Below are 144,179 nucleotides of genomic sequence, written 5' to 3'. Positions count from 1 at the left end.
ATCCCTAGGGAGTACTTTTCAATTTTCTTCCATCTTTTTGTGCACAGCAGAAGTGGGGATGTCGTAGACATTGACCTTATTTGATTTCTTGAAGATGTGCTAAGAGAGGCTTCAGATGGGGCTGTTGATCTCTTAGACCCTTTAGTGCTAGACATATTATATCATCAAAATCAATAGTGTTTATAAAACACTCATTAAATCTAGTTTGTCTCTGCAAGTAAAGATAGTCATATAAATTTTGGTCTTGTAAACCCTCAATAAACAAAAAGATCAAATGAGGTTGGCTTATATTCTCATTGTTGATGATTGAGCGTCGAATGTGCTCCCATACACAAACTCAATTTCTTGTTGTTTGGTGGACACACGACTCCACTTGTGTCTAGTCTTGGTTGAGAATTCTACCCTAAAAGCATTTTTCAAGGTAACATACATAGCCTTGTAAGGAGGATCTAGGGCTTGGAACCAATGTCTAGCTACTCCGTCCAAGGCAGCATACATAACCTTGTAAGGAGGCTCTAGGGTAAGGAATCAACGACCAGCTGCTCCATCTAAGGTCAAGCTAAAAGCTAAGATTTGGGTAGGTGTGTTCACATACACCTATGCCTTCACACATTTTCTCAAAAACCTCTAGTGGTCTAGTGCATCATGTGTGCCATCATACTTGTTCACCAGTCTTTGGACATGTTAAGCTTTTGACCTATGTTGTTAACGAGGTTCTCTAGGAGCAATGGGTGTTGTTCTTGTCCTCAAACCTCCACCCATAGCTTTCGTAAAATCTAGCATTTTTGGAGAGATTCTTGAAGGGAATGCTGGTCTAAAAGGAGACATTGGTGACACAGGAGGCACCATAGGGTTTAACAAAATTTTGGGCACATGAGGTGGGATAATTATAGTTCTTGGTTGAGATATGGTAGCAGTTCTTGGTGGACGAATAGCCATACTACTCATGGGTATTCCGACAGATTCTCTGCATCTTAGATAGGTTTGTCCCTAAGAATCCCTAAGAGTCCCAAAGGTTTGTCCTGTAAAACAGCAGATGGAGCCTTAGCTAGGTTTCTCAAGAAGTTCAAGGGTGCATCATTTGACTGAGAAGTGTGGGGATGTCCTGAGCTCATTTGATTTTTAGAGCAAGTCCTGGCATTGTGGCTTGAAAGGCGGATGCTTTTGCATGTGAGTAATCATCAGCCACTTAGAGAGATAGGAGGATTAGTTGTCCAGCACATGGACATACCATTAAGTAGATGCTCATGAGTTGTCAAAATTGTCCATTTTGGGAGTCATTTATGAAGGGTGTAAGGGGGTCATTAAAAGGTTGACTTTTTTTATTTTCACTTACCTTTTTGGAAAAATACCCATACTCCTTTTATCTTAAATTCAAAAAATGTTTCCTCCCCCCCAAAAAGGAGAATTCGTATTTTCCACTAGACTTAGAAAAAAAAAATCGGCCGTAAAAAAATTCCGGCATGAAAAGTCCGGTCGTGAACAAAATTTCGGTCATGAAAAAAATTTCGACGTGAAAATTCTGGTCGTGAACAAAATTTCGGCTGTGAAAAAAAATTCCAGCCATGAAAAATCAGAAGTTAAAAAAAATCTAAAAGAAGTAAAATTTATAAAACTTGAAGTTCGTCGATGTGAAAAGGGGTCCGTCGACTCTAGAAAACACCCCTATTTGGAGGTCCGTATCTGCTAAATTGTATAGCCGATGAAGGCGCTCTAGGGCTCATCGGAAAGCTGATATCGAGCTCTTTGACTTTGGACATCTGGAAACTAAGAAAAAAAAAGTCCAAAAACCACGAAAAATCACAAAAATTAGCATGAAAATGATGACGAGCCGTATTCGAGCTACTTTTTGAGGGTCTAAACGACAAAATCATGGACGACTCAGGGAAACAAAGTTATAATACTCTAAAAGTATTATAACTCTCTCATATAGAGTGAACACCCTCAAAAACATGTGAAACAGGAAACAAATTCTCAGAAAACTTTTTCGTCTTGAGACTGTGATGATGGAAAATAGGTTTTAGGACCTCTTCTTCCATATGGGAAGCTCCTAGCATACATTTTTTCTGGAAAAATATCTGAGGTCGTTTACATGCGCATAGCGCCTAAGATAATTAGGGCGAATGGACACCCATTTGACCCAACGAAGGGGTACTAAGACTCTTGAGGTTGTAACGGGCTATGGGAGAATACAAAAAAAAAACTTTGATTACTCATTAAGGAGCATTTAGGCACTCTGTGGTGGCCAAGTGGCCAAAATGATAGAGGGATTGCTAGGGATTACATAAGGTCTGAACCCAGTGGGGCTGACATCTTCGAGCCATTGAGATCTATGCCACAAATTCACCTCCTAATGTCATTGGCCATGCCTATAACAAGCGTGTCATCAAGTTTTACACCCCCTATCACTTCGATCCCACCGAGCTTTGGTCCCTTGCCTAACATTCCCATAAATCCTATAAGTACCAACCCTTTCGTGGATGTCCACACCTTGGACGTACTGACTAGTCTAGGAAGGGGGGTGGCCCAAGGACTCACTAAGTCTCTTCCAACAAGAGCACTCACATACGGCCTCAGTGACTCGTACAGAAATACGACCGTACAAATTTCTAAAATTATGGGCAAATATGATGGAACAATAGACCTTGTTCAATTCATTCAAATGTTTGAACAGAGATGTGAAGTCTTTGGAAATCCCAACTGCCCCACTAAGGTACATGTGTTGAACTTATGCTTAGAGGGAAAAGTTAGTCGATGGTTTATCACATTGATACCGGCAATCAAGGCCAACTTCAAAACCTTGAAATCATCCTTTATACATGGCTTTTCCAGACAAGGTAATAAGTGGAGTGCAGTAAAACAGAACTCTATTCAATTGAGCATAAACTAAATGAATCCATTAGAGATTTTATCCTTAGGATAAAACTCTTAGACTCATGTTGTGCATCATGGGAAAAATTAAATGATGTTCAATTGAGGAGATGTTTCATGTGATGAGCTCGAAGAATAACCGCTTACACAACTTGATCATTGTATCCAATCTGGAAACATTCGATCAATGTTGCAAAGAAGCAATACGTTTAGATGATAACATGCTAGAAGATGATCATGCTACGAGGTGTTCCTCATCTAAACCAAGTGAAGCAATGACAAAAGAAAGATTGATCTCGGAATTAACATTCCCAGAATTTTATGCAGCCTTGCTTAAAACCTTATAGCCAACATCTCTAAGAGAGGATGAAAACCTTCAAAACTAGACATCCTTAATGCCTTTAAAAGTGAGAAATGAAATGCCTTGTGTTGAGTGCAATCACTACGATCATCCCAATTCTCATTGTGCATATACAAGGCACTTGTTCTTCCATACTGCATATATTATAAAACCTTTGACCATGATACTAAAAAGTGTCTCGCTTCATCCACAATGTACTTAAAACCTCCATCTTCCGTGCACCAAACAGAAACAGTCCATCAAAGGGTAGAAACTTCTTAGGAAGCAGTTAATCGAACACTTCAATGTTTCTATTATCGTGGACCTCACAAGGTGGCAGAGTGCACAGTTTGGAATACTTCCATGTCCATAGTCACACTGACACCTTGCGAGAACAATGTGTGAACAATGTGGCATTAAACACATGTTCCAAGATTGCCCAAGATTGCCCAAGACGAGTTGCTTCAATGCAACTTATCTCACAAAATACAACTCTTAACATCTTAAGTATACAAAATGGGCAAGTGGCCACGGTACCCTTGAATGTGCTTACACGCTTACAAGCCAAGGCACGAGAAACAATCAAAAGGAACGCAAAAGACAATACCTCAACATGGGTAGAAGAACATGCTTTAAAATAGAAACCAAAAGAGAAAACAAAAAGCAACCACAAGCTCAAATGAGAAAAGGAGAGAGAAGGTAAACTCAAGTGAGACAAATGGATTGTCCCTTTTTATATTCCTTAAAATGGTTTATATACATGAGCTCATAATTACAATGTTTGGCTGCCCATTTACAATTGGGGGCCCAAAACTAGTCTTCCTAGTTTCTCTAGCTCTATGTACATCTATTCCTCATGTCTGTTGTTACACAAGTCATAAGCTTGATCATCCCATGTCTCTTTTACAAATCAGCACTTTACGTGGTTACAAGAAGATAAATTGCAAAGGGTGTAGCTGCATGAAAGGTAATGTTAACCGGAGTGGTTAACATACCTCCCTCCCTAATGCAAGTCCGTTCTCGGAGCTGGCCGGATCTACCTGTAGTAGTATATCAAATAGTTTTTGATGAAATCTTAGCCTGAGGTTGGAGCAGGGGGGGCTCGATGGAAGACTTTGTAACTCGGAGCTGGCCGGATCTACCTGTAGTAGTAGATTGAATAGTTTTTGATGAAATCTTAGCGTGAGGTTGGAGAAGGGGGGCTCGATGGAAGACTTTGTAACTCGTCCAAAAAGTGGTCTTCATCATATCTTCAAAAATTTGTAGCTGCCAAGCGTGTATCCCCATAATGCGCTCGTAGTAGCTAAAGATCTACTTGAGAGTAGGCCCTTTGTTGATGTCAAAGGCCAGCTGAACTTGGAAAATTCTAGAAACTAGTTGGACTTGGTTAGAGGCCTCCCTCACCTATAAATAGATCCTTAGTCCTTTGTAAAAAAATATGGGAACTATACCATGCCAGTATTGTACTGAAATAATGATATTTTTTATTATCCTCTAAAAATCCTCTACAAATTGAAGAGATTGGAGCTTCTATCTCTCTTCAATCTTCCTTGGAGACTTTATCAACATACCAAACCAATTGATTGGTTGGGGGCCTCTACTTTGATTAAAGAATTAAGCAATCTAACTTGGAGGTAAATTGTGGTTTATGGTCTTTTTTTTTAAATCTCCAAATGTTTCTCTCTTCTCAACCCCTCTCAAGCTTGAGAAGCATTCAATTGAATGGCTTTTTAATACAATTGAAGTTCTTTAATGAATTATGGTGATAAAACACATAAATTTTCATTTATGCTTAAATTAAATATTTTTTTAAAGCATGTCTCTCTCTCTCTCTCCCAAAGAATGGTCATTCCTATGACCTATTCTATATCCAAATGAAGCTTCTCGTGAAGCAATTCTCTAATCTAAAAGTAATTTCTATGCTTGTCAAATTAGAGGCCAAATAAGTGACTTTTTAATGCTTTTATGCTATTTAATTTATGAAAAAATTAAGAATCAAGTCCATAATTGGATATTGATCCAATTAATGGTTATTCTAATTATAGGGATACTACTAAACTTTATGCTTTCAAATTATTGAGAATTATCAATAATAGTAGCAGAGCTACAGTAAAATTTCTAAAAAATTAACACATAAATCATTTTCATTCATAATATGAAAAGAGGACTTCCTAACATATTCTAGGATTAATCATCCTAGATTAATTGAATGATTCTTATTATAATCATGAAAAAATTAAATTTTATGTTTATGCATAAATAGTTAATTAGAAAAAAGAGAAATTTCTAGTAATCCATTTTTATGTTAAACGAGTAATCCCCATGATAATGGAAATCCATGTATTCCAATGAAGTAAGAGAAAACTTGGGATGCTAAAATAATGTATATTTTATTTAAAAATTAAAGAAAGATTTTAGTTAAATTTATCTTTTTGCATAGATAAATTTAAATGTTAAAAGAGGAATTCCTATGACATTTGGAATTCCATCATTTAGATGGGAAAAGAGAAATTCCTAGCATATTAGAATTAATGAGTATTATATTTAAATTCAACTATGAATTTTAGATAAATTTATTTTATCTATGAGAAATATTTAAATGTTAAAAGAGGAATTCCTATGACATTTGAAATTCCATCATTTAGATAGGAAAAGAGAAATTCCTAGCATATTGAATTAATGGATATTTTATTTTAGATGAAATTACTTTATGAGAAATATTTGATGATAAAAGAGAAATTCCTAACATATTAGAATTAATGAGTATTGTATTTAAATTCAACTATGAATTTTAGATAAATTTATTTTATCTATGAGAAATATTTAAATGTTAAAAGAGGAATTCCTATGACATTTGGAATTTCATCATTTAGATGGGAAAAGAGAAATTCCTAGCATATTGAATTAATGGGTATTTTATTTTAGATGAAATCACTTTATAAGAAATATTTGATGATAAAAGAGGAATACCCATGACATTGGAATGCAATTAATTAAATACAAAAAGAGGAATTCCCATGGTATTTGAGATCCAAGAAGCTAAATGAGAAGAAGAGGAACTTTTAGTATAATTCAATTTATGATTATTTATCAAAAGTGAAAATATGGGTATAATTGAATTTGTAAATCCCATGAATTCTTTTATTCAAAAGAGGAATATTGAATATAATTCAATTGAGAAATTGAGAATGAATATGGAAATAGTCGTCGAGAAAAAGAACCTTTAATTAGGCCAAGGAATTGGCAGAAATTTAAAAAAAGTCTCATTATCGGGATCAATCTAAAAAAAGCTATTAAATGAGAATAGCATTTGAATGGATAAGATAAGGTGAAAATAGGATGCGTTAAGATGTGTATGGGATGTGATAGAATGTGAATGGATATGATAAGATGTGTATAGGATGTGATAGGATGTGATAAGATGAAAATAAGCTGTGATAAGATGTGATGTAATGAGAATGAATGTGGATGTGTATGTCAAAGAATGAAGTGGATGTGTATGTGAAATAATGAATGCAGATGTGTATGTGGAAGAATGAATGTAGATGTGTATGTGGAAGAATGGATGTGGATGTGTATGTGAAAGGATGTGATGTCGATGTGAGTGAATGAATGAAATGTGATGTGATGTGAATCGGGATGTAAATGAATGAGATGTGATGTCATATGAATCGGATGTGAATAGATGTGATGTGATGGATGTGAATGGATGAATGTGATGTGATAAATGTGAATGGGTGGATGTGATGTGATGTGAGTCGAACAAGTATGAATGAATGATATGTGATGTGAATGGATGAGATGTGATGTCATGTGAAATCAGGATGTGAATGAATGATATGAGATGTGAAATGAATGAGATGAGATGTGATGTAAATTGAGATAGATGTGAAATGAATGAGGTGTGATAGGATGTGAATATGGGGGTTGATGCGAGTGGATGAGATGTGATGAGAATAAATGAGGAAAGATGTGATGAGATGAAAAATGATGTGATGAGAATGAATATACGTATAAATTGGATATGGATTAAGTAATGTGGATGGATGTGGACTAATGTGAAAGACGAGAGTTCATTATAGGAACTGTACTTATTTATGACCTATTTTTAAATGACTATTTTTTGTCAAAAATACTGGGGAAGCATTTTTGACCATCTTGTGAATGAGGTCATGGGTGGTGACCTAACTGATAAAGTTGCAACAGCTGATGGAGAGCCAATGGAGGACGTCTCATGTAGCAAGGTCGGCCGAGGTCTTGACCAGCTCAGTTCGATTCAAATGGTGATCTTCCGGTACGATGGATGAGGGACCAAGGAAGCGGCCTATGATGAGTGAAGCACTATGTGACCTGCGAAGGATCCTAGAGGGCTCCTTTTTTGAAAACCGGGCATGGATCTGGTTGATTAACCTTACTGGTCCTCAACGGATAAGTCCATGGCTCTTTTATATGAATCTGTTAGTTGATCTTGCTGATCTTCAACGGAGATTCCATCTTGATTTTTATAAGTGAATATATTGCCAGTTACTACGAGCTAGGATCTATCGAAAAGGCCCCTGAGTGGACAGGTGGTGAGTGTTCTGGTGGCCAATGATGCCATAGATGTATAGATGAAGGAATGATTGGAAATAAGGATTCAACCAGAGATTTTGAGGATTATGATCAGTGACACTATGGTTTCATTAAATGATTGTTTTAAAGATAGCTGAATCTATGAAAAAGACAATTTCATATTGGGTGTGTAAGTGGTGTGACTGGCGTTAAATTTGCATGAATATCCGGCTAGGGAGTCTGGGAACTGTTTTCCCTGGTACCCGAGACAAAACCTAACCAAATTCCTAATTGGATCCCATCACTACAGTGGTTGTTGGGCGATTGGCTAACCCATTGGACTGATGGATCTGTAAAATAACCTTGATCTTTAAGACATATTCATTGATGGACATGCTTTTCTTTTCCACGGTATGCAACTCTTGCTTTAACTGCACCTTCCTTGCCTTTGTCTTAGTTTGGTGGAACATCTGAACCAGATTCTGCCATGCAATTGCTAGAGTGTTTGCATCATGTATGTGTCCTATCATAGTGTCTGTGACACTAGTTGAAAGCCAGTACATGACTTTTCTTGCACCTAATTCCAATCCTTGATGAATGCCTTTATATCTGCAGGAGTGGCATTCTCCTTAGATAACTCTGGAGGCTCCTCATCATTGTCTCCTTCTACATAATCCCAAAATCCTTTAGCCATTAGGAAATTGGTCATTCTTAACTTCCAGGCATGGAAGTTATTCTTATCCAGCTTCTCACTAACAATCTGATTAATTCTATTAGAAATGTTTTCCTACAGCAATCAAATAACCTACAAATAGACAACTTCTATATGCAACCTGTAATAATATAGGAGTATCTCCTATAATTGCTGAGCAGCAATACTTTAGCATAGCCTATGTGTCACTAAATGTGACTAGAGTACATGTACATACACCTAGTATCAACAATACACGTGCAAACCTTGTCTGCACTTCTAAAATGCACTATTGCTGCAATGCAATAACCAGATTTTGAACAGAAACAATTCTCTACCAAAACTTCCAGAAAATAGTTCTCTACCAGAACTTCCAATAGGATTATATACCTACTCTGTAGCTCCACTCGTGCGAAGACAGCTCCTCAATTGGAGATGTGTAGCTCCCAAAGCTACTGAGGGGGTGTGGACCTAAACCAAGAAGGGGAAAGAGATGATGGTGCTCTTACCCGTGTAGTACCGCTTCCTTCCTTGCTTGTTCTTACCTCTTGCTTGCATCCTTAGCTCTCACACAAACCAGGCTCTGATATACCATAAAGAGAATGTTGGGGAGAGGGAGAGCTTCAAACCCTAGCAAGCAAAAATACACACACAAGAGAGAGCAAGACATAAGAGAGAAATGGATAGCTGAATTTTCTTCTATCTTCTTCTTCTTTACTCAACCAACATAACATAAAGATAAGATTACACACTATATGGGTTAGTACTCAACTACTACAACATACAAGGGTCGGTACATAATGTGAACCTGACTAAATGAGCTGGCGCTATATGAAAGATCCTTGCCCTCTCTGTGCAACGAATTCTGGGGTGCTAGCAGTGGAAGTAGCACTTCTTGCGCAGGGCAGAGCCTCTCTCACTTGGGGCCTCGCCCACAGATATTCAGACAAGAGACTAATCCCTCAGTTCTTTCAAAATCAAACTCAAAAAAACTTCCCTCGCCCAATAGACATAGGCGATTCCTCCATGATATTTTATTCTAACGTAGTCAAGGTCTTCACTAACCAAACTGATCCGACCGAACCTGTAAGTCTCATGGTGGTCAGATCAAGGAAGAGACTTGCACTTGGATCATAGAGTCCAAATCTTTTTTCCTCATCATCAAGAGGCACAGCCATTGATTCTTTTGCATAGAACAAGGGTTATCCGAGATTTATTTCAACTATCGTATTTTAACATAATTGAGTCTCATTTAGGGATCCATCAGTCCAGCCTACAATCCCATGGGTTAACCGCCCAACCACTGTAGTGATAGGATCCATTTAAGAATTTGGTTATGTTTTGCCCCGGGTATACTAGGGAAAATAGTTCCTAGGACCACTGCTGGCGCTTCAAGCAAACTTCAAGATAGTCACACCATTTACACACCCAATATGAAATCGTTTGTTTCATAGATCCAGCTGTCTTTAAAACAATCTTTTAATGAAACCATAGTATCACTGATCATAATCCTCCAAAATATCTATCTTGAATTCTAATTTACAATCATTCCTTCATCGATGTACCTATGGCATCATTGGAAACGAGAACGTTCACCACATATTCACTCACGGGCCTTTTCAATAGTTCTCAGCTCATAGTACTCAAAAATATAATCACATAAGAAAATCCAGATGGACTCACCATTGAAGATCAGCAAGATCAACCAATAGATCCATATAAAAGAGCCATATTAAAGAATAAAAGAAAAACCCCCAAAATGAGTAAATGCTCCCATAAGATGAAGAGTTGACTGAGTACAAGGTTAATTAGTTAAAAATTAAAAGATATTTAGAGAAAATTATGCATTTTTGACACCTCAGTGTGGAGATCTCTCCTCATGAAGGAGGCACCTATTTCACATGTGTGGAGGAGTTTTAAACTAAAAAACAATGAGATATTTTCATCTCTCCTCTCTCTTGTTTCAACTAGATCCAAAAAGTAAGTTAGACTGACCCAAAAATGGTCAAAATTTTACCAAACTAATCTGGAAAATTCTAGAATCAGTTTGCTTGGTTAGAGGCTCACTTTTTCTATAAATAGAAGCCTCCCCCTTTGTAAAAGCTTAATGGTGTTTATGCACTGTTACTCTGCTCCTGTCCTGAGCCATTTACATTGAATTTTTTAATAATTCAATTGTTTTTGGCCTTATCCTCTCCAAAGTGAATTGGTGGCCACTCTTGCTTCAAACAAGAGTAGAACCCTCAATCCCTCAAGCCAAAGGAGAGCTTACAAGCTCTATGTAAGTTAATCTTCTTACTTCTTTAATTTTAAATCTATGGTTTTTTTTATTTTAATATTTTACAGTAAATTGAATTAAATTCAAATGCTATGCCTTGATGAAAAGGCCACCCCTTCTCTTCTTTACATTCCAACCTTTCTCAATCTTATAAAGATTAACTAATAGATTAATCAAACTCTTCTTATTATTTACTCTCTTGAATTTAGAAAATTGTATAGATTAGAGCTCTATGAATCTAATTTGGGTTAATTTAAGTCAATTAAAGAATGATAAAAATGAGAAATGGTCAGCCATACAAAGGAGGTTACGGTAATATCTCCTCCCTACATTTGGATTAATCTTATTGGTCCATAAGAACTTTAATTGGACCATAATTTGGATTAATCTTATTGGTCCATAGGAATCTTAATTGGTCCATAGGAACCTTAATTGGACCATAATCTAAAAATTTCTAAAAATTTAGACCCTTAGGCTAAGGTCCTTTATACCTATTTTCAATTAATTTCAATTGCAAATTGGAAAGTTCTTTTTGAATTTCTGTTCAGGGAAAATCATTTTAGACACTAGGAGGATTTTTATATCCAAACATATCTCAATTTTGAATTACCTCCCTCTAGACATTTTCTCTCTCCAAGCCAAAACAGGGTAAAACAGGATCTTTCTTTTATTTCAGAGAGGGAAATAATTATAAAATCAGAAGGGGAGGTTCTTATACTTGCACATCTCAAAAGTTGGAGAGAGGAATCTTACATCCTACCCACTTAAAAAACGCGAGATGTCCTCATCTCGCAAATTAGAGGACAACTCTTTCTCTTAAGATCCAACTGATTCTGGGGTTCCTTATAGTCTGGTGAACCCAACAGAATCCTGGAAAAAAGATCCCTTATATAGAACTCATCATCAGATAACAATTCTTTCAGATCATATCTTTAACACAATTTTGGTCCATTAGATCGAAATTTCCATCTGAACAGTCCTCCATGGAAATTTTTGATTATACATATTTTTAATTTGACATCCCTTAACTTGATCCACTGGGTCAAGTGTTAACAGTAGCAATCTGTCAGTATAATCCACTAATCTCATAGTGATTTGCTGAAGTCATTATCGTCATTCCAGTTACGAACATCATCACAGGGACTCGTCCCATGCATCCTCATTGTGGTTTTGCTCAGCTTATCACTTTTCAACCAGAATCATTTTTCAATCAGAATCCAAATCAACTCATCAGTTCTCAACTAGAATTTTAAAATCATATCAACCACATTTGAATTCATCATTAGGATAGCATTTTTGCTTATAATTTCAAATCTTAGATTTACTCGTACATACTGCCAATAAGAGCTGCAGTTTTATCCTCAGTATATATGGGTAGTCACGGTCCTTGGAATTATAAGATAAATACCATCATGTCTAGGCCTCAAGCAAGTTAGGGATTCCATGCAATTGCGGTACTTCCATCTGAAGACCCAATTACTAATTTATGAATTTTAGTATGAATATCAATTTGTATGAATTTCATCACACAATTACAACCTTTTACTGCTACTTCATAAATTAGTATGAATATCAATTTGTATGAATTTCATCACACAATTTGTATGAATTTCATCACACAATTACAACCTTTTACTGCTACTTCATAAATTTTTGACATTTTTTGCTTCTCAGTTGATCCACTTTAGCCAATTTGCTTTGATACCAGCTGAAAGATCCTTGTCCCCTCCGCGCAACGAATTCAAGGGTGGTAGCAGTGGAAGTAGCACTTCTTGTGTAGGGCAGGGTTTCTCACTTGGGGCCTCATCCACGGATATCCGGACAAGAGATTAATCCCTCGGTTCTTCCAAAACCAAACCCGAAAAAACTTCCCTCGCCCGGAAAGCATGGGCGATGCCTCCCAGGATAATTTTACTTTAATGTAGTCAAAAGCCTTAACTAACTGAACTGATCTGACTGAACCCGTAAGTCCCATAGTCAGATCAAGGAAAAGATTGCACTTGGATCATAGAGACCAACGCTTTTTTCTCATTGAGAGGCACAATTGTTGATTCTTTTCCATAGAATAATTTTTATCTGGGATTTACTTCATCTATCGTACCATAATAGAATTGAGTCTCATTTTATGGATCCATCAGTCCAGCCTAGCCCCATCCAGCCTCGTGGATTAGCCAACCACCCAACCACTGTAGTGATGGGATCCAATTAAGAATTTGGGTAGGTTTTGTCCTTGGTACCAGGGAAAAGAGTTCTAGGTCCTCTAGCCGGATATTCATGCAAACTTAGAACTAGTCACACCATTTACACACCCAATATAAAATTGCCTTTTTCACAGATTCAATTGTCTTTAAAATAATCTTTTAATGAAACTATAGTATCACTGATCATAAACTTCCAAAATATCCAGTTGAATCCTAATTTCTAATTTTTCCTTCATCGGTGTACTTATGGCATTATTGGCAACCAGAACGCTCACCACATGTCCACTCAGGGGCCTTTTCGATAGTTCGTAGTTCATAGTAACCGGTAATATTTTTACTTATAAAAATCAAAATGGAATCTCCGTTGAAGGTCAGCAAGATCAACCAACATATCCATATAAAAGAGCCATGGACTCATCCATTAAGGATGAGTAAGGTTAATCAACCAGATCCATGCCCGAATTCAAAAAACAACTCTTACTCCTTGTTCCAATATTTTCCCCGACGTAGGTGTGGGTATCTTCAGCGACCCACAGCCCGAGCACCGTATGGTTAGCACCCTCTAGGATCCTTCGCAGGTCACCTAGCGCTTCACTCATAGGGCACTTCCTTGGTCCTTCATCCACCGTACCGGACGCTCACCATTTAAATCGAACTGAGGTTGGTCAAGACCTCGCGACCGACCTTGCTACACGAGACGTCCTCCGTTGACTCTCCGTTAGCTATTGTAACTTTATCAGATTAGGTATCCACGACCTCATTCACAAGACGATCAAAAAGCTTCCCCAGCATTCTTCACATAAAACAATCATTTAAAAACAGGTCATAAATACAATTTCTAATAACGAACTCTCATCTTTCCACATTGTTCCATATCAATCCACATTATTTTAATCACATCCATTTTATATGTATTCCCATTCTCATCCAATCACATCATTTTCATCTCATCACATCTTTCCTCATTTATCCTCATCAGATCTCATCCACTCGCATCTACCCGTCTCCACATCTCATCACATCACATTCATTCACATCTCCATTCACATGACAACACATCTCATTTATTCACATCACATTCATTCTCATCACCATCCCATCACATACATTCTATCCACATAACATCACATCACATCTATCCACATCATATCTCATTCATACACATCCATCCATTCATACACATCACATCTATCCACATCATATCTCATTCATACACATCTCATCTCATTCATCACATCCATCCAATCGTTCACATGTACGACTACCCACATCTATCCATTCATTCATATCTATCACTTCACATCTAGTTATATTCATGTCACATCACATCACATTCTTTCACGTACACATCCACATCACATTCTTTCATATACACATTCACATCCATTCTTTCATATACATCCACATCCATTCTTCACATACATATCCACATCCATTCTTTCATATACATCCACATCCATTCTTCACATACATATCCACATTCATTCTTTCACATACATCCACATCCATTCTTTCACATACATATCCGCATCCATTATTTCACATACACATCCACTTCCATTCTTCACATACACATTCATATCCATTTTCATCACATATCATCCACTCACATCACATATCATTCATTTACATCCTGATTCACATGACATCACATCTCATCCATTCACTCATATCTATCTGATTCACATCACATCCATCCATCCATTCATTCACATCCATGTGATTCACATCACATCTATTCACCTCACATCTCATCACCTCTATTCACATCACATCCATCCATCTCCATTCATTCACATCTCATCACCTCTATTCACATCACATCCATCCATCTCCATTCATTCACATCTATCTGATTCACATCACATCTCATCACATCTATTCACCTCACATCTCATCAGCTTTATTCACATCACATCCATCCATCCATTCATTCACATCTATCTGATTCACATCACATTTATTCACCTCACATCTCATTACCTCTATTCATAGAATTTAAAAGAATTCTAATTTTGATATAAAAATTCTTTATGCATCGAAATCAATTTTAATGAGAATAACACTCTTGAAATTAAAATAATTCCTTTATGCATCTTCTTATGCATAAAAATCAATTTTAATGAGAATAACACTCTTGAAATAAAAATAATTCCTTTATGCATCTTCCTATGCATAAAAATCAATTTTAATGAGAATAACACTCTTGAAATAAAAATAATTCCTTTATGCATCTTCCTATGCATAAAAATCAATTTTAATGAGAATAACGCTCTTGAAATAAAAATAATTCCTTTATTAATCTTCCTATGCATAAAAATAAATTTTAATGAGAATAACACTCTTGAAATAAAAATAATTCCTTTATGCATCTGCCTATGCATAAAAATCAATTTTAATGAGAATAACACTTGAAATAAAAATAATTCCTTTATGCATCTTCCTATGCATAAAAATCAATTTTAATGAGAATAACTCTTGAAATAAAAATAATTTCTTTATGCATCTTCCTATGCATAAAAATCAATTTTAATGAGAATAACACTTTTGAAATAAAATTAATTCCTTTATGTATCTTCCTATGCATAAAAATTAATTTTAATAATTAATATCAGTGACGTCCATGCATATTCATAGGTGAATATGTACATGGAGTAATCAAAATATTTTTTTTAGATGCAAAAATGGTGGGAATTACTCTTTTAGAATAACATAAAATTAAACTTTCTTTCTCACAAAATTTTGGAAAATTTTGCCATAACCTCATATGGCTGACCATTTCTCATTTTTATCATTCTTTAATTGACTTAAATTATCCCAAATTAGATTCATAGAACTCTAATCTACACAATTTTATAAATTCAAGAGAGTAAACAATAAGAAGAGTTTGATTAATCCATTTGTTAATCTTTATAGGATTGAGAAAGGTTGGAATGTAAAGAAGAGAAGGGGTGGCCTTTTCATCAAGGCACAACATTTAAATTTAATTACTGCAAAACATAAAAATCAAGAAAACCATAGATTTAAAATTAAAGAAGTAAGAAAATTAACTTATATAGAGCTTGTAAGCTCTCCTTTGGCTTGAGGGATTGAGGGTTCTACTCTTGTTTGAAACAAGAGTGGCCACCAATTCACTTTGGAGAGGATTAGGTCAAAAACAATTGAATTATTCAGGATAGGAGTAGAGTAACAGTACCATTAAGCTTTTACAAAGAGGAAGGCTTCTATTTATAGGAAAAAGTGAGCCTCTAACCAAACAAACTCATTCTAGAATTTTTCAGATTAGTTTGGTCAAATTTTGACCCTTTTTGGGTCAGTTAAGCTTACATTTTGGATCTAGTTGAAACAATTGAGAGGAGAGATAAAAATATCTCATTGTTTTTTAGTTTAAATCTCCTCCACACATGTGAAATAGGCGCCTCCTTCATGAGGGGAGATCCCCACACTGAGGTGTCAAAAATGCATCATTTTCTCTAAATATCTCTTAATTTTTAACTAATAAACCTTGTACTCAGTCAACTCTTCATCTTATGTGAGAATTTACTCATTTTGGGGGTTTTCTTTTATTCTTCAATATATCTCCTCCCTACATTTGGATTAATCTTATTGGTCCATAGGAACCTTAATTGGACCATAATCTAAAAATTTTAAAAAATATGGACCCTTAGGCTAAGGCCCTTTATACCTATTTTTAATTAATTCCAATTGCATATTGGAAAGTTCTTTTTAAATTTTTGTTTCAGGGAAACCATTTTAGACACTAGGAAGATTTTTATATCCAAAAATATCTCAATTTTGAATTACCTCCCTGTAGACATTTTCTCTCTCCAGGCCAAAACAGGGTAAAACATGATCTTTCTTTTATTTCAGAGGGGGGAATAATTATAAGATCAGAAGGGGAGGTTCTTATACCTGCTCACCTCAAAAGCTGGAGGGAGGAATCTTACAAGGCTGGTAAAGACCTTGGTCGACCGTGCTACGCGAGACGTCCTCCGTTGACTCTCCGCCATCAATTGTTGCAACTTTATCACTTAGGTCTCCATGACCTCATTCACAAGATGGTCAAAATGCTTCCCTAGCATTCTTGACATAAAACAGTCATTTAAAAACAGGTCATAAATACAGTTTCTAATGAACTCTCATCTTTCCACATTGTTCCTCATCATTTCTCGTTATTCCACATTGTTCCTCATCATTTCTCGTTATTCCACATTCTTCTACATCAATTCACATTGCTTATTCCACATCTAGTCATATGTATTTCCATCATCTTTATCCAATCACATCATATTATATCTCATCACATCTATCCTCATCACATCTCATCCATTCACATCTACGCATATCCACATCACATCCATTCACATCACATCTCATCCATTCACATCTACCCCGATCCACATCACATCCATTCACATCTACCTAGATCCACATCACATCTCATTCATCCACCTTACATCTCATACATCCATCCATCCATCCACCTTACATCTCATCCATCCATTCACATTACATCACATCACTTTCACATCCCTTCACATCTCATCGTATCATCACATCACATTCACATCTCATCGCATGTATTCACATCCACTCACATCTCATCGCATGTATTCACATCCACTCACATCTCATCGCATCCACTCAGATATCATCACATCACATTCACATCCATTCACATCTCATCACATGTATTCACATCTCATCACATCCACTCACATCTCATCACACCCATTCACATCTCATTCACATCCACTCACATCTCATCACATCCATTCATACCTCATCACACCCATTCACATCCATCACATTCATTGCATCCACATCACATTACATAAATTCCATCCACATCACATTACATAAATTCCATCCACATCTATCCTTATCACATCACATTCATTCCACATCTATCCATATCACATCACATTCATTCCATCCACATTACATCACATCCACATCTATCCATATCTCATCACATACACTTACATCTCATCACATACATTTATGTCTCATCACATTCATCCACATCCATCCATTCATTCACATTCACATCTATCCACATCATCCATTGATTCACTTGCACATCTATCCACATCCATCCATTCATTCACATGCATATCTATCCACATACATCCATTCATTCACATTCATATCTATCCACATCCATCCGTTCATTCACATTCACATCTATTCACATCCATCCGTTCATTCACATGCATATTCATCACATCCATTCACATCTCATCACATCCACTCACATCTCATCACATCCATTCATACCTCATCACACCCATTCACACCTTATCACACTCATTCATATCCATCACACCTATTCACATCTCATCACACCCATTCATATCCATCACACCCATTCACATCCATCACATTCATTGCATCCACATCACATTACATACATTTCATCCACATCTATCCTTATCACATCACATTCATTCCTTCCATATCACATCACATTCATTCCATCCATTACATCACGTCCACATCTATCCATATCTCATCACATAAATTCACATCTCATCACATTCATCCACATCCATCCATTCATTCACTTGCACATCTATCCACATCCATCCATTTATTCACATGCACATCTATCCACATCCATCCATTCATTCACATTCACATCTATCCACATCCATCCATTCATTCACATGTATATCTATCACATCACATCCCATTCTCATCCATTTACATCACATCACATCCTTTCCCACATCATCACATCTTATTCACATTTAGTATCATTTTCTACTTTCGACACAACCGATAGGACTTTTCTAAGTTTCTACTAATTACTTGGCCTAGTTAAAGGTACTTTTTCTCAATGGATATTTCCATATTCTCTCTCAAATTTCTCAAGTGAAATATATTCAATATTCTTCTTTTGAGTAAAAGATTCATGGGATTTACAAAAATCAATTCTACCCATATTTTCCAATAAAATTAATAATGCTCAAAATTCCACTTTTGATAAATACTCATAATTTGAATTACGCCAAAAATTTCTCTTTTATTATTTAATTACTTGGATCTTAAATATCATGAAAATTTCTCTTTTTGCATAAAAATAAATTTACCAAAAATTACTTTTTTACCATTTAAATACACTTGGATCTCAAATATCATAGGAATTCCTCTTTTGCATAAAAATAAATTTACCAAAAATTACTCTTTTACCATTTAAATACTTAGATCTTAAATGTCATGGGAATTTCTCTTTCTACATAAAAATAAATTTATTAAAAATTATTCTTTTCTCTTAATCAATTAATTAAGCATAATTAATAAAAAATTATTTCTCATGAATATGATGAAAATCATTCTTTTTGCATAGGATGTCCAATCCTAGAATATGGTAGGAATTCCTCTTTTAGCATTATGCATAAAAATAAGATATGTATTATTTTCTGAAAATTTTACCATAACTTCATTGTTGCTATTACTGATAATTCTCAATTTTTTTCTAAAGAATAAAAGCTTGTAATGAAAATATGATAGTAGTTCCTCTTTTATGCTTAAAATAAAACTATGAATTTAAATCATAATTTTAATCATAACCATAAACTTAATTATGATGATTATCCCACTAGATTAAGCTTATTCCATTATTTTTGTTTTCCCAAATTGATAGGATAATCTCTTTCTCATTTAGAATCAATCAAAGTAGTTTTTAACTACTTATAAATAATCTAAAAGAAATAACCATTATTTTGTTAACACAAAATCATAAAAATACCATTTTCTTAATCTCTAGCTTATCAAGCCTAGAGTTTAGCTTTGAATAAAGAGACTATCATTGAGAAGCATCCTTTTTCAAGGAATTCAACCATAAAGATGGCTATTCTTTTAGAGAGAGAGATTTATTTAAAGAAAGCATTACAAATAAGCATAAAGATTAACTTTCTCTTAATTAAGCATTAAGACTTTAAGGGAAAGCTTGATTTGAATTAAAACAATTATTTAGAAAGCTTCTCAAGCTTGAGAGGAGTTGAGAAGAAGAAAGTCATTGAGATAAATTGGAAAAAACCATAAAAATTGATTTTACTCCCTTGCTTCGCCAACCTTCTACAGCCTGCGGTGCTGGCAGCTAGGTTGGCTGCTACGTGGCCATTGCTTTAGTTGGCTATATTTATATTATATTATATTTTCATTTTGCTTAAAATCCAATGGATGGCCACCCTCGTTGCTTTCACACTCATGTCCTTTACTACCTTGGCCACATCAATAGTTGCTTCCCACGCATTCCACATCTTCAAACGCAACTTAGTACCCATTTATACATTGGGGACGCGCACACAATCAGGTGACTGAGGAGCTGATATCATCTCCAGTGGACCTCTCACCGGACACGCCTGTACATGCTCACATCAAAACCATTTACTCTGTACACCTGGCAATGCTCTCAAAAGCATAACTTCACACACGCCATGCACACGTATGTACACATTACCAACTCCTATTTTGTCCACACATATTTAGCAACCCCCTACTTCTGCTGAGACATTCATGTCCAGCAGCTGTACAAATAGGGATGAAATATTCAGATTTTCCTCTGTACTCTCCACAACCTTCTGACATGCATCACAAGCTTCCTGATCTTCTTCTTTCATGGCTAACATCAATCGAGCAAAATATTTCTTCAGTCGTAAACCATTCACTCTCCTTTTATGCTTCTTTCCATTCAAATCAGCAAGCTGATAACTCCCATTATCAAATTTTCTCTCAACTTTATACGGACCTTCCCACTTTGTCTGGAATGCAGTATGGAAAGTACTATCCAGCTTGCTATTATACCTGAGAACCAGATCACCCTCTTCAATTTCTTTCTGCTCCACCTTCTCATTCTCTCTCTCTTGTCTTTTCAATTGCATAGCCACATAGTGATCAAATGCTAGCTCTCTATCCAACTGGACTATTTGCAAGGCCAGTAATCTTTCTCTGTAAACAATTAATAGGCTCATGTCCTTCTTCAATCAAAAGTTTCAAAGCTGGAATTTCCACATCGATAGGCATGAGTGCTTCTTTTCCATAAACTAAATGAAAGGGTGAGAATTGTGTACCAGATTTTACTGCAACCCTGCATACCCATAATACACGATTCATCTCTATATCCCAATTCTTGATATGGCCTTCTGTCATTTTGGTTATCATCAGCTTAAATTCACCATTGAATCTTTCATTCAAGCCATTGCATTGAGGGTGATAAGGAGTGGAGTACTTGTGGTTGATATTCAATCTTCTGCATAAATGGTCAACTACCTCTCCTCGAAATTCAAGACCATTATGTGATAATATCTCCAGAGGAATACCAAATCTGCAGCATATATGTTCATACGCAAAATCAGCCACCTCTTTACTATCCACTCTCTTCACTGCCTTCACTTCTGCCCATTTTGATAGGTAATCCACCGCAGTAAGCACATAACACTTTCCTCTAGCTGTCCTGGGAAGTGGTCCAACTGCATCCACTCCCCATCTTTCAAAAATGTCATATACCAGCATGATATTTCTCGGCTCCATTTTTAAGATTCTCTTCCCCATTCTCTGGCACTCATGGCAAGACCTGCACCAGTGCTGAATATCCTTTTGGATGGAAGGCCATACATAACCCTCCAGTAATACCTTCTGCAAGGTGATCTTAAATGCATAATGACTCCCACATGCTCCCTCATGATTTGAAGATAGAATATAATAAATTTCTTCCCTCCAGGGAATTCTTTTTAATACCTGATCAGCTCCTTGCATGTATAATTCATCTCCAATCATGACATAATGCTTACTTTTCCTGATAAAATGATACTTTTGACCTTTTTTGAGCTCTTCAGGCAAGCGACGTGAGAGTAAGTAATCCACCACTCTGGACAGGTATTCCCTCCCTCTGTATAATGTCTCTTCGATTTTTGCAATTACTGGATCCTGAGTGATTAATTGCCTCCTGAGCCAACTCATGTGCCATATGATTTTCCTCCCGCCGCACATGTTGGATACTCCATGCTGTAAATTGATGTAGCAGCCTTCTAACATCAGCCAGACATTCTTTTAATCTCGGATTCTTTGCTTGCCAGCTTCCCAAGACCTGCTTTACTACTAATAGAGAATCTCCCTTTATGATTAGCTTCTGAATTTTCTGTTTTAAAGCAGCCTGCAGCCCCTGAAACAATGCTCTGTATTCAGCCTCGTTGTTACTTTCAGCTTCCAGATGTATTCCATTCTTTAGAATCAGCATGCCTTCTGAATCCTGGATTATATAACCCCCGGTGGCTTGATGTATACTCCTTTTATATGAACCATCAAAGAATAAAACATGAGCTCCAGGAATGATAATTTGTTCCTCTTTTTCTATCTTTGAATCCACTTCCTTCACCAGTATCGGGCCATCCTTGTATGTTAGAAGATCTGCCAGAGTTGCCTTGCAAGTATCTTCAATTAAAAATGAGAAATCATACTCTTGAAGCTCCACTAACCATTGCATCATACCTTTTGAGAGTGAAGTAACATTCACCCACTGAGGGAGTAGAGTATAGTTTGTCAGTACCACAAATGGTCTCATCAGAAGATATGACCTGAATTTCCTGCACAAGCATACACCAGACTTGACAAAACCAATTCAGCCTCAGTATATTTTCTCTCTGCTTCTGTCTTCACTCTACTTGCATAATACACAGGATTCATATATCTGGATTCATCTCCTCTCTGCATTAAGATTGCTCCAACTACATCCGGACCAAAAGATGGATTCACATAAAAGACCTGAGAGAAATCCGGAGCTTTTACACTGGAAATACCTCCCAATATCTCTTTCACTTTCTCAAACACTTCCTTGCATTCTTCATTCCATTGCAATGGTTCCTTCTTCATAGCCTGCTGAAGAGGGTAAAGCAGTTGAGACATTAAAGGAACAAATCTTGCCATATATTTTACCTTCTGGACAAAAGTCTGCAGCAGAGTTGCCTGGATGTTGATGGTGCAGATAATAAGATAAGAGCTTTTATCTTCTCTGGATCAGGTTCAATTCCATTCTGAGATATCATATGCCCCAACAGCTTCACCTTTGAATATCCTAAATGACACTTCTTTGGATTCAACTGTCCACCTGCATCATCCATTTTAGAAAATACTTGCTCCAATTTATTACCATGCTCCTTTTGAGAGCTGTATACACATATATCATCCAAAAAAGCTCTCACAAAATGATCTGTAAGAGGTGCAAGTACTCTATCAGTGTTCCTCTGATACCACGAGGGTGCATTTTTCAAACCAAATGGTACTACCTCGGTAACAGAAGCAACCCCACGGTGTAATGATAGTGGCTTTAGCCTAATCTTCCTTAGCAATTGAGATCTGAAAATATCCAGAGAAGCCATCGCATACACTATACCTCTCATATCCAGCTACCCTGTCCAAAATATCATCAATGAACGGCAGAGGATAGTGATTGCTTCTTGTTTGCAGCATTCAGAGGCTTGTAATCAATAAAGACTCTCCACCCACCTGTATGCTTTGGAGTAAAGACCACTAGATTTGCCCAATCTGAGTGATCTATTGGATAAATTAACCCTGCTTTTAACAACTTACTCAACTCCTCTCTTAATACAGGCAATAGCTCTCTATTTATCCTTCTTAGTTTCTGAAACACTGGCCTCACACCCTCTTTCAATACTATAGGCATTGGTTCACATTTGAATCCTTGAATTTAGTAATGAACAAATGAGGGAATTTATGTATTACCTTCATATACTCTTCTTTCTCCACTGGCTTGCAATTTAGGATTCAGCATGCCCTATAACAACTTCTCTTTCTCTGTACTGGGTGATGGAGGCTGCATCAGACTGTCCATATCTTCAAGTCTGCTCTCTTCTTCCTTCCTTAACTCCTCTTCAGCTTGCATCACATGCTCATTTTCTTCCTTCATTATAAATGAGATCTGGCTCTCATCATCAGAAGTAGAACTCTCTTCTTCAGTTTCACTATCTATATACTCATCAGCACTTGTTTCTTCAGGCTCACTCTTCATTTCCCGCTTACTACTCATATTGAACTTCCTAGCTCTTCCTCTCTTATTTTGCACTGTTATAGTTCCCCTTTTCCAATTTTGGATGGCACCCACCTGTCTGAGCCAAGGTCTGCCCAAAATCAGTGGATAAGCTCCCAAACCAGCCGGCATAATATGGTAATTTATGTTGCAAACCACACCAAAAGCAGTCACTGGCACTTCTGTACATATACCCAGACACTTCACTTTTGCATGATTGGCTAAACGAAGTCTAAAATCTGAACTAGCATTTAGCTTTAATCCCAATCTCTCCATACAGGACTGAGTCATTACACTGATTTGTGCACCACCATCAACATATGCTTCTCCAACACTCACACTTCCTCCAATGGACAAATATCAAGAAGGTCTTCCACAGACATCAGCTCCATTTCGCCTTGTGTGGGCTCCTGCTCGTTTACTTTCCTTGGATTTGCCAACTTCTTCCACTCTCTCTTAAGCTTCGGACACAATCCAAGCAATTGGGCAAAAGTTATATTGGCTACCCTTCCCTTTAAATCTCCCATCAATGTATACTCCTCTTGACCTTGACCAATATGCAAATCTGAAGTTTTATAATGTCTTCTTGGCTCCTCTTCTTCTTCTCTGTTGAGGACTTATATCAAATTGGACATGTTTACCTTTCTTAGAAGATGGTTCAGGTTTTGCCATTGTACTCCTCATCCTCTTGGCCACAGGCATGATCTCTGGAATGGTCTCCACTCCTATCAAGCTGAGAGTCGGTCCCTTTCCTTTATCTTCCCATTTGACTCCACTGGTAGAGGGTTGATTTGGATCTTTTACTTCAACACTATGATCCCCCGATCTATCATTAGTCCTCTGCATTACGGGATACATTCCACCACCTGCTCTGGGCGGTTTGTCACATTGAGGGCTGATATGTCCCCGCTCCCCACAGTTCCAGCATTGGACATTGCTTAAATAGTAGCCCCGTCCTCTCCCTGTTCCTCCCATATTCCCTTCACCTGTTGACATATTGTCTCTTCTATTATTTGGTGCACCTCGGCTCCTTCCCTTTCCACCTGCTTCCATCCAATTCAAACTTAGAGACTTCATGAGCTCCACTGCATCATGTATGTCCCTCTTCAAAGTGTCCTCCTGTTCTGGAACAACAGCAGCTTCCCTTTTAGGATGTATACTCTCATCTTCACAAACTTCTTCGGCTCTTCCTGTATTCCCATCTGCCTCAGACGCTTCGCCTTCCACTCCTTCTCTCAAGCTACTCTGACAGCCTCCTCAAAGCTATCCAGGTTCTTCAGCTCCACCTTCAAATGGAGGGTTGCCAGCCACAAACCGGTCTCTCTTTATCATCTGTGAGGGTACTTCAGGAATCAAAGCCTCACACCATAGACTCCACAGTCTACCAAACTCTATCAAATACTGATCCACATCCTGACCGTCCTTCTGCTGAATGTTACACAACTCCTTCCACACTTCATTTGGACTCCTCACTCGAGCAAACTGTGCCAAAAATGCAGCTCTGACTACACGGTACTCAGGAGTTGATGAATGTTCCTGTGTGTAGTCACAAACATCTGTAACCATGTTTTTGCATCACCCTGCAAAGCAATAAGCCAAAATCTGAGAAAGGATCTCCAGAGTTGCCCTGTCTTTCATCAAGGCTGTAAATTCCATTTTCTCCAGAAACCTGACTACACTCTCTTGTGGCAATCCCCAATACTCTGGAAAATCTTGAGCCATCTTTCCAAATCTTGCTTCACATAGCCCCCTATCTTCTTTCACAAACCAGAGGAAATCTGCTCCTCTGTGGAGGCACCAAAAAGTGATGGCACAGAAGTGGTAAAGCTGTTTACGCCCTTATAGGATGCCACACTTCCATACACGCATATAAACACACCAGAACACCAGACCAAAGAGCATGAACAAGACTTATATTTCAGATCTGGCTGTAACAACTTGTACCCAAACAAACAAAGAAACAAAAAGAACTCTCTGGCATCACCAAACACCAGCCATAGCTAATCAAGAGAATTTACAACTCTAGCCTGAGTCTCCAAAAGAGGTAGAAATCCACAAAAAAACCACACACTCTCTCTCCCTCTCTCGCTTCTCAATTAGCTCTACATAGCTACACACAGCAACCCCTTTATTACCAGACACTGCAGAAGCAATTTAATCATCACTCTCCGCTTCACTGCTACACTGCTCCCATATTTTTCACTGCTTGAACTCCTTGGCTGCCCTGTGTGGTTGCTACTACTAGCTCAATCTTCCTCTTAGTGTGCTACCACTTCGAACTGGCGGTCCCAACGCCACCACCTGTCTCCGTCACCACCAGTTATCGCAGTAATTTCACACAAAACCTCCTCTCAAAATCCAACTGCGATCCCCTTCCTTCTCTTGGCGAATGCTGCTGCCTCACCTCTTTGCTTCACTGCAGTTAGCCCAGCTTCCTCACTTTATCAGGCATCACATCAAGCATCTATATGTCCAAAACTCTTTGTTACCTGAGGCAGCTCCTTTCCAGCAAGTCGCCCAGTCTCCAGTTTGTGCTTGCACCTTTTGTCGACGCCTTCCCAATCTTGCCTTCTTCCTCTGGATGCTCCCCCACCTTTCAGCTCTTCTCACCTCAACTCCTCCTTGCTTCCTAGGCGGCTATCCCTTTTTCCTTCCTGGCGCACAGTCGACTTTTTGCTTGCTCTCCACGCCCGCCTGTTTCTGCGTGCTCCCCAGCAGCACCTCGCTCTGCGCTTCCCTTTGCTTGTCTTGCAGAGTTGCGCCCCAGAACTCCCTCTCGTACAAACCGATCACTTCTTCTTTTTTCTACAACCGCCCGACTCCCTTGCTTCGCCAACCTTCTATAGCCTGCGCTGGCAGCAAGGTTGGCTGCTACGTGGCCATTGCTTTAGTTGGCTATATTTATATTATATTATATTTTCATTTTGCTTAAAATCCAATGGATGGCCACCCTCATTGCTTTCACACTCATGTCCTTTACCACCTTGGCCACATCAATAGTTGCTTTCCACGCTTTCCACATCTTCAAACGTAACTTAGTACCCATTTATACATTGGACGCGCACACAATCAGGTGACTGAGGAGTTGATATCATCTCCATCACCGGACACGCCTGTACATGCTCACATCAAAACCATTTACTCTGTACACCTGGCAATGCTCTCAAAAGCATAACTTCACACACGCCATGCACAGGACTTTAAATCAATCTTGGAAAACACCTTAGCACCAAGCAGTTGGTCGAATAACTCATCGATGCGAGGCAAAGGAAATTTGTTCTTGATTGTCAGCTTGTTGAGAGCACGGTAATCAATGCAAAGCCGCATTGATCCATCCTTCTTCTTGACAAGTAAAACCGGGGCTCCGAAGGGACTTTTGCTGGGACGGATGTGACCTTTGTCCAGCAACTCCTACAATTGCTTTTGTATCTCCTGAGATTCAGAGTAAGAAACACGGTATGGAGCTCGGGTTGGAGGAGGTTGACCTGGGATAAGATCAATCGGGTGATCCACAGGACGACAAGGAGGCAATGTCGTCAGAAGATCATTCGGAAACAAATCCTGAAAAGGCCTAAAGAAGGGTTGCTCCAAGTAAGTAGTTGTTGATGACGAGGCTTGAGATTGCTCACTGGTTTCTGCTTCAATCTCCCGTAACATGACCAGGGATGTTGTACAGTCACGTTTACAGACGAGGCGTTTGACTTGCAGGGCAGAAACAACAGTGATGGATTTGGCACTGAAAAGGCCATGAAGTTCTAGCTCTCGACCATCATGATATAACTGGATTGAATGGGAACGAAAGCTGATCACACTGGATCATATCGATACAGACAAGATTGTCCCAATATCATGTCATAATGTGACAACGGCATTACTGAAAAATTAAGGTGATCTTGGTAATCTTGAATCTAGAACTGAAGCTGTTACACCTTTTTGTTACAATCAAGGAAGGAACCATCAGCAAGCTCGACTTGAAAAGCATCCACAAAATGTCGAGTCTGTAGTAGTAGGCGAAGCTTGTGAACCAAAGAAGTGCCCAAAAAATTAGTGGAATAGCCACTGTCTACCAGCACATTGATGGGATGGTCACCAACCAATGAAGCCAAGAAGACTAAGGACCTGCTTGGAAAGATTCACCGGAACAGGGTTGGTACTTTAGCCATTAAGCATCAGGGTACTGACAAACTCCGAAACGCAAACGGAACAAGCATGGTGACAACTGTCCACCTGAGAATTGCGTCGAGTGTTGGAGGGTTTAGGATGCTGAGGACATTCATACCACCGGTGATCGTCGCCAGAACAAATTGTGCAGAGGCCTGGGCGGCTAGGTTGGGATGAAGGGGCAGTTGATGAAGAGGTTTGCTATCCTGAAGAGGTTTCTTGCTTGAACCTGCATCGATCATTGCTGCGACGGTCCTGTCGAGACCGATCTCGGTTTCTACTGCGAGAGGATTCGGTCTGAGAGGATCCTGCATTTGACGTGAAAGTTTTCCTGGAAACACGGCCGGAAGGACTGTTGTCCAGAATATGGTAGCCGAGAGTTGGGTTGTCCAGAATTAGGACGCTGGGGTTGGCTAGCCCCATTGGATCGATTCCGCTGGTAGGAAGGGGCGTTGGAGGAAGAATTCCTGGGGGGACGCTGGTAATCACTAATGCGACATACGAGATTGCTTCATCCAGGGTGGCAAGATTATATACTTATGGACTTCATCTTGGATCGTGGGTTCAAGCCCGTCAATGAAGCTGTGAAGCTGGTCAGAGGGGCTGAGTGTCTCTATCTCCAGAGCCAGTTTTTGAAACTCTGAGATGTACGCGGCCACGGAGTTGACTCAGGCGGTAGAGAGAAGACCTGGCATGAAAATTCGCATTTACAGGCTCAAAAGCCTTGCGAAGAGCACGCCGGAATTTATCCCACGTTGGAGTAGACTTGCCATCTGAAATCCTACGTCGCCACCAAAGAAAGGCGGTATCTTTCAAGAGGGTACTGGCCAATGCCACCTTTTTGTTCTCAGGCAATTCGATATTTGAGAAATAAACCTCCACTTTGTAGAGCCTCCACTTTGTAGAGCCAATGATCAATTAACCGCTTATCGCGGCAGCCATTGTAGGGCTCAGGTAACTTGATGTCCATCTTTCGTGTTTGTGCTGTGGTCATTAATTTATATAAAAGTTGAAGTTCAACATTGTCTACCTCGGTAGTCGGAAATTAAGGGATCGTCCTGCTGGCCCACCGAGGATGACGATGATAATGTTGGAGAATGCGAACGATGCGCTCGCTACTGTGACTTCCTGGATCCCTCGCGCTTATGTTGGTGTTGTTGTTGCATGTCTTCCATTTGTGATCTCATTGATGCCATACCGTCGAAAAAGGCCTTTTGCAAGTCCTCTATCTATTGTTGGAGAGTAGTCATCTGTAAGGCCTCCATCTGCTGAGGATCGGTGGGTGGCACGTTGTTGTGCGAAGTCGACATCTGCACTCCGATAGAGTACTGTGCTGAAGCAAGAAAGGTCCACCCGAAATGTAGAATGGAAGGAATAGCTGCTGGAGAGGCAGTAAACAGGATCCTCGTACGCGAAGTCTCGGGGTCTTCCACTTCTTCGGGATCGTCCTCGGAAGTTACTGCATCGGCGTCCGCCAAAGAACTGGGCACCGGAGATAATGGAGTATAGTCGGGGACGAAGATCTCGTAGTAAAATGTCATAGGAGGGCGCGTGGAGGAGATATTGCATATAAGCCATCCACACTACACTCTAGAAGAAAATAGAAAATACTCGAAATGAGTAAGATGCAGTGGCTCGCAGGTGAGGAAAATAGTCCAAATCGCCCAAGTGTCGGGTTCGGTCACATGCGGGCTACTGACATGTATGCGGTACACCTGAGAGGCCGGAAGACTTGGAATCCACCAAGCATCGACAAGTAGTGGCACATATTCCGGAGTGAGGGCACAAGGAGGACTGTGTTTGGGAAGAACAGCCTCGGGGATCTCGTCAATATAACTCAGGTAAGAGATGTGCATGTCGGGTTATGAAGCATGCACGTAGAGGGCGAGAGCACACAGAGTATGTGGTTGGGCAAGGTCAGGAAAACCCACGAACAGCCCGGAAGAAAGACGCCTAATCGCTGGGGAGAAGGAGGCGAGGAAGAACAAGGCAGCATGCTGACAGCCGGCGGGGGGGCGGGTGGTGGTTTCCGAATCGCCCAAGGTGGTTGTTCACACCAACAAATCCCAACGGACGCCCAGTGCAAGTCCGGTGGGTTACGCACGCTTGTTGGGTGTTTTTTTTGGTTTTTTTTTATTTTTTTGAAGATCCACGTGGCAACAGTGGATTATTTTTTTGGTTATTTTCTTGGTGGTGTAAATGTGACGACGGGCACATCACCGTGAATCGATGCGCCGCTTCGAAGAGCCTTGCCGATGGGATTGTGCCACGTTGAAGAGCACCGGCACAGCGACTAAACAAAGAGAAGGTGCTCGTCGTCGGCGGTGAGGGCTACTGGCAGCGAACGAGGCAAAGAGGAGGAGCTTCATATTCAGCAGCGAAGGGCGCCATTTGTGAACGCGTATCACCACCAGTTAGCAAGGAGGGAGGGTAGTCCGGAAATACAGCAGGGGTCCCTCTCTGCTATACACAAAAACGTCTCAAAATGGGCTGTGTAAGGAATTTCGCTAACTTGCTAATTAGTAGAATGTTGACGGTCAAAACGGCTCCAAATTTGGCCGTTTTGGATATTTAAAGCGTATCTATCTGATTGAATACGTATCTAAGTACATATTTTAAAATCTAAAAAAATATATCGTTTTCATGCTACTCTTTAATGGCTCGTCTCGAAATTTGTCCTCTTTTAGTGACTTCGCGGCAAAATAACCATTCCCTCCAAACGCGCTCTCATCCATTCTCCAAAAAAATTTCACTCCTCTTTTTCTCTAAGAATTTCACAAGCTACATCTCATTCTCATTCTTCTGTGTCTCTCATGTTCTAATAGCTTTGCTAATATTTTTAGCTCTGTTAGTAATGAGTGATACATATAATCGTAAGTTTCATTTGAATATCAAGCTCAACCAAGAGTATGCAACTACACGGAGTGTCTACCAAAGATCCCTTTCATGTGCGAATGAAGTTCAACATCTTCGCAACGAAGGAAAGAAGCATATTGACCTATGGACAGATGGAAGTCTATATCCACCGGATCCCAGAATAGGAAGGTATCCTTCTTTTCACACACCACATGATTTGATTAGATTTGTTGGTGATGGGGTGGATGGCTTACTTGGTTATAGTTCAAGACTATCTCAATCACATATTAATAATGCAGAATATATTACATATCTTCAAAATACTTCATCTTTGAATGCAACAAAAATTATAGAACTTGAAAACAAAATAGTGTCTTTGAAACAAGAAAATGATCAATTGAAAACCTTAAAAGAAACTCCAATAGGGTTAAGAGCACGAGTAAAACGAATGCAGGATGTAGTTAACTTAACAGAGAGATCTTGACAAAGAAAAAAAAGGTTAAAACTTGTAAGAGATCATGTTACTAACCTTCTAGGATTTGACATGTCTAATGCTCAGGAAAGGGTAAGATTTTTGAATGAGCTTATGAATAGGTCGGATATCTTGAAACTTTTGAAACTTCCTGAAAATCAAACTAAAAAAAACTAGTCTTTCAACATCTACTAAAAGATATGGACTTATTAGTCCAGCCTTCCCAAATGCAAGAAGTTTGTGACACAGTGGGAGTGAGTAGAAAGGGATACAGAGCCATCTCTAAAACCTGGTTCAGGGTCCTTAAGTATTACAAAATCAAAGATTTTGGGTTGCCTAGACCTCACAATGTTGGAAAATATAGAACTCTGTTAAATGAGGAAATTTCTAAACATTTCGAAGAGTATTTCCATATTGAGGGAACAATGCCATATGAGAGACAAAAAAAAAATCGTCTTTTGAATACAACGTTTATAATAATATTTGGATGAACATTAGAAAAGTCCAATCTTTTATGGTGAGATATTACAACATAAGAGAAATAGATTGTGAAGGAAAACTTGTATTTGTTTTAAAATTAGATGAAGCTTAAATCCAAAAATGTCAAAAAAATGGAAAGAATATCTATATCCCTAATGAATAAAGCATTGGACTATAGTCAAGGTAAGCTTGATTCTCCATACCACAAAACTCAATCAGAAATGGAGCTATGGTGGATTGGATCAGCTCATGTACCAGTAGAGAGTCATGAAACATTAAAGTGGCTCTTCTCACAAAAAGACATTCCTTCAGTTATTCAGAGCCAAAATATAGGTGAACACCTTCATGTAGACGACATAGGTGATTTCATTGTGGAATGGCATTTGAGTGCCGACCTCAAGGCGTTGAAGTGTATGTTTGGTGTATGTGGAGGAGCAAATACCAAATATCCATGTCTTTATTGCATGGCAAGTACAGGGACAAGAGAATGGCTTGCAGAAAATGAGATTGGAAAACCACCATCCAGAAATAATGTGAATGTTGTCGATTATCCAACTTCTATTAAAATATGGGATCCAATTCTACCAATACATTTAAAAAATGTGCATATATGTACATTGCATGCAGAGATAAGAATCTTGGACAAATTGCTCAGACTTCATCTGGACTATGCATATTCTATTAAGCCGACTAAACTTGCAGATGAGTGCATAGAAAAATGCGAAGCCTTGCTCTCTCAAATGGGCTTCCATGGTGGGAAAGTGCATCTTAAAAAAGATCCTGTTCTTTCTGGAGGTACAGGTGATGTTCTACAAGATGTTTCAATGGGAGGAGCAAAAGCGATAAGATTTTTGAGCAACCATGACACCAAACAAGTCAATGCAATGTGGAACTGCTGGAAACAGCTATGTGTCATCACCACAAATGTCAAAAGTAGACCAGATGTAGCCAACAAACGTATGGAAGTTTGGAAAAAACTCAACAATTTTTTCAAAGTCCTTAGACAACAAGTTGGTTCAAATACTTATGCAGATGATTTCAAAAAAGCATAAAACTTTTAATCAAAGCTATCATAGATGCCTGGGGAGAAAAAGACATAACTTATTACTTGGTGAGTGTTCAGACTTATCAAAACAGTTAAAATTAAAGTGTAATTTCTTAAATTTACTAACAAAAAATTGTCTTTGTAGCATATTCTTTACTTGCATGGACCATATTTTGCTTCAGAAGGACCCCTTGCAACATGGAACACACAAGGAATGGAAAAATCTCACTATCAAGCGAGAACTTCCTTTTTTAGATGTACCAGAAGAGGAGGTGGTCAAAGAAGAAGCAATGCACTTAAAGAATTATTCAATTGGTTCTACAGGAGGCAATTACAAAGGATGAGATCAAAGACCCAGCAATCTAAAACTACACAAACACCTCAAGACAGAGACTAATGATTTACTAACCCATTTGTACCTCTTACAAAATATTTGCTGAAATATAATCAGTCCTTGCAAAATATTGTGTACATTAGTTTTTGATTCTCTTGGGACTATTTGGCATGTCACCTCTGTATCTCAAAAATTTTCTTCTTCTATAACCTCCAAGAAGATTGATATCTGACTCCTCAGCCTGCTGCAGCTGCATAGCTAGAGTAGCAAAGAAAGTATCCTGCTCTTGAGGCATTGAAACCTCCAGCATATCCAAAGATTCTAAGAGCAGCAGCTCTCTCTAGAAGCAAAACCTTGTTAGCATTTATTTGAAGGGGAGTATCCCATGAACCTTGACAACACCTTCAAGGCAAATATTGGCAACTCAGCATCTTCAGAGAAGTTCATGTGGAATGCACAGAACACAGCCTTATCCAATGTAGGTAAGTAGTGCATGAGAGCAGATGAAGGCCTTCTTGACCTAGTGTCTGTAGCTTTCACTCTGCTGTCTCTAGCTCTTCCTAGAAAATCATCCTTATCAAGCAATTCAATCTGCAAGACAAAAACCTCACTTTAAAAAAATTACAATCACAATAACATTTTACAAAAGATTAAATGGAAGCTACCTTCTGCAACTCATCCTCAATTACTACTTTGTCTTTCATCAAGTTGCATGAGCCAACCCTTTCCACTTTATCAGAATCTGCCTGAAGCTTGAAATCTCTACCAAAAGACTCAATACCTAACTCAATAAGCCTGTTCTCAAAATCCTCATCTCTAAGGGAAGGTTTCCCCTCATCCACTTTTTTAAGGCACAAGGCAAGTGCATCAGTAGTAGCAGGGATAAATGAGTGGTCAGATGTTTGCAAATCAATTGCCAAAAACTCTTCCTTTGACTCTAGTTCTGTATCAATAAAGTCTTTGGTTACCTCACAAGCTTCTGAAATCGCTGCAATACAGTAGTCTTCCCTGATATTGAAGAGACATTGAAGATAGGACAGAGGAATAAAATCTTTCTCATTGATATAGAAGAAAGGAAGGTTTGGAACAGTAACAGAGGATTCAGATATGCTTGCTTCCTCTGAGGGCTCTTCAGTAATAGTGAAAGCCCTAAATTTTGCAACATCAAGATTGGCACTTTTCTCTCCTCAGCTTGAACATCAATTTCTTCCTCTTCTAAAATCTCACTTTTCTCTAGCTTTGAGACTGTGGTGACATTTAAGTTTTCTTCCTCATTCTCTGCATCAATTTCTGGCTGTTGCTCTTTATCTTGTATTTCTGCTTTCAAAAATAGGAAGAAAAGAAAGGAGACATCCTTGGGGACAAGGTTGCAATGCTTTGTATGGATTGGACAAGCAATGAATGAAGGGCATGTGAAAGAGATTCTATTTGAAAATCTATTGAACCTCTTTGTTGTAACTTTGGCTTTCTCCACTGACAGCTTTGTAAAATCGGTAAGGTGACAAAAATCATTGTCTCCGATATGAAAACAATGAGCTTCAATTGACATTTCAAATTATTTGTACTCCTCTTTAAGAATGTCCTTAAGCTTCAACAAAACATCTGAAAGAGAAAACCTTGGATTGAATATCTCCACTGCATCTACGTATATCTTCATATCATGACCATCTTGCAAAATAGCATTCAAGAGTCTTTCACTTGGGCTTTCTTCAACAAGTTCATGTCGACCCGCAACACTTTTACTCATTGAGATATTTAAAAAAAACGCTGGAATAATTTTGATGAGCCCGAACGAAGCGAAAATGAATGGTCCAAAAGTTTTGGAATTCCTCTATCACTTGGTGTGGGCTTTGGCAATTCCAAGGTCCCAAAAAAACATAGAGTTTTGCAAAATAGGGCTAGGAAGACACTATAGTGCACAGCTTGACTAGACGAAAATAAGGTCCAAAAGCGGGGGAAAAATTTGAAAGAGAGTTTTTAAGAATATTTGTAGCGTGGTAAAAACACCTTAAATAGTGATCGTTTATGCCACGTGGCAAAAATGATTACATGACACGTGTATCCAACGGTCCTTTGTACGATGGATTCCAGGTATAAAAAGTTAATTTTGTTGAAAATATTTCTATTTTTCACCGACACGGTATCAAGCGAGATCAGTCCACCTTATTTCCCGTAAAGTACTTTTACATTTCTTACCCATATCAAGCGGTTGATCTCATCCCCTTTCTCTATGGTCCCATGCTTTCCCCATTGCTCCCATGCCTTGCCATTGTGCTCCTCTTTGTGTTTTTCTAGTAGTTGGGCCCACACTTCTATTGTGCCTTCTTTGTAACTATCTTATTTGTGTTTGTTTTATGAAGCATTTATCATTATATTCTCATGCTTTAATATGAAGCATTGCCCATTGTTGTAAACACACTTGTTTTTAGTGTATCCTCCCTCCACCTCGTTGTGTGACATCCCTTTCCTCTAGTTGCGCCTGCTCTACAACATCTCTTACCTCCTTCAAGCTCCCATTTTGGCACTCACTACTCTCCTTTGATTGCCTCCTCTGCAACAATTTACACATGTCGATAAGGAACTTATTGATCATATCAATAACCTTAGGAACTCCTCCTTTTTTTCCTTGGGTCCTTTTCCCTAGCTCTTATGCCTAAAAAGATTACAATCGAAGGTACTGTAAGCACCACCATGAAGCATCATGAAGCCCCGCTGCTTGCTTCCAATATCTCAACTATCCTGAGTGCCATGTCTACATCAAGTATGTTGTCTCTGACATCGTCCATGACTTTGGCAAAGGCACCCCCTATAAGATGCGTGTTTGAATTGAAAGGTTATTTGGTGTGAACATCCTCATAGGTGTGAACACCCCTTATTAAGGTCTAGGTCAAAATATTCAGTCACATTGGTGCCTATAAAAGCATGTACTTGGGTCCTTTATGGAGTATAAGTTTTGCAATTCTTTATTATTACAATGTGAGTACAAGTTGTGCAATCTTGCTCTCTTACATGAGCTATGTTCTATCTCTCTCACACACACACACAATCATACACTTGCACGCACACACATACTCTCTTTTCCTCTAGCATCATGAGTTGAAGCCCCATATCCCTCCTTGAGTTTTAACTCTTTTTCTGTGCATAGATAGTGGGCACATCCCATTTTTCTACATGGTATCAGAGCCATGTTCTACCAAGCTTGAGGCACCAATTGAACTACCATATTTGCACTTTTCCATGCTTTGCATCACTCTGTGCACCACAACAAACCAAGGCATGTTAAAAGCAAAATCCAAGCACACATGTAAACCCATGTATAGTGGCACGCTTAGAGGACAAAGGTACTTATCAGTACACTTGGGGGAGGCATTCCTTTGCATCAACAAGGCACAAAGAGTCCAAGAAGAGTATACCATGTTTCAAACTGGGAAGCCGGGGAACCTTCATACGTGAATTGTTGTACAATGTAAACAAACACCAATTCCCCCTCCTCCATAGAAGCACAAACCAATTATAAGTGAAAGTAAGGACTAAATTGTAACTCGTCCAAGAAATAGGCCCTTAATGAATCACCATATGCATGAAGACAAACATATACAACATGAAATCGAGTCCCACTAGCATGCACATATTTGGCTTCTTTATGTCATGTGGTCAAACTCACATGCCATACCATAAAGAGTCGACAAAACAAACTTTATCTAAACATGTATCATGCAAGGTATTCATCATCATATTGCAAATAAGTTTAAGGTATTTGTGTTGGCCTCATTCCCCAACAACCTGTTTACCAGGGCCTTGTCAATATTTGCCACCAACAATCCATTTATTGGTGTCCTCATGCCCTCAAACAAAATGCAATGAGCTACATCCAACCTACAACAAATAGAACCCCACAATCGTACTGGTAAACATGGGCCCTATGTGTCATGGTTAATGAGAATGCAGGCTGGTGTAGGTTGCCTTGTCAAATGAAAAGAGCCTTGGAGAGTCCCCGCACAACAACATGGTGAGTGTAGCCTACACCTTGTGGTGCAAGGGGTGCCACTGTTAGAGAAAAGGCCCCATAGCAATTGAATAGAAGTGCATTGGGTTCAAATTTTTTATTTTTGCTTAATTAAAGAAGAAGAAAGATTCAAAATTATCAATTTTATTATTTTTTTCTTATTATTTCTTCAATTTTTCTTGCATTTCTATTTCCCCCTCTTGTTACCTTTTAAAACCCCTTGATTTCCACTTCTTTCAACATCCTAAAGCTTAAATTTCATGCATTTTTAAGCTTTCTATTGCCCACTGTTATGCTTATTTTTTTAATTTTATAAATTAAAAAATCAACAAATTGGGCTTCGATTGATCAACAAATCACATCTCAACTAATCACATCGCATCGATTGATCTGTAAGATTCCTCCCTCCAGCTTTTGAGGAGTAAAGGTATAGGAATCTCCCCTTCTGTTCTTGAAATTATTCCCCTCTCTGAAATAGAAGAAAGATCTTGTTTTACCCTGTTTTGGCCAAGAGAGAGAAAATCCAAAATTGAGATATCTTTGGATATAAAAAACCTCCTAGTGTCTAAAATGGATTCCTCTAAAACAAAAGTTTAAAATGAACTTTCCAAGGTGCATTAGAAATTAATTAAAAATGTGTATAAGAGACCTTAGCCTAAGGGTCTACATTTTCAAAAACTTTTGGATTATGGTCCAATTAAGGTTCCAATGGGCCAATTAAATTAATCCAAGTGTTGGGATGAGATAAATCCAAAAGAATAAAAGAAAATACCCAAAAATGAGTAAACGCTCACATAAGATGAAGAGTTGACTGAGTACAAGGTTTATTAGTAAAAAATTATGAGATATTACTAAAAAAATGAGATATTTTGAAATAATGATGCATTTTTGACACCTTGGTAAGGAGAGGGGGACTCTTGAGGTAGGCACCTTTTTCACACGTGTGGAAGGGTTTTTAATTCAAAAAAAATATGATATTTTTATCTCTTCTCTCTCCTGGATCAAACCAAAAGATGCCACCACAGGTACACCGATGAAGGAATGATTGGAAATTAGAATTCAAGTTGGATATTTTGGAGGATTATGATCAATGATACTATGGTTTCATTAAAATATTGTTTTAAGGACAGCTAAATATGTGAAACAGGCAATTTCATATTGGGTGTGTAAGTGGTGTGACTATCTTGAAGTTTGCTTGAAGCGTCGGCTAGGGGACCTAGGAACTCTTTTCCTCCCTGGTACCCGGGGCAAAACATAACCAAATTTCTATATGGATCCTATCACTACAGTGGTTGGGTGGTTGGCTAACCCATATCTGATGGATCCCTAAAATGAGACTCGATTCTGTTATGTTACGGTAGATGAAGTAAATCTCGGATAGTCTTTGTTCTATGGAAAAGAATCAACGGCTGTGCCTCCTGATGAGGAAAAAAGTATTGGTCTCTATGATCCAAGTGCAAGTCTCTTCCTTGATCTGACCATGTGACTTACGGGTTCGATCGGATCAGTTTGGTTAGTTAAGGCCCTTGACTACGTTAGAATAAAAATATCCTAGAGGAATTGCCCGTGCTTTCTATGGGGCGAGGGAAGTTTTTCTAGGTTCTGGTTTTGGAAGAACCAAGGGATTAATCTCTTATCCGGATATCCGTGGGGCGAGGCCCCAAGTGAGAGGCTCTGCCCTGTGCAAGAAGTGCTACTTCCGCTGCTATAGCACCCCCAAATTCATTGCGTAGAGGGGGCAAGGATCTTTCAAGGAAGCCAACAACATACAAGTGATGGCTCCAAACACGTTTTGGCCATGCTTTGCATCACTCTACACTCCACAACAAACCAAGGCATGTTAAAAGCAAAATCCAAGCACACATGTAAACCCATGTAGATTGGCACACTTAGAGGATGAAGGTACTTATCGGTACACTTGGGGGGAGGCATTCCTTTGCATCAACAAGGCACAAAGAGTCCAAGAAGAGTATACCAGGTTTCAAACTGGGAAGCCTGGGAATCTTCTTATGTGAATTGTTGTACAATGCAAACAAACACCAACGCCCCCTACATAGAAGCACAAACCAATTATAAGTGAAAATAAGGACTAAATTGTAACTCGTCCAAGAAAGAGGCCCTTAACGAATCACCATATGCATGAAGACAAACATATACAACATGAAATCGAGTCCCACCAACGTGCACATATTTGGCTTCTTTCTGTCATGTGGTCAAACTTACATGCCATACCACAAAGAGTCGACAAAACAAACTTTATCTAAACATGTATCATGCAAGGTATTCATCATCATATTGCAAATAAGTTTAAGGTATTTGTGTTGGCCTCATTCCCCAACAACCTATTTACCAGGACCTTGTCAATCTTTGCCACCAACAACCCATTTATTGGTCCTCATGCCCTCAAACAAAATGCAGTGAGCCACATCCAACCTACAACAAATAGAACCCCACGATCATACTGGTAAACATGGGCCCTGTGTGTCATGGTTTTTGAGAATGCATGCTATCATCAAGGTGTAGGTTGCCTTGTTAATGAAAAGAGCCTTGGAGAGTCCCCACGACATGATGAGTGTAGCCTACACCTTGTGGCGCAAGGAGCCTCCATAAGTGGTGCCAGTGTTAGAGAAAAATCCCCATAGCTCTTGAATACAAGTGCATTGGGTTCAAATTTTTTATTTTTGCTTAATTAAAGAAGAAGAAAGATTCAAAATTATCAATTTATTATTTTTCCCTTGTTATTTCTTCAATTTTGCTTGCATTTCTTTTTCCTCCTCTTGTTACCTTTTAAAACCCCTTGATTTCCACTTCTTTCGACATCCTAAAGCTTAAATTTCATGCATTTTTAAGCTTTTTGTTGCCCACTGTTATGCTAATTTTTTAATTTTGTAAATTAAAAAATCAACAAATTGGGCTTCAATTTATTCAAATTTGGTGAAATGGATTGCATAATTGGGTTTAGCACCCTCAAAAACCCCTGATTTAATATATTACATGACTGATTTGGGGTAAACACACACAAAAACAGTGAGATTACTAATCACGAATACTTCTACAGAAACTTACAGATGTGATTAGCACTAATTATAATTAGTAATAATTCCATGTCATTAATCTATACTAAGTAGGAGTAGCTATTAGTGGGTGAAAACTGAGCGTTTTCATTAAAGAAGATAGCTGTGAATCTGTCCGTGCAAGCAGTGGGGGTGAAGCAATGCTAAAAATTCAAACTGACCAATGCATCCCAAAAACAAATTCAAACTGACCAGTACATCCACTGTCCCAAAATAAAACAAAAATAAAAAGAAAAATTTTTTAAAAATGTAAAAAGGAAAAGGGTATAAAAAAATTAGTGCAAAAATGAGTATAGAATTTTTTTGAAAAGTGCACGTCCAAACTAGCCTATTATAACAGCAAGTCACGAAAAACGTCAGAATCATTAGTTGTCATTTGCAACAAACAGGCTATCTTGATTTTTCACTAGTCCTAAATATTGATCAATTTTACAATATGTTGGAGACATTAAAGAGAATAGTTTTCATAACTTTTGCAAAATAATCAAGTTTAAATTTTTTTTAATATACATATTGCTAATTTAAAGGTTTAAAAAATTCACTTTTCACGTCAAAATGGAAAAAACAAGGTCAATGACAAGATCTAATATTCTTTAAAACTACTAAGAATTCATGCATGTCTATGTAATGTATAATATATTCTATACTTAGACTTACAAAAATTTACTTTTTCTTCTACAAGAATTTAACTAACTTCATCCCAATCATTGAATTAGAGCATATATTTGATGTTAAGATAAGTAAGTATATGGAGTCCATGGCCATAGAAGAGGCTTATTGAAAGAAAAGATTTCTCTAGATTCAGATAAAAAATCAATGATCCAAATGGTCAAATTTTAGATGATAGTAAGTACTATAATATATTGGTTTACTTTATTTCGATCTAACAATTCAATTTAGAGTTATAGACTTTGTATAAATATAGTTTTTAGTTCATAACAGTTAGATTTTGAGCCATGAAAAAGAAGACATCACTTGTCGTTTTGAAAAATTGATGGAAATTTGGATTCTAGAATACACTTTGTTGACAAAGTCGATTTTGGAATCCGAAATTCCGTGAACACACTGACATTTCTTACGAAGTGAATTTTTTTTTCGAAAAAGGAAAATTTCAATCCATAAATGGACATAAATTTCAGCCCATAAATTTCACTTTTGTCAAACGAAAATTTTAGTTTGGCAAATAATGGAGAAAATTTTTCGTTGGTAAAAAAACTTTCCATTGATGGACTAAAATTTCTATTAACGAAAAGTTCAATCCTTCGATTCAAAAAATTTTTGATTTTGAAAATTTAGGTTCTAGAATCCAAAATTTAGATTGATGGAAAAAAATTCCATGATAAAAAATTTCATTGCTAAAAAATTTTCGTGGATGGATTGAAATTTCCATTAATGGACTAAAATTTCTGTCGATGGATTGAAATTTCTATCATGATTGATTGAAATTTCCATTGACAAATATTTCAATCCATCAACAAAAATTTCAATCTATCAACATATTTTTTTTTCGTTGATGAAATTTTTGTCCATTGAAAGACTAACTTTTATGTCCAATAAAAGTGAAATTTTTGTTCATTTATGGACCAAAATTTCCCTTTTTTCAAATGAAAATTTCAATCTGTCGTAATGTAAATGTCAGTTTGTCATGGAATTTGGATTCCACAAAGTGGGTTCTAGAATCCAAATTTTCATCAGTTTTTCAAAACAACCATTGTCATTTTCATGCCTCAAAATCTAACCATTATAAACTAAAAATTGTGTTTTTTCAAAGGCTATAACTCTAAATCGAACTATTAGATCAAAATAAAGTAAACTAATAAACTGTAGTACTATTTATCATCCAAAATTTGACCATTTAGATCGTTGGATTTCTATTTAAATCTAGGGACATCTCTGTTTTTAATAAACCTCTTCTATGGCCATTGACTCCATATACCTACCTGTCCTCATATCAAAATATGCTTAAATTCAACCATTGGATCAACTTTGCATACAAAGAAAATTTGTTTCTTAGACAATGCACTAGCCCCATGTAAGAGTGTTTCATCAAATTATATTTGATCTAAAAGTAACATCAATTTACCACCTATCAGTTCGTGGATAGCACGCTACGTACAATGTTGTTTAAACAAAACTTATCCATGAGGGCAAAGTAACATCAATTTTACCACCTATCCATGAGGGCAATGTTGTTACTTCTATGGAAGTAAATTAGTACATAAGTCTTTCAACCAATGCGCTCAAGAGAAAGTATGATCCAGAGATGCTTAAACAAAGCAAAAAGTGAAAGAAAAGTAGAATTCGTTGTTGTGACATGCTTAATTTGCAAGAGGTAGAAATTGTTATGTATAGATTTGAGTTATAACATTTGAACACTTGTGCTAAAAAATAATTGATATTTTAAAGCAAAAGGTCCAAGGACTCTGCTAGTTAATTGGAAGAGTTTCTTCTCCTTTGTAATTTATCATGTTTTCTAAATTGAAGAGAGAACTCTTTTTTCAATTGATAATATTAGACGTTTTTGGGTTCTAGCGTAAAATGTAAGTAATGTTTTATGCATTCGTTTTTCACAAAAGTAGTGGTTTTTTAAATGTTTGACATGAAAGTGTCTTTTGTCCCCATAAATTTGAAAAAAGGTACATTTTTGGGTTTTCTTTTCCAAAAATGGATTTGAGCTGTCATTTGCATGATGTTGTTGTCATTTTTTATGGCTTCTTTTTTATAGGTAGGTTTTGTAGTTAATGTGGCACACTTTACACAAAACCCAAAAAAAAAATTTATAATTCTATAAGAAACCATCTCTAGTCAGCCCAAAAAAGTTGTATACACAACCCTTCCTAAAGTGTTTAGGACTGTCTGAACCCCAGAAAAGTTTCTCTAATACCTTAAAAAATCAAAAATTTAAAAACAATTGGCCATTTAGTTCCTTTGCCCGATTTGGACATGTCTTAGAGGTCTGTGTAGATGATAGTGCGTCTATTAAGCTAAATACATATCAGCCTACACTAGGCTCAGGACCTTTGGTCGAAACCCAATTTAGCATTATCTAAGGACTTGCAACAATAGGGGGGCCAGTGATACTTTGCCTGACTTCGAGTAAATGGAAGGATACCTAGTCCCAAGAAGTGAGAATCTTAACCAGGCCTCACTAGTCAATACAGCTACCAATATTTTTAATCGTGTAGCTAGCTACTTCAGAGGTTTTGGCCTCAGCCGCTACCTTAGAACTAGATCTTACTACATGCCAACACATGATGCAGGAGTTGAGGTAAACTCAAGAGAGAAACCTGGTGTAGTCTCATCGTTACAAGCAGAGAGAGTTCCTATTGCACCTACTACAACAGTGACCATCGACCCACTCCCTGCACAAGTGCTTATGCCTGACAGTAGAACATTAGAAGAAGTATAGGGAGTAGAGGCACTAATCCACACTACTAGAGAAAAGGAAGAAGAGACTTTGCCACCATCAGAAAAGCAACAATTAGCAGCCCAAACAACCCAGTATGTCGAAAACGAGTCCCAATCCAAGACTGCACAAGTAGTACGCCTGATAGTCTCGACACAGGCAATAACATTGCATCTATCTTGAGGAAAGAGCTAGGCTTGCAAATCTTGGATCAACGTCTTCTCACAAACAATTGGGAGTATGATGCATCAAACGGAGACTCTTGAGAATTTTGGTATTGGCCAAGCTTATGGTGTTAGTTGGGAGGGGATTATCTAGTCAATATCTAGGATCACCACACAGAAGAGGAACGATTATAGGGTATCTATGATTGCATGTATAGGATCATTGAAAATGAAAGGATCCAAAGACCTATGGCATAATTCGGGATATCTAAAGCAAGAATTCCCACAATGAGCGAAATGGTAACGCCTCTTATGAGCCTAGTGGATCCTACTTTTGTAGTATTACCCAGCTATAACATGGACCAACCCATATCTTCTAGCCCACAAGGCCATGCAGGGACTCAAAGCATACTAGCATGAGCTTCACATTCTTAGATCCTAGGGCTGTCTCCACCCAGGAAAATGCTAGTACACTACCTCATCCAGTGTGGTAAGCACCACACCACCAACTATGGCACCTATAGTTGGTGCATCATTATTACCTTTGAGCCACATGCCCTAAATTACCATGGTAGCCACCACCACTTTACACACAGACCCCCCTACGCTTGGCATATCTAGTATTGCCACTCTGAGAGGGGTCACATCTCCTTCTAGTTCACCCATGACACATCCCTTCCCTAGAAAGAGTGTGTTACCAACTCCAGCAAGACCAACTGCAATTAATGCCCACATGACTAAAGCACCTAGTGGGGTGCTAGTAGAATACATACCTTATGTTGCACATCCACCCCCACCTAGATTCAAACCAATGCATCGTCATGGAGTGACAAGTGTTACACCTACACATGTCTCATGTTATGCTTGCACCAACTCTACCCATAGACCCAGTTGCTTTTGCACATGCCCTAGGAAGAGCGGTAGCGGAGAGCATAGTGCTATTTGTGAGAGATGGCGATTGATATAGCCATGGAAAGGTTGCCCAAATACCCAAGCTAGCTCATAAATGCACTTTGTGGTGTGGGAATGATTTTAATCACCAAAAAGTGTTGGGAAAATATGGGTAAACCTCATCTTGATGTGTATGACATTGTTGTCAAGATGGAGAATGTGGAACAATTGCCAAACCTATTGGAATGTTACGAGATCTTAGGACTAAAATATCAAGTGAAGCATACCTTCATTGTAATGGATTTCTCCAAACAACCAGACTCTTATGATATGATCCTAGGAATATCATTTATGTGTGAAGCTAAAATTGTCCATGATTGGGCAAGGAACCTGTCTACTTGTAGTTTGATGATTCAATCCTTAGAGTAGGCCTTGTGACTGGTTATGTACATCCTATGGGGGTAGTGGTGGACTTTTTGGTGATCAATCGAATACCACCATTAATTTTGTTCCATAACAATATTGCTTCACATATGAAAAGGACACCAATACAAACCAGGGACCATCCCAATTGAAGTCACGGATGAAGTTCATGATTTAAATTGGATCCAAATGATGGCCACCACCAATAGACATTTGGGGAAGGTGAGGATCAACATAGGTAACACCGGATGGTGAGGAACTCCCCAAAGTTTTACCATTGCAAATGATGAGTGCCATGTACTCAGACAATGAGGGAATCAAGGAGTACAGTGATCTTGAATCCACGTGGGAAGAAGACTCTCATTCATGCACTTCTAACTCTTAAACCTTTGGTGAGGAGTCTAGAAATGAGATGGAGTCAAAACAAAAGCAAACTCGAGTGAGTAGAACCAAACCAATCAAAATTGAGATAAGTGACACAAAAATAGAATCAAATGAAGAAGCGTCTCACCAAAGCAAAAGGACACTAAAGGGACAAGATGAAAAAAAGTGTTATAAGATAAATACACATAGGAGGTTACAAGAATGAACAACCATGACCTGGCTACAGTAAACTGGTGCTGTAGACGTTCATTAAAAGTTTATTGAATAATTGGGGAGTAGACCACCCCCAACTGATATAGCTTAGGTGGAAGTATCTAGCTAACCAAAACCGTGCATTAGCCAAAAAGGAATGAGAGGCTAAGGCTAAGGTAGTCAAAGTAGCCAAGGAAGAGAAAGAACGAGAACCTAACTTATGGTCAATACCAAAGTATTACAAATCATACACCATAGCAGATCATAAGTTAGTGTTTGCAAATGCAAAACAAGGACCTACACGAGTGAAGAGAGTGAAGTCTATAATGGACCTACTAAAGTGAAGGAGGTAGACTTGGTAGAATTTGGTGAAGATTCTAAGCCACTTCACATTTCTAAAGACCTCACCAAGCTCTTCTCAAGAACTATAGGGATTGCTTTGCATGGCCATACCATGACATGAAGGGATTTCCTGCAAAGGTGGTATAACACACCATTCCCATGGTACCAGATGGTAAACTAGTCCAACAATGACCCTATACAATGAATCTCAAATATACAAGCATTGCTAAGCAAGAGATTGATAAACTCATTGTTGAGTGTGGATTCATTTATGAAATTGAACACTCTTAATGGGTCTCACCAATTGTGGTTGTGCCCAAGAAGCACAAAAAACTTAGTGTGTGTCAATATCAAGAAAGTGAATGTTGCCACACGTCCAAGGATCACTACCCCGCCTTGACATATTTAGACCATGTGCTCGAACAAGTTGTAGGCAAGGAGGCTTATAGATTTTTGGATGGATAATCAGACTACAATCAAATTTCAATTACACCTAAGGACCAAGCCAAAATAGCTTTTGTCCACTCAGCATGGTGTATATGCTTATAGAGTTATGCCATTCCATCTAACCACCAACGCACCAACCACATCCCAACTACTTCTAAATATTATTTTAAGAAATTTTTTAGAAAGTTTCTTAAAGCTTTCTTGGATTATTTATGCATTTATTCATCTTGAGCACCTAGTGTGCCTAAAAAAGAGTGTTTGAAAGGTGTTGATTTTATCGAATATTCTTAAAGCCTTATAAATGCCAATTTTGAGTGAAGCAAGGTGTTATTCTTGGGCATATAAACCCTTATATCGAATATTCTTAAACCCTTATAAATACCAATTTTGAGTGAAGCAAGGAGTTATTCTTGGGCATATAGTGTCAAAAATGGGATTTCCACTTATGAGAGCAAATTCAAGGTCATCATGGAATTACCCTTACCAACAAACTACAAAGGAGTCTTGAGATTCATGGATCATGTTGGCTACTACCGTCGGTTTATTCTTTTCTATGTAGAAATAGCTCGTCCTTTGTACAAATGATTGATTGTATGTGTATAGACCGAGGAGTGTCAACAAGCTTATGATGCACTGAAGCAAGCCTTGGCAAGTGCTCCAATCTTGTGAGCACCTAACTGGGATGTAATCTTCCATGTGTACATTGATGCCTCCAATTTTGCAATTAGATATGTCTTAGCATAGTTAGGAGAGCACAAGTTGGACTATCCCATTTGTTTTGCAAGTCGACAATTGGACGAGAGTGAAATAAATTACACCACCACTAAGCGTGAAGGGTTAGCAATAGTATATGTTGTAAAGAAATTTTGGCATTATCTTCTTGCTAACAAATTTGTTTTCTATGTCAATCATCATCATCAAGCCTTATTGTACCTGGTGAACAAACCATGCTCCACGCAAAGTATCACAAGGTGTTTGTTGATTCGTCTTGAGTTTGATTTTACAATAGTTGTGAGGCATGAAGAAAAATGTCATGGCAGATCACCTATCCCACATACCTTATGGTGAAGTACCAATCAAAGTTGATGTGATAAGTTACTTGATCCTATACTATTCAAGGTAGAGGCTATTCTAGAGTGGAGCGAGAAAATCATTAACTTTTTAGCTAATGGTTTTCCAAAAGGAAAGGAACTAAGGAAAGATTTAGCAAGAAAGTTGCTAAAAGAGAGTGAGCCTTACCAACTTATTGTCGAAACTCATGGAACAAGCACACCAGGGGGTAGCAGGTGGAAGTTTTATGATAGAAATCATAGCCAAGAAAATACTCCACTAAGGGTATTAGTGGCCAATTCCTTTTAAGGACCGCGTGTTAGTTGTTAAAGGTTATGATGAGTGCCAATGTTGTGCCAAGCCACAAAAGAAGAACATGATGCCACTGCATCCTGTTAGAGTTGACTAACCTTTTAAAAAATAGGGCTTAGATTCATTGGCCCTATTAGTCCTACTACACGTGGCACACAAGCATGCTTCATCATTGTTGCCACATATTATATGTAACTAAATGGGCTGAAACAAGAGCTTCACAAAAAAAGCAGCTATTGTAGGAGACTGCTAAGTTTCTCTATGAGAACATGATTACCTACTTTGGATGTCTATTTGAGCTAGTGAGTGATCAAGGTATGCATTTTATCAATGATATTATCAGAAATCTCACACCGCAAGTCAACGCCATATTACCCACAGGCAACCACCTAAGAAAAGAGTACCAAAAAGGTTCTTATTTTGATATTAACAAATATTGTTGAGACTCGACGACGCACTGACTGGGAGTTTAAGCTTACATCAGCTTTATAGGCCTATCGCACATCATACAAAGTTGCAATCGGTTGCATGCCATTTAAGATGGTGTATGGAATTGAGACAGTAATGCCTTGGGAGTTCATGATCTCCAGATTAAGCGTACTTGTCATTGAAATGAATTGGCGGACTAGTTGTTTGTTTTGGAACAACTTACAAAACAAAGATAAATTGCAGTGCAAAATATGTTGATAGAAAAGGACCAAAGAAAGAAGTAGTTAATGTGTGATTAGCCGTGACGGATCAAGAAGATTAATGGACTGAATCGCGCAGGTCTGACGGCCGTTTTGCTACCCGTTTGATGCGATTTTGCCTCATTTAGCTTGGCTAAGCTTAGCCTAAGCTTAGCTTAGTCTTAAGTTTACAAGGAAGCAAAGTCTAAGCCACGAATTTCAACGCAAGGAAGTGAAGAACGCCGCCGGTTGCTGCATTTTCTACAGTCCTTCGTGGAGATGATGCCGTGAAGATAATGTCTATCAAGCAAATCCAATGATGCCTGGCAAATGTTGGAGCCTTTGGAGGTGCATGAAGGTTATAGAGCTTGGAGAAGAAGGTGGAAAAAACCAGTGAATTGATCTTCAACAATGTGAACAAAAACTTGAAGATTTTCTACCATTGGTGAGTGGCTATTACTATTGATGCAAGAATTGATGAATTTCTTGAAAGTTTGGAGCAAGAATTAGGGTTTATGACTTGAAAACCCTAATCAGTTATCATTGGCTAATCACTCATGAAATTAGTATTGCTTAATCATCATTAAAATCACTAATAATGTTATTATGCAAACTAATGATCCACATAAGCCATTGAGAAAACCCTAACTTTCAATTGAGGAAATTTGGCCAAATTGCGAGCAATGTTAATTACCATGGTTTCTCATAGGCTATTGGAAGGCCTGCATGCTTGAAGATCATTGGCATTAGAGGCATGATTGCTTTTGGGATGCTATGGACATATGTGGCATTCTATTGATGTGATTCAAGATTGCAATTGGCATTGTTATCATCACTTGGTGTTGTTGGATCATATGGGATGTGAAGAAGAACATAAAGCATGAGTACATGCTATTGTAATGGTCATATGATAAGCATGAGTGATGCTTAAAAGCATTTGTAAGTGATTCCATCCCTACATTTTGTAAGCGATTCCATTCCTACATTTTGGATTGTACACCACTCTCATACACATTGTATTCACTTTGATTCATAGAATCTAGCATGTGTGTGAGGGTGTGAAGACTTGGCCTCAACCTTTGCCTTGAGGCCTGAACTCGGTAAAGGGGTGGGAAGGCTTTGCCGGGAGATTGGCAAGCAAAAGCTCTTCATCGACACGGCCTACATCAACATTTCTACATTGACATCATTGAGTATTGCATGTGGGCAATGGGGCCTTTGTGGAAGTCGTTGGTCATTTGATTGGCACTAGATCATGAGTGAACAGTGGGCAATTGCTTTTGTATTTCCGTTGAGATTTGGGCCAAATTACAGGGAAACTGACAAAATTTTTGTGAAATTTCTACACTCAGTTGGGCAAAGAAGTGCAATTCAGTCCCAACTCGCTCAAGATCTCTCAAGGGCCTTTCAAATTCTTAAAAGGGTGTCTTAAGGTGGTTCCAACTAGCTATCAAGTGGTGGATTCAAACACCATCTCAGGGTACAAAGTGGACAGTTCTGTCAGGCTCAAAACCCTAATTCAATAAAAAAATGGTGTGGACTGAATTGAAGGTGTTTGCATAGCTTGAGAACACTATTAAAGATCTTCCCAATGAGCCAATAAGTTTTCAATTCCATGACCGTATGGATAGTCAACTCTCATAGTTGACTTTCAGCAAAAAGTCAAAACAGAGAGGTATTGGGTGCTCAAAGTGGTGATCCAGGGTGATAGAAGTGTTCTTCTCATTGAGACGGACATGGCAAGCCTTTAATATTTTAATTCCAACATTGGTAGCACCAAAAATCCTCATTTGGGACCATGGGTGAACGTGAACAAGAAGGAATGCCTTTACATAACATGATTGGTCACATGGTGAATGGGGGCATGTCAGGGCACACAAGTGGAAGTACACAAGTTTCTTTGAAGCACATTACTTTGGATATGCTAAAGGTTACTATCACCGAAGCTATGAAGGGTGCACAAAGGGATATTTGCTTCCAAAACAGTGAGCTTTTGAGGCAAAACAGTGAGCATATGCGGCAAAGCAATGTTCTCATGGAGTAAATGTCCAATGCTATGAATGATGGCTTCAAGAAGCTTGGTGATGGGGTAAATGAAGTGCAAAGGTGCATGAAAAAGATTGATGCTTCCCTTGATAGGACAAGAGGCTGGTCACAACCACAAAAGTTACTTCCAAATCTATCATCTTGTGGGCTTAGTAGGCATGGAAATGTTGAAATTAAGGTGGAAACTTCTAATGGGTACACTCAAAGTATGAAGACAGCACTTCAAGAGAACCCAAAAGATGTTTCTCATGTTGATTCACAATTGTGAAAGCCCTATGGAAAGGAAGAAAAGCATAGGCAAGATTTGATATAGTCCAAACAAAAGGAAATAGCCATAATTTTCAATGAAGATAACAAAGATAGATATGCACGGTTATATGATGAGGTCATACATTCCAAGTTACCAAAGTCCTTGACAAAGGATGAATTTGTGGATCGTATGATTTCTACTTCTATTGGAAGCCTATGGTTCAAGCATGGTGAATCATTTGTAGAAGCTTTGTTCTCTTTTGATGGGGAAGGAGTCACTTGTATATAGCTCAAGGAATGGATTCGCAATTGGGATGCCTATTTTTGTGCATTTCCATGCAATGAAGGTGACAAAGTGAAGCAAGTGATGCAAATTTGGAGGCAAAGCTAGACAATGGTGGTTGCAAGCTATGCCTGAGTACAAATGGGATTGGGCAAATTTAGCCTATGAAGTGGTACAAAAATTTGTGGCTACTCAAGAGCAATGGAGCTTTAGGGAAAAATGCATGCCATTATTACATGTGGATTCATTGCCTAAGTATACCGAGGAATGTTGGTACCTTTCCTTCTTTGAGCCAAACATTGAGGAGACGGAGATCATAGGTGGATTTATGCAAAAATTAGGCAAGGAGTTCATGCAAGTGGTCCAATGCATCATGAATATTGACAATGACATTGCTCTTAATGAGATCATGTTGTTAGTGGAGCTCTTCTACAAGCCTACCCCATCTATATATGGGCTTTCTACTAGGAGTTCACTTCAGTCAACATCTCTTATTGGAAGCCGCTGGTATAGGGATAATTCAAGTGATGAAGGAGATGCTAATGATTTGTGTCAAGTGGCTTCAATGCATGTATGGACGGCTGAAAATGAACCAATGAACAGCCATGAAGATGCAAGTGTTGATGGGAAAGATGAAGAGCAAATGCATGGATCTCTTCTTGGAGAGAATTGAATGGATAAAGATGAATGCAATGAAACTGAGGGAGACAAATCTTATGAAGATCTTCATGCTGTTGCATTGCATGAGGGATTTGTGGTTGTTGCTAACCACAAATCCCCCAAGAAGATGTGGCATACGATGTGGATTCACAAAATGATGGTGTGAATGAAAGTAATAATGTAGTTGATGGTGATCCTTCTGATGACATTTATGAGGAAAATGCTTTGGGTAATGATGATGATGATGCTTTGGTTTATGGAAGTAATTCATGGGTAGACTTTGATGTGGCGGATCATTGGTTGGTGATGACACTTCCAATCATGATGTTTCATACCCATTTAATCCCAGTATACATGGAAAGATGCTTAATGTGGATTCATTTCCATATGATCCAGGTGGACAGCATGCATTGCCACTTGAAGCGGAGGGATTTCCATATGACCCAGGTGGACAACATGCATTGCCACTTGAAGCGGATGGATTTCCATTTGACCCGGGTGAATACTATGCATTGCCACTTGAAGCGGATGTGGATGCATTGCCATTGGAAGCGGAAGGGTTTCCTTTTAAATCGGGCATCTTTGGAAGTCAACCTTATTGATGGGTACTTGGTGTGGGTCACCTATTGCCTTATGCTTGAGTCTTCATGGAATAAGTACAGGTGTATGGTGCCTTTGGACAACTATATTCATGGAATGGGATGATGATATGAAGGATGCCATTTCTGTAAATTTATTGTATGGAGACAACCATGGTCATTGGTGTACTTCACCACTCATCAATCAACACTCAACAAGACTCCGTGGGCTTATGGATATCATAGAGAGCAGTCCATATATACATCAAATAAGTGGACGGCTCTATGTGGAGTTCTTTTGTGTGAGGCACTTTTGGAGATGCAACAAATGTACTTTCGCATTCATGAGGGAAGTTAAGAAGATTCCAAACAGCCCATACATCGCCCTATACATGGTTTCAAGGACGAAACCTTTGGGTGGGGATGGTTTGTAATGAAAGGGGCTTGGAATTAGACTCAAAGAGAGACCATGGGCATAGGTATGGCCGAGCAAGTATGGAGACCCAACATTAATGAGTGTGAAATGGTGGGCAAGTATAAGGTATTCCTTTGTAATTTAAGCAAGAACGAGCATAATTAGTTAATATTATGAGATATTATGAAAGATTAATAAAATGTTGAATAACAGAGAGAAATTATGGTATAATTGATTGAATACACACTATGTATTCCAAATTAAACATGATTAAGAGTTAATTTAAGAAATTTTACTAATTTTGATTGATTTTCAATTAACAAAGGAAGTATAGTTTACTAATTGTGATTGATTTCCAATTAACAAAGGAAGTGTAGTTTACTAATTTTGTCTAATTTTCAATTAACAAAGGAAGTGTAGGTTGTAATGATGATTTTTAAAATTTTATTTGAATAAAAGTAACAATATGATTAGAAAATTATATTTTTAATTCTTGATAATTTTGTTATATCTTTAATTTGCTAATTAAAGATACTCTATTTTACAATAATAATTTCAAGAAAAATACCAAATCAACAAGATAAGTGGTAAGGAGTGGGTCAAAGATAAGTTTTAGTGTGTTATTCCATTTAGAAAATTTGAAGCATTATTTATGAAGATTTACTCTGATATTTTAATGCTTTTGTGATATTTTTGTAAACTTAAAATAAGAAAAATAAATAGAAAATGGGGGTTTTTTCATTTGTAAACTTGAGAAAATATTTTATCATTAAAATGTAGAATGATAATGTGGAAGTGCCAAAAAAAAAAGTTTTAAAATAAAAATTATTAATCTTTCTTTGCCTTTAGCATTATATTAGAAAACTAATAACTCAACAAAGAAACAAAATTTGAGGATGGTTTAAAAACAAACTAGTGTTTATTTCTTATGAGGAATGTATATGAAAAAGGGTTTAATGCAATATTAAGTTAAAAGTATACTTTGTTTGTAAAATGATCTTGATCAAGAAATTAGTGAAGGGTCACTAAACTAAAGATATAAAAAGAATATAGGGATACTTCAAATAGAGAAATGTTTATTTTAATTTATTATTTCAACCTTAAAAGTTTTGGTTTGAATGGAGTTGATTCAATGTTAGTTGCTTTGTTAAATGATCAAAATTAATAAATATTAAAGGGGTGATAATTGCATATTTATTGGAAATTTATGTTTAGTTTAAAAATTAAAGTATTAGTTCTATTGAGAAGAATGTGTGAGTGAAGTGTAAGCATTAAATGATATATTTTTCATTTATGTGCTTTGTAAAATGAATGTTATGCAACATTATCCTAAAAATAAATAGAAGAGTCTATTAAATATATGTGTGGAGAGTAATTGAATTAAAGGCAATGTTTTGGACTACAAACAAGTGTAATATTTTGGAATGACTAGACTATAATTAACAAGTAATTAAACCATCAACCTAATGCTTAGGATTATAGTATTTGTAGGTCACTCTGTAAAACTTTCTGGAGACTATAATGCTTAGCTCGCTATATTTAGGATTATAGTATTCGTAGGGCACTCTGTAAAACTTTCTGGAGTCAAACAAACTTTTTCCTCCTTCTTGAGAGTTGTTGCCTCCTAGGACACAATTATGTTTCATCTTGCATAGTTCTAAAGTTAAAGATTATTGTTCTTCTTAAGGTTCATATAGTCACCATAATATTTTCTCTAAGAAGGTGATTAGTGGCTTAATTTCATCCTCATCAAAGGCACTGCCTCCTAGGAAAGATTCATTACACATCCCCTACATAATGTTACATAAATTGAACAAACAAAATTCAGAATACAAACATTTACTGCTCACACCTTTCAATGCAACAAAATACATAAAAACCAAAATAGAATAATTATGTATGTAAATGAAAACCTTATCTTCTTTTTCTACTCACACACCCCATCATAACACCATGTTCATAAGGGCACATAAAAATAACTCTTCTCAAGCATGTAGAGTTACCAAACGAGGTAATGAAAGGTATCCATGGCTTCTCTTTGGTAACAGAGCCAAAGATGTTATCACCCACCCAACCTAGGCTAGAAACAATCTTTGCAACTACCATAGTGAACTTTGTTAAGACATCGAGCTCAACTAGTGCTGCGGCGGCGGACATAGTTGATAGCTTCCACACTTATGCCACTAAAATGGTTGATGAGACTATAGTTGATATGGCACCAATGGTGGATGACAGGCTATGTGATAGCCACATTTGGATTACTAGAGTATAGTATAGTTAGAGCACGAGTTCATATAGCTGGGTTCACACACTGTCCCGACCATTGTATGCTATGGTAGGAGAGTACTTTCCCTTATAGTATGTATTTTTATCTCTTTATGTAAATGGTTCTCGAGAAGAGAAGAAGATAAAAGAAAATTCAACCATCTATCTCTCTCGTGTCTTTCTCTCTCTCTTGTGTGTTGTGTGTGTGTGTGTGTCTGTGTGTGTGTGTGTGTGTGTGTAAGAAACTCAAGCTTTCTCGTGTGACAGACTCCATGATTGTGCATATACAGGATCCACAAACGCCTAAGGAGACTTGGGACACCTTAATGAAGATATGCAACAGTGTCAGCCCTCCATTGGAGTTCGAGAAAACTTTTCTGGTTTTCAAGAACTGATTACTCTTCTCATCCGTGAGAAGATGAATATTGGGAGAGGTTCATCCTCTAGAACTGATTACTCTTCTCATCCGTGAGAAGAGTAATCAGTTCTGGTTTTCAAGAACTGATTACTCTTCTCATCCGTGAGAAGATGAATATTAGGAGAGGTTCATCCTCTAGAAATTCGAATAACGAGGCCATCTACTCTTAAATATACAAGTAGAGGCAGAGAGATATCATTATCTAGAGACCAAGGTGAAGGACGATCTGGAGATGTTTGATATGTGGATTCTTACACCTCTAACCACATGACTACTCATGGTAAGTGGTTTAGAGAAAATGAAAAAAGCAGGTTATGTAAAAACGGGTGATGATAGTGGACACCCCATTGCACATGTGGGTAAAGTACCAGATGTACTTCATGTTCCAAATATTAACCTAGCTTCTATTGGACAGATGGTTAAGCAGGGTCTGGAAGTAGGTTCAATCCTCAAGAGTGTTTTGTGGAAGTAGGTTCAATCCTCAAGAGTGTTTTGTGGAAGACTTTAAAATCAATGCTGTAGCTCGCTTGGTAACGGTAACAGAAGTGGTACGATCTTTATTTTAGATGTGAACATGCCTGAGGTGAAGGAAGCCATGTTTGCACACACATAGAATAGGTGTCATTACAGATATTAACATATGGCACAAGCGCATTGGTCATGTGACTATACTATGGCTGAAGAATATGTAGGTCCTAAATATTGTTGCAAGTTTGCCAAAGTTTAAGGTTGATGGTATGCATAAATTATGTGAAGCATGCTAGCTTGCAAGTAGGCTAAACATGCTTTCTCGCATGAAAAGCACGTGCAAGGCCACTAGAGGTTATACATTTGGATATATGGGGACTAACCAAGCTTGAAACTATTGCAGGTTGCAAGTAGTAGTGTTACATTCATTGATGATCAATCAGCCGCTCATTTCCTTTTCTTGACACCTCGCTCGACACCGCCTCCTCTTCCTCCAACCCTCCACCGCCTACCACCCCAACCCGTCAACCTTCCTTCACCCACCCCCTAGAAGAGGGCGAAATCCCTCCCCAACCCCCACAAGAGCACAAAGAAGAGGATCCCCCCATCAATCCCCTAAAATGGCGCATCCCCTAGATTGCACCACAAATTTGAGCAAGCAATACGCATCCTCCTAGGCAGACAGCTTTAATAGGCGCCACACACCATCATAACACATCGCATGGACATTCATGTCCTTTGGCTCTACCTCGACGCCGCCAAGCACGACGCATGGAACCGCCACCATCCGCACAGACAATGCGATGGCTACATTAAGCCCCACTCCGATGCTCGACCCCTCACGTTCGATCTTATGGACGAGCAACCGGTTTCACAACAACTCTTCCTACTAAATTCACATATTTGGGATGTGTACTGCCCCCTGCAACCTCCACATCAACCCGGCTTACCTCCCCATCCGTCGTCGTTGGGCCTGGGACATGTTCCACACTGAACAAAAAAAGAACCCCAAGCTCCAATTCAACTTTCCATGGTTTCTCCCTCCTACGTCCTGGAACACATGCACAGAGGAAAGCATGCTCGCCCACATGTATGCTTTCATCTCGCCAAATATAATCAGGTGATGCTCGCCCACATGTATGTTTTCATCTCGCCAAATATAATCAAGTGTCGGATCTCACCATTGTTGCTACCATCTGCTTCTTCAATCTCATCATCGCTCTTTTGGCTACTACAAGCGCATCCAGTGGATGCCCACCTGGTGTCTCCAAACCTTTGAAGACATGATGTGGAGACCACATTCTAGACGAGCTACAAAACCTTCCATCAATCCCCAAGTATCCCAAATTGAAGTACGATTTTGTCCACATACTCCCTCTGCTACCGTTGAGTCTTCTTGCCAATTCCAAGGACGGACTTGAATTAGGGAGGGGGTATGTTAACCACAATGGTTAACATTATTTTAAAGTGTGGTTACGCTTCATGTAACTCATTTTTATGTGAATTGTATGCTACAAGGTAATTGGGATGACCGAACTTGTGTAATGTTGGCCATGAGCATAAGCCTAGGTGTACATAGAGCTAGAAGAACCACTTTTGGGCCCCCAATTATCAAATGGGTAGCCAGCCATTGTAAAAAGAGAGCTCATGTATATAAGTGACTTATGAAATATGAAAAAAATATAAAATCCCATTATCACAATTGAGTCTTGGTCTCTCTCCCTCTTACTCTCTTGTGGCTATGGTGGTGAGATTGTGAGTATGCATGCTTGCTTGCTTGATTATATGTATGTGCGTGTAGGTGATGATCTCTTTGCTTACCTCCTCTCCTTCTTCTTCTTGCTCTCTCACTCTCTCTTCCACTCTTAAACACATGAAGGTATTAAGGAGGAGTTGAGCTCTCCATAGCTCCTTCTCTCATTGCTCACTACCAAGCTTGAGAAAAGCTCCACTTGGGTGAAACAACTAGTGGTGGAGTGAGCCCCTAGTTGCTTCATATCGAGGAGTTAACCCTCATTAGGGTTAGCTAAGTGCATGTTCTCGAACCGATCCTTGCAGTATCTCTTTTCTCTTCTCTTCTTCCTCTCTCATGCAAGGAAGTATGCTCATTACGTGAACAAGGATCTAGGTGAGCTGCAGCATTTCTTGGGTATAGAGGTGGTGAAATCACCTCATGGAATTTTGTTGTGAAAACGATAGTATGACTTGGACATGTTATCCAAGTACGGTATGACAGGCTTAAATCTATTTTAGTGCCATTGGAGTAGAACACAAAGCTTTTTGTGGATACAGGTGAGCTTTTGAAGGATCCCACTATGTACATGCGCATAGTAGGTAGCCTGATCTACATGACCATTACTAGACCAGATTTGAGCTGTGATGTTGGACTTGTGAGTCAGTTTATGCACACCCCCACTAGAAGCCACACTTGGATGTGGCTAAACAGATTCTCAAGTATATAAAGTCCATAGTTAATTATGGACTTTTCAATGAGACTTGCATACAAATATAGCTACATGGATACATAGATGCTGATTGGGCTAGTAGTGTCACAAACACGAGATCTACTAGCGATTTTATGTTTTCTTTTAGGAGTATTGTGAGTTGGAGGAGTACGAAATAGTTGACAGTTACCTTGTTGAGTACAGAGGTAAGAGTATAGGAACACTATTATGGCAATTTATGAGGTAGCTTAGTTTCAGAATCTAGTTGGTGATATAGGTGAGCTTGTGGGTAGGACTATTGTTATTTATTTTGACGACATAAGTAGCATACAATTGACCCAGTATACCATGCTAGGATAAATCACATTGAGATACATTATCACTTTGTGAGATAAGGTTCTAGCAGGTGATGTAAATCTTATATGTATCAGCACAGAGGGTAGCTAATATCTTCACGAAAGCACCTAGAGTACAGTATCTAGAGTTGAGCTCGAGGGGAGTGTTTAGATATCGAGCTCAACTAGTGCTACGAACATTGATGACCCGCTTAGGTGATAGCTTCCACACTTATGATACTGGCATGGCTGGTGAGATTATGGCTGATAGCTTCCGCACTTATGTCACTAGCATGGTTGGTGAGATTATGGTTGATATGCCTCCAGTGGACAATAAGCTATGTGATATGGATGAGGGAGACTCCATGGATAGTTCCCTTGAGAAAAAGGATTTTTAGGAACAATTGGCCAGTGTTGATGAAATATATCCTCATAGCTCATTGGTGTCTACTGTCTTGAATGTGTTTGTTGGACTCGTATCAAGGTTTCACTTCTACCATCAGACTCGTGATGAAAGACAATCCAAATGCCTTGAAGTTTGAAGAGTTGATTTCTGTGCTCTTCAAGAAGAGCAATCCACGCAAAACAGATCCGTCATGCGTACAAGAGATCAGACTTTTATTGCCAGCAAAGAGACAAAGGTAAACCCTTTCCTCATGATAAGTCATCGGATAAGCTTACAAACAAGAAAGACGACAAGCCAAAGAAAAATGGCAAATGCAACTATTGCAAAAAACCTGGTCATTACATTAATGAGTGTAGAAAATGGAGAGAAAAAAAGACTCGTATATGGTGGTTACTAATGCATCAACATCCAATGTAGAAAACAAAGAATCTACAAACTATGCACATGATGATCAAGCTTCCATTGTGCAATGCAATTCTAACCCTTCACATAAGGATGTATACATGGCTGTTACATACGCACGTCTGGTATTTTGACAGTGATGCTAGTAAGCACATTACTTCTCATTGCAGTTTGTTCTCATCACTTGAATCTGCTCCACAAGGAAACACTATAACATGTACAAACAACTCCTTATATCTTGTAAAAGGAGTTGGTAAAGTTGTTCTCATTGCTGCAACAAATGGTGAAACAATCACACTTTCAGATGTATTATATATACCAGGAAACCAGAAGCACTTGTCTTAGTGGTTCAGTTTGAGGCACTTCTATGTGTTTTGCAGATATCTTATGCATTCCCTATTATTGGAGAGGCCATAGGCACAAAGAAACGCACGTTACATCCACCTCCCATCTGAATCTAAAATGACTCCTATGCATGATAACACAACTCTGCACCTTGTCCTACAACTCAACAACCCTAATGGTGCATAATGCATTCCTTGTTATGGGAGAGGACATGGGCAGCAAAGAAATGCATGTTCCATCTTCCTCACATCTGACTTGGAAATGACTCCTATGCATGATAACAAAACCATGCATGTTGCTCAAAACAGTCCTACAACTCGCCCTAATAGTGCATAACACTTTTGAGATCCACTTAGCATCATGGTGCTTCTCAAGTTCCTCTGTAAACTATGCCTGATAGCTCCTCTCTATCCAAGGTCTCGGTAGGGCCACACTACGATAAAGATCAATAATACGCTTGCAAGAGCAACTCTTTGCCTAGAGTCAAAAGCATAACAAGCTCTCCAAACACGCATGTCTTTTTTATTGTTTTAATATACGAGATGAAAAGATCATTCCAATGTGCCTTTGCAAATATCTAGTTCTATTAATTAAGTTAAGACCAAAGTATATTCTTGTAGTGCTGCATAAAATGGTTACAGATGCTTTAATAAAACTCTGCAAAAACCAATTTATAGGAGATTAATCTAGCTACAGCGGTGCTCAGCACCCTCATTGTCAAAGACTGATGAGCCATATCTACAACTGTTACCCTTCTCATAAAATATCCATCCAATTTCCAAATTGTAAAGGAAAACATAGACAAACATAACTAAAAACCGACTTAATTATAGTAATTTTAGATATTTTAGAAGACGTAAAATGCCGTTTGCTTTTCTTCTGAACCCTCCCTCCCTCCATTGTTATTCAGAAAAAGGAAGATCCGTACGTGTACTCCAAGTCCACAGAAGTGCTGTTGTTTCCGAGCTGAAAAGCCACCATCGATGGAACCTGGTTTGCTTCCTGTGACTGGAAAGATGAAGAATGCATCAAATCGATTGTTTGCTTTGCATCCTCTGAGCCCCTTATTTCATGACCCTGACCCTGCAATGTAGCTAAACATAGGTGGTTTTCAAATCCTCCCAATCCATTCAAACCATGAATGAAGGTGCCTTCACACTGATCCATCGCACCCGAAGGAGGAGCACTGCTTGAACACAGGAGGTTTTGCGAGTTCGAGGCTATGGAGAAAAGCTTGTCAGTCGTGAAGTCAATATGATGCAGTTGCCTTCCGTGCAGCAACTGCTGCGGAACCATGTCTTCGCTCATAAGCTGATCAATTGTTATGCTTGTCCGACCGGACAAGTCTCGTGATGGAAGATTTGAAGCATGAGATTCCCGTGTCGGCAGTGACAGAAGAGAGAGAGCACGCCCAGAGTCTGTGACTCTCGTTACTACCTGAGTAACTGGGGTGGTTTCAAGGGCTGAGAATCCTCCTGCTCCTGATGATGATGCCAAAGTAAGATTGCTTCCTACAGGAGCTGTATATCCTGATAGATATTGATGGGTGCTTTGGCTGCATATATCATTTGGCATCATTCCCTTTGGACTCTGAAGGAGCAGAAGTGGAAGTTTGTCATTAGCATGAAGTGAGAAGCCCTTTGAGTACAACTGTTTGTCTATTCCTGGAGTTTGCATGGTACGGTCGTATGTTGGCTGGTCTGTTCTCAGCATGTGAGGCCAAGCTCTCATGGAGCTCAAGTCAGCTGAATCTTGCCATAGTGAGGGCATGCCGTGATACCTTGGTTGGTGCAGGAGAGGCCAGTCTGCAACAGGACAAAACAAGAACAAAGCTTATTTATTTGTATGTGTGTGTGCCCACTGCCCATGTGCATGGTGGTGGTTTCCCCTTTTCTGGGTTGCATGTGTGCGTGCATGCATCCATGTTCAAGTTTAGTTCAGTTAGTTCAACAGGCTCTCATGTCCAGGCATCAAGAACATTCTATTGCCCACATTTTGGAAGAGAATATACACTTTTAAAAATCAAATCTGCAGACGGTCAAAATTAAATCCCAGTACAGAAGCAAATGCTCTAGCATAGCTACAGACCTATCCTCTTTCAGCATATACATGTCAACTTTAAGATCACCATATCATGTTCCAAAGACATGTTGCTCAATCCAGTATTATTATATGAACAAACCTACCGTTCAAGTGATTAAAATTATCTGCAACATACAACCAACAATCCAACATGCAACAACTTTAAATCAGAATATGCAATTAAAACACAGAATTAAGAAGTCATACAATGGTATATCCACAAACATACTCCTCTCTCCACTGAGGGCGGTAGCGAGAATAAGGACACAAAGATTATATCAGAGATAAATGGGTGGGCACTAAGGATACAGTTGCTATTACAAAAAAACATTCATCAAGGTCATAGGAAATCGGATTCACGCAAAGTAACCACCACTCAAAAATCGGGTTGCTCCTAGGAGCAAACCCTGTTCCATCCGGAACCGTCTGCCCAATATGATTATCATAAAGAATGTGTATGCAACCTTCTCTCCCGCCAAACAAAAGGATCCCAAAGTGTGGTGCTAGCACAGCAACAAAATCCTAGATGGCACCAAGAGAATTTTCTTTTTGAGATACATATACTGCTTTCTTGAGCTGCGGCCGATGGGCTTAACCAAACAAGTGCTTTATATTAGTCACCTGGAATTAGGCATCCTTACACCATCCCTCCGCTTTACACAACTAATCAGCTAATCAAGATACAGAGGGAAAGCGCATCACCAAAAAAGCATGATCACACACGTTGGTAGATGGACTGCACACTTCTTTCCGGCCCTTGGAAGTAACTTGCATTTGTCTCCACCTGGCCAGCAATACATGTAGTCATCGATTGAAGTCTATACAAAGATTCATGCCAATTACGATCCTTACACTTACAGCCTTGTAGGTCAGGCTCCCATAGGGCAGAGGAACACGGCTTAAGAATCTTTGCTAATATAAATAAATAATCTGTGGGGAGCTCTTCCCCCCAATGGTCATGGGGATGCAAGTGAATAGATACAAAATGCTTTTCCATTGTACACTTCATGGTACAATCCTAATTAGGGTTGCAAGGACCCAAAAAGCAGTCTAAACTTCTCCACGGCATCCATCCTACCCATACAAACAAACTCTAACCCACAGGTCAAATCATGACTACTTACAAGGACGATCGATGGCATCCCGTTTCGAGTTTGCCCCTCATCGGCGATTGGCAGCTGTTTCTGGTCTCCCCCCTTCGGAGGACTCCATGGCAGCCACTCCATCTTCCCCGACCGAGGCCGCCGCCCATTGCCATTTTTCAGAAGCAGACCTCCAGCGTTTGGCATTGGCAGTCTCCTCCTTGGAAGCGACATCCCTGGTTCACAAGATTGTGGGTAGCCGACCCCCAGGGGGTCAGATTTGAGATCTCCTACAGGCTGGCTGCCTCCACCTTGTTAGGCGGGCAAGGGCGGATTTCCGACGTCCAGAACCTTGGTCATGGCTAAATCCACATGGATTTCGACTCAGCCGCCCTGGTAGATAGAGTGCTTGGTCAGAGCCCCATCGCGTTGCGGAGCACAGATGCATACTTCACTCGATGGCTGCACGGCTTCGAGCCCACATCCAACCTGTTGGCAGCTATTGCAGGCAGTGTCACAGGGAACGGCCGTTCTGGCCCCCGGAACAGTGGAACGCCATCTCAGACCGTGTCTGAGGCTGGAACGGACGGAACAGTCGGGCATATCTGCAACGGGCAGTTCCCAACATGGGAACGGCCATTTCGGAATGGGAACGGCCCGTTCCCTGCGCAGGGAAAAATCTGCAAAAATCTGCCAACTTGCACACGAGGATTGCGCTTCGCAGTCAACTCCTCGCCTATCCTCCCCATGTGCCCAAGCACATGAGGTCTTATAAATAGGACCACTGCCTCACTCTTTCTCAGAGTGCACCACGAGAGAGAGAGAGAGAGAGAGAGAGAGAGAGAGAGAGAGAGAGAGAGAGAGAGAGAGAGAGAGAGAAATGAAATGAAATGAAATGTTATATTAACGTCTTCAAAAGGCCATAATGACCTATAAGACCAAAAAGTTACATCATGGTGGATCTGCTACAATGTCTGGATAAAAAACCAGAAAATGAAAAATAAAGATGATACTACTGGCACCTAGAAAATGAAACTGGAACTAGAAGGTAAATAGAAACCCTTATAGGGTGTGAATATAGTGAGAGGGGGGGGGGGGGGGTACACTATGGAGGTGAGTGGAGTACAGTGAGGGGATACAATATCATGTGGGACGGGGGGTACACTATGGAGGTGCCTCCATCTCATAATATGTGCCGCATCGGACGCTGGCGGATCTCCTCAATATCCTCTGTGGTCAGCACCCTGACTGCGTGTCCCGCATGTCTCGCAAGAATAATCCGAATCCGCCGCTACAACCTCCGTCTATGCTGGGATGCCCTCCTCCGTAGTCGTGGGCGTCTGGACCACCCAAGCTCAATCGCACGATCAATCAGTGTACCGCTGGTGTGGGCGGTATCCATGTCCTGCTACTGCTGTTGTGGTCCATCTGGCGTAGTGATGGCTAGACTAAAGAAGTCTGTAATGTGCCTCTGAGTCTGGCTCTCTGTGTACCTAAGCAGGCTATCTCTATATCTCCGCAGCTCAAGCAAGAACAATCCCAAACACCTCTAGTCTTGGTGCCCCATGACTCTGGAAAGTGGTCCAAAACCCTCTCTGAATAAACAATGGAAACGACCACGTATCTCATAGTATGCAGTACAATGGCATATATAATGCAGCTCTGTCTCTGGCTCCCCATGGCATACTCGGCATATCCTGGCCTCAGCTGGTATACCTCTATATCGGCCAATCTCAATCTCAAGCTGGTGTGAGGATGTGCGAAACTGACCATTAGCACATCGTACTCCATGAGACAAGTGTACTTCCATGTAACTGGGTCTGATCACAAAACCATCTGCTGTGAGCTGAAGAAAATGCTCTCTATAGAAAGCCATCTTCGTGCCCAGCTCCTCAGTCGGCTGTATCCATGTCCTCCTAATGTCTAGCTGAACTAAATCCTGACGGATGAGTCTGGTAATCTCTGTCCGTGTGAGAGTGAGAGAGGGTGCCTCCAGAGAATACTGGAAGGGAGGCAATCTGTCCATGCTAAAACCATGTGCCTCGAACCAAGATGTCATCTGTCCATACCAACAAGCCGTGTCTCCCTGTAAAGCTAACTGTCGGGAGGACTCCGGGGCGAGGCGTGCATATCTGTCTCGAGGGAGATCCCACAAGCCATGTATGTAGGAGACTGATCTCGTAAGAGCCTCAATCACCAGAGGGACAGCCGCCAGCTCTGCTCGAATAATCTCATGAGGTACCACGGCCTTGGCTCTAATAATCCTAGCAATCATAGATACCAAAGGCCTCTCCATACCTCTCCACCCACTTGCGCTGTGATGGCCCACTGAAGGTCCCCATATCTGCACTCCATAAAGCATAGCTGATGTCACTAGAGTGTCAAAAAGCCAAAGTTTCATTCGAGGTTCTTGAAACTGAACCTGCAAACACATCCTCTCCAAACCACCCAGGGCTGCATGTGCTCTAGTCAATCTAGTCTCTGCTGCTCTCCTCATCGAAAACACTCGCCCACTGAATACTACCCCAAGATATGTATATGCATCTGTATACTCCACAATCTCCTGCCCATGTGTAAATGTGGGAGCTGATCGCCTAACCCATTGTGGCGTGGTGTTAAACACCATAACCTTGGTTTTGCCAAGGTTGACAGACAATCCACTATCATGTGCAAACTCATGTAAAGCATCCAGATGACGTTGCATACCCTCAGGGGAGTCAGAGATCAACACAATATCATCAGCATATAACAATAGTGGGATCCATGTACCTACTAGCTGGGCTCCTCTATCCCCCAATCTCTCAATGTAGTCAGAAGCCTCATCCACATACATACCAAACAATGAAGGAGATAACGGGCAACCTTGCTTCACTCCTATAGTGGAGTGAACCAAAGTAGAGACCCCCTCTGGGGTGTGTACCTGTCCTGCAACAACTGATCGATATAAAGCCATAATCCCCCGTATGAGCTCTGGGGGTACCCCCATCTCCTGTAATCGCCTCATCAATCTGGCTCTGGGCACTGTATCAAATGCTTTGCGGAAGTCCACAAAGCTACAATAAATCCGTCGCCCATGCGACGGAAGGCAATACGTGACTGTCGGTGAGTAGTGACTCCCAAAGCAACCTCCCGCTGCAGTCGGGCTCTTGTCTCTCTGCACTCCTCATCATACCAGCTGTTCTGGGGCATACACCCAGAACGCTATCTCTGTCCAGGCTGAGTATGTGGATATGCCTCTCTCGCTGCATCCTGTAAAGTCTCTGTCAATATATGGGTCAGCTCCTCCAAAGGTCTCCCTGGCTCCTCTGTGTACAGACGTCTATAAATCCCATCTCTGTAGACAACATCAATCTCTGAAGTAAAAGTATATTGAGTGTGATCTGCCCCTCATGTCCTCTGAGCTGTGGTAAAGTGAAAAGAGATGGTCAATGTCAACAATGCATGATCCACTACTACCCCAATGGGCCGAGATCCAACTGTGAAGTCCTCAATGCATGAAACAAAGCTCGGCATAACCATAACATAATCCACTGTGCTAGCACCATGTCTATGTGGAAAGCAAGTAAATCCAGCTGCTGACGGAAACCTCTGCAAGCCATTAAGTACGGCCAACCCATGTGCAGTCCCCATATCTACCAAATATCTCCCATACTCTGTGCACTCCACATCCTGTGAGCGTGTCCCATATCTAGAGTGTCCAGCTCTCTAAGCATCTCCTCTGAGAGGTATCATAAAAGGCTGTCTGGCGGTTGCCCATCCGGGCATTAAAGTCTCCTAACAAGATGATGTCTCCATCCCTAGAGAACTCCCATATGTCATTATCTAGCACAGAGAAAGGAGACTGCCCTCTAGGTGCTGCATATGTCAATGTACTAGGAGCAAAATAGCATATGGCAATATACAGGAATCTGCCTGTGTCGGCCCTCAATCTCTCACCCACATATATCTGGTCTGATCATCTCTCCGAACAATGTGTAGAAGCAGTTGCAGTTCCTCCCTGAAAAGAACTGCCACCCCCCCTATCCTCTACTACTGTGTACCGATCTCGTCCCTACTCTGCAAGCTGTCTCCCATCTGTATCCTGTCACCTGTGGCATCATCTGACCAGGGGCCTAGTGAGTCTCCGAGTAGAAGACTATATCTCTATCTCTAAAGCTGTCCTCAAAGGCACCTACATCAAGTCTGAGGGATCCATTGCAGTTCCAAGCTGCCAGCTTTAATTTGGTCCCATAGGTCTCGCACCGTCATGTAGAGCGTCGCTCCACGATGACCACCCTCCCTTCTCTATAAAATGCTATCTTTCCCTTTTCTCTTGCCGCCCTAATCTCTGGCATGACTTCCTTCATATGTGCAAGCTGTGAAAGAGTAAGATCGTCACCAAGAAAAATGCTTGTATTCTTTAAAGTGGGTCGCCTCTTCAAGAACTCCTTCTTCGCCTCAATAGAGGGGAAGCGAAGTATGAGAGCTCTTTCCTTTGATGTTTCCCCATTGCCTCCGCTTTTTTTGCCCACTCTCCAGGCTTTTGCGTGTGCCGGACTGTCAATCCCCATCAACACCATAAGCTCTTTCACCTCCTCTTCAATTCTCACATGCAAAGCACGTGTACGTCTTCGTTGTTCCTCTTCCAAAGTCATGTTAATGATTGTAGGTGTAGGGGTTGTTATCTCCTTACCTTTACCCTTCTTGGCGACCTCTATCCACTTCTCCGCTTCATCCATCTTCTTTTGAGTCTTGGTGATAACTTCCACCCATGAGGAAGTCTTTGCTTCATGTTGCTTCTCTTCTTCCTTAATTGCCCGTACTTGTTCCTTGATAACCTTGAGCTCTTCTATCATGGATGGCTGAATTTCATCTTCTTCAAGTCCACCGTTTGCCTTAGCCTCTGCAAGCTCCCTCTGAAGAGCTGAAATTACGCCTTTGAGCGTGTTGACTTCCCCGTGAAGGTCTTTGACTTCTACTATGAGGTCCTCCTTCTCCTCTTTCCACCGCTTACCCTCATTGAATACCATTTGGAGAAAGTTGGCTTTCTCCTTCCACCATCCCTCCATCTCCGCCTTCCATTCCTTCATCTCCTTTTCCACATTTGTTATCCTCTTGTTTGTGACCATAAAGGTCGCCTTCGTCGGGTTGCGCAAGGGGAAAGCCATGGAAGAAGCAAGAGAGAGAGAGTTATGTTGCTGCCTTGGGGGCCTAAGCAAGGGTGGGTGGGGAAAGGGGAGCGCAGACCCTAGCGGAGAGAGAGAGAGGGGCCAGCATATTGCCAGCAGTACTGTGCGGCGAACAGAGAGGGCGGCTACGAGAGAGAAAGCGGCGAACAGCGAACAAGGCAGCAAGTTCGAAGAGAGAGAAAGTTGGGAGGGAGGCGACACGTTCGAAGAGAGAGAGGGAGGCGACAGGTCAGCAGGCGAGAGGGAGGGCGGCGGAAGCGAATAGAGAGGGGGCGGCGAGCAGGGCGAACAGCAGGCGGGAGGGGGGGCGACGGAAGCGAACAGCGAGGGAGGGCGGCGGGAGAGAGTGAGGCGACAGGTTCAAAGAGAGAGAGAGAGAGGCGGGAGCGGCGAGCAGGGCAAACAGCAGGCGGAGGGAGGGCGGCGGAAGCGAACAGAGAGAGAGAGAGAGAGAGAGAGAGAGAGAGAGAGAGAGAGAGAGAGATATATTAAGCGTCTATTAAAGACCCAATGGACCTATGAGACCAAAGTGGTACAATAATGTCCATGGCATATCTCATCATGGAATGGAAAATAAAACAAAATGAAAACATAAATATAGCTATCTCACTGGGGTGATACAAAACTGTCCATGGAAACTCGTCATGGAAAACTAAGAACATAAAAACATGGGAGCAACATCAGCTCCGAGTAGATGGTATACCACTCTCCAAAATGTCAAGCATGGGGTTGACGAGTATGGCCGAGAGGTCTCCCTCAGCTATGTCACGTGGAAAGGTAGCTCGATGGCAGTGGAGCATGTCCTGGATGTGGAGCTGATGAGGTGATCGTGGCCAACGGGGGGGTCGAGGGCATCGGGCATGCAGGAGGAGCATGACACTCATCCATAACCTTATGGCGAAGGTTCTTTACCACACACATACGATTTTGCATCATGAGATATCCATCTCTTATGACATAAGATGGGACAGCAATAACCTCTTGCAAATCAGCCCATACATGTGCAAAATCCTCATCCAGAGGATAAGTATTACGCATATCCGATAAGTCCTCATGGTATGCAACTGTAATAGCATGAACCTGTGGTCGTCTAGATAAGGCATCTGCCACCACAATCTTTTTCCCTGGAGTGTGTAAAATCTGAAAATGAAACATTGAGAGGAAATTTGCCCATCTCATATGCTTCTCTGAGAGCTTACTTTGAGTCAAAAAGTATCTCAAACTTTGATGATCAGTTTTGACCATAAAATCAGCCCCTAAAAGATAGTGTTTCCAAATAGTAAGGGCGTGAATTACAGCCAACAACTCCTTCTCATAAACCTGTAAGTGAAGCTCTGCATGTTGCAAGCGTCTGCTCTCATAGGCAATGGCATGTCCTTCTTGGTTCAAAACAGCCCCTATGCAGTCCCCACTTGCATCACATTCCACGACAAAAGGTTTGTGCAAATCCGGAATAATGAGTACCGGTCCCGAGATGATTGCACTCTTCAACTTTTGAAAGGCATCTCTCTCTTCTTGTGTCCATTTAAAGATTGCTTTCTTCTTCGTTAAATCATGTAACGGAGCGGCAATGAAAGCAAAATGCTTGACGAACCTCCTGTAGTAAGCACATAAACCAAGGAAGCTCCTCACTTCATGGACTGATTTCAGCTCTGGCCATTCTTGCATGGCTTGTATCTTTGCGGGATCCATGCGCACACCATCCTTTGATACAATGTGACCAAGATAGTGAATTTCTGGGAGGAAGAATTCACTCTTTTTTGCATTTATGTAGAGCTGATTTTCCTTAAGCTCTTTAAACACAATAGCCAGGTGCTCACGATGTTGGGCTTCATTCTTTGAGAATACAATAATGTCATCAAAGAATATACCTGTGAACTTTCTATGCTTTCTGAACACCCTGTCCATCATCCTGTTGAAGGTAGCGGGTGCATTTGTAAGACCAAAAGGCACCACCAAAAACTCATAAAGACCAAAGGCTGTCCTGAATGCAGTCTTGTGTACATCTTGAGGTGCCACTCTCACTTGATGATACCCACTCTTGAGGTCTATTCGGCTGAAACATGCCGAACCTTCAAGCTTGTCCAAGATGTCATCAATGCGCGGAATCGGAAACCGATTCTTGATGGTTATCTTATTGAGGGCATGGTAATCCACACACATCCTGTAAGTACCATCCTTCTTTTGAACAAGAAGTACCGGCGAGCAATATGGCGAGGAACTTTCCAAAAGTTCATTCACCTGTGCCATAATCTCTTCTTGTTGACTAGCACTCACCCTGTATGGTGGCCTATTAGGTGGAGAGCTACCGGGAATTAGATCTATACAATGATCTTCCGGCCTCTCTGGTGGCAACCTTGCTGGCAAAGCATTTGCAAAACAATCTTTGAACTCATTCAAAAAGTTAAGCTTGTCTTGATCTAATGCACTAACATCAACACTAGAATGTTCAATGGTATCACGTACAAAAACCAAGTAAGAACAAGCTGATTTCTTTATTGCCTTATTAATTTGTACATGGCTTACAAGAGGTATGGTACTTCCAGTAGTACCAGCATCTATAGAGTGCTCACGGCCTCTTTGTACAAAGCTGATTTTCTTCTCTTTGTAAGCCTTAACAGGCTCTAAACGGTGATGCCAGGGCATCCCCAACAAAACATCACATCCTGTAAGAGGAGCCACTAGAAAGCTCTCATAGTCAAGGTAGTCCTGTATATATACACGGAGTTTACCATTGACCGGAGTTACATCAACCTGTTTGCCCTCAAAGGCGGCATCTGCATTCATTTGCATTCCCATGTCTTCCACATTAAGACCTATGGCGGCAGCCATCTGTACGGATATAAAGTTATCTGTGGAAGCATCATCAAAAAGAAACAAAGCGGGCTGATCCTTCAATTTGCCCCAAGCCTTGCATATGACTCTACTCTTGGGCTCATGCCCTGTATTACCCTGCACATCGGGTACAACATTCACAAGAGGTTTTTGCACATTAGGCTCAGCATTCTTGGGATTCTGTGGGCATTTAGGATATATATGATCTTTACTGCCACACTTAAAGCATTTTCCAGCCTTCCTGTACTCTTCCAATTGCTGTTTTGAGAGCCCAAAATTGTGGCGTTTACCCCCCGGCTTCTTTTCGGAGTCATCCTTTGCATCTCGGCCATCTTTGGGAGCATTCTTAGGTGGCTGTCCACCCTTTTTCTGGTCATAACCAGCCCTGAATTTGCTCTTGTTTTGACCTGCAAATGGCTTATTTGTGGGTGCTTTTATGTGCAAGTTCTCCGCAATCATGGCTGAGTGTATAAGCTCTTGTATGGTCTTATTTGGGTACACTCCCAAGCTTTGTTGGATGATGTGATGGAGCCCCGATTCAAACTTTCTCTTCTTCTCGTCCTCTCCAATCTTCATGAAGGGAGTAACCTTGAGAAGGACTTTCCAAAACTTTGCTATGTATGAAGCAACGGACTCTCCCTCATCTTGGGACAGCCAGTCCCAGTCCTTGCGTATCAACACCCTTTGTACATCCGGGTCATTTTTCAATGACCTAAGCTCTTCGGTTTCAGCCCTATAGCGTCGCACTTGACGCCTCAAAGATTCCAAATCAGAATGCATAGTGTCATGAGTACCTGCATCTCCATAGACATCATTGCCTGCAGCATCTCTTGCATCCCTTGTACCATGAAATTCACGGTCCTGTGTGTTCTCCACACTGTCAGAAATGTGGCTGTCCATGACACTCAAATCAGGTCACCACTTATGATTCCAAGCCTCAGACCGTTTTCCAATGAGGGGAAAAACTGAGCTCTGATACCAATGTAACGGGAGGCGGACGCGTGTATTGGAATCGTATAAATGTGAACAAGATTCTGAGCACTTAACACTTGAGCATTACAACCACAAAGCTGAAAATGACAGTACACCACATAAAGGGGCCGATGATAGGCTGACCCCCCCCCCCTTTAGGTTATATTACCAAAAGAGTCTGCAAAGTACAAGATTACGGGTGCCTGGGGATTCACCACCAGCCTGCACCTGATTCTTCCAAATACATCATGAATGAATACATTTCAAACAAGAGAATCTGTAGGTACATCCGCCCTACACACAGGTACATCCGCCCTGCACAAGCCTCTTCACATGTACATCCGCCCTGCACAAGAGTTTCACAATCCTCACAGGTACTCCGCCCTGCACAAGATGTAAATGGATCTTTAGGCCCTGTTTCCACGCGAGAAACTGATCTAGAAACCTGTGTTCTCCGCGAGCAAGTGTTCCCAATGCTTGCCCTAAACACCTGTTACACCAGGAATCCTTGAGACACATCCATGCTCACATATTCCATTACTGTCCGGCCTGTTTTATGCAATAACCAGTCCAAAACAGCAGCTTTCCATCGCGAGAAATCCACCTGTAAAGGGTCCTACAGCCCTGTGGAGGTCCCTAGAGCTGTCCTGTATTGTCCAAGTTGACTTTGGACACCTGTAACCAGCCCAAAACTCGCAATAACCAGAAAATACAGGTCTGAAATTTACCAACCAGCCCTTTAGAAGAGTGTGGGGATCATTATCCAAGCTTGTGTGAGTCCGCAGCCCTGTAGCAACTCCAAAAGCTTCAACCAGCTCTCCAATGTGTTGAGTTATGAATAAAACAGCCCAAATGGCCTCTTGAAGGAGGCGCCTTTCTCCAGTGCCACCTAAGGGGCTTGGTGGGTTCACAAACAGGCTGACAAGTGTCCCCATAAGGTGTCCAGGTAGGTGTCCAGCCCATAGTGCTCCATTTGTCCTGTTTGTATAAGTTTAGGTCCAACCAAATGGGAAATGGCCATAAGCTGTCCGGACTTCATTAATTTTGGTCCAACCAAATGCGAACGCATTATAAGTTGTCCGGCCACTTATTAATGAGTGTGGACCTGCAAACCAATAAACTTTAGTAGTAAATGAAATAAGCTGTAAATTGAGTGTGGACGCACTTACCACCTGCAAAACCCATAAGCCCACAGTTTTAGGCCCAAACAGGTGTGCACACACGCGTCCACAAGGTGCCCGGGCGTCCCCGGTCCCTCGGACTTCACAAGCCAAAATAACAAGCATTGTCCAGGCAGCAAGACAATGTCACACAAAGTAAAATAAAGTTATGGCATGCATCATTTATGCATTGTGCACATGTAAACTTGGAGAACCACCTATCATCATTCTTGTACTTGAAAATATTCCGCCTGCCATCATAACACACCATGTGTGCATGGCCGGAATCCACACGGGCACCGCCCGAAAGTCCATAAATGTCCTGCCATGTCCTTGGACTCATATGCATCCACTCATATGATCCATACACATGCCCAGGTATAATACATACATGCATCCGCATGTTTCTAGGCCTGACACGCATCCGCATGTCCCTAGAATATAGGGATTTGTGACACCTGGGCCTCTCATCGGATAAATCTGGCCCCCAGAAAGCTGCTCCATACATCAAGGCTGGTGTGAGGAGGGTGTCAAAAAGGCAGCCCTTCGTCCTGGGCTCCTGCTTTGTAAGTGGCATGGACAGGCACTTTATTCTAAAAGGTCACTCGTGCCACTTTATTAGAGTGTGGACACCTCTTTTATTTTATTTTTAAAGCCTTGTATCATCAAAATGACAAAGAGCTTTATTAATAAAAAGAAAAGCATGTTTAAAGTATAGCTTTTATCTCCACAAAAAGCACATTTGTATATTTGTATCGGGCTTGGCCCTGAGTAAAAAACATCATTGTATACTACAAGCACACATCAATCCTCATCAATGACCTCTCTAGCTTGAAAGCATGCATCTGCTGCTGCCATACAGGTGGGCCGCACAACTGCGCCATCTTCCACAGGCCATACTGCCCCTGTACCCACTGTTGTACCAGCATTTTCTGGCCAAAAAGTCAGCTCCACCTGTCTGTACACATACATGCTGCTGCGCGTACTTCTGAAGACTGCTGTACAGTGTACCTTCTCCCTATAGTGTCATGGACCCTGCCTCGTCACACACAGACTGTACAGAGGCTACCTCTCCACTTGTACAGGTGCTGGAGGTTCTCACGTGAGCATACCTGCTCCTGGAGGTTCTTCTACAATGCATACAAGTCCATACCATCACCGCACTTGCGGGTGTGGACTCTATGGACTTTTAGGTTCGTGAGGAAAGGCCACCGAAGGTTGTAATCTTTCTTTAGCTCAATCAGCTTCTTTTGGAGCCACTACACAATCAACCTCAACTTCTTTTGGAGCCACTACATAATGCTAGTGCTTCTTCAATAGGTGGATCTTCAATAGATTTTACCTCTACTGATGCTTTTGCACCTTCATATGTCTCTGTTTCTTTTGTTTGATTTTAGCTACCACTTAATCTTCTATATTTTTTTCAGCAATTCATCTGTTATGAATTCTTTTCCACCTTCATGTGCCTGTTTCTTTTGTTTCAGTAGCCACTTCATCTGCTATGAACTCTTTTCCAATAACTTCACGTGTCATTATTTAATCTAGAGAGAAGACGGTCAAATTTAGAAACTACATGGGTGATATCGACACAAACAAAGCTTTGGCTTTCCTTTCTTAGTTTGAGATAGCCTTTTGTGATGAGAAGTATTATGAGAAGTCAAAGCTGCGATTTAAATGTATGCACTTGAAGGGGACCCGCAAGTAATTGGTGATTGGCAGAAAAGCTTTCCGGTGATGGCCCAACCACTTGGAAAGATTTCAAAGCAAAGCTTAGTACTCAGTTTTTGCCTCCTAACTTTGAGCGGAGCATCAGAAAGGAGTGCGATGATGAATCTATCACTTCTTACATCTCAAATTTTTGGAAGGTACTTCTACGGGTCACTCCTTTCATGTCCATCTTGGAGGACGAGAAGAGATGAAAGTTTGAGTCTGGACTTTCTCCTATCATCCAGAGGATCCCAATGGCTCTATGCAACAATTGACCAACTCCGCCCTTGCCGCCGATAGCTTGCACATTGATTGGTTGTAATCAGCAAATTAATTCTAGCATCACCAAAAGGAAGGATAAAGTTGTCTAGTCAGGATAAAGCTGTCTGATGTCGCAACAAAACAAGCTTGAGCGCAACCTATCCAATCATGGATTGACCGATGAGCATGTAGCCATATATACGGTAGTGATGCGTGTGAACATACTTAGGAGTAGTTGGGACAATTTTTCCCTCTTTAACACAATTTTTCCCTGTGCATGTGAACACCCTCTCATCCACTTATTTGGGTTCCTTATCTTCTATACTTGGCACTCATTTCATCATCACACATAATCTACATTGAGTTGACATCGCACCGCCTGAGGATAGAGACAGGGAGAGCCATGCAGAAACCTCGTGAGGAGAGGATATGCACTATGTGCCAACAGGAGGTTGAGTCAGAGGAGGAGCACTTCATATGCAAATGCACCGTATATTATGAGATTCGAGGGAAGTTCCACTGTCTCCTGAGAGAGAGGTTTGGACCCTTATCTAGGATCATGGATTACCCAGATTAGCGGTGCCAAGGCCTCTTCCTACTATAGCTTCACCGCCACAGAGAATCATTGATTAGGTAATAGGGAGCCGAGACCCCATGGGAGACACCCAGGCAACCATCACTCAATTCTTCCGACCACGAGAGGATGACCCACCACCTATGGATGACATACCCGCAGCTTCATCGAGCCACACATTCTTGAGTGCTCGACCCCCGCCAGACCCCACTCTGGCGTGGCTCTAGACCGGGCCACGGCACTACAAGCCTGGTGCCCCAGACTCGCTAAACCTCGCCAACAACACAGACATAAGCCCCAGCTTGAGGAGATCTTGGAGAGGCACGGAGCCACCTTCCCACGCCCGACAGATCTGCAGAGCCTTCTACAAGCTAACCTCATGCTCGATATCCTTGGCAAACCCCTCCATAGGTTGTATGATGATGGTCCCACTTTGTATCATATGGCTCGAATTTGACATTCTTAGCTCATAGCTCTAGTCTTTGTTTTCTTTTGTACCCTGATGAGATTATATGGACACTATTGTCTCACTTTTGGTCTCATAGACCCACTGGGTTTTTTGAAGACGTTTAATATAACTTTCTTTCTTTCTCTCTCCTACTCACGACTGGGTCACTGTGTATGTGTGTAGTTGTTGCTCCAAACCCTAGCCCAACATTTGGTGTCAGGGCAGGTTCTCTTCCCACCGTCCACAGCATGTCGCTTGCCCACACCCTCTTCGTCATCACATTCTCGTTGTGTCTCCACGTACGTGCCATTATGTTCCCCCTCTCAGCTCAGCCGGCAATGCTAATGCCCGAGGAGTTGCTGCCCGCTGGGCAGCCAGCACCACCACCACATCTCATGCTTCTTCTTGGTGGGATTCATCTATGTACCAAGTTTCATTGTGGAAAATGCCTAGATCGTCTGCAAATAAGGGTTTTAGGGCTGGAAATTAGGGTTTGCAGATATTGACAGCATTTTCACTTATTTAGAGCAGCCCTAACGTGCCCTCTGATACAAGCAAAACCAGGTGTTTTTGTTGTTACAAGGCTGAACTAGCATTGGGGTTTGCATTGGAAACCTAATTAGGGTTTTGGAGCCATTTAAGGGTTCCAATGGATGCTGGTCTAGGAGCCTTTGGCTAACTGACCTTTGGGGTGATATGCCACACCTAAAATTTTAGAGTTCTCCTCCCCGAGTAATGTCACCTAGGCAGTGGATTGTCTCTTGTTTATTTGATGTCATTTGAACAAGGTTGTGACTCCTCTCTATCTCATTGTGTAGCATTAGAGAGATTTTCTCCCCATTTGATGTCATTTGGACAGAGGTTGTCCGTTGCAATGTCACCACTGTAACTACACCAGCTAGTTGTGAACGTCCTTGGGCACCGTCTCCTCATGAACAATACACACATCAACATTTCAATGTCATAGCCACAATGCACAAAACAACTGAAAGATACATCACAGCATAAGACAATCTGCAAGAGACAAGCACTGCACAGTACACCACCACTGGGGCCGTGAACGGGCCGACCCCCCCCCCCCTCAATACTGAAGCATATTGTTGGAGTATTTTAATATGTACAACGTTCCAAGGGCTTGCCAGCCAAATAATCCAATGCAATGCAAATATGAAGACAAGTTACCCAAACAAAAGTGTGTCGGAGTAGATTGTCGATGCCAGACTCCTCGAATGAGTCAAAGTAGCCTGGCCACCAATCTCATACACCTAAAGGGGAGTGAACGACCTGCAGGGGAGTGAATGCGAAACTGTCGTTCCGAGACCACACACAAACAGGTTCTCTCATACTAGAGCTTGGCTCACACCCTCACAAAGACTGTGGCTCAAGCTCCCTAGTGCAAAACAGGCACATGCACACGAACAGGTACAAGTACACAAAAAGGTACTAGTATGCGGTTTCCAAAAGCAGGTACACACGGAGTCGATTCACAACCAGTACATCTGATGCAGCAGGTACTACTATAAGTACAGCACGTACAGCGGGGTTTCCAGCCAGTACTGCAGATAAAGTAGGGTTTCCAGCAGGTGTACTTGCAGGTACAATAGAGTTTCAGCAGGTATTGCAAGTACATTAGAGTTTCCAGCCAGTACTGCAGGTACATTAGGGTTTCCAACAGGTGTACTTGCAAGTACAGTAGGATTTCAGCAGGTACTGTAGGTACAATAGGGTTTCCAACTGGTGCTACAAGTACAGTAGGGTTTCCAGTAGGTGTACTTGCAAGTACGGTAGGGTTCCAACAGGTGCTGCAAGTACAGAAGAGTTTTTAGCTGGTACTGCAGATACAGAAGGGTTTCCAACAGGTGTACTTGCAAGTTCAGTAGGGTTTCAGCAGGTGCTGCAGGTACAAAAGAGTTTCCACCCGGTACTGCAGGTACAGTAGGGTTTCCAGTAGGTGTACTTGCAAGTACAGTAGGGTTTCAGCAGTACTACAGGAACAGAAGAGTTTCCAGCAGGTATGCTTGCAGGTACAGTAGGGTTTCGGCAGGTACTGCAGGTATAGGAGAGTTTTTAGACACTATTGCAGGTACAATAGGGTTTCCAGCAGGGGTACTTGCAGGTACAGTAGGGTTTCAACAGGTACTGCAGGTACAGAAGAGTTTTCAGCAGGTGTAATTGCAGGTACAGTAGGGTTTCAGCAGGTACTGCAAGTTCAACAAGATTTCCAGCCGGTGTACTTGCACGTACAGTAGTTGACTTGCGGATGGGGGCAAAGAAAGGATGTGCAGCTTCAAAATGTGAAAGAGAGAGAGGGGACCAAAGAGTCATGGGAGAAGTTGGTGGAAGAGGTGGAAAGGGGTCCAATTCCCCTTTGACACGTGGCATAATCCCCCACCTTTAATGAAGGTGGGCACCTTAATAAAATGCCCCCTCATTAAAGAGGGCCACGTGGGGGTTTTAATGGCCTGGCCACACTTTGGATGGGCGGTGCCCTGGCTTTAATGAAGTGTGAACAATAAAGGTTATAAAACCTTTACAAGAATAAACAAAGGTTTAAGTGAATACTTATCACATGCTCACATGCCACAAACCCATGTCAAAATACAAGGCACTTGCACGGTTCACAGGTGGGCGTCCTTTGCCCGTGAACTAGACACATCATAGCACGCAGTCACCCGAAATATGCCACCTGTAACACGCGGAAGCTCTGAGAGTCTTCTTTCAGCCCTAAACACTACCGAGAACATGCTGATGCAAAAACACAGACAGAAGGGAGAGTAGAGAGAGAGAGAGATAGCTGGAAATTCAGTATATTCTTATGGTACAAAAAGGTACCTAATTCTACAGCCCTAGGCTGCCTTCATGAAAAGGTGGTATACACCCAAAACAGTCCTAGTCTAAGACCCATTCCATGAGGGAATGAATGCTTACAACAATGAGCAAACTGCCTATTTATAGGCTTCTTGGACTTCATGGAGTGCTGGCCGACCAGCCAACTGGACATATCATCTACATAAGTGATGCGCCTGTAGCCGCCTTGGTTCTCGTTCAGCCGACAGCCCTTTTGTCTCAGCCGCGACAGCTCCTGCTCTGCTCTGGTACAGCCGACAGGGATCCAAGTCCTTCTCCAAGTCCACACTAGCCAAAACAGCACTTTATGCTCCAACTTCTGGTTCTTATCATCTTTTTCTCGCTGCCCCTTTTGGATTATCTTCTGAGAATGTCCATGGCAATTCTTGCACATGACATCCCCCTCTGCTAAACTTGATGACAGGATTCCAACTGTTTTCTTGGATGACTGTCATCATCCCATTCTGTTCCGGGAGTCCCTCTGTCATCCCATCCCTAGCAACCCTTTTCTCTAAAAACCCGGCCCGGTCTCCAAAACCACTCTGACTCTAAATAAGATCTATGGATCTGTTCCCTCCAGTCCCCAATCCGTTTTTGCCCTGACTCTGAACACTGTCTTGGTCTTTATTCCTGAGAAATGAGTTTGGCACTCTCACATCACCCCTTGGAGAATAATCCTCCCTTGGGACCGTTGCCCGAGAACCTATCTGGCTCACAGGACTGCCATCCCCTCTGGCTTTGTGGAACACCACCAACAAACCTCCTGGGAGCTCTTCTTGATCTTGTGTTCCTTGCCTTGGGCTTCGTACCCGTGCACTTTCTTGTACCTTGGACCTGTACACCTTCATATGGGACCGAAACAGCATTTAGCCTTGCTGAGCCTGATGCTCTGATACCAATGTAACACGCGGAAGCTCTGAGAGTCTTCTTTCAGCCCTAAACACTACTGAGAACATGCTGATGTAAAAACACAGACAGAAGGGAGAGTAGAGAGAGAGAGAGAGAGAGAGAGAGAGAGAGAGAGAGAGAGAGAGCTGGAAATTCAAGGCCATTGTGTTTAATCTTCGGAGCTTTTTTTGAATGGTGGGTAAGCGCACATTCTGTCAATGTTTACCGATTGCCTTGTCACTCACTGTGGGGGCCGCTTTCATCTACATCGTTTAAGGCGTTGTGGAGGCTGCCATTTTGTAACTTTGGAGCAGGTGCTTGTGCTCTTCTTGCGGTGCTTTGGTTTACATTATTTGAAACGACCTCAGGGATATGAAGACCCCGCAACCTTAGCAGCAGAGAGCATATGTGCTGATTTAGGGTTTGCAGCTACTGATTTAGGGTTTGCAGCTGCTGAATTAGGGTTTGCAGGTGCTGAATTAGGGTTTTCAGGTGCTGAATTAGGGTTTGAGAGAACGGGTTTTCTTTGCTTTTGTACATGGATTTGGATGACCCGACTGCTGCTGTTAGTGGCATGGCTGCCAATAGCCTTAACATGGATCTTATTGAGGAGATGATCGAGAAGGATGTGGGTTATGCTTCAGATGCCTCGGAGCAACAAAAACGTCAAAGGCTTGATGTTGATGCAAGCTACACCCCGGTGAATGTTGGAGAGAATGCAGAGGAAAGTTCTCACGTACCTTCTCCGGAGTTTGCACGTTTGCTGCAGATCACTGGTGAGCTTCTGCAAGAATATGTGACGGCAAATAGCGTGCAAATGGCTGCAGTAGATAATGGTGGTGTGGCTGATGTATGCATGGAGACTCCTTTGTTGCTACAACAGCTAGGAGATTTTCATGATCATGCTGCTATCTTCTTCTTTACTGGGCGTATTCCGTTGTTGCCTCGTCTTAGAGCATGGTTGGGCCGCTTGGTGTCGCCTGAGGCACTTGAGGAGATTTATGATGGTCCGAGAGGCTTTTATGAAATACTTTTTCGCACTTCGGAAGCCCGTAGGGCAGTCTTGGAGCAGGTGCCACTCTTTTTGGATGGGCAGTTGGTTCATGTGGTTCCGTGGAAGCCTATGGCAGAGTACCAAGATATGTTGCGCCAGGCTTGCCAATTTGGGTTGAAGTGAAACAATTCCCACCAATGTTTTGGCGTGTTTTACCAGGTCTCATGCGAGGTATCGGTGATGTCTTGGCGGTGCCTCGAATGACATCTAGAAACCGAAATCGTCTATGCATGTTGTGGGATACTGGGAGACCTAGGCCGACACATTTGCGTGTCAATATGACTGGGCTGCAACCTTTAATGTATGAATTGAGGTGGGATACATTTGCTGGCCACTGTTTCAAATGTGGTGAGATAGGCCACTTTGTCTCCGAATGTCCTAAGAAAGAACAAGTTGTTGCTACCAAGGATATCGTTGATGGGCAGTTGCCCGTGGAAGATGAGCATGATGCTCCTTTACATGATGCCCAACACATGGATGTACATGTGGATGTTCATAATGAGGTTGAGCAGCCATGGGTGGAAGTACGTGGTAAAAAGACACGTTTTGTTGCCCCGCGGGGGGATTTCTCAGATGCTGTTTGGCAGGGGCCTTTGCGTACTCATCAGGGGCCCTTACATACATATGCTCATCGCCCTTTGGGTTCAGGTGCCCAGCAACAGACCAGGATTGAGAGGCCAAGAGGCCAACTTTCTCAGGGTACAGGGGCTCTTGGGGTGGATAGAGTAGAACGCTATCCTATTAGAAGTCGCCTAACAAAAGAAGCACAACAACAATTGCCTCTTGTGTTTGGTTCGAAGGGTGAGGTCATCTCGCCATGGGATGGTCATTACCGTTCGGCACGTGCTCGGGAACTCCAAGAGCAGTCTGAGATCACAAATACCATGTCTCAAAATGCAATGCTTCAAAAGGTTCGTGATTTGGCAAATTGTCCTGGGCCTAGTACACAGCCTTGATTCCTTTTCTGGGAAGGCTTATGAAAATTGTACAATGGAATGTAAAGGGTATTTCTTCACGCCAAAAGCAGTTCAGGCTTTGGCGTACAACTTTTTGTCATGGTTGGGATGTTTTGTGTGCAGTTGAACATAAGCAACATAAGTTGGCTAGCAAAGCCTATGTATATAAGGGGTTTCATGTTTTCTACAGCGGACATCCTGCTTCGCAGTCAGGTGTTATGTTTGCTGTTCGTTCGCAGTTTCGGCCTTCTCTTGTGATTCAAGATGTTCATGGAAGATTTCTAGTGATACAGATTGTTTGGGATGATACGCCTTTATGGTTGTTAGGGGTGTATGCTCCAAATAATGCTCTTGCACGGCCGTTTGCTGTGGAATGACTTGTGTGCTCTTTCAATCTCTCATCCTGGCTTTGTGATGGGAGACTTTAATATGTGTGTCTCCAGGGAGCAAGCCACGTCGCCTCATTCTGTAATGGATGGCCCGGAGAGAATGGCGTGGGAAGCTTTTGCAGCAAGGTCGCTAAAACAAGACATGTGGTCTTGGTTGCATCCAGATGAAAGGGGTTACACTTATGCCTCACAACAGTTTCGGGGCACTTCTGCTAGATTGGATAGGATGTATATTTTACATCAAGATCTCTTTTTGCCAGAGGTTCTTACTATGATGGTTGATCAGCAACAGGTTTTCTCGGATCATTGGCCACTTGTGTTTGAAATGGTCTATCATCCTGTGGATGCATATAAAGGCTTGTTGGGACGCTTGCCTTTGCGCTTAAATCACACTTTTTTGGAGCATGAAGTTTTTGATGTTTATATGCGTCAGTTGATACGACATTTCTCCACAAGAGTGTCCATGGCTGATTATCATGCTTGGCCAGTGTTCCTTACCAACACTCGGAAATTAGCGCGGCATTATGGTCTTGCTAATGCCTCTATACAAAAACAGCATGTGGCTCTTCTTGAGTCGCTTTTAAAGGGCTTGCAGGCGTTCATGTTTACTGACTCTATGGATGCTGAAGTTGTGGATGCCATAGAATGGCTGAAAAAGGAGCTATCTAGGGTGCAAGAAGCACAATATGTTCGCTTTAAACTACTTGCACGTCTTGATGCTTTGCGGGATGCTAACTGTCAATCTCATCGCTTCTATGATAAGTTGCATCAAAAACATATGCGTGAGAATATTGTTAGGCTGATGGATGCCCAAGGCAACCTTGTTACTCAACCTTCTGAGGTTATTCAGCATTGCATTAGGTTTTATGAAGATTTGCTTGCCCCTCGAGAGGATGTCTCGCCGGCTGTCCTGGCTGCAAGGGAGTCATTGTTTGCTGAAGTACGATATCAAGTTAACCCTAATGTGGAGGTTCAGCTTGATGCTCCTGTTACTCAAGGGGAAGTGGAAGCTGTTCTCTCCAAACTTCCCATGGGAAAGAGCCCAGGTTGGGATGGTTTGACAAATGAGTTTTTCCGAAAATATGCTGATCAGCTTGCAGAGCCTTTGACGCTTATTTGTCAAGGGGTTTGGGATGAGGGATATATGCCTGCCGATTGGAAGTTGGGCATACTTCGTTTGTTGCCCAAAGTCCCTTTGCCTACTTCTTTGGCTCAATGGCGCCCGATCTCACTTATGGGTATTATGTATAAAATCTTTACAAAGATTCTTGCCATTCGCTTGCAGAAGGTGCTTCCTACTCTTATTCATCCATATCAATATGGATTTGTGCATATCAAGAATATTTTGCATAATATTCTTAATGTTCAAATTGGAGTGGATTATGCCAAGGCAAAGAAGCAAGAGATTGTGATGCAGCTGGATCTTGAAAAAGCTTTTGATCATGTCAGCTGGTCTTTCCCTTCTCAGTTAATGACAGCCATGGGCCCCAAAATGGCTAATTTGGTGCATTTACTTGGCTCTGGCTCTATCACGCGGATTATGCTCAATGGAGGACTTTCGGATGGTATTTCTCTCACCCGTTCTCCCCGACAGGGCTGTCCTCTTAGCCCTCTTTTCTTTGCCATTGCCACTCATCCTATGTTATCTCGCCTAGATGCTATGGCATCGCATGGTGAAGTGGTTGGTTTGCATCTCCTTCATGGCAAGCAATTGGTTGCTCAAGCCCTTGCGGATGACACTTTTATGTTTCTCAGGGCCGAAAAAGCCAATATAGATCGAGAAATAGAAGCTTGGAATAATTTTGCATTGGCTTCTGGGCTGAAAATAAATTCAACAAAATCAGCCCTCATTGTATGCACGGAATTTGATCTTGAGGCATTAGGGTGACAAGGCCGTGTGGTGCATACAAGAGACATTGTTCGTCATCTTGGGTATCCGGTGGGTGTGGATGTAGACCCCCAAGTGCTTCTTGCTTGGATTTCTGCTCGGATCTCGGATAAATTTGTGTATTGGAAAGCTCAAGGGTGGCCTATGCACGTGAGGGTTAAGGTAGCTCAAGTTATTATGCTTAGCATGATTTCCTATTTTTTGCCTTTGCTACCTTGGACGCACAAATCTCTTCTCCGTTTGGTTGCTCCCATTCGGTTTATGCTGTGGAAGAGGCAAGGAAATACTATGGGTCAAACATGGATAGCTTGGAATCACATTACGACGCCCAAAAGAATGGGTGGGGCTGCTTTACTGGATGTCCGCTTGCATATGGTGGCGCGTAGGTGGGCGCTTTTTCAGGATATGTGTTTGCAGGAGCAGCCTTGGGTATTCATGGCTCGTGACTTGATTGAGTTGGAGGGATTGTCACATGGACAAACACGTGTGCAGGCTTCATGGTGGGACATTGTGAATACGGCTCATCCTGTCCGTATTCGCTCATCTCACATTTTATCTCATATTCTCCTTTCTTGGCATGAAGTTCTACTATTGACTCGGTGGGATCCTGGTCATGAAAGACTACTTTTGAACTCTTTGCAGTTCGAAACATTTGTGGAGTCGCGTGTCATTGTTTGGCCAGACAGAGATGCTTCACGCATACGACTCAACCGCATGGTCAGGTTAGGCTTGGTTAGAATCCGAGATGCTGTGATACCTGGTCGTGAGACAGGCCATATTCGTTTCGTTAGCATAAGGTGGAGCAGCCCGCCAGTTCTTCAAACACTCCTCATGATTTAGCGGAGGCACTGGCTGAAGAGGCTGCGTATGAGATGCCATAGAGGCATGTAGTGCATACCCAACCCATACCTCTGGCTTGCTTCTGGGAAGGAGATAACATAGCCTTCATCATTGACCACATCCGCCATGAAACATACAATCTTTTGTGAGAGGACGAAAGCTTTCCATGGTTCAAGAAGGCCTAACGAAGCACGAAACAGCCTACTCCAGTGTATCCTTTCAAGGCGCATGGTGTTTCCAACCTCCAATGATCTTCCATGCCATTCCAATTTCTCTGTTAGCAATTTCCAGTCCATGATTAACCTAGAGCTGAAGGGGCAGCCTGGTATTTTCCCTATAAAGTGCCCAAAAACCACCTCCCAATAATCAGGGTTCCATGCAAGACTTCAAAGTGGTGACATGGCTACTAGCGTCTGTGCCCAAGGCTGTTTTTGATATGCAAACTCAGCGACCAAAGTGGCTTTCCTGGTAATGACATGAGTATGAATGTCAAGAATGTTGACGCTCCCATGATTTCTTGGTGTACAGAGCTTGTTCTTTCGCAGCAATCCGACGTGTACTCATCCAAGTGCTTCTTTGGCCAAGCAAGCAGAGGCAAGAAGAACTGTATATATGCAATGAGAATGGACTGCACTATACGGAGTCTCACATGTAAAGGCCATGTGGCTAACTTCCAGTACCATAATGTAGCATTTATTCTTTGCAAAACCCAATCAGCCTAGAGTTTGAACGATGTATGCCATGCAAGTGGTTAACCCAAATGTCTAATCAGCTGATTGGAGGGAACAAGAGCCCCTGGCCACAAGACATTGTGCCAAGCTTGTGGTTTGAGAGGGATAAGCTTGGATTTACGAAAATTAATTCGGAGACCTGTAGCTGTTCCAAACAGATCCAAGGCATCCATCACAACACGGAGATCACGAGGATCATCTCGTGGCATGAAGAAGGAATCATCTCCATAAGCCTGTGCACAAAATACTTGCCAGATGGCAATTGAAGACCACGAAGGGCACCTTGTCGAGTAAGATGATCCATATGTAGAAGCAAAGGATGAGTTGCTATGGCATATAATAAGGCACTCAAAGGGAATCCTTGACGCACGGACTTACCCAAAGACCACGAGTCAGAGACTTCACCATGAAGAATACATGATGCCTCACTCCCTTGATACAACCAATACACAAGATTGGGCATCTTAATTCCAAAACCCATTTTGCACATGGTCGCCGCAATAAATCCCATTGCATATTCAACCCCAATGAAGGCATTTGCAATGTTATCCGTGTCTGCGTGGGACAAAACCATATTGCTCCTCGTGTAAGCCTACATAAAGTACCCCTTTTACCCTATTGACCAACATTTTGGTGACCAATTTGTATACTACAAGCATTAGAGTAATTGGCCGCCAATCAACAAAGGTCTCACACAGGGTTTTTTTTTTTTTTTAGAAGTTTTACAAGCCCTTCTTTCCCTGATTTGGGCATTTTCCAAGTACACCAAGCATCATGTATCATGAAAAGCAATGCATATTTGAGATCATCTCAGAAATGCAAGAAGAATTCCACAATTACACCATCCCAACCTGGAGATTTCCAAGTGCCCAATTGTTTTATTGCCTCTTGCAATTCTTCCTCCGTGAAGCATTGTTCCGGGATACTATGCATGAAACATGAGAGAGCAACTGATCCCTGGCAACTTGAACTTGGGCATTAACAGGACCTGTAGTAGCAAAGACATGCGCATAATGGGACACACTCTCATCGGCCAATTGTTGTTTGGAACATGTCCAAGTTTGCATCAAGGTCTTGACGCCTTTAATGGTGTCTTTTTGGCATTCAAAATGCGCCTTTAATGGTGTCTTTTTGGCATTCAAAATGTAAGCTTTTGAAGAAATCCTTTGAAGAAAATCTCTTATCCTTGAATGGCTATTGCTTGGCTTTGACTTGCCATTTTTCTAGCTTATGTCTGTCATTTTCAAAAAGAACCTGTTTTGCATTGCATAAATCCTCTTCTTTAGACATCGAAAGATTCCTGATGTGTAAGCAAGCTCTGCCAGAGCTTGACAAGTTTCTTTTGCATTATGGACTCTCTGTTTTTCTTCATGCATATACCAGTGACCATAGTCTCTAATGATGAGTTGGATCCTCTGAACAAAACGATGCCAGGCCACATCCGTACTTTTCAGTATTTGCAACTTAAGCAGTGTAATGACCTCTTTGACCAAATTATGGAAAATGTCATGCGAGAGGTAACAGTTATTGATGAGAAGCGGACAATGGCAGTATAAAGGATGATCATCTAATTGCAGTCCGAAGTATAGCGCCATCCACAGAGGTACATGATCAGATAACACTTGTGAGTGATCCACCCAAATTTTGCATATAAAATCATCATATTGATCCGCATGTAATAAATACCATCTATCTAGGCAAGCTCGCTATTGAAAAAAGCCCTATGATGAAAAGTGAAGCCAGACACCCCAGGGCACATTTGAGTCCACAAATCAACAGCCTGTAAAGTATTTATCATTGCATTCCAACGGAAGCTAGCATATGCGAATGTCTAGACGAGTTATCCCCATGCTAAGGGGCATTGTTAAAATCCCCACACAAGAAAGCATTATGCAACCAAGGATAGTCACAAATCTCTACCCATAAAGTTGCTCTCTTGGCTGAAGCAGTTGGCGCATAAAGAGCTGCAAACTCATACATCTCAGCATTTATCAGACATTGAACCACCAACCAGTGACCATCCGGGTCATTATGTGCTAAAACCGGTTGTAACTCATGTCTGACCAACAAGGCAACTCCTGAAAATGCACGCAAGCCTGCATAAAAGATGCCATAACCAACAAAGTGACCTACTTACCCTACGAACTCATTCTCATTATGTTCTTGCAAGCAAACTATATCCAGTTTCATCATATTTACATAGCACCAAAAACGCCTCCATTTATTTACATCAAAGAGGCCATTGACATTGTATGTAAAGCATTTAAGAGGGACTACAATGAGAAATATATACAAGAAAGTAGATGACACAGCCTGCCCAGGCATCTGCCATTGGCATGTGTTCCCCATTATCATAATGCAACATATTTTCTTGCATTTCAGGTTCATGTGCCTGCATTTGCAATTCTATCTCTTGCACTTCCATAAGAGTCTGCGCTCTATGCAGCTCCACCATTTGTTCCCACTTCTTGCCCACAATATTACTTTGCAAGTTTGACGCAGCCATGTGTGAGGAGGGAGCATCCAAGGCCCAATTTCATGTTGGCAACAGTTGCGTGCGCTGCAACACTGGTTTTTTAGGAGTTTGCCAACCATCAATGATCATTTGCCAATTTTTCTTTTCCCTTAGTCTTTGCCTTTTTGCACAGCTTGTGAATACAATACATGTGCATTTGCAAAAGATGAGGCTGTATTTTTTTACTCACACAAGAGGTGCTTGAACTTTCACATTGACATTTGATGTCGGCTGTGAGACCCTCAGTCTTTGCCTTTTTGCACAGCTTGTGAATACAATACATGTGCATTTGCAAAAGATGAGGCTGTATTTTTTTACTTACACACAAGAGGTGCTTGAACTTTCACATTGACATTTGATGTCGGCTGTGAGACCGCAGCAGGCGGTGGAGGATGCAACACTGTGGGACATTGAGTGGCCATATGACCAAATTTACCACACGTGTAACATGCAGCAGTTCTAATCTTGTTCTTCATTTGTTGCCCTTCAAGGATCAACCCTAGGATTAGCATGTACATGTGCATGCACATGACAACAAGCAGTCCAAAAATAGAATACAACACAAAACGATAACCCTTTTGTGGAGAATGTAAGGCACCAAAAGTAATCTTGAAAATATAGGACATAGAAGGGCTAAACTAATAAGTATCAACAACATTTATGGCATTTGGAGTAAACATCTTATTCCTTGCACACGTTATTTCTAGTAGAGACAACAATGGAAGACTTATCTATGTCCTTACCATGAAAAGTAGAGTGCAATTGTGAATTCACAAAGGATGTATTAATTTGGGGCTTCCTACGACGCTCATTGTGGCCTGCAAGTCGCCTCCGACAGCTTCGTTTTGCTTCATCAAACTCCGACAATGCATGAAACCTGACAGAACCAAGATGGATAAGAATTTTACTAGCAACCCCTAAAAATCAAAACATGTTTGTTCATGCACGAGTTCACATAAACATCTACCTATACATACCAAATGATATAAAACACACTACATCAAACAGATTGTTTATATCACAAAGATACAAGGTATCCAACTTCTAAAATAAAAACCAAAAAAAACTACTCCTACATGTTTCCTAACCTGGCCATGTGTTCGGTTACTTTTCCTATATCTAGAAGATGCATCAACCATTGGGCCAAATTGACAACCTGGCTACTGACTGAATATGATATATTTTAGATTGTTGAAACAAAGCATTGAGCACACATGTAACAACATCATAACAAATAATACATGTATGAATACTAGCATGGAAGCAAGTCCATTAAACATGGAAGCAAGTCCATTAAACATGAAGAACTAAGAAGAAAGAGTTAAATTAATTAAATTACAAACTTGTACCATGAAGGGGACATCCCCAATAAAAAATTTCTTAACCTCCTCAACAGAGGGGGTTTCTCTCACACTTTGAACCTTCAAATGGGCGAGGGATTCATGCCTTTGTACATCATTATCCAGCACCTCGCGTATATTGAGTATGCATGGAAACATTTCATGCTAAAGTGCATGCATGGAACCACGCGAATACATGTATCAGCAAAAAGCTCTTGATGAGTACTTTCTATTCATGATTATACCATTGCAAGGTTAACACTTGTCCCGGATAATTTAGCATTGATAACTTCAACACCTTCCATGATGTCTCCAGCATCTAGCTGATGATGTGGGGCAGCTTCTAGATTCAGAAGATGGAATCCGTGCTTGGCAATAGCATCTTGCTTCAAAAACTGTGAGATGGAAAATGTTCTTATATAGGGACCCCTTAACCAGGTCAACAACCTGGATGGCAACTGGGTCCCTAGACAAGGGCTCACAACTTTCACGGTGCTCACCCACCCAAAAGGTAACTATGGGTGTACTTGTCCAATTATGTACACCTGGCACCCTAACACATGTACATGCGACAAAGTCATAGCTTATTATTGAATCGAATACAAGTTTCCGTGATTAAATTGTCAACACACTGGCCATGACAATCTAATGATTGGAACATGGAAAGTGACCATAGCATAAGATAAGACCTAACACATGTACACGGCGATAAAGCTATAGCTTCATCTTCTCCTCTTCTAAGTATGTGGAACACTACGCATGGCAGATCAACACCAATCAAACTACTTGCAAAAACACAATAGACAAGAGTTGTAAACCCTAATATTTCAAAACATGAATATGTAAAATGATGACCTTGGATCTTGACTGAAATCCAGTTCATGCATGCCTATCTACTGTGCATACAAAAGGTTCTTTGATGTCCCTCCACTTGTGCATGCTCTATGGCACATGAACAGGCCTATCTTGCAGCTCCACAACTTGAATTCTTGGTGATCTACAACACGCCCTTGCTGCTTTGCTTCTAGTCTTGCAAACTGTGGCTTAATGGATGCTTCCAATGACCCTTGACATGCCTTTATATAGAAATCTGATGGCCAGACATATGCTAGTCAGCCAGCCCTTTTCCAACCCAAAATATCATCCAAAAGGCCATTAAACATGTTCATGTCACGCCCAACTTGTGTGTCTTCCATTGGTGGATGTCCTAGGCACCTCCGAGTGCCTATTGGGCTCTAAAAACTGCCCAAATTGGACCACAATCACCCTCCAATCTTGCTTAAAAGGCAGTTGGAAGGGCAGCATTGTCCACATCACATGCGATTAAGGCATGCACATGGCATCCCTCTTGCTAAGTTTTGAGCACTAGAGCACATGATGCACCTTTGCTCCATACTCCTTTGCATGTCTTTGGGTCTTGTCCAACGGTAGGCTCATGCTTCGATTTCTCTCTTACACTCTACCAGACTCTCCTGTCAGGATTTCTCATTACAATCAAGCCCTTGCTTGGAAGCTTCCAATGCCCAATGGATTTGTTCCTTGAGAAACTACTCTCAACGAACCAACTATTCCATGGGCCAAGCCTTGATGTGACCTTCTCCCATGTTGTGCCTCCTCGGGAAAAATGCAAATCTGAAGGGTTGATTGCCTACTAAGACCTAAACTTGATGTGATCTCCATAAAAACGGATGCTACATGCAAGACCTATGCAAGGAGTCCTTACATACATGCACAAAACTTGCTGCAAATGTAAAAACACAAACCCTATTTTGATTGCAAATGCAAAAACACAAACCTAATTATTTGCATGCACTTACTGCACACATTTATGCAAAAAACAATCCCTAGGAAGAACCTAGATGCTCTAAAACCACCGTGACATGCTATTGCAAAAGCATGCTTGGTCTCTATGATTGACGCTAAGCATGGCATATCAACTATGATCAGACTACTTGACAAAACACAATAGAAAGAGATGTAAACCCAAGTCTACTGTATATTTCAACACATGAATACGTACAAATCTTGGATCTTGACTGAGATCCAGTTCATACAGCCTACCTTTTGTGAATACATAATGTTCCCAACTGTCCTCCACTTGTAATGCTCTAGTGCACATGAGGGTGGCTTGTCTTGCTGCTCCACAGCTTGTCTTCTTGGCGATCCACAACATCCCTTGCTGCCTTGTTTCTAGTCTTGTAGACTCTAGCTAATGGATGTTTACAATGCCCCTTGACCTGCCCTTATGTAGGAATCTCATGGCAAACTGTATGCTAGCTGGCCAGCCCTAGTGCACATGAGGGTGGCTTGTCTTGCTGCTCCACAGCTTGTCTTCTTGGCGATCCACAACATCCCTTGCTGCCTTGTTTCTAGTCTTGTAGACTCTAGCTAATGGATGTTTACAATGCCCCTTGACCTGCCCTTATGTAGGAATCTCATGGCAAACTGTATGCTAGCTGGCCAGCCCTTTTTCAACCCAAAATACCATCCAAAAGGTCATTAAACATGTTCATATTGTGCCCAACTTGTGTCCAACTTATTGGTGCATGTCTTGGGTGCCTTGGGGTGCTTATTGGGCTGTCAAAACAGCCTAAAATCGGACCACACTCGCCCTTGGATCTTGCATAAAAAGCAGATGCAAGTGAGAAGAATGTAATTACTTGATGACTTTGGCATAATTATTTATTCTCCTGAATGTTGTACAATTGTCAAGGCCAGTTAAAATTACCACAAGCTCCACATTACCAAAAGCCAAGTCTTGAAAGTAATTGAGCATTTTCATGAAGTACCAAATGCCAAGCTCCACATTACCAAATGCCAAGTCTTGAAAGTAATTGAGCAATCGAGCAATCGAGCATCAAGCTGTGAGCCCCCCCAACCTGCGCCCTGCCTCGTGCACATTGCACCTCCCCCCTCCTGCCCGCCATCACCCTCTCCATCCCCTTTGCCTGCGTGCTGCCCCTTCCGCCCCGTGCCTGCCCCCTCCATCTCTCTCGCCTACACACTGCCCCCCTTCCATCCCTCTCGCTTGCACACCTGCCCCCGCTCGCATCCCGCTGCCTCCTGCCAGCCCTCTCCTCCCCCCCCCCCCCCCACCTACCATCTGCCCTCTCTCCTCCCCCATCCAGCGCCCCCTTTCTGTTTTCTTTTCATTTTTCCTAGTTGCCACCCCTGCTCCTCTGCTGTAATATGCGGAAGCTTCGGAGAAGGATCGGTACTTCAAAACTCAGAAATCAGCACTCTTTTCGCGACGGAACTAACGCACAAACTGAAAGGAGATGTGCAAAAAATAGAGAGAGAAGGGGGAGATGGAGAGGACACAGTATTGGGTCCCAATTACCCTCTGTAGGGCCCCCACCACGGATGGTGTATTTGCTTTATTAGAATGATGTAAATCTCAAAACAAATACAGAAACTTGACCTTTTCTTGGCTGGAAAATCCTGCCCTTGACCTTCAGAAGTCCACCCCTTTGCTTGGCAATCTCCTTGGCTTGACTGGCCCTTGATTGGCTTGAGCACTTGGTGAAAACTGAGATGAATTATGGGATTGTGGCTTCCTCTATTTATACTTCCCATCATGAGCAGTCGGCCAGCTGAAAAACAGTCCATGTCCCACGACTGAGTAAATTCAGCATTAAATGCTCAAATAAATCCTAATAAATTCTGCATAAATTTCCTAGCAAGCTGGGGAGGTAGGCGCTTGCTTCTAGAAGGCTGGGCATAGCCTTTGCCCACAATCTATGGGCTAGGCAGCCTGTATGGGCTGCCCCATACATGCCCTACAGCCATCTAAAGGCTGTATGCTCCTAAAAATAGCCTTATCTTTGCCCTAGGACTGTCCCACAGCCCTTCCATGGTTGGTGGGTCCAGCTTGGGCCTTCCTGGCCCTCATGGGGATGGTTTTACACCATTCCCGTGCCCACACTCAGATCCGGGGTAGCCCTATGGGCTGGCCCCTTGTCCTAACCCTAATCTACTCAGTGATCTGGCATCCGGTACCAAACCAGATACACAGAACCACTGACATCATTCTAGAGGGAGACTCACAGCGCGGACTGGCACTGTTTCATGTGCAGGACAGTGCACACCTGACCTTAGACTCCTGTGCAGGACAATGCACACCTGACCTCGGACATCTGAGATGGATCCTTGGCTGACTCGTCCCGGACTGGGCTCACATGGGACCAGTTCACCATCCCAAGTCCTGCACCTTCTGTACAGAAATGTCTACATGGCATCCAAGTGCGGGAGACTTCCGGAGGCTTCCAATTACCCTCTGTAGGGCCCCCACCACGGATGGTGTATTTGCTTTATTAGAATGATGTAAATCTCAAAACAAATACAGAAACTTGACCTTTTCTTGGTTGGAAAATCCTACCCTTGACCTTCAGAAGTCCACCCCTTTGCTTGGCAATCTCCTTGGCTTGACTGGCCCTTGATTGGCTTGAGCACTTGGTGAAAACTGAGATGAATTATGGGATTGTGGCTTCCTCTATTTATACTTCCCATCATGAGCAGTCGGCCAGCTGAAAAATAGTCCATGTCCCACGACTGAGTAAATTCAGCATTAAATGCTCAAATAAATCCTAATAAATTCTGCATAAATTTCCTAGCAAGCTGGGGAGGTAGGTGCTTGCTTCTAGAAGGCTGGGCATAGCCTTTGCCCACAATCTATGGGCTGGGCAGCCTGTATGGGCTGCCCCATACATGCCCTACAGCCATCTAAAGGCTGTATGCTCCTGAAAATAGCCTTATCTTTGCCCTAGGGCTGCTATCCCACAGCCCTTCCATGGTTGGTGGGTCCAGCTTGGGCCTTCCTGGCCCTCATGGGGATGGTTTTACACCATTCCCGTGCCCACACTCAGATCCGGGGTAGCCCTATGGGCTGGCCCCTTGTCCTAACCCTAATCTACTCAGTGATCTGGCATCCGGTACCAAACCAGATACACAGAACCACTGACATCATTCTAGAGGGAGACTCACAGCGCGGACTGGCACTGTTTCATGTGCAGGACAGTGCACACCTGACCTTAGACTCCTGTGCAGGACAATGCACACCTGACCTCGGAAATCTGAGATGGATCCTTGGCTGACTCGTCCCGGACTGGGCTCACATGGGACCAGTTCACCATCCCAGGTCCTGCACCTTCTGTACAGAAATGTCTACGTGGCATCCAAGTGCGGGATGCACGTGACATCTGCCCCTCTCCTTTCTGCTCCTCGTACCCCTACTCACCTCCCCACCCTTAAGTGTTTTTCTCAAGGCAGGTTCCAGCTCTCGGGCGGCTCTTCCTTTTGACAAGCTTCGGCGTCTTCTGGCCTTGAACCCCTAGGAGGACTCCATGGCAACCTCTCCTCACCCCCGACCGAGGCCGCCATCCCTTGCCTCTCCTTTTCAGAAGCGGATCTTCAGCTCCTCACTTCGACATTCGCATCCTTAGAGACCTCCAGCTTGGTATGCAAGATTGTGGGTAGCCGATAGCTCAGGGATCTGTTAACAGGCTAGCCTCCTTGGCGCGCCTGGAAAGATTACTGATACTCATCCTTTGGGGCGTGGCTACTACCAGGTTGAGTTCGACTAGCCACCAACAGCGTCGGACAGAGTTATGCAGCTGATCCCCATTGCACTACATACGGCCCACGCCTTCTTTGCAAGGTGGCAGCACAGCTTCGACCCAGCATCTGCCTAGCGTTCAGTGACAATCTGCTTCCCACATCTAGAGGTGGTGCATCTCCTCATAGATAAAAAGCACTCGATAGTAAAAAACTAGGCTAGTGCAAAAGACCTATGACTCTGATACCAATTATTGAAAACTACGGTGGTGAATCAAAACCTAAATAGTTCATGGTGATAATGGAAGCTTGATTAGGGATACGATATTAATAGAACAAATAGTGAGGCAGAATGATAGTAGATAAAAACACACATATATTTCTTTGTATTAGATGTGCGTTTATATAGACAAAAGGTTCAAGTGGTGTACATCAGGATTAGATTTGCAGGTTCCAAATTCTCCACGACAATCATCTCCACAAAATTATCTCCTTGTTTCCTTCATATCTGTGAAGCCTCTCTGTCGGAGATAGTGCCACATGCCATATCTCTTCCCTGCCTCCTCCGAGAAGCCCTATTCTATAGAGAGTGGAGTACTCTCGCCTCCCATGCCATTGCTTCATATGCAGGCAGATGGGACATCTCACTAGAGCTTGTCCTCCTCGTTAGTCAAGGAGACCACCTCGAGTGCCCACCCCCCGGTCCTAACTCAAATCCTCTTCAAGGGACTAGGAGGGAAGCTGGTCCCCAAGCAAAAGAGCACCAAGATCTGGCCACGGCCGCCACTCATGCACAAGAGTGGCTTGAGACGAAGCCACCAGCTGTCTTCCAGAGCTGAGAAGTACTGCCGAGCGCGCTAGGCTGGCAGGGCACAAGAGGATATGGTTTCATCAAAGAACCGTTTCGAGCATTTTATCTCAGCCCCCCCACGGTGACGCGCGCGTCCCCCCCCCCCCAAAAAAAAAACAAAAAAAACAAAAAAAAAAGTTACCTCAAGTAACCCACCTCCGCCCCCTTCTGTTTGGAGGCCATTACCTCACCGAGATTCACCTCCAAGTTCCTAGATCCCAGTGCGCCCCTCTGGCCCTATAAAGCGTTGGGCGGACCCTTCCTCGCATCCCCTGCCTCCCCCTCCCTCTCTGGAGGATTCCTCCCCTCCACTTCCTTCTCCCACCCCTCAGCTACCCCGTCCCCCCCCCCTCAGTAGTTACCTCTGACCCGACTCCTCTCGAGCCCCCTCTCCCACCTCCTTCCACCTCTCCAAAGCATTCCCATCACCCTCCCGCGGCGCCAGCGACCCCCGCTTGATTCATCGATTCTCGGACCCGATTGAGATGACCATTACCGCCTCTCCGGTGAGGGCTCTCCTGCCAGAGTCACCAAGCAGGTCCCCCTAGGGTTCTAGGACAGCCAATGGATTACGATTTCTTCCAATGTTTTTGAGAAATTGGAAACAACTTTGAATCTGAGTTCCTTAGATCATCCTCAATCTGATGGCCAGACTGAAAGGGTGAATCAGACCTTGGAGGACATGGTTCGTACATGTCTCCAAAAGACGGGGTTCATGGAAGGATTATCTTTCTATGTTAGAATTTACATACAACAGTACTAAGCATACGAGTACAGGTTTTAGTCCTTTTATATATACCTAGATGAATCCAAGAACATGCCCAAATTCACCTTTTAGGAACGTGCATGTTATATACTCATGGTAGTCAACCCACAAGACTATATAACTATCAACTCCATTATGCATAGTATGAACTAGATACTACGACATCCCCACTAACGTCATCAGTGCCCAATAGTGGGTGTAGAACTATGTATCAACATATGCTCTCACACACGCACTCCACACACACACACACACACACACACACACACACACACACACACATAAGAGCATATATTCACACAAAGCCCTTCGTGCTGAGTTTCTGTCAAACCTCCAAAGATGCAGGCAGACTCAGCCATAAGTCTCTCTCTCTCTCTCTCTCTCTCTCTCTCTCTCTCTCTCTCTCTACCGTTATAGGCGACATGCCTGGCAAAACTTGCAAGTACTCAAATAGGGTAGTTTTCACTAACACACCAACTATGCAATCAAAGCACATACAAGGCCATAATGATCACAAATGATCTATAAATTAGGTGGGGTAAAGGAGGCGGGTTTGTTGCATCTACTTGGAAAGTGATCATTTTGAGGGAGATTTTGCATTTTGGAAGGAAATCCAAATCCAAGCTCTTATCTAAATTGGTTATCTCAAAATGCCTTCAAAGTGTCCAACATTGATATTTGAATTTATTTTTCTTTTTTTAATTAATTATTCATTAGTTTTGGGAATAATGCAGCATTAAATCACAAATTGACACCTACCCAAAGTAGCAAATATAAAGAATTAGTACAGCAAATAAGTAGTTGGTAGGGTAAATGCATCGCTAAAGATAGAAAGAATAAGCACAATATCAACTGGCCGCAACTCGAACGAAAACTCCACAATGTGAAATCTGCATGTCCACTAATACGACTGAATTATATACCTAGATGAATCCAGGAACATGCCCAAATTCACCTTTTAGGAACGTGCATGTTATATACTCATAGTAGTCAACCCACAAGACTATATAACTATCAACTCCATTATGCATAGTATGAACTAGATACTACGACATCAATGCCCAATAGTGGGTGTAGAACTTTGTATCAAGATATGCTCTCACACACGCACTCCACACACACACACACACACACACATAAGAGCATATATTCACACAAAGCCCTTCGTGTTGAGTTTCTGTCAAACCTCCAGAGATGCAGGACAGACTCAGCCATAACGAAGCCTAGCACTAAGGGAATTAGTACAGCATATAAGTAGTTGGTAGGATAAATGCACCGCTAAAGATAGAAAGAATAAGCACAATATCAACTGGCCGCAACTCGGACGAAAACTTCACAATGTGAAATCTGCATGTCCGCTAATACGACTAAATTAATCCTTTTATGCTTATGTATGGATTTCAACCTAGATCACCTGTTACCGTGGGATATGTTTGTAACTGGTACGCAAATCTAGGAGAATCTAGAAGAGGCTTATGGGTAGACAACACTGGAAAACAGATGATTTAATGAAAGAAAAAAGGTGAAAAAAAAAAAGGAATAACATAAGCAAGACTTAAAGTTAATCTAGGATCACCAAGTCATCTTCAATGACCAGATACTGACATTTCTGGACAATAAAGAGAAAATCAGACAAAACTTATAAACCAGCTAAATCTCCTACTGCTGAAAAGAGAGAACTGCAGACCTGCTTGTGAACATGTACACATCAGGAGACTACTGGATTGGCTTTCTCACTCCATGGCAGAACATACCTTGTTCTTTTTTTTTGTGCCATGGCAGAACATACCTTTTTTTTTTTGTGCCATGGCAGAACATACAATGGAAAAGCATAACAAGCTAGACATATCATCAGATTGATGGAGGGAAAACCAACAGAATTTCCTGAGCTCATTGGCTCTCACAAAAATCAAGCTGCCTCTGCTAAACACTCACTAAGAGACTGCATTAAGGCCACATGAATTTAATTGCACTGAGCTGCGAACTAGGAAGCGTGAGAAATAATCTGCAAGACAATGCAAAGCACTTTGTGACTTGAAATACAAGAGGACAAACAAAGCAACCCTGTGCATGGCCACATAAACCATCCAGACAAAAGAATGAAGAGACTTCCAACAAAATTGTTAACCTCAGGAGTAGCACATAAGAGAAAGAAAAAGATGTCTTCGGGACTTCAAAAACACATCCTAGCTACAGGAAGGAAATATAGGTTAAGAACAGTATGCCAAGCTTGGACGCAAGCTTCAAAGTGCAAGGTGGAATAAAGACAACCATCTCTAGCATCTACATAGCAGAAATCATCAAGACCAATGCCCAAGATATACCAAAACATGCTTCTCCTTGGGTAGGGACAGAAAGTATGGCTTGTCTGGCTATTTGAGGCAATTGTCTGCACAATTTCTTGGCTTTCGACATCTGAACAGTTCCTCATGTTTAATGGAGGCTTTCCATGAGATAATTTTTAGGTGCATCATAAGAAACCAGGTTGGGCCTTCTACAAATCAGCACCAGGGCAGTAACCAGACTAAAAATTGTGCCCTTTTTTCAATGGCGATATTTACAGTATGTGAATAGCATGAAATTTTTTTCAGTGACAGCCACCAGTAAACCACACAAACAAAGTTATAGCTAATTATAGCTAGTGCAATTGTAGTCCTGTGTTACCAGACAGAAAGCACCACATGTACACCTTTTTTTATGACAGCACAATCTCTTATCTTTGTAAATGAAAGTTCCTTGTGTTTCATGGAGGCCCTGCATGATCAGCACCAAAGTGGTGACCAGACTACAAATTGTACCCTTTTGCTGATGAATATGTGTACAGTAGATAGATAGCATGAAAACTTTTCAGTTATTGCCACCACTAAACCATACATACCAACTTATAGCTGATTGCCCACTGCAATTGTAGTACCATTATCAGACAGATCAGCACAGAGCATCCATAAGTTGAAGTAAAAAAGCAAACTAGGAAAAAGCTGATTTCAGCATCTATTACCTGCTGCACTGTTGGCAAAAGCGCTTCTCCTGATTTGCAACCATCACTTTTCCAGCTTTGGAATGTGGTTCACATACTTTGTGCCTGCGGTGGTAATCTTTGGCAGAAGTAAGGTCTGTTTCGCATCCATCCACTTGGCAACGAGGCAGTTGTGATCCCGCAGCAGTTGCACGATGTTTTTTTGTGGCAGGATTAGTTTTTTGGGTTGCTCTGGCTCCAACAGCACCTGCAGCATCCTGAAAGTACGTCCGCTTCCCCAAGTGCAAACCGACCAAAGAATCACCAGAGCCAGCTGAGCCTGTGGCTGTGCTGCTGTGCCGCTCTTCTGTAGATACTGCCCTGGCTCCTTCTGTGGTGTCTTGGATAGTTCCCAAGAGAAGCTTTCCCTGATGCTCTGACTGAAATGCGGGACATTTGGACTCCTTAAGGTTACCCTTGTCTTTCAAACTTTCTGCTGCCTGATGTTTGTGCTCTGCACACCCATGGGTTACATGACTTCCGAGCTCTAGAAATCCTGTATTTCCATTACTCCAATTGTTTTCAGCTCTCTTATATGTGTTTATGGCCGTTGCATTCCCACCTTTGCAGCTGTCATTCCAATCGACTGCATTGCCTAGGCTAGCAGCAACATCAGCTGGCAGCTTACGCTGCTCAAGACACGACAGGTTCATACAATCAATTGCCCCCGAACTGTGTACAGCTGAGGAAGAAGATCCCACCCCTGAGACGGTAGGAAGCACACCTCCATTGGGGGGGGCTCCATCTTTATTTAGGCGTGCTTCAGCTTCGCTTGGCCAATGGTTCTGCTTCTTCGTGCCAAAATCAACTCCATGTCCTAGTAGGAGAACTGCCCCAGTGTCCCAGTCCCAAGGGGAGGAGGCATTGGGGTCCCAAGCCATTCATAATCTGCACGCAAAGCCCTTCACTTTGAGCAGAGAATCACACACAAGCCCGGAAACCTTCCCAGCACATAACAAGCTAAGTTTGAACAGAATGGTACCATACACAAACACTCCAACTACAAAAAGGAAGCAGAGCTCTGGGTATGAAGCCCGCTAATTAAAATCCCAACAAAAAAAGTTCTGCTATTTTCTATCCAAAACTACAGGAGAAGCAAAGCTTCTTATTGTTGCAGGTACACACACAGCTTGTGCTTCTCTGCATGTACTACGATTTGGGCAGCTGTAGGAGAGTGTATTGTCCCTTTATTTTCCATTTTTTTGCATGCAAGCAGAGATTTACGTTGCAAGCAAGCCAAGGCAGAAAATAAATTGCTTACCCAGCGGCTAAAAAGCCCAAAATATGTTGCAACTTCTACACCTGATGATGACAATGAGAAAGACAGAGAGAGACAGAGAGAGAGAGAGAGAGAGAGAGAGGGAGAGGGAGAAATATGATGAATTATTACTGGCACTTTTGACTATTGCAAAGCTGCAAAAAAACAGACAACAAATATCATTATTGCTGTTGTTATTTTGATGTTACCATTGGGTCATTGGCTCGGTATCGTCTTCTCTCACTGTCTCCCACATCACAGATTCCACACCTGCACAGGAGGAAGAGAAAGGGGTGGACGACTTGAAATGAAATGAAATGAAATAAATGTGAATATTGAAAAAAAAACAAAAAAAATATAAAGGCCGCATGCAGCAAAAACGTCTCCAAAGCTTGACAAAACCGCTATCCGCGTCTACAGAGTCAAAACCACTCTTCCTCTCTCGAACGACGAAACCACTATCCTGGCAACCGCCAGTCTGTTTTCCCGCCTCATTTACACGCCACGTTAGCTCGGGGATCGAGGATCTGACGTGGCAAGCCTTGAGAGGTGAAGGGTGGCGAGGGTGCCATGTCTTTTCAGAGCCACGTTCCAGGTCGGTTGAAGTCTGTACAGCTGGCATGTGACGGCCGACAGCAGGTCACCGTATAGCAGTCCGTAGGCAACGTCGCCTCATGACTGCAAAGACATAAAAGAGAAATGATAAAAAGGAAAAAAGAAAGGCATTTGGGGGTCCCACTTCACTTCCACTTTGCACTTCCCGTGTGTACTTTTTCCCAACCGTAGATCTCTATTTTTTAATCGCCTTATTATTATATATATTAAAAAGAAAATCAGACCAATGATCGTTCTCCATGTGTATGGGATGTGTAAACTTTGAGGGCCCTACGTGCCGACCCGTGACCCACATATGCGCCACGATAAAGCACGTTGGGTTTTCCAGAGCTATTATTGTTTCCCACCGCGAAGGACATACAAATCAAGCGGGAAAAAAAAATATTTGCCTTTGAAAAAAACAATTTCACTTAATTTTGAGGTCAGTTCCTAGCTTGCGTGAACTGAACTGCTTGGCCCACGAGCCAGTTGCCCAATGCCCACCATATTATGTGTGGAAACACCCTCTCAAATATGAGAATTGTCCCAAGGCCTTAAATTTGAAGCCCAGAGTAACTGAGTAACTCGAACTTTTCTTCGGTTCAACCATCTATAGAACTTTTCTTCGCTTCAACCATATATTTTACGCTTCAATACATGTGTCTTTCATGGTATGTACATCTCTATATCTCTATATATTAAATAAAGGAAGAGTTTCACAGGCTTCTACATAGGTTCAAGCTCCTACATGGAGTTTGGAGGTTCAATCTCCTACCCGTCGAAGACGAGTGAGGTTACTCGTTCCTAATAAAGAGATATCAAAACACACTCTCTTTTATTACGACACACACAAATGTGTGTGTACACACATACATGCTCTTATATCCCTTGAACATCTACATCATATACCCTTGAACATCTACACCCTATACTTGGGCCTCAACTTGATGCCTTGGTTATTTTATAAGGCTAACCTTTGGATCATTTTCAAGTGTCGCCCAAATTTTTGAGGCACCGAGGGCCTCACCTCGTTTAGCCTATATCAATCTAACAACTTTTGTCAACTTGTTTTCATTTGCCCTCTGTCAACAACATATGTCAACATCTATCCTTTGTCACATGTGATGTGACACTTTCTTGTTGTGTTGCAATGTCAAAAACAGCGCTTAAGTAAATGATGAAAACCCTTTACTTGCAAATTCATGAGAGGAAAAACCACAATACTAGGACTTTGTTGCTAGCCCTTCTTAAAACCCAAAGTCTTTGGAACTCTTGATTCAAAACTTTGAGAGGTGAAGTAACACTCAAATCAAGTCTTTTGGTAAACATTCTTCAAGCATGGTTTAAATATCAAAAAGTGCTAATGCATATATTACACGATGGTGGGTGAGCATAATGTGTGAAGAAATGCATTTTGGTTGTTGAATAGGCCTAGTGTGGCCACTAACCACTTTCTTTCGCCACCAATCAAATAATAGTCTACCAATCCCACATATCCATTTCAACCACTATGTTTACACTTCACTTGATTTTATCAATTGTCTCTCGTGAACAAGCTCATAAATAATTTCAACCATATTTGTCCAACCTCCATTTTTTGGGTTTTGCTTAAGAGCAAATCCCCATATTCACACATCATCCTCCAATCCAAGATTTATGCCCATCGTCTTTCTAGTTCCGTGCTTCATATTGAATGTTTTCCTTCCCTACTACTTAGCCAACCTTGTGGTGATATAGATTCTCAATCGAGGAAAGGGCCAATAACCTCGTACTCTTAACTCCTCCTCCCTTGCTCTGGGTTTGTGCTCCATAATTGATCATGTAATGCTTGAGGGGCTTAAATTCGTGCATCACCAAATAAGGGTTTGAAGTATAAGTCTCATCATTTTTTATAATGATGGGCCAACCTCATTATGTTTTGTCTGAGAAGGACTATTTTATATGCTCTAGCCATTACTATGTGTACATACATACGTACATATATAATACCATAAGGTAAAAGGAATATATGTGACTAGGGCTTGCTTGGTAAGGATCAGTGAGACGGGATTGTACTAACTCCAAGAACATGCCAAACTAGGGTGGTAAGGCAAGTGCACATGGCAACAATGGGATGGCAACTTTATGTTAATACTTTCTCACTTCTCAAGCTTCTACATATCCTTATATGAGGCTTCTTCTTTTCTTTTTTTAGAGAAACAGATTTATGAACACCCATGCCCGTTTGTGATAGCCCTCTTTGTGATGTTGTGGCCCACCTACAATCAGTGTGTCATGAGTCCAAAGCTCTATTTAGTGGGTTACACACAAGAAACATCCTTATGAGGCCTCTAACAAGTTGACCCCTCTTCCTCCAAGTAAGATAAGATCCTTTGAAAACAACCCTCGTGGAAAGTTCTTGCCCTTTTTTACAATCTTAAATAAAGGACAAGGAATAAGCTACGCAAAATCAATCATGAATGTGTCCCAACAATCCTTTGTGTTTGGGCATTGCTTTGTCTAAGTTGAAAATAAGGCTTAATATAGCACGCCAAGTGCTGCTTTAAATTCATGCAATGGGTAAGTTATTAAAGCTTCATCTCACTTTTTTCTCTTTTCATGGTTTCTCATTCTCTTGATGGCTTTTATGGGCTTCAATTGCCCCCCTTCTTTTGCAAGTGGATGTGACTTTCTTATGAGAGAAGGCATGTGTCAAGTTGGTGGCCCTAGTTTACATTGCATGGGAATATAAAAAGAAGCTAAAACTAATAGAAGTAAGAGAAAGTCATACTAGAAATGATGAAAACTGAATACTCAAACCTTCCATTCACCCCAAATTTTGCCTTTGCATGATAAAGAGAATTCTAGGATCCCTATTGCCAAGGACATGGCGAAGTTATACAAGTTCTTGAATACTCGAACTTTATGTTCGCCCCAAATTTTCCCCTTGTATGCATATAGATAAGATAATTCTAGCATCCTCTTCTCTCAAGTTCATTGCCATATCCTTGTTCTTTGATGAGGGCTTTTGGAAAAGTTAAACTTTAATAAGGTCCTTTACTCGACCTACTACCACCACACCATTCGTTGGGAGAACCAAGGTTTAAACCTTGACAAGCATTCCTCAACACTAGCTTGATTTAAAGCAAAAAGGAATAACACAAATACTTGCCCCTAGCAAGTTCCTTTGCCAAGCTAGAGAAATTTGTCTTGTAATTCTTCAAAATGTACTATAATAAAGTTAAAAGAAAAATAAACCTAGGTCACCCGACCTACATCAATGAATATTGATATGTGTGATGCTAGCTAGTGCTTGTAAAGCATCCCACACTTTTGACAACACTAGGGAGAAAATGCTTGATTTAAAGCAAAAAAACATAACACAAATTCTTAGAAATAAGCAAGCTCCTTTGCCAAGCTAGACCAATTTTTCTTGTAATTCTTCAAACTGTAGATATAACAAAGTTATAAGAAAAAATAATAGGCTTAGATCACCCTGACATGCGTTAAATGAATATTGACATGCATGATGCTAACTTGCAAACATTTTGGATGAAAAGAAGTCTCTTCTCTACCTTAGTGTTGTAACGTATTACCATAGTGGAATACTAGATTGTTAAGTCCCTCTTCTTTCATACAATGATATTGCATTGGTAGATGGGATCCGTGTAGTGACACATACAAAAAAGGCATACACTTACTCAACACCCACAACTAAAATCACTTCACCACATAGCCACTTTGTTGCTCATGCAATTCTTAAATCACACAATAAGATTTAAACCACAATCTTTTGCACAATAGGCATGGCCCATAACCTTTTTCCTTTCTAAAATTTAACAAAAGTAATAACAATTTCCTTAAATACAAGCTTTTAAATACTTCATACAAAGAAAAAAAAACTTTTATCTTTACATTCTACCCGCCCTCTCCCCAAACTACGCAAGGATAGTAGGTCCTTAGAGTTTGCAAACATATGATTTCTTAAGAAGTAAGTAACTCCTCGATTTTTTAATCACCACACCCACCACCAACACACTCCATAATTTAAACTTTCTTCATGTAGCTAATTACTTATAAAAACCAGTGAAGGATTATGTTTTAGATTCATAATTGTCTCAAGTGGATCATGTTGAAGAATGCAATCATTATCGAACACACATATCCCTAGAGGTCAAGAAAATGGCCAAGTAACAGTTAAGCTTTGAGATGACTTGTTAACCTTTATGACATTTGCCATACAAATGTCACTTTAAGTCTTGTCTCAACAACATGTTCTCATAATTGTTCACCTTTGCCCAAAAATGTTTCCTTCCAATGGACAAAATGGCTCTGACATGACTACACAACCTTCTTAGTTAAAAAGACATATAAAAAACAACCAACAACAAGTGATTTTGGCCATTGAGTATTCTAAGCAATCACATCACTTTAGTTTGCCTAAAACTACAATGAGAAAAATACAAAATGGGGAGAAGATGTGTAAAAACTAGAAAGACAATACTCTCGTATAATTATGATATAACTCACACTTGGCATTGCTCAAAGGGTGAAATGCATTATAGCACTTTTGGTATTAACAATGATCCATCAAATTCAAAAAATATATAAATGTATATAGAAATTATGATATGACTCACACTTATCATTGCTCTAAAGGTGAAATGCATTATGGCACTTTTGGTATTAATAATGATCCATCAAACTTAAAAAATTATATAAATGTATATACATTGCCAAAATTCACTTCCCCTACCCTCGAGATAAAACATGAAGTCTTTCTTGGGCATTGAGTCACTTTCAACTTTTAATGACTCGTATCTTGTGAAGAAATATAGGGTTGGTCATATGTGTTCCTATCTATGTTAATAAGTTTTGATAAAATAAAATTGAACATTTAGCCTAAAACTAGCTTTCACTCAAGATTAGCCCTTCAAATATTATCCATGTATTCCTTTTTGCCCCGCACATGTATTCATAATAATATACTACCTTGATTATGCCCTTGTAGTTATGTACATACCCTTGATTATGCCCTTGTGTACATGCAATTCAACTCTTATGAATTTAGCTAAAGCATCGACTCCTATTTTCTAGCTACCATGTATGACGAGCAAAATAAAAGTCGAAATGCTTTATAGCCTAGCTTCAATCATTATATGCAAGTGAGGTTCCTAATAGCGACAAGTTAATGAGACCTAAAGGCTTTACGTTAGACTAGATTAAGTCAATATAATATTGTGCATGCTTTAAGAGGATTTTGAAGCTATTTTTAAATCATGATAAATGGACAAGGCCAAGTGTCTGAAGATGAATAAAGCAATCCTTAAAATAATTTTGGGAATGTAGACATCGACTTGTAAAGCACACCCATTAGTTAGTTCATGCGTCCATCAAGTCAAATAATGTGTGCATGGTCACTAGAGAAAGGATTCCTTTCAAGTGTTTAAAGTGATTCTCAAAGTCTTTCTCATGTTACACATCAACATTTGCTCATTTCACTTGTCTTGAGAGTACCTTCTTGTTTCACATGTTTATAGCATGATGTATTCATTTAGTTGCATTTACCATTTACCGTTTACATATTGATACCTTGCTTGTTTTGCTTGTTGTACCATGTCAAACAACATTCAATGCAACAAAAGTTAAATATTGATGTTGTACCTAAATGCTTGCTTGTTTTACTTGTTCTATACTATGCCAACCCTTTAAACAACAATATTCAATGTAACAAAATTTAATATAGACGTGTAAAAAGCATGCTATTAACATATATCCTAATCTATGTGAATTCTTGAATTTCTAGGTACGTAAGTAAATAAGCATAATGCAAGAGTTAGCAACAATATGCACAAAACCTTTTTAAAAAAGAAGCCTCTCCATGTGATATACTTGAACAAAATTTGCACATGCTAGATGATTGAAACTCTCTCTCTCTCTCTCTCTCTCTCTCTCTCTCTCTCTCTCTCTCTCTCTCTCTCTCTCTCTCTCTCTCTCTCTCTCTCTCTCTCTCTCTCTCTCTCTCTCTCATAAACAATTAGCTACATGTATAATGATGTGTGTGTGTGCGTGTGTGTGAGATATATATATATATATATATATATATATATGTATGTATGTATGTATGTATATATCACACACGCACACACACACACACACACATATATATATATATCACACACGCACACACACACATCATTATACATGTAGCTAATTGTTTATGTTTTCTTTTCCATGACTGGGTTATCTTATAGAACTATTATAACTCTTTGTTTTGTCTCATAGATGACCCTTTGGGTCTTTTGAAGATGCATGATAAAACTATACACATACACATGCATGCACACCCACATGTACATAGAACATATATACATGCATGCATGCCCTTACACCACCCCTAACACATGCACTTGCATCATTGTTGACTTGTTGTAGATAGGAATCTATTTGCTATAGTCGTATCCTTTCACTAGTACACTCTTTAAATTACAATTTTCAATTAGTTAGATGTATTCATGTAAAAAACACTCAAATTAGACTTGTTCATGCAAAAAACAAGTCAAATTTTCTTAATCTCGTTGCATTCTTTTAGTACAAGGTATCTTTGTGCTACATGGGATGATAAATTATACTCATAAGCAAAAGATGCGTCAAATCCATCTTGTATTAAAACATTGGTTCTATAGGAACATATAACATTTCTCTACACCAATATTCCATACTTCCATCTCTTACGGACACATTCACTTCATGTTGCCACGTTAGGAGCTATGTTTCATGATTCATTTTATATTATTAAAAAAAACATTGGTGTATTATGGCATGTCCCATATATCATGCCGAAATGTTTTATATGAAAGCATTTCATCAAAATGCATTTTGTATGAAATTTTGAGATGAAAAGCTATTTGTGCAACATCTTTTCCTTATTTTGATCAAAATCAATGCGTGTGTGCACACATGCATGCATGTGCGTATGTGTGTGCATGTGTGTGTGTGTGTGTGTGTGTGTGTGTGTGTGTGTGTGAGAGAGAGAGAGAGAGAGAGAGAGAGAGAGAGAGAGAGAGAGAGAGAGAGAGAGAGAGAGAGAGAGAGAGAGAGAGAGAGAGAGAGAGAGTTGTTTTTTGATACATTTTGAATATTTTGGAAATATTCATGATTTTATAATTTAATGTGGATTATTTATTTCTTTGTTTTATTTTTGTGGGATTTTTATTTTTTCTATAATAAATCATAGTGTAGGTGGTCCCGTTTCATAGGCTTCTCCAATTAAAGGTGGTGGGTTCAATTAAGTCACATGCATGTAAATGTAGGTGGGCACCATTGTTATTGGAACTTGAGAGGTTTTCTTAATAAGAGGTAATGTATTCAATTAAGAGACATGCACATGTAAGTAAAAGTAAACATTTAAGTAATTATATATTATGATGCTAGTTTGATTTCATAATTTTCATAGTTCAATAAGTTTATAGGTGTACATGGTCTTGGTTGGCAGGCTCCCATTGAGTCGCATGTACGTGCTAATGCAAGTGGGTGTCATTGTGGTTGTTTGGCAAGTTGTATCTATAAGAGAACCTGTTTGAAAAAGATACCTGCACATAAAAGTAGAAATTGTATAACAGAAAATCATTAAATGCATCTTAAATTTGATTATGGTAGAATGCAAGTATGTGAAACTCACTTGGTCAGTTGCCTTAAAGCACAATCATTTTTCATAGATTTCACCCAATCTAGATGCTTTTGAGCCTCTTCATCAAAAGACTCACGTTCATCTACATCATGTAGAGAACTAAGAAATGCAAACTCAGCAATATCTGCTGAAGAATTAGTTCAAGCATCAGATCTGGTTCTACTTTGCAAAAAGGAGCATACAATTTACTATCTTGCAAAGTGCTTATAACCCATCTAGGCATAACCTTGGATTCATTGATTGCTGATCTTTTAACATTTATTGCATCTTTCAGTTGATCTAATCTTTGTGCATCAATTCCTTGAGCATTCCCCCCCTTGAAACAAACAAGGATCAGTAGGCAAAATTTGTTGAGAATCAATAGAAACTGGCATAGGGAACAATCCTTCAAACATGTCCATAGAATTGGCATAGGTGCACTTATTAAATTCCATCATTGGATAGTCAAAATTTTCTTCCAAAATGGCATCCCATGACTGACAATAATATTCTTAGTGAGAGGATTGTAGAGATGATAACCTTTGCTTTTAGCTAAAAATGGATTTCAATACCTTGTCAGCAAGCTTAGTTCTGCTTTGTGCTGGCACATGTGCATATGCCAAATAACCATTTAATTATGTCAGGTTACAAGTATGTGAAACTTATTTATCTTAGTTTAAGGCATAATGTTCAAATGAGTCACATACATGCACTAATGTATGTAAACATAAACTTGATTAATCGGTGGTTATTACAATAAAACACATGTTCATTTGGGTTGCATGCATGTGCTATCAGGCTCACCTTACCTATGTTAGATTATTGTTCACCTTAAGTATGCTTGTTGGGATAAAGTTTAAAGTTGATCAACAAACTTATCCCCCTTGACATAGTGTAGTGGTTAGAGCTTTGAAGTCTCCAAAAAGAGAGCTTGGGATCAAAACTTGTGGTCAACAATTTTGTTCCTTGGTTTTATATACCTAATGTATTTAAAGTGAATTATGAATGTTGTTTTAGCCAAATATGAGTAGCAGAGGTGATGCTCTTTAGTCTTTCATCTCAAATTAGAAGTCAACAAAATATGTGTAGGAGGTGTTTAAGTTGCCATCTAAACAACTAGACATGCATGTTGTGCAAAAGAAGGTGAGTTGGTTCCAGAGTTGTATCGATAACACAAAGGCAAAGAGGAATGCCATCTATGAAAACTTGGCCTACTCCCCAAATTTTTTGACAAAAGCAATGTTGACATGATGTATTATTTGTATTGCATAATACAAAAGTCAAGTTTATGTAAGATCCTCGATTGGGAGCTTATGTAAATGCTAAGGTATGCAAGGTGCACTTAGCCAAGTTCCAGCCTTTAGAGAAAGTATATGTGGCAAATGTTATGAGTATATGTGGCAAATGTCATAGCATATCATAAAGTCCATGGCATGACAAGATATGTAAGAGGATATGATTCTATATATTTGGCATTATATCTACAATTGATATTATAAGAATCGACTAGGCCATCCCCATGCTCAGCTTCCAATTAATATTATAAGAATTGACTAGCCCATCTCATGCTCATCTTCCACTTCTGGAATGGATGTACATAGGATAGATGGTTTAAGATGGATGTACATAGGATAGATGGTTTAAGATGCTTGATTGGGATGGATTTCTTGTATTGCCATATGATACATTTAGCATGCCAGTAGATGAAGTGTATCTTATACATATTACACAAATATGTTATATTATTAATGTCTTTGTCTAAACTACGAAGTTTATGCATGACACTACGTAATGACCTACAAGTAAATAACATGCATGTAAATAACGTGGTCTTACATTTTTCAAAAAGACTAAGTAGCCTTTATGTATTTATTAGGGGACGTGCATCACTACAAGAACCCATGTAACACATCGTTTATAACTTAACGATGATGTCACCACCATTTACATTACAAAGACTTGCTATTGTCATCATGTGATAACAAAGTCCTTTTACATAGATCCACCTCCCTTCTCCAAAACTTTGTAAATAATGTAGTCTTACATTTATCAAAAGGATCAAGTAGCCTTTATGTAGGGTTCATTTATTTAGTAGGGGATGAGCAGAACTACAAGAACCTATGCAACATATATGCTACAACCCAACGATGATGTCACCACCTTTGACTTTACAAAAAGGCTTTTGATATAATCATAATGTGATAACAAAGTCCTTTTGTATAGATCCACCTCCCTTCTCCAAAACTTTGGGTATTTTTTCCATATGTTATATTATAAAAAAATACATGCTATATCGAGACATGATGTATTATTTGTATTGCATAATACAAAAGTCAAGTTTATGTAAGATCCTCCATTGGGAGTTGATGGAAATGCTAAGGTATGCAAGGTGCACTCAGCCAAGTTCCGACCTTTAGAGAAAGTATGTGTGGCAAATGTCATAACACGTCATAAAGTCCATGGCATGATAAGATATGTAAGAGGATATGTTTCTATATATTTGGCATTATATCTGCAATTGATATTATAAGAATCGACTAGGCCATCCCCATGCTCAGCTTCTAATTAATATTATAAGAATTGACTAGCCCATCTCATGCTCATCTTCCACTTTTGGAATGGATGTACATAGGATAGATGGTTTAAGATGCTTGATTGGGATGGATTGCTTGTATTGCCATCATATGATATATTTAGCATGCCAATAGATGAAGTTTATCTTATACATATTACACAAATATGTTATATTATTAATGTCTTTGTCTAAACTATGAAGTTATGCACGACACTACGTAGTGACCTATAAGTAAATAACATGCATGTAAATAATGTGGTCTTACATGTAAAAAAAAGACTAAGTAGCCTTTATGTATTTATTAGGCGACGTGCATCACTACAAGAACCCATGTAACACGTCCTCTATAACTTAACGATGATGTCACCACCATTTACATTACAAAGACTTGCCATTGTCATCATGTGATAACAAAGTCCTTTTACATAGATCTGCCTCCCTTCTCCAAAACTTTGTAAATAATGTAGTCTTACATTTATCAAAAGGATCAAGTAGCCTTTATGTAGGATTCATTTATTAGTAGGGGATGAGAAGAACTACAAGAACCTATGCAACATATATGCTACAACCCAACACGATGATGCCACCACCATTTACTTTACAAAAAGGCTTTTGCTATCATCATCATGTGATAACAAAGTCCTTTTGTATAGATCCACCTCCCTTCTCCAAAACTTTGGGTATATTTTCCATATGTTATATTATCAAAAAAATGCATGCTATATTAAGTCAAGATATTTTTAAAAGAGATGGGATAATTAAAGAATGCATAGTTTGCACATTGTTGATTTTCTTGCAAAAGAAAGTAGAGAGAGAAAAGAAAGTTTACAAATATGAGGCTTGGGATGTAAAATAAATGTAAAACAAATAAAATACAATTTGTGGATGATTTTTCCCATACATACATTTAAAATACTACAAATATTAATTGAATATGTTTGCATAGTTGGTATAGTTGAAAAACCTACATGGCACACTAATTGATTATGTTATAGGTTAATCTTTATCAGTAGAGTGACAAAATCTCTTAGATTTCAAACATAAAGACAAATGAAATTAAAAAAGTACAACTCTCTTTTATTTAAAATTTTATCCCACTCTCTTTAAATGCTACTTTAAACTTTTTATGTGGTACAAAATGTTATGCAACAAATATGCGTGTCAATGTTATATTTCTTACCCACATTATCAAAATGATGCGACACACTTATACAAGACTACGATGCTTACTTACAATAATATTTACATGTGGTATATAATTATGTAATGGATACACAAATATTTGACACTTATGCAACGATAATTTGTCCACGTTACACATTTATCTATGCATATTGATATTTCATGGCACAATTTGTTATTATTTACATGTGATAAATGTATGGCAAGCTGGGATTGATCTAGCATATGATCCTTACATGAAATGTTCACCCCTACCTTTGAAGGATATTTAACTATGCTTCAACACATTTGTTTGTGAGTGCCTTTTCTATTGTTTGGGTTCTTGCAAAGAAGCTGTACCCAAAAATCAGCTGATCGGGTTAATTTATTTGGCAAGCATTTGGCGGCAAGCTTTTTCTTTTGGTGGGCTTTGGTTCCATGGGGTTTTTCTTATGTGGACTACTCTGATGATGTAATGGGTGAGCTCTTTTTTTTGCGAGCTTATATGGACTACTCTGATGATGTGGCATTTGACGTGTCCATGTCAACATGTGACGAGTCCATGATAGCATGTGACATGGCATGGACATACATGCTATCATGTGCACCATGGATGCACATGTAGCATCCATATGATGCTGCCCATGCATGATGTCATAGATCATAGCCTTAGATTGTCCATATGGTCAAAATAGGTTGTATCTAATATCTATTTACTTGGTGTTGTCTTCGTGTGGTATGTACAATTCATATGTCATGCGCATGGTTTTGATCTCTATATGCTCAGTGTCATCTTGGTGTTATCTGCATGGTGCATATGTTGGTTTCTCGAGATCTTCACATGCTCAGTATTGTAGTGGGACCTGTATGGTTAAGATAATGCATGTGCCATTTACTTGGTCGGATTGTGTGGTTTGTATCGTTTAAATTCTGTAAATGGTCCCTATATGTGCGTATGTGGCCTAGATAATCCATACAACATGTGTGTGATTGTGATAGCCCACTTAAAATCCTATTGTGATTAGTATAACACATGGACAAGCCTAATGATGTTTATGGTCCACATAAGGTGGCAATGGGCTATAGTGTGCTCTATGCAATCCATATGGTTAGAATGGGCTCTATGTGATCACTATATGTTTGGTCTTCTCTCACGATGTGCTCTGCATGGTCCCCGTACACGATCAAAACGGGTTGACTGGGATCTTTACATGCTCATTGTCATCTTGTTGTGGTCTGTATGATCCATGTGTCCCATACATGGGTGGAGTGGCATCTATGCAATCATTGTATGCTCTCTCTTCTCATGGTGTGCTGTGCATGGTCCATGTGGTTAATACATGGTCGGAATGGAATGCCCAAGATGTTTATATGCGTGTGTTAGTATATGTTTAATGCCCGCCTCTCAGCATGTATCTCACATTAATGTATGGTGCACATTTATACGGCCCCCATTATGAGGAGAAGCCATTGGTGCACATATCTTTAGTGGGAACCCTAGCTTAGATGCTGGAAGGGGTCGTGTCGTGATTGGTGTGATCGTTGATGGTTAGGAGTTAATGAGGTAGCCCTAGCTCGAAAAGGTATAGGGATTATTCCTTGTAATATTCCATCGAATATTGATTTCATCGTTAGTGGGCGGTGGTCGGTTGGGAATACGCGGGCGATGAGCCACATCAATGCAGCATAGCCGCCCATGTCTTGGACGCATCCACCATTACACTACGTGCAACACTATAAATGGACATAGTTAGCACAAGCAAAGGCATCCAATGCTTGTGATATATTCCCTATACTCTTAATACACCCTCCATCCAAAGTCTGTCTAGATCATCATCTAAGCTCTACACTAGAGCGCACGGGTGGATAGCACCATCATATTGTACCTATCTCTTGTTTGGTATAATCAAAATTTTAAAATTCTCTCCATTCTCTCTATTGCATTGTCAAGTGTACTTTCTCTTACTGTATCTGTTTTTGCTATACCATATTCTTATAGGTTGATGTCATCTCAGTGTAGTCTGCACTTTACATGTGATTCGCATATATCGAAATAAGGTTCTCGAGATCTTTACATGATCATTGTTACCTTGGTGTGGCTTGTATGGTGGGTACGGCGCGTACATGGTTAGAATGGATTGTTGATCTTTGGTGTTGCCTTGCTGTGGCTTGTATAGTGAGTACAACGTGTACATGGTCAAAATGTACTTCTTGAGATCTTACATACTTAGTACTGATGGATGGTCCATACATGTGTGAAATTTCCATAGATCATGGCCTTGGATGGTCTATATGGTCTATACATTTGTGCAATGGGTTGTATATAAACTTCACATGCTTAATCTTCTCTTGGTGTGCTCTGTATAGTTCATGTGATTTGCATATGGTTGGAATGGGTGTCTATATGCTTGGCCTTCTCATGTTGTGCTCTACTGCATGGTTCATGTGGTTTGTATGTCCTTATACTATAGCTTTTGTGTGGTCCATATGATCTCTATGGTCCATACAAGGTGGAAATGGGCTAGATATCATCTTTGTATAGTTATTATTACCCCTGCATGGTTTTCATAATGTATATGGCACATGTATGATTTAGATAGTCTTTATAAGTGATCTTCATGTGCTCATTGTGGCCATTTAATGTTGCTCATTATAACTGTTATCTACTATATATGGCCTATATGATCCCTATTGTATGGTGATGGGTTGTGTGCATGGCCTATATGGTGTATATAGCACATGTATGATTGGGATGGCCTCGAAATGAAATGTATGTGCTTATTAGTATAGCCCATGGTTAGGTTCACATGGTCTTTATGGTTTGTATAGAGTGGCAATGGGCTGTATCATGTGATCTTTATGTGGATGGCATTATCCTTGTGTGGTCTTTATGGTTAATGCAGCACGTATATAGTTTGGTTGTATGTGACCTTGATATGTTTAGTTTCCCTTGGGGTATACTTTTATAGACCATGTGATCTATATTGGGCAGAATGGGCACTATGTGCTTGGATCTCTCATGGTGTGGTCATCATGGTCCATGTGGGCATACGTGGCCAGAATTGGTTGTTTGTGATTGTTCCACGGGAACACTCACAGGAACACGGATTATGGAAGGAGGCCGGAAGCAATTAATGCGAGAGAGCGGGATTGTAGCCATGGGAACATAAAGACGCACATAATTTTTCCATATTTTTGTGCTGAAGTGCAATGTAAATCGTTTTAGGCCACAATGTGGGTTCTAAATGAGAGTTCTAAGTGTATTAAAAGCAATTAATGCGAGAGAGCGGGATTGTAGCCATGGGAACATAAAGACGCACATAATTTTTCCATATTTTTGTGCTGAAGTGCAATGTAAATCGTTTTAGGCCACAATGTGGGTTCTAAATGAGAGTTCTAAGTGTATTAAAAGCAAGGCTCACTTATGGGGTTGTCCGCCCATGTGTGAAAGAGGCCTAGGGTTAGGGTTAGTGACATCTCTACAAAAGAGATGTTAGCTAAAGAAAGTGGACGTTTTTGGCCATTCTCATAAGCTATTAAGTGAAGCTCTTGAGCTCTCAAGCTATGGCAGCTCTCTATCTCTCTCTCTATTGTACTCTAATGAGCATCAAGCTCCAATGAGTATAGCTCCACTTCTTTCTCTTAATCTGTTTTAGCATCATTGAAGTAGATTAATCTATGATTAGTTGAATGCTGCTTTCTTTCTCTTGTGTATGCTACATGCTTGTAGAGTGTGTGTGTGTAGTCTCCATTGATTCAAGCTCTTGCCCACTTCATTGGCAATGAGTTATTCATGGATAGACTCTCTCTATGAGCTTGTGGGTTTGTAAATGTTACATTCTATGCTTGCTTAAGCTTGTGGGTTAGTAGATGCACGCTTATGGGTTTACAGGCATTAGGGAAAGCTAAGATTTAATCAATGTTTGAATGGGATTAAGAGATTGCCATGCATTGCTCGTTCTCTTGATTAGTGTAGTGGATTTAAGGGATTGAGAGATTGATTGAGGTGTTGAATGGTTGAATCGTCAAGTGGTGGTTTGTGTATGTGAGCTCTCCCTCATGGGATAAGCCTTCATGCACTAATCGGGTCAAGTCCTCGAATTGACATTGTGTTTCTTAACACATTTGTTGATCGGTAGTACTCTATGAGCACTATATTGCACGGTAGAGAGAACCGCTCTACAATGGCGCCGCTGTCGGGGAGCGAGTGCCTACATTAGTTGAGTACCATACACACACTACCACTCCTTGTTAAGCTCCAATCGGTTGCTAAACTGTTGGATAGGAGAGCAGGATTTGGGACTAATTTTGGTATTTATTTAAGACTAATCTGTTGTTAAATTCTCTTTATTTATCTTGCAATTTGAGTGCGATTGGCTACTACGCTTCTCCCTTGAGGTCAGGAAAAGGATTCAACACACGAGAAGGATTGGAGGTAGGCGATAAACCTGTAAATTTCAATTTGTGTGTGAAAGAGAGAGGCCTGTTTTTGCATTTCTGTCATTCTGTTTAAGGATAATTTTTGCTGTCTGAGGTTGATTTTTATAGTTTCAATTTTCTGCATGTTCGTTTTATTTTCTGTTCTTAGCTTTGTTTAGTTTTCTGCATCTTTAATTTTGTGCATCCCTTAGCCCCAAATAGGACACCCACAAGATCTTTTAATCCATTTGAAGCTGACACCATGGGGTCACCACTCAATGTGAGACTTCAATATGTCTACACGAATGCTCAAGGAGCTGAGATCTTTAGGGATCCACAACAACGGTATCTCGTTAAGATCGCAGACTTTTTCTCAGAGCTTGATAGAGTACCTCTAGTCAATGACCAGGGTAACATGTACATGGGTGGAGATGGTGTTTGCTATACGAAGTCACCTATCATCCAAAGAATGGGGGTATACTAAGTCTCTACACATATTTGAATTGTCGTAGTCAACAAACCTCACAGGAGCAGTCCCAGGATCAGGAGGTTGAGCTCCAACAAGTACAGGTCGTGCTTGCTCTTGTGCCATCGGTGGCTTACGTTCAAAATTAGTATACTGTTGATGCATTTGTGAAGCCACTGCACCCCTTTGCTGCTCACGCTCCTGTCTCATTCTTGCAATGCGAGTACATTCCTGTGTGGTGTGGGTATAATTCCAAGCACAGGCCTGGCACCACTTCTTTGTGGGTTGGTTTGTGACTAGAGGAGAAAAGGTATTACATTCTTGGTTTGTGACTAGAGGAGAAAAGGTATTACATTCTTCGGTTTTATGGTTACCGCCACATGCTCCACAAAGATGAGGACCTGTATAGGTAGTACACTCCTCATTCGCTCTGCTGCTGCTGTTGTTTGTGGCTGCATGGGTGGGCGATAGGTTTGTCCCAATCTCCTTAGTACTAGTTAGCTATGTGGTCTAGATTTACTAGTGCGCTAGTGCGCTAGACCCTGAACTTTGGTCATCACCCCACTGATCTCTAGGTTGCAACTCAAGGCCAGTACCATCTTGGAATTTGAAGTTATCTGTGAAATCCATAGCATCATGGCAACACTCATTGAAATTTGTATGCTTCTTTGCATAGAGATGTGTGTGCAGTGTTGAATTTTTAAGTCTTTTTAAGAAGAGAGAAATTAATCGACTCTGGGTGTGGGCTTCTCATCTTCTGGGCAATGATTAATGTACTGCTTCATCCTATTTACACAGTCTCTAACACTCTCAGTCTTGCCTTGCTTGAAAGAGTAGATGTTTGCTACTGTGTCATGCTGAATCCCCATCAAGGAAAAAGCAGCAATGAATCTCTCTTCTAAAACTCGTAAAGAAGATTTGTCTGAAGCCTCTAGTGCCTGAAACCAAGCAAGGGCCTTTCCCTCAAGAGTGAGCCCAAATCCTTCAATTTGCGTATGCTTGTCAGTCACTTGCTCAGCTCGAACTGCTTGCCTAAATGCTGCTACATGGTCATATGGATCTCCTGACCCTTCGTACTTCTTTACCAGTTTCTAAAGAGTTGATGGCCTTACTCGTCTTGAATACTCATCATCGGGCCTACGGTCTCTCATTCTCAGTGGGAACTGTTCCTCTCTTTGGTAAGATGGTCCACATGCATCCCAAATTGGTGTGGGTTCCCTATTACCTGGCTCACCAACCCCCTACAAAGATCTTGATACCCGCATTTCAGGAGGTGCATTTATGGGAGGCCGAGTTGGCTCCCCTACCCTCCGATTGTCATAGTGAGAGAAACGTTGTTGTGGTGTAATCTGTGGTCGCACTTTTGGTGTAGGATAATATGTTGGTGCTAGAGTTGGGCTACTTGCAGTGGTCCACTTTGATGTTGAGGGTCCCTCTCTAGTGAACTCTCGTAGGGGAGGAGCAAGTTTCTCCAAGAAAGGCTGTCTCTCCTGGTTTAGCTCTGGTTTAGGTGTATTTGTTGAGAACACTTCCATGAATAATGGTTGTCCTTTCCATGCACGTGAGCTCACGAATCTCTTTTCAATCTAAGGTTCGGTATTCATTGGCCCATTTATCTCAACGATTCGGTTCTTGTATTCTGCAAGCTTCTCGACTACCACCACAAGTGCTAGAGGAAGATCTAGCTCTGGCAATCTAGTTGTGGCATAATATCCTTCTAAGGAGTTCTTATAGACCTCTTGAAGTGGGTCATCCTGAAAGACCTTTGTCACTGGAATTTGTCGTACAAACTCCCATTGGTTCTTAACCCCTGATCCATTTTGCTCTTGCCTTTCCTGTCCCTTTCCAAATTTAGATCTACAAAAAGTAAATCATCTATGGATGGCTTTAAGGACTGGGCATTGAATGGTCCAGGCATGTCCGGCTCAATGAGCCAATCATCTCTAGACTCCCTTGCTCTGGAAGGCTTTGATAAGTCGAAGAACTCACTTTTAGAGAGCTCCCTGAAGATATGCATGGGATCAAGCAGGTGATTGATCTTGAGGGGGGATCAATATGGTAAGGCGGCTACCAACCTAGGACTCCAAGCCCCTCAGGTCAATGGCAGCAAAGGAAAGTAGAAGCCAAACTAATGGGCCCGTGTTAGGAGTGCGGAGAACCCCATTGGGCTCGTGATTGTCCACATCACCCAAGGCAAGCAGCTCGATCCAATACAACAGTACCACAGTTTCCACCAATTGAAAGATATTGTCTGGGGTGTTGTGTAGAACACTTTCCAAAGGATTGTTTGGTTGCTGAAACCACATGAGGAAGGCACCTCTCAACCAAAGGTCTCACTCAACTTTGTAGAGGCAGTTCCATCACCACCTTTATCAGAGAATGAGGGTGTCGTGCCACTTAGAGTCATGACTAGATCATAGACACGAAATGCCGAAATGCAGACTGATGAGACACCTCGAACTAGGGATGCAAAGGCAAATCTAGTGGACAAGACCCTACATTCCAATAGAAAAAGGACCACTAGGAGGAAAAAGGACCACTAGGAGGAAAAAGAACCGCAACAACCAAACTAAGAGTGCATCCAGTAGTTCTCAAGAAGTCTCTAAACAAAACATGAAGGATCAAGCTTTTACATCCCATGAGGAGCATCAACCTCAACCTGGGCCTAGTGCTAAACAAGATGAGGCTAGTACAACCGAGGATAGTTTTGGGGGTTCTGTTTTTGTGGATAAGGTGAACGAGACTCTAGATACCATCATTGATGCTCATAGAAGACGCATTGCAGCTTTATCTGAGCTACCCAAGAAGCTTCAAGAATACCCAAACCCTCGCGGTGAGGAGAAGATCAATCTAGCTGTACATCAGCAACTCATTAGGGAAGCTCAATCAATACTTGAGGGCCCACCTCCACCTATCCCTCGGGGCCCAACCTCTCTTAAGCCAACATTAGAAACCATACCAGAAGTGTCATCATGTTGGGAAATAAAAAGTGAGCTGATCTCACAAGCTCATAGCAGCGAGAAGTCTGCACCAATTGACACCCCATTGAAAGAAGGCATTCTGCCACCACCTAGTCTTGCCTTCCCATGCAATGATGAAGTTATTGATGCTAACGAGGACATGGCAAATGAGATGTGGGCAGCAGTTCATGAGAAAGTTAATGATAATATGTCCTCTGTTGTTTCACCTCCATTCTCTGAGGTGGATTTTACCAGGGGCACAGAAAACAACTTTAGATGCCCAAGCATCCAGGAGGAAGTTCAAACAATTGTTTCTCCTAGAAGTAAGCATACAATGAAAACCTTACTATCTTATTTGGGAGAATATGAGAACTCTTCTCAAACCTTGAGGATACCCTCCATGCATAGAAGGTTGACAAAGGAGATGGATATGGGTATTGTGCAAGCTATTTTGTCCGCACCAATGGCTTGTACCTTACCTTTGCTTGATTTGATAAAGCTTCGACCTGAGTTGTGGAATGATATTGCCACATGTTTGTCAGAGTAGGTATTGCTACAAAAGGGTCACCATCATTGTACTATACACCCTGAGACAAAGCATGTTATGCCAGTTCCTATCAAACAAAGTAGGAAAATTTTGTGAGGACGATCAAGGAAATGCTACCCTCCTATTAGAAGTGCAAAAAGTAGCTTCAACTGCAATACTTGATAGTGGTGCAGGAGTGGACATTGTGACAAGGTCCATTTGGGAAAAGTGGGGCAAACCAGCTATTAGGAGTACCAGGATGCGCTTTTGCAGCTAGAGCAGATGGAAGCTTAGAACATCCCATTGGGCTGCTAGAGAACATATTGGTCACCACATGTGGGATTGAATATGAGCACACATTTGCAGTAGTGGATTTCGGAAAGCATCCAAACTATGAAGTGATATTGGGTAGACCATTCATGCGACAATTTCAAATGATTCAAGATTGGGGATACAATTATCTGTACCTCCAACATGATTCTGTCATCACAAGGGTCAACCTAAAGAATCACTCATATCGTGATGTAACAAGGTCTCCAATAGATGAGTTTGATTCTGCTTCATCTCAGGGCTCAAGAGTTACATTGTCAGATGGGCGAGAAGATCTGTGGATGTGTGGAGCCTCATGCAAGGATTTCAACACTGAGAGACTTAAGGGTAATCGAAGTGTATCAGATGAGGCATACATTCCACAACCCTTCCCTGAGCACTTAATTGATCCCCTAGAATGGAGTCATGTCCTTGCAACATTATCGACATGTGCTTTACCTAAGCCAATTCAATTTTGTGACTCAGATGGATATGACATTATTCCTATACGAATGGTACAACCACGTGACCTTCTAGATGATTTGTACTATGGGGATGCATCCACGATAGCACTGCATGTAGAGGAAGTCTCAGTAGAGGATTTAACACTCGAATCTGCTAAATGATGCTGATAAGGAAGATGGATGGGACTCTGATTTTGATGATGATGTGATAATCCTCGAGGAAGAGTTAGGAAAGGCACACCTACTCTTGCAAGGAAGGGAGGTTTAAATAGAGATCCCTCGAAGCCGACCTAAACGTAAATGCTGTAAGAGCCATAAGAGAATCCGTAAACAAGATGAGAGGGAACGATGTGAGAGAAAACAAAAAGAAGACGAGGAGTTTAAGAATGAACACTCTCGACCACCACCTCACTTCTCAGGAAAGAATGGATATCTATACTATGTCCAAGCATAAGATAGTATCAAAGACCAAGTAAAACGATCAGATGGATTCCAACCAGGAGAAAAGTTAAAAACTGTTAGCAAAAATCGTAAAAAAACGAAGAAACTGAAACAAAAACTCAAGTCTCAAACCGATTCAAAAGAGAGTGTCGGAAGTGCAAAGATAACGGTTGAACAAAAAACTCTAATGCAAGATTGCAAAAGAGAGCTCAAAACCGCATGCAACTTCACACAGTACACTCTTCAAGAGCGGAAGATTGTTCTTCAATAGCCCATGTGACAAAAGCCAAGCATGCTAGGGGTTTCATATGATGGTCCAGAAGATGCAAAAAAAAAATGATATCGCTAAGCCAGGAGAAGAGCCTCGCTATGTGTGGATTGCCACAGACTTGTCCTTAGATGAGGAGAAGTTATTAATTCAAACAATAAAGGAGTATCGTGATGTTTTTGCTTGGAGTTATAAAGACCTCAAAGGAGTTGATCCAATCATATGTCAGCATACAATCCCATTGCGAGAGGATGCAAAGCCTTTCAAGCAATGTCCTTATACTTACAATGAGAATTTTGCACGAAAGATAAAACAAGAAATAGACAAGCTCTTAGAGGCAAAATTTATCTATGAGATTGAACACACTGAATGGGTCTCCCCTATTGTAGTGGTGCCCAAGAAAAATGGAAAACTTCGAGTGTGTGTAAACCTCAAGAAGATAAATGCAGTTACTGTACGTGATCATTACCCACTTCCAATCACGGATCATGTTTTGGAACGAGTTGTAGGAAAAACGGCATATAGTTTCTTGGATGGATTCTCCGGTTACAATCAAGTGTCAATTGATCCGAAGGATCAACACAAGACAACGTTTGCTACTGAAGATGGCATCTTTGCCTATCGTGTTATGCCATTTGGTCTAACAAATGCACCTGCAACCTTTCAGCGGCGGTCATGTATTCAAGGAGTACCTTAGGCTATTTCTTGAGATCTTCATGGATGATTTATGTGTTCACTCACAAGAGCATGATGATCATATAGAACACCTCAGACTTGTGTTTCAAAAGTGTCAAGTTTATCGTATATGCTTGAATCCTGACAAGTGCAAATTCATGGTAAGACAAGGGAAAATTTTGGACCATATTGTTTCTCGTCGCAATGGGATTTCAACAGATATGGATAAAATTGATGTCATTGTCTCATTACCTCGGCCTATCAACCCTAAAGGGGTATAAATATTCATGGGACATTGTGGCTATTATTGTCGATTCATCTACATGTACGCTGTCCTAGCCAGACCATTATATGCTCTTCTTGTAAAGTTTAATTGGACTGACGAGTGTGAGGAATCCTTTGAAAAGTTGAAGCAAGCATTAGTGACTGCACCCATCTTACGGGCACCAGATTGGAACCAAATCTTTCATGTCCATATTGATGCTTCAAACTTTGCAATTGGATGTATTTTGGCTCAATCGAGAGAACATAATAAGGATTTCCCAATCTCATATGCTAGGACAATTGAACAATGCTGAGAAGAATTATATAACAACAGAAAGAGAAGGTTTGTCCATGATATATGCAGTGAAAAAGTTTCGCCATTACCTTTTGGCAAACAAATTTATATTTTTTGTGGACCATCAAGCACTGCTATATTTGGTGAATAAGCCTTGTGCAACTAGAAGGATTGTGAGGTGGTTTGTCATACTTCTTGAGTTTGATTTTGAAGTGGCAATCCGAAAAGGAACAACTCATCTTAGGGCAGATCATTTGTCTCGAATCACCTCTGGAGAAGCTCCTGTGGGTGTGGATGATGATATGTTAGATTCAACACTTTTCCTTGTAGAGACAGCTCCTAGATGGTCTGAACCCATCTTAGAAATTTTGACAAGTGAGCAGATAGCGGGTCCTAATGTGGACCTATGGCGACCATTCAAGTTAATCTCAGGGAGATTATATCGTCAGGGTAATAATGGAGTGTTGCGGCTTATACCTAACCCTGACCAATATGAGAAGATCTTGGAATGGGCACATGAGGGTATTGGTGGAATCCATGCATCAGCTACTACTTGTGTGCGACGTATAACTCAGGATGGGCAATGGTGGCCTACCATGCATGCGGATGATGCTGAAAAATTTGTTCGTAACTGTGCTTCATGTCATATTCAACAACCAATTCATAATGTCACATTGTTCCAAATTTCAACTACACCAAGTTGGAGTAAGAAGCATGGTCATACTGATCGAACAATTCCTAAACATTGAAAGCGTGCTATTGAAGTTAAAGTGGCCAACTATATGCTGATAGAGGGCCAACTCTACAAGAGGGGCAAGGATGGCAACTTGCGCATGTGTGTATGTGAAGCTGACTACTTGAAAATCTTGACTCATACACATGCAGGTGTTGGGGGTGGACACTTTTCGGGCAATACCACAGCTAAGTTGATTAGGTGGTCTGGGCTTTGGTGGCCAACCTTACAAATGGATGCCGAAGAATATGTGAAACGTTGTGACGATTGTCAAAGGACCAAACCTCCCATCACAAAGGACAATATGCCATTGCGGCCTATGTTAAGCACACGTGCGTTTGCCAAATGGGGTATTGATTTTGTCGGTCCCATTAAACCTCCAGCTCGTCACACGCATGTCGAATATATTATAGTCGCAACAACTGACTATTTGACCAAATGGGTAGAAGCAAAGGCTACAGTAAAAAATGATGCTAGAACCACAGCCAAGTTCTTGTATGAGTACGTGTTTACACGCTATGGCTTACCTATTGAAATCGTTAGTGATTAGGGTGTGCACTTTGTGAATGAGGTCATAGAGTTTTTACTTCAAGAATTTATGGTAATTCACAAGCGTTCTGCACCCTATCAACCACAAACCAATGGTCAAGCTGAGAGTACTAACAAGATTCTCTGCACAGCACTCACAAAGATTGTTGAGGGACATAGGACTGATTGGGAGCAAAAGTTGCACTCAGTTCTTTGGGCATATAGAACAGCCTATAAAACATATGTGGACACAACCCCATTTGAGCTTGCTTTTGGGCTAGATGCAATTCTTCCCATGAATTTCTTGTACCTACTCTACGAGTTGCTCTTGGGATCTGCTGCTCCACGAGTTTTATCATGTCAAAAGGGTGGTAGTTCTACCTTACACAACCCACTGTCAACATCTGCTCTTCAAGCTCCAAGACAAATGATGTGGATAATCGATGAGTCCTCAAATGAGGGCCATGGCTCGCATGTTTCAACTACTCTAGTCACTGCTCAAAGAAGGCCAGGCAAGAAGGAATTGTCAATTTGGCTACCCAAAGATGCGTACAAACTTGTACCATCTAGCCTAGTTGCTATACCTCCTAAAAAGCATATCTTTTCCAAGCCTAAACCTCAGATTGTTACTCATTGGGTCCCAAAGCATGTTCTTAAATCACAAGGCTATTATGAGGGTTCAGTAGCACTTTGGCTTCCCAAATGCCATGGTTTGCTAGAGGCAAAAGAATGTATGAATAAGATTCCAAAAGCCACTCTTGGTTTTTCATATCAGTGGGTGCAAATCAACACAACCTCTTCAAGATAGGATAGGTGGTTGTAATAGCACCTACAAATCTACTTGTGTTGACCTTCTCCAAACATGCATTGAATCACCAGTTGTCCCAATTTCTCCTTGTTACACAATTTCACCATCAACTTGTGTACCTAAGACAAATCCAACTTTACATGAGTCTCCTTTGAGCATAGATTCTAGCACTTCACTGCTTAAATCCTCTTATCTTGTTCAAATTCCTCGACAATTGCTAACCTTCCCATCTCTTAAGAAGGACATACCCAAAACCAAAGGTAAGGCATTAACACTACAATTGAAGCTCTTTGGTAGATCAATGTGAATAGTCTCACTTTTACTAATGTGGTTCCTTATGCCTTTACAGGATTGTGTTCTTTTTGAGATGATCTTATCTACATTGTTTTTGATAGGGATTGTAATGATGGATATGAGTGTATAAAGTTTGAAGTTTCTAAATTTCATTGTTCTACGCCCAGATACCTCCTGCTTGGTGAGATACATGTCCACCATGCATTGACCCTGATAACCTGAACATCGCGGGGGTTATAGTGCTCCTCCTTTTCAAACTCATTCTAGGTACTTTTATGCTCCCTTAGGTGAAATTTGCTGTGGGCATCACTTTGTCACTTTATTCTATCAACAGCATCACCCATTTCCACATTGTCAAGAGTGTGCACAACTCGTATTAGGAGAAGCTTCACACATTTGTTGGCTATGCTGCTCTTACTTTCGATGATATGGCACGGGCTTAATGAAACAAATTGTGGGAATTACACCCCAATGCCATAACCTTCTTGATGTGAGAGTACCAGATCGAGGACCAAATCAATGTAGATTACCTGAGGAGGTTCAAGCACAACAATGGAGGGATACATGCATAAATGACTTGCAACCACCTATCTTGCAAGCCCTCCTTCCCCCAGCCTCAACATGTCAATTTTGGATCACTATGAGTACCTATATTGAGCAATTCCAAAATCGGAATTGTCTGCTTAACCTTCCCATAGAACCAATGCTATATTTTAGCGAGGAAGCACTCCTTCCTCTACCACCTTCTCTAGAGGCCGGCTATTGTACAGGGTTGTCTTTGCATCCTGAAGTGATTGATACCATCTTTCCAGCATAAGTGGACACGGATCTACCACCAGTGCAAGGGTAAGCTCATCAACTCCACAATAAGATCAACAAGCGAGGGCACTTTTCTCCCGCTGGGTTTTTCCCCTCGGCTATATTCGATGATTGGCACCAATAACAAATTTTATTCTTTTCTTTTCTTTCCTTGTTTGTTAATAAGATATTTTGCAGAGATCTCAGCTAAACAAGAGCATACAAACACGCCCCAATAGTCCCCCTATCGTGCACACAAATTAGGAAGGGGGGAGACATGCAATGCCTGCAAAGTGCAAAGAGAAGCAATCTGCACAACATCAGCAATGCATCAATGCAAACGCACAACATTAACGAGCACTACAACAGGTGTATTCAAATCATAATCTTTTGTTCTTAATGTGCTTTTCACTTTTGCATATATTGTTTGCATGTTCACACACAATTGGCTGGTTTAAGTTTTAAATTAGTTGTTACCATGTGGTGAGTGATTTCTAGATTCTTAGAGGACTTAGTAGAAGGTATTTCTATTTGAAGACGGTGTAGGATATATGCCAACAGAGTATGCCAAGTTCTTATGCTCTCGAAGTATATTAGTTATCCCTAGTGGTAGCTACCTCTTAGGTATGGGCTAGGTGCTACGATTAATAAAAAATTTACGAAAATCATGCCCTAAAAAGTATATACAAGTGAATCGAGACATGACGTGTCTACAGCCATGTGGAATGCTTGGTAGGACCTTGGGTTGTCTTAGCACCTTGGGGCCGATGCCTTGGTTTCCATGGGGTGAACACTGACGTCTAAAAGATTAAGAAGAAGATCTTCAAGGACTCTATCGCCTTGATAGATGCTGGTAGGATCATCTTATCCACATCCACATCCATTTACATCACATCACATCTCATCACATCCACTCCAATCGCATCCCATTCACATCTTATCACATCGCATTCACATCTTATCACATCGCATTCACATTTAGTACCGTTTTCTACTTTCAATACGGATAGGACATTTCTAAGTTTCTGCCAGTTGCTTGGCTTAGTTAAAGGTACTTTTTCTCGATGGATATTTTTATATTCTTTCTCAAATTTCTCAAGTGAAATATATTCAATATTCTTCTTTTGAGTAAAAGATTGATGGGATTTACAAAAATTAATTCTACCCATATTTTCCAATAAAATTAATAATGCTCAAAATTTTTTACCAAAAATTTCTCTTTTTGCATAAAAATAAATTTACAAAAAATTCCCATTTTACCATTTAATTACTTAGATCTCAAATATCATGGAAATTCCTCTTTTTGTATAAAACTAAATTTACCAAAAATTCCTCTTTTACCATTTAATTACTTGGATCTCAAATATCGTGGAAATTTCTTTTTTTGTATAAAACTAAATTTACCAAAAATTCCTCTTTTACCATTTAATTACTTGGATCTCAAATATCATGGGAATTCCTCTTTTTGTATAAAAATAAATTTACCAAAATTTACTCTTTTCTCATAATCAATTAATGATATATAATTATAAATTTATCTTTCCAACGGATCCATCCAACTTACATTTGACCTTATAAACCCATTTACAACTAAACACATTCTTGCCATTTGGTAATTTAACCAAATCCCATGTGCTATTACGTACCAATTTATCCATTTCTTCATCCATAGCTTTTTCCAAGCTTCTTTGCTAATAGCCTCATCAAAACAAGTAGGCTCCACATGCTTCACCATAGATGTATATATGTATAACGCTTAGCATATCCTACTATAGGTGTCTTCGTCAATAGGTACACTATTGTTACACATCCTTCTACCCAATAGTAATTTGGCATACTCTTCTCATTAAGCATGGCTTGTGCTATCTCACTTATAACTCTATTCTTTCTCTTAGTAACTCCATTTTGTTGAGGTGTGTACCTATATGTAAGTTACCTTTGTATCCCATGATCTCTTAAGAAATCGTCAAATGCATGTGAGATGAACTCACCTCCAACATTTGTCCTTAAATATTTGATCTACTTAGGAATTTTCAAGAAGAGCACAAGCGACTATGTTGTCAGTGGCATTGTGCATTGAGTGAGGAAGAGGCACTTTTAAAATACAGACACATGAGATCATGGTGGATGAACAGTAAAGTCGTCGTGCTGATGTGAGGTGGGATTTCTATCCGAAGGGACTTGGTGCCTTGAGGGTATGCTAGCCCACCTCGAATAGTTTGCATCTATATGGGGAGGAGGTGCAAGTAGAGGCAAAGCACGGACCCATGGTAGGCACCTTAGGAATGCATGAGTGCATTCCTAAGGTGCCTACCATGGGTCCGTGCTTTGCCTCTACTTGCACCTCCTCCCCATATAGATGCAAACTATTCGAGGTGGGCTAGCATACCCTCAAGGCACCAAGTCCCTTCGGATAGAAATCCCACCTCACAGAGCTGATGCAAACTTACTAGCCATGGATTATTGGATTAGTTGGTGGTATACTAGATATCCCCATTGGAGGAAACATCTTATAGGGGTAAGTATTACTTTCTTGGTTTTTGAAAAGAATAGCTTGTATTTTGAATATGAATTGTCAACTTAACTATCTGGTTATAGAATGCAGTTGGAGCTTATAATTAACTTAACCTTCTGTTTATAGGATGTTGACGATACTAGTGTGCCACACACGCCGACCACCACCAATCTAGCAGAAATGAAACCATGCAAGTTGGCTAACAGGAGAGGGTTTCAGGGGAACCATCTCTTTATATGATGTAACTATTTCAGACCTCGCTAATGCCCTCTTGTAATCCACAAAGAAGCATGCATTCATGCAAGGTAAATATCACAGAGCAGGCCCTACAATAACAAAGTTGAGATCTAAGTCCATTAAGCACTAGCATATTGGTTGGGGAAGCTATGAGTGGCACACCAATGCATGTGCAACCAAAATTTTTTTGGTGATAACATTATTGTTAGCCAGTGTCAAAAATCCACAGTTATAAATCTTGAGGAAGATAACTCATCACATCATCCAGATGATGTCACAGAAAACCAACCACGCAATACACAAGGTAGGAGATTGAGCTTTCCATCCATTATTCCTTTACCCAGGAGAGACAACTGAAGAGCAGAGGTGTAGGAAATTGTGGAGAGTGACATACACGATTCAATGTTGGCTATACATCAAACATCTCTACACAGCAAGGTAACTTGCCAAGGATAGTTGGGTGGCCAAGATGGCAATTGCAAAAAGAGCATCAAGAACTATGGGGGCAAGGTGTTCCTGCTCCTTCTTTCTATGGTATGAGAGAATGTTTTAGGAAGAAAAGGCGTCAGTTCATGTGGTTTTGTATAACAGCAGCGTGGATTATACTTGGAGAGTATGTAACACCATCTGTCAATCACCTACTAGACCCTCGGTTGTTTGGCTAGTGGGTATATTGCCAAAGAGACAGAGGAGTCCCTATGAGAGGAGTTAAAGAATAGAGTAGCCCAAAAAAGTGTATAGGTGTAGTACCGGTAGGTAGTTATGGTATGTTATCAATTTTAAACAATGTTAAATTGCGCTAGCCCTTATAAGTACATAGTTGCAAATGTAATAACCTTTTTAAGAATAAAGTGGTCTCAACTATAGATTGCCTTGTCTTTTGTATTATTGGAAAATTTTTAGTTTGTTGTTGTTTTGATTAATTATGTCAAATTCTTGGTTAATTGTATATTTTGAATAACAGTTATGATAGAAGAGTTGTATTTGGAAGGTGTATGTGAATGATCTTGGTTTTATCTGGAATTAAAAATGGTATTTTTTATCCTAAGGGTGTAATGTCATCATGTTCTTATCTCTCTCAGTGCCTCTTCCTCTCAAATAATTAGGCCATAACCTCAATCATAATTAAAAAATTATTGACCTTAATAAATTTACATTCTTCACTGCTTCTTATTCAAGGCATAGTAGGTATCTTGCCTAGAATGAAATTATCTTGTATGTATAATTCTTTAAATTATTCACCTTGTTAATTGTACTCACATGCAATGATATGTCATCACATGCAAAAGGCTTCAAATGATATGTCATCACATGCAAAAGGCTTCAAATGATATAAAATCACATGCAAGGGCATGCAACACTATGCCAATGACATGCAACACTATGCAAAGGGCATGCAATGGCATGCAACACTATGCCATTGACATGCAACACTATGCCAATGGCATGCAAGGGCATGCAATGGCATGCAACACTATGCCAATGACATGCAACACTATGCAAAGGGCATGGAGTACCATGCACCAATGACATGCACATGTAATAACATCTAGATGCAATCTATGCCATGCAATGCAATGTATTGTGATGGCATATATATGCATTGACATGCAATTGGATAATAAAGGCATGCAATAACACGCAACACTATGCAAAGGGCATGGAGTACCATGCAATGACACACATGTAATAACATCCAGATGCAATGCCATGCCATGCAATGTAATGTATTATAATGGCACATATATGCATTGATAATAAATGCATGCAATGACATACAACAATATGCAAAGGGCATGGAGTACCATGCAATGACATGCACATGTAATAAAACCCAGATGCAATACCATGCCATGCAATGCAATGTATTATAATGGCACATACATGCATTGACATTAATTGGATAATAAAGAGTAGCCCATGTCATGCAAACGCAAAAATACAAATGTAGAAAATAAACTCACATGCAATGCTATGAAAATACATGTGAAGATGAGGGAGATAGAGAGAAACGGGGTGGAAGAAGATGAGGGAGATAGAGAGAAACGAGGTGGAAGAAGAGATTATGCATGGGGAGGGTGGGACAAGGAGAGAGAGAGAGAGAGAGAGAGAGAGAGAGGGAGAGAGAGGGAGGGAGGGAGGGTGGGAGAGTGAAAGGAACGGAGAGAGAGGGAAATGAAGGAGAGAGATAGGGGGGATAGAGAGAGTGTTATGTGCACATTATATGTGTATATACTAGGAGGCTAACCCACGTTAGGCTTGTGAGAATGGGAGCAAGCTCTAGTGGAGCATGGGTTAGGGCTAACCTTAAGGGTTGAGGTTAGGGTCAGGCATCCAAGGGTCACACATGGGAAATGGAGAGTCAAGAGTCACTTGAGGGCCCTCCTATATAATAGGGGCATGGGACACACTCAAGGGATGTTCTCTTGTATAGAGGATTGCATCATGCCATTTCACACTAGAGCTATATGCTACTAGAATGATGTCATATCTCTTAGTGGTATGGGACACCAAGGTAAGGTATGTGGTACTTCATTGTATTAATGTGTGCACCCTTGGGCTCAGGGGTGGTTGGGTGGATGAGTTTATGCTTGGTTTATGCATGTTTATGCATAATGATTATCTAGAGAGATCTTAGGGTTTTAACAGTGGTATCAGAGCAATCTCTAGTTAATTGTCGTTTTTTCTTTCTTATTCCAAATTTAAGCATTTTTAAAAGTAAATTTTAATATTTACTAAATAAAAATATTATTTTGTTGATTTGTTTTGGGGATTATTCACGTGGATCGTCAATATGGCGATTGGAATACGTGTTTCTTCTATATTCAATGGATGAATCGACGTTGTGGGGAAATTCCATGAGTTCAATGCTATTTTTTCCAAATTTTTTTGGGTTTAAAATAAGCATTTATGGAATTTTTACCAAAATACCACACATTTTACTGTGGATATTCTTGGTAGAATTTCCTAATTATTTAAAAAAATTTAGAGCATTTTTATGGTAAAAATGTATTTTTTATGCATTTTGGCGGGTTTTCCACGGAGATGCTATCAAATTTCTGCCAAATTTCTATTGAAATACAATGTGGGGTAGCCAATTGATGCATTGGGTTCTCTCCCGTGCATGTAAAATTCTTTTCTTCCCTCAAAATCTGAAATTTTCTTCTATTTTTCTCTCCCACGTGTGTGAACACCTCTTAAAAGGCATATTTTGATTAATGTTAAGTTTTAATTATGATTAAAAAGTCAATTAAACCTTAATCCTCCTCTCTGTTCAGAGAAGGAGGGGGTGGAGAGAGAGAGAAACATGGAATGGAGAAGAAGGGGAGGAGAGAGGAGAGGGCTCCTCTCTCTCTCACAAAACGCAATGCCCCCGGGGGGGGGTTGCGCTGAGGCAGCTAGGCGAAAAAATCCACCCATATATAAAATTATTTTTTTAAGCTTTAAAGGTAAAACTTAAAAAGGCTTTTATTAAAACTTTTTAAAATGTTAAAAAAAGAGTTTTTTCAATACTTTTCAAATACAAAGCTTGAAAAAAAAAGAGAAAAAGAGATTTGAATTTTTTTTTTCTTGGAGCCCTTCAGGTTTCCGTTTTCTTGGGAAACCTATTGACCTTCCGAATTCCAGGGATCTTTTGACCTTTCGAATTTTGAAAACTTTTGACCTTTCTCATTCCGATTTTTTTTTTGTCTTTTCATTTTCCCAAAACTATTGGCTTTCCGTATCTCGGAAAGACCATTGCAATTCTGAAATTTTTGGGCCGTTAGTATTCTAATGCGTTCGGGGTAAATTAAAAATTTTTAAAATTCTTGAAATATAGACAAAGCTTATTTTAAATTTCTGGAAAATGTGGGATTGGTGATTAGCATGTGGTGTGTCCATTTGGGCGCCCGTGACCATTCAAATTCCTTTAAAAATCTATTTTTTACCCAGAAAATTAGGAAATCCATTAAAATTATAAATTTTTATTGGATTTGAGAATTGTCAGGCGGAATTGGAAATTTCATGAACGATGGGATTATTTAGGAGAAATTAGGAATATTCTAGAAATTATTTTTAGAAATCCTAAAAATTGGTATTTTTAAAATATCAATGGTATTTTGACAAATCTAATTGCTAAAAATTTTCTGGAAAAATATAGGTTTTTAGAATGCCATAAGACAGGTTTGGTGGAATGTTTAAGTGTGGTCTATGCTTAATTTCCTAAGCCTAAGACAAATTCTATCATGGGTTAGTTTATCTATTTGTTTTGGTGGATTTTATTGGATGGTTTCCAAGTTTTATATGAACTCATCAACTTCTACCTAGATCACTTGCATCTAGGGTTTTTAATGAGTGCTACACACATGTGTTTCACTTGCTTACTTTAGAGTTTTGCTTGAATGACACCACGTTCATATACTCCGGATCAATGAGTTGGCCACTAATTTTAATGCATCTTTTGGCATGATTAATGACCATTAGATGGCATGCATTGATTTTTATGATCAACTATGGTTTTCATGGATTCGAGGTGCTTCTATGCTTCTATCCATGGTTTTATATGGATCTTTTGATCTTTTGGATAATATCATGTGCTTTGAAGGCAGCGTTTGCCTTCATTTTTACACATAATTTTGGACTATGTTCCTTGTACTCTTGTACATATTCCAACTTAGATACCTAGTTGCTTATGTATCTAGGTGAATTGTTATTTTTCTACCCCAACTTTATTGTATTTATTGGGTAGTTATCATTAGAAAGGCACCAATAATTCAAACTGTTTTCTAATGATGTACTCGGAAAGAGTTATTCCTTAATGTGGTCTCAGGTATATAGAGACAAGTTTTAGTATGCGAAAGTCTGGGATAAGGCTTTTATGCAGGATTTTGTTCATATTTCCTAGATGGCAAACTACGGAGTTCTAAATTGGTAAGGTATGTATGGGTGGTATCGTGGTGGTATGGGACGCTAGCGATCCCTCACATATATTATCTTATCAGATAATTTGGGCTCAAGATTGTTGCCTTGCTAACATTACTTTGGCATGTTCCCCAACATTCAAAGACAATCTCATTTTTTGAATTCACTTGAAGTTGTAGTGTAGGCGTTCTTTAGATAAACTTCTTTTGTCTATAGCCTACATGTTTTGATGGGTGTAATCTCGTCGACATTTTCACTTGTTGAAATCTCTTTCTTTAGAGTTAAATGAGTTTATCTTGTTGTGTTCGGATTAAGGAATTTTGGATTCTTCCTCGCCCGGAAGGCATGGGCGATTCCGCCAGGGAAAAATCTTTTAACTAGGAGATTACTCTAACGAGTCAAGTCTTGACTAAATTAAACTAATCTGACCAAACCTGAAGTCACATGGTCAGATCAAGAAGAGACTTGCACTTGGTCCATGGAATCACTGCTTTTTTTCTCATTTTTGAGGCATAGCCGATGATCCCTTCCCTCAAAACAAGTTCTTCTCAGGATTTAAACTGATTAACGTAACTAATCATATCTAGTTGTTTCTCAGGAATCCTCCGATCCACCTAACCCTATCCGGCCCATGGGTTAGCCAACCACCCGACCACTAAATTGGTGGGATTCCTTTATAAAGAGTGGGTTTTTGCCCGGGTACCGAGGAAAAGAGTTCCCAGGCCCCCTAGCTGGCGATTCATGCAAAAATCAAATAGGCATACCACATACACACCCAATATGAAATTGCCATTTATAACAGATTCGACTGACTTTAAGACAATCCTTGAATAAAATCATAATATTTTCGATCATCATTTTCCAAAATTCCAAGTCCATTGTATTACAAAAATGCATCCTTTAAACTCTCCGTTGAAGACCAGCTGGCCAACCAACGAGATCCAGTATCAAATTTTTGTTCCCAAAAACCTTTCCTTTTTGTCCACCATCAGATATATTCCTCGACGTACGCTTGGTTGTCCTAGCAACCGCAAGCCCATGCATCGCCTAGTCAGAACCCTCTAGGATCCTCCTTAGGTGTCCTAGCACTTCACTCATGGACCACTTCGTCGGTCCTCGCCCATCATACCAGAAGCGCACCATTTTAACTGCACCAAGGCTGGTCAAGACCTCGCCAGGCTTTGCCGCGCAGGCAACGTCCCTTGACGACTCCCCGCCAGCTGTTCCAATGAACCTCCTCTTAGAAAAACATAAGCCAAATGCTTCCTCCAACATTCTGGCGTAAAACAATCCTTTGAATGAAAAACAGAGTTTCCAATGCAAGTGAGATTCCAGTTTGAGATCGGTTCCAAAGAACCTTTTTCCAATAATTCCCAGTTTCATAATGAGGATCCTTGATCTCTCATGAGGGTAATCTACTCGTCATTTTATCCATTTATCCAACTAGATTCTTGGTGAGATTGGTTAGGGAAAAACTAGATTAGTTCCGGTAGTCTATTCTTTGGATTTAGTGACTGGAATTGGTCACTCATGAAGTTTTTGTCTGATTCAGTTCGAGAGAAGGACAATTAGGTTTACTGTCCGACATTATGTAGTCTAACTAAATTCATTCAGTTTAGTTCTACCAGGATTCCTTTCGACTAAACATCTAGTTTTTGGGTAAATATCCATTTAGTGATTTTACCAATTCAAATATCCAAGATATTCTTTTTCCCACATAAATTCTCAACCTTAATTCATTAGGTAGAATTATGATGGAAATTCATCTTTTGACATTAGAATTTAATTCAAATCCATCTTTTCTCAAATATCATGGAAATTCATCTTTTAACTAAAATATCAATACCTTTTTTTAATAAACTTGAAATCCTTATTTTTCTCATTTCAATGAGTGCAATCCAATTATCATCATGGGGATTCCTCTTTTCCATAAATTAAATCTATTAAAATTTTTCATAAAAATAACCATTAATTCCTTTAAGCTAAAAATTTCACTTTTCTCATCTAAACATTTCAATTCCAATTAAGTGGGAATTCCTCTTTTATCATTTAAACTATCTATGCAAAAAGATAAATTTAACTCGATTTTTCTCTTAAAATTTAAATAAAAATCTCTATTAATTCCTTTACACTAGGAATTACAGTTTCTTTATTTAATTAATTGGATTCCAATATGGTGGGAATTTCTCTTTCATCATAAAAATTTATCTATACAAAAAGATAAATTTAACTATATTTTCTCTTAAAAATTAAATAAAAATCTTCATTAATTCCTTTGCACTAGGAATTATACTTTCCTTATTTAAATATTTGAATTTCAATATGGTGGAAATTCCTCTTTCATTATAAAAATTTATCTATACAAAAAGATAAATTTAACTAAAATCTTTCATAAAATATACATTATTTTAGCATTCCAATTTTTTTTCTCTAAATCATTGGAATACATGGATTTCCAATGTCATGGGGATTACTCTTTTAACATATGAATAAATTACTAGAAATTTCTCTTTTTCCTAATTTACTAATTATGAATAAAGATAAAAATCAATTTCTCCATGATTACAATGAGAATCATTCAATTAATCTAGGATGATAATTCCTAGAATATGGTAGGAAGTCCTCTTTTCATATTATGAATGAAAATGTTTTATGTGTTTATTTTACAAAAATTTACCATAGCTCCGCTGCTATTACTGATAATTCTCAATTTAATTGAAAGAATGAAGTTTAATATTATTGATATGATTAGAATGACCACTAATTGGATCATTATCTAATTATGGATTGATTCATAATTTGTCTATGAAATAAATATCATAAAAGCATTAAAAAGCCATTATTTTGGCCTCCAATTAGACAAGCATAGAAATTACTTTTGGATTAGATAAATGCTTCATGAGAAGCTTCATTTGGATTGAGAATAGGTCATAAGAATGACCTTTCTTTTGGGGGAGAGAGAGAAATGCTTAAAAACCATTAAAATTAAGCATAAATAAAAATTTATGTGTTTCTTTATTACAATTCATAAAAGAACTCCAATAGTAATCAAAAGCCATGCAAATTAAAGCTTCTCAAGCTTGAGAGGGGTTGAGAAGAGAAGCATTTGGAGTTTTAATAAGAAAAAGATAATAATCCACACTTTACCTTCTAATTTACTTGATTTTTTAATCTCATAGTAGGGGCCCCCAACCAATCAATTGGTTTGGTATGTTGTAGGAGTCACCAAGGAAGATTGAAGAGAGAGAGAGAGAAGCTCCAATATCTTCAATTTTGTAGAGGTTTTTAGAGGATAATCGAAATTAAGCTTAGTTTAGAGTAATACCGGCATAGTTTAATTCACATATAATAATACAAAGGAATGAGAGTCTATTTATAGGAGAGGGAGGTCACTAACTGAGTCCAACTGAGTTCTAGAATTTTCCAGCTTCAGTTTGACTGAATTTGGACAAGATTTGGATCAGTTTGGCTCCCTTTTTTATTTGGTTTGATCCAGGAGAGAGGAGAGATAAAAATATTCTATTATTTTTGAGTTTTAAACTCATCCAAGCATGTGAAGTAGGCGCCTCCTTGAAGGTCTCCCTTTTCCTTACACATGTGTCAAAAATGAATGATTACTCCAAAATATCTCATTTTTTTATTAATACTTCATAATTTTTAACTAATAAACCTAGTACTTGGTCAACTCTTCATCTTATGTGGGCATTTACTCATTTTTTGGTATTTTCTTTTATTCTTTGGATTTATCTTTTCCCAACACTTGGATTAATCTTTTTGGTCCATAAGAACCTTAATTGGATCATAATTAAAAAAATAAAAATTTGGACCCTTAGGCTAAGGTCTTCTGAATCAATTTTAATTAATTCTAATTGCACCTTGGAAAATCTATTTTGATTTTCTGTTTTAGGGAAACATTTTTTTGATATTTGTAGAATTTATTTATCTAAAAATATCCCAATATTGATTTACCACTCTTTAGAAATTTTTATCTCACTAGGCAAAACAAGGAAAAATGATATTTTCTTGTATTCAGAAACATAGAATGATTATAAGGGATTGAAGTAGAGGCTTATTTGATATTCAGGCTGAGGAGGAATCTTACATGATGGGAGAGTGAAGTTAATGTTAGATATATTATATGTGCCATCAATCACTAAGATCCTGGTTGAGCAGGGGTTACACATAAGGTTCAATGAGTATGGTTATTTTGTTGAAAATCTCATTGTAAAGGGAAAAAAGAAAGGAATAATATTCACTTTAGATACAAGTATTTCAAAGTTAAAATCAGCCATGTTTTCACATAGTCATTGCATTGTGTAGGACATTGATATGTGGCCTAAGAGGATTGCACATGTGAATCTCCAAAAGCTAAAGTCTATGCAAATCAAAGGGATTATTAGTGGTTTACCATAGTTTAAGTATGATGGAAGCAATCATGTATGTGATGCATGTAAGATTTTGGGAAGCATCTAGGACTTCCATTTCCATAGTGATATTTGACATCTAGCACAAAGTCCATCCATAAATAGTTAATATAGGTATTATGTCATCCTCATTGATGAATATAGTAGAATGACATGGATCTACTTTTTGAGGGAAAAAAGTGAAGCATTTAGTAAGTTTAGAGAGTTAAAAGCATATGTTGACAAGCAATATGGTGCTCACCAACATTTAAATTAATTGTGAATTCATTAAATTGATTCCACAAACCATGTATGAGGTGTGTGGAATAGCATGTGATTAAATGAAGTTATAGAAAATAACAATATTTACAATATCTTCACACAAAAAAAAAGTTTAAGATTGTAAATATATATTACCACTGCCAATGTATTTAAATTCATTTCAATAATAATACTAGCATGTAGAGTAGCATACATAGGAAACACTCTTTTGATACTCTACGTTAGTAAAATTGAGATAATGAGATAATGTCTATAATGTTTGAAACTCTACCACTAAGAGTAAGCATTGAATATACTAACCTCTTTTGATACAATGCATGAATGCTTTGTGTCGATTATTTTTCATCAAGTATGTGGATCATTTTTCCCCTAAGGTATGGAACCCACTCTGCATCATTATCCAAGATCTACTCAAACCTATCATTCATAGTCTTCCATTAATCACTCCTCCTCTCGTACCTAAGAGGTGACTCCTCCCCCTCCAAATCGAGGATGGAAACAATGAAGGCACCCTTACTTTCCAAGTAATCACCCATTTTCATAAAAGACATTGAGAGATATTTGTCTGTAGATGAACTTAATTTTCTGATTGCTTTAGTTGGAATGAGCCTACATAGAGGTACTTTTGGTGGACGTGACAAATTATGCACCCTAATTCTCTCAAGGAATCCTTGAGGTATACTAGTTTTTAAGAGTTTACCAAATATCTCACCTTTTTCCCCTTCTCTTTGTCCATAAGATCCTTCCCCTTTTTCCCTTTCAACAAGAAGCTGCTCTTCAATGTCAATGTTTGCTTCTTCAAGTCCAAATAAACCTTGACCAACTAGAGAATAACATTTTGCACCAACACTTTGCACAATATTTTTATGCTTATGGTTAGATCTAGAAGAAGCTACCTCCATGTTATCACATGAACATACAAGTTCGGAGAAACAAGACCGTGTAAAATATCTACTGCCCTTTGACCGTGTGTACTAATGGATACATTAAGTAGGTGAGCCTCTGGATCAATCACGATTAAGCTCTGGAAGCACAAAATCTTATTCGCGAAGGTTTTAATATTATTTTTTGTTGGAGGATCTTTCAACATCCAAAACTTCACATTGTGAGAGTGACCTTGTTGGGACAGAAAGCCTCCGACCATCACCTCTTTGCAGCATTTGAATAGATTCAACAAGCATTGGACATGAAAGCAGAGATTGTTGGTGGAGTTGTATACAAAGTTGGTGGAGTTGTATACATTGTGAGAATGACCTTGTTGGGACAGAAAGCCGCCGACCATCACCTCTTTGCAGCATTTGAATAGATTCAACAAGCATTGGACATGAAAGCAGAGATTGTTGGTGGAGTTGTATACAAAGTTGGTGTTAAAGAAATTTTTTGTCTAAAAACAAAGGATGTTGATGAGAAGGGGTTGCCACCATTTGAAGTGATAATACAAAAGAAACCCTTATGTTCATGTGGTGAATTTATGGAAAGGGTAAACAATACGAAGACATATCTTGCAAGCATATATATCTTGTGTTTTTGACGGTGCTTGGGCAAGATGTGAATAACCCCATATGCACATCCATGAAGCAAAAATAGCTCAACATGTTTTGAAAGACATGCTCACCACAAAAGATATGAACTACCCTGCTACTTCATATTAGGCCAGAGTTTCGTTGCTCTGGGTATATCACTATCAATATAGGCATCTCCATATGGTAGAAATTTTAACTTTTTGACATCATCATGAAATGTAATCTATTTTAGATTCTCCTAACTAGCACATTATAATGTTATTTTTTCTTGCCTCAATATTTAATTTACCTTTAGTATATTTTAAGTGTTATGTATGATCTATGAAATTTCTTTTGTCAAAAAATATAGGCAATTCAGTAAATATATGAATCTCATTAGTGCATCTTGCTCACTCACACACTAGTAAGTTACTGAGATAATCCAATCTGGTCACTCACTCGTGCTAGATTCATAGATGGACCCTTTACCTTGCAACAGAGATCGATTTTCTGGCAACATACATCAAGTATGCTGAAAAAGGCCACCTTATCAGGCATGAGTCCCTCTAGTATCATTTGGGAGAAAAATCCTTCCCCTGCCCATGTTGAGCGTGTAATGCTATCATGGAAGTCCATGAGATCAGATTGTGCTGAGGCAATTTGTCAAACAGCATGCCTGCGTCTTCCAGGCGCCTACGTCTTCTAGGCACTTGCGTCTTCCAGGCTGCCACACTTCCACAATGACCGTCCCAATGCCTTCTAAATGGGCATGTATTTGCTTGCCTTTAGGTACAGCTGTCGGATTAGCACATGCCTTTAGAATGCCGATAAATGTAACCTGATTTGGAGGTGCTCCTTGTTGCATTCTCTCAAAAAGTTGAAAAGCTTCCTTGCCTTGGTCTTGTTGGGTGTATGCTTCAATGGAAGTCCATATTTTGTGTAAGTATACCATCGAATGCTATACATGTGTTCTTGAGCCTACCTGATGTTGAGTATTGAAGATAGCATTCCCCACAACCACGTCTACTCGGAATTCATTAGTCTAAGTTCTGGCATGCAATTGCTCACCGTCATGGTCGTGGGTTGGCCACATTCTCACCTAGCAGGTCAAAGTTGACCTGCAAACCTGACCTGCAAACCTGTTGCACATGTCCTACAAGTGATGACATGGAAGCCAATGATTGCGAGTACACTATCAGATTCCAAGAGCTGATGTGTTGACATCCACTTCATCTCTCACCACTGTCAAAAATAAATGTTTTTTTTTCTAACTAGTGGATGGCCTTGAAGTTCAATAGGTTTTTATTGGCAAAATGCATAAGTTAACTGGTTTTATAACTAAAATTTCAAATTTTGAATCTTTCCATTCATGGGTATGAAAAATTAAAAAAAAAAGGATGACCTTGAAGCTCAACCGGTTTTTATTGACAAAATGCATAAGTTAACTGGTTTTATAACTAAAATTTCAAATTTTGAATCTTTACATTCAAGGGTATGAAAAATCACAACAGTTTTTCTCAGTTTGGGCCACTATGAAGGTTGGTTTTTTTCTGACATTAACTCTCACTATATGCCAAAAAAATAACCAAAATCATGGATTTTGTTACATGGTCGCTCTAAAACATATCTACTTATTTCGGAAAAGGCTATGTAATGTTCTTTTTTTTAAAAAGGAAAAAGGCCCCCTAGGCTACATAAACCTTGGCCTTGTAAAACCTATGAGAGCTTTTATGAAGGCATACTCTTCTTCCAAAACATTGGAATAGGGAAGAAGCACTATTGTAAATGGAAAAGGAGACCCAAAGAGGAAGCCTTTTTTATTTTTAAAATTTTAAATAGGTAGGAGGCTTATGTAAGCCTTAGGCCCTAGGCCCTATGTGAAAGTGTGGAGTGTTTTATTGTTTTTATATTCATAATGTTGTTCTTTAAATGTTGTGGCGAGACGTTATTTGCAAATAGATAACAATTTGCAACTTATTTAAGGTTGGAACTTGGGATTCACATATTGGTAGTAGTTGACCACATCTACGTACAAAGCAAGCCCCAAGCCCTCCCCCCTTACATTAGTACTTTTTGTGGCAGGGGGCGCGGGGTGAGGGGGGCGAGTACTTTTTGGGCCAACAAGAAAAGACTAAGCATCACTTTTTGGTACTTTTAGAAAAATATCTAAGTGAAGGGTGGATACCCATACTCACTCTTACACAATGACCTTCCCTATGCACAAACTTGATATAAGGAGTTGTTTTCACATATAACTATGTCTCCTTAAGAAACAGACGCAAGGGAGGAAAACAAATCACATTGAGAAGGAATGTGCCATGCTTTCCAGCACCACTATCAAAATACTTTGTCACTAGCATGCATACATCATGAACAAAAGGGTCATACATGTAGTATTGTGTAATAATTCCCAATCATGTATAGTTTCCTAACTTCTCCTTTTTAGAACTTAGTGCTGATACATCATCTCCCACACATAAAAGTTTGGTTTTGCTGATACAACCAACTCATCAACAAATGTAAGGGCCTTGGCATTGCCCCAATGAACTATCTAGATAAGCCTCATCAATATATGTAAATTACTCTTTGGGATCTTTGATCTATGTGAGAAATTTATCCATTCAGTATCCCTCATTCATATGCTTAAACTCTAACTGCTTACATAAGTGGACCAGTCGAGCCTCATTATGGACCTTGTAAAACGTATCCCAAGCCTACTTGGCAATACCCAAGATTTCTTGGTAGTTTTTCACATGAGTTAATGTGAGGAATGATGATCCTTTTCACAGAAAGTTCCACCAATGCATGTTATTGTGCATCCCTGACATTCCATATGGCTTCTTGGTAGTTTTTCACATGAGTTAATGTGAGGAATGATGATCCTTTTCACAGAAAGTTCCACCAATGCATGTTATTGTGCATCCCTGAC

General features: G+C 40.2%; 1 protein-coding gene and 1 pseudogene across 2 annotated transcripts; both read right to left on the bottom strand.

Annotated features, from left to right (window-relative positions):
• Positions 1–60,648: 60,648 nt before the first annotated feature.
• On the bottom strand, positions 60,649–101,861 carry LOC147617385 (uncharacterized). 2 transcript variants are annotated; one of them, XM_086775642.1, is made up of 4 exons: positions 101,393–101,861; positions 99,908–100,813; positions 89,144–89,277; positions 60,649–61,808 (listed from the first exon to the last, which is right to left on the bottom strand). In XM_086775642.1, the coding sequence occupies exons 2-4, from the start codon at positions 100,804–100,806 to the stop codon at positions 60,910–60,912; spliced, it is 1,932 nt and encodes a 643-aa protein (XP_086631768.1). In that variant the 5' UTR covers positions 100,807–100,813; positions 101,393–101,861; the 3' UTR covers positions 60,649–60,909. The 2 variants fall into 2 exon arrangements, with proteins under 2 accessions (XP_086631768.1, XP_086631769.1); XM_086775643.1 differs by lacking the exon at positions 101,393–101,861 and adding an exon at positions 101,187–101,319.
• On the bottom strand, positions 64,269–66,768 carry LOC147617386 (uncharacterized; annotated as a pseudogene).
• Positions 101,862–144,179: the final 42,318 nt, after the last annotated feature.

The sequence above is a fragment of the Cibotium barometz genome, chromosome 36 (assembly GCF_041138505.1).
Source record: "Cibotium barometz isolate CiBa-2024 chromosome 36, ASM4113850v1, whole genome shotgun sequence".
Taxonomy (NCBI): Eukaryota; Viridiplantae; Streptophyta; class Polypodiopsida; order Cyatheales; family Cibotiaceae; genus Cibotium; species Cibotium barometz.
The sequence above is the reverse complement of the archived record's forward strand: the minus strand, read 5'-3'. Positions and strand labels throughout refer to the sequence as shown.

What these genes read in the sequence shown, in the direction of transcription:
- LOC147617385 (XM_086775642.1), bottom strand. Translation starts at nt 100,806, where the DNA reads ATGGCTTGGGACCCCAATGCCTCCTCCCCTTGGGACTGGGACACTGGG. An exon ending in TTTTGCCAACAGTGCAGCAG is followed by an intron (nt 89,278 to 99,907) that starts GTAATAGATGCT and finishes TGGTTCTGTCAG; the next exon opens with GTTTCATGCATTGTCGGAGT. An exon ending in ATTGCACTCTACTTTTCATG is followed by an intron (nt 61,809 to 89,143) that starts GTAAGGACATAG and finishes GTCCTGTTGCAG; the next exon opens with ACTGGCCTCTCCTGCACCAA.